The 144,179-nt window shown below is 37.0% G+C and overlaps 4 protein-coding genes, 1 long non-coding RNA gene and 1 pseudogene across 13 annotated transcripts in view; 4 read left to right on the top strand and 2 right to left on the bottom strand.

Moving 5' to 3' along the window:
- Positions 1-6,502: 6,502 nt before the first annotated feature.
- LOC121323781 (prolyl 4-hydroxylase subunit alpha-2-like) lies at positions 6,503-25,891 on the bottom strand. Of its 5 annotated transcripts, XM_041264989.1 has the most exons (17): positions 25,813-25,862; positions 24,603-24,632; positions 19,548-19,649; positions 17,894-17,990; positions 16,998-17,149; positions 16,262-16,399; positions 13,556-13,795; positions 12,360-12,556; positions 11,535-11,711; positions 11,268-11,338; positions 10,237-10,336; positions 9,678-9,731; positions 8,911-8,970; positions 8,769-8,834; positions 7,746-7,814; positions 7,263-7,359; positions 6,503-7,022 (listed from the first exon to the last, which is right to left on the bottom strand). In XM_041264989.1, exons 3-17 carry the CDS (start codon positions 19,630-19,632, stop codon positions 6,952-6,954), a joined length of 1,674 nt encoding a protein of 557 aa, XP_041120923.1. In that variant the 5' UTR covers positions 19,633-19,649; positions 24,603-24,632; positions 25,813-25,862; the 3' UTR covers positions 6,503-6,951. The 5 variants fall into 5 exon arrangements, with proteins under 5 accessions (XP_041120923.1, XP_041120924.1, XP_041120925.1 ...); XM_041264990.1 differs by lacking the exon at positions 24,603-24,632 and having other exon boundaries at positions 25,813-25,891; XM_041264991.1 differs by lacking the exon at positions 24,603-24,632 and having other exon boundaries at positions 25,817-25,880.
- Positions 25,892-47,746: 21,855 nt separating this feature from the next.
- LOC121324815 (PDZ and LIM domain protein 4-like) lies at positions 47,747-66,805 on the top strand. The gene is made up of 6 exons (XM_041267018.1): positions 47,747-47,903; positions 54,298-54,382; positions 61,269-61,462; positions 61,725-61,885; positions 64,438-64,558; positions 65,320-66,805. The coding sequence occupies exons 1-6, from the start codon at positions 47,836-47,838 to the stop codon at positions 65,522-65,524; spliced, it is 834 nt and encodes a 277-aa protein (XP_041122952.1). The 5' UTR covers positions 47,747-47,835; the 3' UTR covers positions 65,525-66,805.
- Positions 66,806-80,240: 13,435 nt separating this feature from the next.
- LOC121324876 lies at positions 80,241-88,745 on the top strand (annotated as a pseudogene).
- A 7,852-nt stretch (positions 88,746-96,597) lies between these two features.
- LOC121324766 lies at positions 96,598-138,820 on the top strand. 3 transcript variants are annotated; one of them, XR_005951267.1, is made up of 4 exons: positions 96,598-96,733; positions 119,683-119,777; positions 126,843-126,921; positions 138,518-138,820. It is a non-coding gene; the product is annotated as an uncharacterized LOC121324766 (long non-coding RNA). The 3 variants fall into 3 exon arrangements; XR_005951266.1 differs by lacking the exon at positions 96,598-96,733 and adding an exon at positions 119,337-119,461; XR_005951265.1 differs by lacking the exon at positions 119,683-119,777.
- Positions 131,075-136,485, bottom strand: LOC121324765 (interferon regulatory factor 1-like). Of its 3 annotated transcripts, none has more exons than XM_041266926.1 (10): positions 136,297-136,480; positions 135,235-135,326; positions 134,858-134,957; positions 134,476-134,652; positions 134,096-134,142; positions 133,514-133,643; positions 133,049-133,180; positions 132,667-132,710; positions 132,338-132,470; positions 131,075-131,933 (listed from the first exon to the last, which is right to left on the bottom strand). In XM_041266926.1, the coding sequence occupies exons 2-10, from the start codon at positions 135,319-135,321 to the stop codon at positions 131,812-131,814; spliced, it is 972 nt and encodes a 323-aa protein (XP_041122860.1). In that variant the 5' UTR covers positions 135,322-135,326; positions 136,297-136,480; the 3' UTR covers positions 131,075-131,811. The 3 variants fall into 3 exon arrangements, with proteins under 3 accessions (XP_041122860.1, XP_041122859.1, XP_041122861.1); XM_041266925.1 differs by having other exon boundaries at positions 131,090-131,933; positions 133,049-133,183; positions 136,297-136,483; XM_041266927.1 differs by lacking the exon at positions 132,338-132,470 and having other exon boundaries at positions 131,807-131,933; positions 133,049-133,183; positions 136,297-136,485.
- Positions 138,821-143,277: 4,457 nt separating the features above from the next.
- The window catches only part of LOC121325014 (long-chain-fatty-acid--CoA ligase 6-like), a 32,781-nt gene continuing 31,879 nt past the window's right edge, over positions 143,278-144,179 (top strand). Inside the window, exon 1 of the mRNA XM_041267300.1 lies at positions 143,278-143,669. Coding sequence (XP_041123234.1) covers positions 143,624-143,669 — 46 coding nt within the window. The 5' untranslated portion in view covers positions 143,278-143,623. The remainder of the gene's footprint in view (positions 143,670-144,179) is intronic.

Genomic DNA, 144,179 nt, shown 5'->3' with positions numbered 1-144,179 from the left:
ACACCCTTGGCTGAAAAACTGTGTGCCTGTATTGACCGTTTTTAAAGCCAATGATTTATTTGTTTAGCTTTTTGTGACCGATATAGTCTTTAACATTATGGTATTACATAAAACATAAATAATGTACATATTTAAGAAGGTTGTTATGAAGCAAACCTATGTTGAAAATATAAGCTTTCTAGATGTTTCTTTTAAATGTATACTGAACCCTTTCCTGAGCTGTAGTGTGGTACTTATACCCCTATGACATATCTGCAATGAAATACATCAAGAAAGAAATAAGCCTTTGAAAAGGTTAGGTTGTATTTCTTGATTTTTATTACACTGTTGCGTGTTTATTGGAACTTAGCCATTGTCATTTGTACATTACATCAAATGGTATGTCTCTTGCTTATTACCACATAATGTAAACACAGAAGAACAGGCCAACTAATTTAGCCCATTTCAATCCACTTCCGACAAGCCACACCAATTCTTGACCTCTTTTTCTGATGCATTTGTTAGAAACTGTAATCAGAAACGTAACCAGAGAAACATACTGTACATAGAACCCAAATCCAAATCCACACAGGAACATATATTTGACATTAAAACAAGTCGTGGGTGTGTTTTATTAAAAGCCTATTTGCTGCAGTTACCTATCTCACATTGCGGAGGCCTGTATAAAACTGCATTTTAGAATTCAGATTCAGAGTTTCCATCATCTCATAATGAGCATTCCTAGTATTCATATAATGAGCTTTCCTAGAATTCATTTAATGAGCATTTCTAGTATTCATTTCATGAGCATTCCTAGTATTCATTTCATGAGCATTCCTGGAATTCATATAATCAGCATTCCTGGAATTCATATAATCAGCATTCCAGTTTCATAGAAGTGTTCGACTTTTACCCGTTTACTGCCCACTAGAACTGGACAGGCCGCATGCAATAATTAATAATTGTCCTCTCCATTTTACAAACGATTGTACCAAAACACAGCTGTACCCTTGAATAAAATAGAGGTGGGTATAAACTGGAAGCTTGCTTTATATATATATATATATATATATATATATATATATATATATATATATATATATATATATGCACCTTTTGCACCGTGCATATCTTAAAATTTTAAGTAATTGAATAGATAGATAGACAGATATTTGTATTTGAAACTAGAATTGCCTAAATGCAGAACACGACCAAATCATTTTTACCTTCTTGTGCTGAACTGCAGCACCAATATCTCGAAACACTGTAGCCCCTCCAGCCTCCACATCACTCATCTGAAACAGACACTTTGGCTTCAAATTGGAACCGATATAAAGAAGATACACTAACACCAGGCTGTATTTATACATAGTAACACATTCTTTACCCCTCAAAAAGTATAATACAATTATAATACACTAAAACTAAATTAAATACTGGCCAATGCATGGGGATCAATTAAAATTCCACTTTATTAAGCTGAAAGAGTTCAACAAGGCACAGCATTGCTGTGCTTACATATTTTAGGAAGGTAGCTGTTCTGCTTCTGTTGACGTCATTCACATGAATCTAAAGGTTTTCAAACACAAAATCATTATTATTGCTGTGACACCATTATCAAAAATATAAACGTGTACACCAGTTTAGGTATTTAAACACTTACTCTTTGAAAAACAATGAGATTCATACTGGCTTCCAACACCATAATTAACAATCTGAGTTCAGACAAACATAGATCAATAATGCAATACAATACAGTAAAATATAATACAGTACAGCACAGTACAGTGTACATCACTTAGGTAATGCAGACATTGCAAAGTGCTCCGCAGCACTAGAACTGAGTTTCAGTCTGCTTCACAAGTTGTTTAAGTCCCAGAGAGTTAAATCACAAAACTTTAACTTGTGAGTTGTTTGAGATTCGTAAAATGTTAATAGATTCTTATATTCATACTCTAAAACACTCAATAGTACCGATTACTAAAAGAAATGAAATAAACACAATGACAAACAAAACAAACACAATGACAAACATTTCGACTGGCAGTTTCTCGATCTATAGATGGATACCAAACCAACACTTTATTTATTTATTTATTTATCTATCTATTTATTTATTTATTTTTTAATCTGATCAATAAGAACAGTGAGGGAATAAACCTATAGTTAATTTGAAGGGCTGTGTTGTGAAAGCTGCTGATGCAATATCAGTGAGGCATACCTGGAGTGATTATGCAGATTCCATCGCTAAGCTTGTCACATCAGTTATTCTTTGATTGACTCGAGAAACAACAGGGTCATCTTGCACTGGGGTCACAAGAGAGATACTGAAATTCAGTGAGTAATTTAGGATTTTTTTTTTACACATTAATAGCACAGAAAATCATCATGACTTATATACCACAAAATGTTCTATATGTCTTTACTGCAGGTGTGTTTTTTAGTGGATGGTGGCCTATTTAAACACTAAAATCCACTAAATCAGGCATCAGCAGTCTGTAGAGTGCAGTAATTTAAAGAACAACTGTAAATCGTATATTGTTTTATTGTTTTGAATGATTACCGTATTCTGTTGCATATAATCCTCACACAGTGTCTCATGAGCACCTATAAAACGCATGACCAAACTGCCTTTAGGTGCATCTCCGTCTATAGCATGAACCCAATATATAACACACCCCTCCCATACACTCTCCACAGCCACAGAGTATACCAGAGAGAATACAAGTCACCCAGGAACAATGTGCACCTCTAATATAATGTGGAAAGACAATTCTAAAGCATGTAAAAAGGTGCGCTATATATTCTGATAATGATGGTACTGAAATTGCCTTTTGGACACTCTGTCTTCAGCTGTAAATTGCCCACCTGTTTTACGGTCCGATACTCCAGCTCTAGAAAGCTGTGTAAAAATAAAAAAAGCATAAAAAATGAGCAGGGGCTGGATTCGTATTTTCAATGAAGCAAGTTTTGTTTATAGTTGATCATTATAGTCTATTGGACTAACCTTGGGCCTGGGTAACTGCTTTATCGTTTCAATTTCTCTCTCAGAAAGGAACTGGTGATATCTGGTGATTGCAGGGCGATCCCACTTCTTTAACAGGCAAGGAAAGGAGTGTGGGATTCCTGTTCCCATTGTTATACCTGCACAGCATTGTCCTCCTGGACGTCTGAGGACAAAACAAAGAAACCCATCATAGGATATTGCTGTGTTTGGAATAAGAGCGTAGCGTCAAACAAAAGGTACAGAACGAGATTAACTTGAGCCTGAATCTGTAGTGAATGTAATAGATACACCTGAAACATTCCTCTGGTCTTTCTAGAGATGTGCAGTTGCCTGCAGTTTCTTGTTAAGGACCGCTCTCTGCTGGCATCTATCATTTATTTCAGTGACCTGGAATTGATTTTTTCTCCAGACTCTGCCATTTGTTTATAATATTTTGGTAAGTTCTGACTGTTGCTTTTTCAAAGAGCCAGAATAACTATAGGGGAAGGGTTACTCACACATATTGCTGGTCACTGTGGGCAATGGGGATTGACAGCAGACCAGCATTTGCATAATGTCTCAATTACAATGAGCACATTTCTGTCTGTCGGGTCATCTTTCCAGTGCTGGTAAGCCATGATGACCTCTCTAGTCCTTTAGTATGCAACTATCAGCTCATAATGAAAGTGAATTACCATTTTCGCTCCCTCCCCCCCTGCAGAGTGATTCATAAACATCCTGGTCTGGCAAGTAATTTGTTGGCTTCTGAAAAAAGTCTAAGTTGCTGCTGGGTCTCTGGATCTCATTCTATCTTTTTAAACTTTCTACCATCTTTTTTAAATATTCCAAAAATGCCACAGTTTGTATTTTATTAGAATCTAAAAAAAATAATAATAATAATAAAAAAAAAAAGATAATTTGTGATTGTTAAAAATAACACGCATTATTTACATATTTTATAACCCAAAGTCGAAAAAACTTTTTTTTTTAGAGAAGGAAATATATTTATTCAGTTTTTTTTTTTCAGAGCTGCTTAAACTAAAATAATGGTTTACAAACAGTCCTTGAAAAAAACAAAAACAAAAAAAAACAACATTAAACCAGTTTTGAGAACAGGTCCCTCAGCTGCTGTTTTTACTCCATAAATAATATATCTGGGCACAATTCAAAAAACCAAATGTGCTTTTTTATTATCTGAATTTTCTCTAAAACTTAACTGATTGGGTTTAAGGTAAGAAATCAACTCAAGTAGTTTGGCTATATATTTGTGCATATTGGATTTGATAGTACACAAAACTGATTAAAAATCCTCATATTTTAAATGCAAAGCACATTACATTGAACTGTGTGTTTTGTTTTTACCTGGTAGTTTTCCCTTGGCTATGTTCTCAGGATCCAGTCTGTAAGTTTCAAAGCAGCCCCAAGGTAGTCCAATCCACATCCCTATCCCCAGGCAAAGACTGGGATCTCACAGAATAATTAGTCACGAAGCCTGACCCACACACACAAATACCATGTTAGGAATTACATTGTAGTGCCTAAGTGGAATGGTTCTTTGTTGTAAAACCTGCCACTGGCATTCTTTCATTCCATCATGGGATGGATCCTGCTTCACCAGTTCTTCCACTCTCGCTGCAGTCTCCTCACTAACTTGTAGTCAAATCTGGGGTTGATGACGTGATCTTCAGGGTCGTTGGATAATGGGCTTGAGATTTCATGCAGTATCTCAATGTTGTGTATTTACTCTAAAGAAGGGTACATGAGGAGAATGTACTACATTCTAAAAGTTCTGCTACATATACAAGGAAACAATTAAATGCATTTGATAAAAGAAAAAAAAAAGTATATTAGCAGCAGCTGTTAGGGTTTGGGAAACCTAATTGGTATGTGTGACATGTGATCCACAGAACATGCTCACCAGAAACCTAAGGTATGTTTTGCCTGAAGGGTGTTATAGGCCTGAAGGAACATTTTTCATGTTGTTCAGAATGTTTTTTTTATAATAGAAGAGTTTAAGAGCAGACTAATTATTATGGTAAATTGTTTAGAAAGATCCCAAGTCTCTTACCAGTTTAATTCTGTTTTGAATACCATACTGCATTTAGAAGTCAAGGGAATGATTCACTTGGATTCAGTTAAAGTAATGAAACAAGAAGCCACATGGCAGTGCTCACTACAAGCAGTTCATTCCCATGCTTTCAGTGTCCCTTTTTCACTGTGCTCTGCTTTTACTGGTACATTTCTATAAAGGAATCAATATAACTAAAAGACAAAGTATAACATTAGCTTTATCCACTCCTGTTTGGAAAAAAAGAGAACACATACAATATCTTGAACTTATCAGTTGCACAGCACACAGTAACTGAATAATGCTGAATCCAGATTACAAAATTCAATTGAACAGGGCAACCAACAGGTAACTGTTGACACAGGTATCTGATTTCTCCAGTTTATCTACAGGACAACAGGTATTAGAGTATAATTACAGATGGGCAGCATCATAAAATATTAAACCACCCCACTGTTCCCATAACATTAGGGTTTTATTTCACAATATTTTGCAGTGACAAAACAACTATTACTGCACTATTAAATGACAGATTCTTAGCACCAGCTGTGGCAGTGAAGGAATATGTAATACAAAGAGTGTAATCACTTCTCAGATGAATCAACAGAACAGTTTGGCTTGTTCATATTAAGGATTAACGTTGATGTAAGAGTCCGATCAGGCTTGGTTCAGGGGTTGTTTTCTCTGCTCGCTCCATCATTTTTTTATGTGAAAGAAAAACAAAAAAACAACTTGAGAGCATGGGTAGGGGCACATTGCGGTATCATAATCTGCTTGCAAATATTCTAAAAACTGCATGTGGTTTTCAATTTGAATTACATACGGCATTTATTTAGCATGTGGTTGATTACACTGTGTAACAATTTTTTTTTTTTTTGTTCCTGGGTAGTGTTATTTCCTAACTGCTTATGAAAATGGGAAAACTGACAAATGTGTGTCTTTTCGTTCACAGTCAGTAAAAAACAACATATGAATCCAAAGTAACATGTATTTATACTAAAGTAATACAAAAATGACTACAAAAGATTTAGAAGTGAGTAGTTTTTTGAGATTTACCATTATACTGTATTTACAGTAGCCATTTTATATACGAGGCATAAGCAATTAGGAAATAACACTTACTACCCAGGAACAAAAATTGTGTTACACGGTGTTATACATATGTGGGTATTTGTATAATTGTGAGAGAGAACTCTAATTTCCTCTGTGATCTGTCCATGTGCATTCGCTGCACAAATGAATATTCATATTAAACTTGATTCAAATTAATAAACTGTTCATTTTGCTGTTTGCAACAAGAAAATAATTAAACACCACACTGAAGAACCAGCTTAACAAATCACTCCCGAGTCTTCAAATGAGATATTCTGGATGTGCAACAGCATGTTTTTTTCCCTCAAAGTACACTTACCAACCATTATTACATCATTTCAGTGTAATTCCTCAGTGTAGACAATAGCAAAGGCATAGTAAATCATTGACATTTTATTTCTTTAATCTTACTGAAAGCACATAACAAATAGTACAGTATAATTTATTTAAATAAACAATCCCCCCTACAAAACTTCCAAGAAACACTTATTAAAATGCATTTTAAGGGGGAACGGAATTTAACAATTTATTGACACGTGTTCAAAGAATCTATTATTTATTTGAGGAAAAAAAAAAAAAACCTAAACTTTAGGATAGTAAAATGAGCACCTGCAAAATATTCTGTACTATCGCATTTCCAGACAAGAGACTATGACCAGAAGACATGTGACAGGGTTTACTGCTTGACAGTTCTTTCTGTAAAGGAGACGTGTGTCACTGTCAAGGAGCTTGGTGGTATCGCACTGGACAGCGTGAACTCTTGTGAATGAAAAAGGATGTTCAGGGAGGAACCCAAGAGGGCAGCAACAGCAAGAACAGGAGATCTTTAGTCGACTTCTGTCAGGCCACACGGTCTCCGGAACTCCTGCCCTCTTTCATGAAGCCATTTGTTTGAAACTGTGAACACAAAAACAAAACACATACAAGATATCTCAAACTTTATTCACAGAATAACATGCTTTTTTCACTGCAAAATTGCTTTATAGCCATCTATGTGTCATGGTATGCAAACAGGATCCTGCTATGGGATAACAGTTTGTATTTTGTTTTGTTTTTTTACATTCGCTGCACAGTGAAAGATCTGTTCTCTTACCACTTCACTTTAGAAATAGTTTATGCATGGCATCGTTTACTTACCCCATTTACTCCCTACTAATACTGGACACGCTGCATGTTTGGTCCTGTAATCGCCTTCCCCACTTCTGAAAAGGTTGTACCAAAACACAGCAGTACCCTATCAGAGAAGAGCAAGCAGCTCGTTATGGATCGGGACCGACTGTGACACCAACCAAGCCGCAGGCAGCTCCCTTAATTAGCAGAGTCCTGCCACAGTATCTTCAGTGTCTGAAAGGGCTTCAGAAAGGATTCTGTTGGATAGGTTTGATACAGCAGAGTAATCCCAGACACATTTCTGAATTAAAACACATAGAGTTTGAACTTGTGGGGAACCCATTACTCTTCAAGAGTGTGTCAGCATGTCACTAGTCTTAATAATTTCCACAGAGCTGCAGGCTCTTACTCCGAGAGCAACTCTCAGATTCAATGCAGCCGTTTAAGTTTGCGATTAGCTTAACAAATGAATAAACTGTTTCTGTGTTTACATGATGGATTAATACTTGCCTTTCTGGGTCTAACTACAGCTCCAAAATCTGGGAACACCGTCGCCCCTCCAGCTTGCACATCACTCATCTGGTAGAGAGAGAGAATCACACAGAGTACAGCATGGCAGTGTCATGTCTTAACAAGTGTCATTGTAAATGAGACATCATAATTCAAATAGACACATAGGGGTGCAAGCAATTTCGTTTTACAGTAATTCTTACGAGTGCACATCCTGTGCATAATGCACATGACTGACCAGCCTTGGGTTACAGCCCTTGTACTATGTTCACCTCCTGTGACGAACCTATCAAAAGCATAGTCTGCCATATACAATGACACCTTGGTACGCATAAAGCAACTCACAAGATTTGTAAAAGGGTGACCCTTCTATATGTTAAAATTCCAGTCTATATACAATCACAAAAAAGTAAAACTGTTCTGCACAATACAGCCAAGTGTGCATGCAGCAAAATACATCAAATAATAACTGCTGATAGAAGAGTTGTTTAAAATCAGTAGCAGACCAATTCAATCCTTAAAATGTGGTGTGAAATCTGTGATACAAATCATTACTGTATACAAAAGAACAATAGTGTACACCAAAACATCTGGAATCCTTTAAACATTATTCTCTTTTTTCCCTGTTTGCAGGACATAATGGTAAACTAATGGCAGGTAGGACGTTGATTCCAAATGCCTTACAACAAAAAGAAAAACAGCTTCCTTAAAACATTGACTGTGACGTCAAGCAATACAGGGACGGCAGCAAGACTCCTATTGCATAGCAGTCTCACCCATTCCAGATTTTACTACGAGCCTGATTAGCCACAGTGACAAGGTAACAAGCTCGCTGTGTCTTACTAAACTCACAGTAAAATGAGGAATGGATCAAACAGCTATGCAATGAGAGTCTTATTTCCATCCCAGTCTAATGCTCTCCAGCTCTGCAGTCTGGCTACACAATATGGCAGCTGGAGCCTCCCAGACAGCAAAATGCAAACAGCACAGGGCAGTCAATGTCCGAGCCTAAACCATACTTACATAATTTAAAAAAGTAGCCACACGATTTCCAGTGCCTAAGGATCTGAAAGCCTCAGGTTCATCTCTCTATGAAAACAGAATTGGAGGAGGGTAAATTGACAGAGAGTTAGAGTGCCGACATGGGGCACACACTGGTACTTACGTAGTTCAGATAGGTTGCTAGCCTATTCCCATCCGTCTTGAGAGAGCTGTCGAAAGGGCGCTGCAACAGATTTGCACAGCTTTAATTCATTCAGCAGGAGCTCCAGCAAGACTATGAGCTTGGTCTCACAGCAGGAAAAGTAAAGAAGCCCTAACAATCTGAAAGGCGTTGGATGAATTGATCTTGGTGGATGTATATACTGTATGTCTTTGTGATAGCGGAGAGGACTTGCACAAGCACAAACAGTGCTGTCAATTTACCTGATCAGAACAGTGGTGGATCTGAAAGCTGCCAGTGTCCGATCATTAAAACATGGCCCTTTCTGCAGTACTGGGCCCACATGCAAGAACTATTTCAATAACAGGATGTTTGATCTGTCATGACCATGTGGTCTGAAATACTCCGGGGGATACAGACAGAGAATTCTGATCAACTCTCAAAGTACCCAAACGGTCCAAATTTGTATTAATTTACGTATTTAAATTTGCACTGCAGTCTTGAGATGAACACAGATATTGGGATCACAATAAAATAAAAATTTAAAAATTGAGTTCCTGCTGACGTGTTCTCTAGGGCAAAAGTTGAAAACCACTGATTTACAACAAGAAGCCTGATCATGAGAGATTCCTCAGCAGGAAACCTGGAGCACAAGAAGAACAATCACATTTCCAACTGTGTCATTCAAAAATAAATTAATACAACCCTTTATCTGGGAGGGGGGGTGGGGGGGAGGATCACAATGATTCTTTGACTCTATATATACTTACTCTTGAGAAATCATAATGAGGCTCATACTGTCCTCCAACCCCATAGTTAGCCACCTGTTTGAAAAGATTAAAGACAATGAGTGTAACTTGCAGACCCAGCATTTAAGCGGCATTAAGGGGATGGCACACTTGGTCGTTCGATACCCAAAATGCAAAAATCGTGATTTACTAAACTAAAATAAAAATAAGAGACATTCTACAAGATATTGTAATGCCTAGGAGACATGCCCACATCCTTCTGCTTGTGGTAGATAAAGGGAGCCCAAATGCGCCATGTACTGCATCTTAAATACATTAAGACATAAGATTATAATCATTTTAGTTAATCCGGGGAGAGATCTGAATCACATGTAGGAGGCCTATGGCATAATTTTCCGCTCACTGTCACCACACAACAATTTTGACATCAGCAGACATCAGAAGAATTCCTCAATGCACTTGCATGTACTTTTTGCAGGCCGGTCATGACTGGAAGGCCTAGTGTGGGGAAATTGTGGACCAAAAAGCCAAAATAGGAGTGCAGTTCATCTTTAAAATTCAAGATTTCTTATCAAAGTACCTGAAGCAGTTCTGCTGTTTCCATGGTCAAGCCCGTTATATCTTCTATTCTCTGGTTCACACGGGCAACAACAGGGTCGTCTTCTGCCGCCAGCCAGGTACTACAACAGCAAGAGAAAAGCCACATTTTACACCACATCAAAGAATGAAAAAAAAAAAAAAAACCTACTGTTCATTCTGGAGGAGTAAGGTAAAGGGCCTCTACATATTTGTTTGTTATTTTCTCCCCTACCTACACATTATTTTAATTAATGGCGGAGATTCATAATTTCTCCCATTTTCTACAGCTTGCTTTCCTAGAATAAATACATTAAACTCATGGTGCTATCTTACTTTGAGATCTGACCATTTTTTCATCTTTCTATTTGAATGACCTCACTCAGCTCACAGCTAGAATTGCTAGTCAGCTCTAGTTTTCTGACTATAGCATTCTGGCTTACTAAGAACCCCCCTTGCCCTCTCCCTTTCCTTTGATGGCACCACATAAAAAATGCCCCAGATAATGTGCACAATAATATGCTGGACTACAAACTCATACTGATTTAAGGGAATTGGCAGGTACTACAGCCCAACATTTGAAATGTAAAAATAAAGTAAGAGCTTTGGTGGTGTTTTTTTTTTTTTTTTAAAACATAAAACATGAAGATTGTATTTGAAAATAAATAAGTAAATACATTTCCAAAAAGAAAACACAAATAAAGAGCATAAAATAAGGCCCCAGTGCACTATGGTTAGATCAGGGGTGTCCAGTCATGGTCCTGGAAGGCCATTCCACTCCAGAGTTTTCAAATGAGACAGTTAACAAGTGCAGGGTCTGGATGTCGGTTTAATTGGTTCAATTAAACAATTTAGAACAAGATTGGAACAAAGTCCAGGACTGGAAGGGCCAACTTTGGGTTAGACTGTCATTATAATCCAAAACCTGTAGATCTAATATACAAAGCAAGACAAACGTTTCAGTTCCCCAGTGGATTAGAGTACCCCTAGAGAACTGCAATGCCTGCACCCGATCTGCCACTTTGAAAATCTTACCTTTTGGATACTCTGTAATTGGCTACTGTAAGAACACCTGACTTTGGATCCCGTACCGTTGCTCGCGCCAGCTGTGTCAAAAACAAATGTAAAAATGGTTTGAATGTGCGAGGGGAGGAAGCATATGAAATGCACTATTCGCTGGACTCCTCATGTGATCCTCTTGGTCTCTGTGTCTGACAGTGTGTCCAGGTATTGCGCGTGCGCACACGCACGCACGCTCGCACGCACGCACACACACACACACAGAGCTGCTGCTCCACTTACCTGGGGTTTTGATATTTCCTTGATCCTCTCGATCTCTGTGTCTGACAGTGCGTCCAGGTATCGCACAATACGCGGGCTGTCCCACTCGTCCTCTTCCTTCATAGGAGCTAGGAGCAGCCTGGGATTCCTGTTCCCATTGTGATACCTGCAGAACAGCTTCTTCTGCCTCTCTGTAGTCTGCAAAACAAAGGATTGCATGCGCTTGGTGTTCACTAGTTACACGCGAGATGAATCAGACAGCCTTTTCAGGCATATAACTTGTGTCTACAGGTTGATCCTCGTAGGCATACGACACAAAGCTGACATGTTTATAGATACACTGCCATCTGCTGGTACTGTAACAGAGTAAACAAAACTAACAGAAGCTCTCTTATTTCTGTTTATTATTATACATTCCAGTTTCTCAGGATTGCTCTAAACAGGTTCTTTTTTTCGTCACACCATTGCTAGGTTTGTTGTTTGTTTTTTTTTTGTTTGTTTTTTGTCAGACTTGGGGATGTCATTAGATAAAGTTAAACTTTGTGTTGTGGGTCTTGTTGTCAACAGGTACCCCGTTATGATGCCAGGACAGTGGGCTCTTGCGTACCCAAACCATTCGGGACTGGAGTGACTGGTTTTGAATACTGATCGTATCTCCGTATTAAAAATTTCTAGTTTATTTATGTATTTCATCAAAATAATCCTTTGATTAAAACATATCAAAGCCACTGGGAATGTTTTCTTAATGTGTCTCTTGCTGCTATCAGAATGCATTTCATTATGGTAGCGTGGTTCAGCTAAGACTAACAGGTTTAGATTAACTAGTCATCAGTACTCTTCATTTACCATTTTCACTCCCTCTTCTCTGCAGAGTGCTTCATAGATATCTCTATCAGGCAGGTAACCGGCAGGCCTCTCGTAGGTTCTGAACTCTATAGGTTCCTCTGTGACTGGGGGCTGCTCAGTGTTGCTCTCCCTCATCTCCTTTCCTAGCAGCCTCTCAAAATAACGCAGGTTTCCTCCTCCTCTCTGATGAGTTGGATCTGACGAGAGATCAGGAGAGGTTTCGTTTCAGTTACATGTACATTAAAAACATGTATGCAAGGGGCTCCCGAGAGGCGCATCCAGTAAAGGCGCTCCACGTGGAGTGCAGGATGCGCCCTATAGCCTGGAGATCAAAGGTTTGAATCCAGGCTATGTCATTGCCAACAGTAACCGGGAGTTCCCAGGGGGCAGAGCACAACTGGCCAAGTGCCACCCAGGTAGGGAGGGCTTAGGGCAGGGCAACCTACGGTTCACCTCAGCAACCCCTGTGGCTGATAGGGTGCCTGCGGGTCTGCAGTGGAGCCATTCAGATCTGTGTTGTCCACCAGCACTGTAGGTCTGATGGCTTCGCTGTGGATCCGTAGCGTGTAAAAAGATGGCTTGTGCAGGCACACGTTTCGGAGGACGCATGTGTAAGCCGCCATTTCTCAAGGCGTCGGGGGGGTTGCAAATGTGAACCGGGAATAATAACAAAAAAAATTGGCAATCATTGTCTGACTAAATTAAAAAAAAAAATAAACCAACAACACGCATGCAAACCTTATAATGCAAACCTATTCTTAAATATGTAACTAACATTCACACATGTAGAAATCTAAACCCACAACCCATACCTATACCATCACCCACTCCTAGTAGAATGATTGGAGAGCAAAAAATTGTACAATTCCTGGTCTCTATTCCAAGCATACTCATTTTTGTTATCCAAAGTAGTGAGGATTTTTGTATTTGTTGCTTGCAAAAAAAAATACTGAAGCTTTTTGGTGGGTGCAGGATCTATAATGGGAACTCATCCCTTTGCAAATAACCACCAGGAGCAGGCTTGCCTGGAAGACCAGTTAAAGATGTACTGCCTTCACATGCGCTACCGCGCTACCACGTTTACCATGGTCACTCTTGTACCTACTCTGCCTGCACCCCCTTACCCTGGACACCCTAGACATGCTACAACACCCTGCAACCTGAAGAAAAGGTGTAAAAGGAGCGTGGAATATTACCGACTGCAAGCAGGCGCCTTGTGAGTTGAATGGCTCGAGGCAGGTCACCCATCTGGTAAACCGAGTAGCTGAGATAGTCAAGGACTTCAGGCTTGGAAACGACAGCTTCCTCTCCTTCATCGAGCTGCTTCAGGGCCTGCTGCATCCACAGCACGGTGTGGTAGTAATCATGGTCAATGTACGCCGTCTTCCCCATGTCATAACAGTCATCCACACTCAGGAGGGCGTTGAACGTCACGCCTGAGCAGAGAGCATCAGCGCCAACAGGGATAGAAATCAGACTCCTGTTGCATAGTAGCTGCACTCCAGGTTTTAATACGAGCTTGAATAGTGCATTAGGGATCAAGCTCAGTTGTGTCTTATTAAACTCAGAGTAAAGCCAGGAGTGGATCAAACTGCTGTGCAATGGGAGTTATTTCCACAGTCTTCTATATTTTAGGAAGGCTGTAGTTGCCAATGACATTGAATATTCTGTGCTGCCAAAAATAAGACAGACAGGAAAGAAATCTAAAAGACACAGTTGCCTTGGCAGCAGTCACACTGTCTATGTCTGGGCAATGTCTGCCAAGGTCCAATGTCTAAAGTATTACAGTCACTCACTGTGCAAACCCAATCTAGTTAGGGTTCTGCCACAGGACTTTTCTGTCCACAACAATTTACTGCTGTGCATTTGAAACTATAGTGTGCCAAACTTTCACGACTGAAAGCCTCTTTTTTTTGTACTGAATTTGTACGAATCCTTCAAATGCGGAGGCAAGCAGCCACTGGAACTGCAGCTAAAACAATAAAGGTGAAATAACATTTTCACTAATGCTTCTACAGCTTTGGTGTGTGTGTGGGACATTCATACATGCAACATGTATCTACAGTGGCTTGAGAAAGTATTGACCCCCCTTGGCATTTTTCCTATTTTGTTGCCTTACAACCTGGAATTAAAATTGATTTTTTGGGGGTTTGTATCATTTGATTTACACAACATGCCTACCACTTTGAAGATGCAAAATATTTTTTATTGTGAAACAAACAAGAAATAAGACAAGAAAACAGAAAACTTGAGCATGTGTAAGTATTCACCCCCCCCCCCCCCCCCAAAGTCAATACTTTGTAGAGCCACCTTTTGCAGCAATTACAGCTGCAAGTCTCTTGGGGTATGTATCTATAAGCTTGGCACATCTAGCCACTGAGATTTTTGCCCATTCTTCAAGGCAAAACTGCTCCAGCTCCTTCAAGATGGATGGGTTCCGCTGGTGTACAACAATCTTTAAGTCATACCACAGATTCTCAATTGGATTGAGGTCTGGGCTTTGACTAGGCCATTCCAAGACATTTAAATGTTTCCCCTTAAATCACTCGAGTGTTGCTTTAGCAGTATGCTTAGGGTCATTGTCCTGCTAGAAGGTGAACCTCCGTCCAAGTCTCAAATCTCTGGAAGACTGAAACAGGTTTCCCTCAAGAATTTCCCTGTATTTAGCGCCATCCATCATTCCTTCAATTCTGACCAGTTTCCCAGTCCCTGCCGATGAAAAACATCCCCACAGCATGATGTTGCCACCACCATGCTTCACTGTGGGGATGGTGTTCTCGGGGTGATGAGAGTTGTTGGGTTTGCGTCAGACATAGCGTTTTCCTTGATGGCCAAAAAGCTCAATTTTAGTCTCATCTGACCAGAGTACCTTCTTCCATATGTTTGGGGAGTCTCCCACATGCCTTTTGGCGAACACCAAACGTGTTTGCTTATTTTTTTCTTTAAGCAATGGCTTTTTTCTGGCCACTCTTCCGTAAAGCCCAGTTCTGTGGATTGTACGGCTTAAAGTGGTCCTATGGACAGATACTCCAATCTCCGCTGTGGAGCTTTGCAGCTCCTTCAGGGTTATCTTTGGTCTCTTTGTTGCCTCTCTGATTAATGCCCTCCTTACCTGGTCCGTGAGTTTTGGTGGGCGGCCCTCTCTTGCCAGGTTTGTTGTGGTGCCATATTCTTTCCATTTTTTAATAATGGCTTTAATGGTGCTCTGTGGGATGTTCAAAGTTTCGGATATTTTTTTATAACCCAACCCTTATCTGTACTTCTCCACAACTTTGTCCCTGACCTGTTTGGAGAGCTCCTTGGTCTTCATGGTGCCGCTTGCTTGGTGGTGCCCTTTGCTTAGTGGTGTTGCAGACTCTGGGGCCTTTCAGAACAGGTGTATATATACTGAGATCATGTGACACTTAGATTGCACACAGGTGGACTTTATTTAACTAATTATGTGACTTCTGAAGGTAATTGGTTGCACCAGATCTTATTTAGAGGCTTAATAGCAAAGGGGGTGAATACATATGCACGCACCACTTTTCCGTTATTTATTTTTTAGAATTCTTTTAAACAAGTTATTTTTTTCATTTCACTTCACCAATTTGGACTATTTTGTGTATGTCCATTACATGAAATCCAAATAAAAATCCATTTTAATTCCAGGTTGTAAGGCAACAAAATAGGAAAAATGCCAAGGGGGGTCAATACTTTCGCAAGCCACTGTATAATGAAAGCACTGCTCATTTTTTTTCCCCCAGCTTCATTTAACTGGCCTACTTTTGCATAGTTCAAGCTATTTTCATTGGCGCGAATGTCAGTTTGCCATCGCATTATATGCACCTTTCTGAGGTGGGCAGGACTGAAGTCAGCGTGGAGGGGCATGGCAGGTACTGTAGCTCAGGTGGTCTTTTTACCTGGCAGCCTGCCTTTGGAGATGCTCTCAGAGTCCAGCTTATAGGTGTCCTGCAGACGCATTAGAGCTTTAGCTGCTCCTTTCTCATCCTCCTCGTCTGGGAAGAACTGGCGCTGCACAGACATATTAGAAATGAAACCTGGGAGGAAAGCAAATAAGAAAGAAATATATGTATATATTGTCTGTGGACCCATTTAATAAACAGCTTCCCCCAGATGAGATACAAGAGCTTGTGTTTTATAAGCACAAACTACCAGTGCTGTGCAGGACCAGTCAAAGAGATGTCAAACACATGTTTTGACGGCTTAGAAAAATGACCGCTGTTCTTTGATCAGTCAATCTGCGGACCTGACGAAATGGACGTCAGAAATGGCACTTTACATGTAACACGTATTAAATGTCTTAGATGATATTGTTACTATAGTCTAGAGCATAGAAAGCGCTTTCGCGGTGGTCCACTACCACCAGGAGATACTAAAAAATAGATTTTTAAAAATAAAGATTATTATTATTATTATTATTATTATTATTATTATTATTATTATTATTACATGGAAAGTAGTCATTATATTTTTTCATTTTCCATACATGACTTGCCAGCAAATAAATGTCGCTCCAAAATAAGTCATGGCAATATGAATTTCAATGTTTTGCAAAAATACTGTCAGCACAGCAGTACAAACGGAAGTAGAATTAAAAGTATTAAGGGCTTCTGAGAAGCAGAGTTTCATTCATACCATCAGCAGGGTCTTGCAAGACAAGGCTCTCCAGCTCCGCCCACTCGGTGTTCAAGCGCTTCACTAACTTGTAGGCATTGACAGGATGGGACAGATAGCCCTCGGGATCAGCAGTCGAGGTGTGGGTCAGATCATCCAATTTGGAGGCCCAACTGAAAGTTTTAAAATACCATGAAATAAAATGAGAAAAAAATACTAAAGTTGGGTTTACTCCCCCCCACCCCCTCCGCAAAGAAAAAACAACAATAGCAATTTCCACGCGAATCAAAGCGAGATACAAGTCAGGAAGGAGGGACATTGCCCAACTGCACTGGGAACGTTTTATTTTATTTCATTTAAGTCCAGTGTTTTCCTGGTGTTTGTTGGATATACACTTATTTCATTTTTTTTGTTGGGGCGGGGGGTTACCAGAATCCTAATTAATTGATGACTCACCAGTGTAATCTGCATATAACGTCCTGCTAACCTTTCAAATGCAGGTGAACATGATGATGCTGTCAAAAGTAATGAAAACTACCAGGACCGGCAAAAGCAGACGTGTTTATCAAGCATACATAAACACACACACACACACTTTTCCTATAACCTATGGAATCAATACCTTAGGGCTTGCGATGAATCTGGAGGTGCTGCACATTCCATCTATAATGAAGTCACACAGCTGCTCATTAACAGAGAAAGCCCAGGACACACTGAAGCAGGGCATGTGTGGCATGGTCTTGCCCTCTCCTCTGATGGAATATGTAACGCAATGCTCATGTAATAATACAGTTGAAATACATTGGGTGATCTAGGCTTGACTGGTGTCACTCATTCTCTACCTTACAAAAGGTAACATTAGCTAGTTCAGGGTTGGCGCCAACTGGGTCTTATAAACCAGTTGCTGAAATCTTTACCTTTTAATCTGAACCAATCTGGATTCCTCTTTCCGGATGTATTCCTTTAGGGACTGGACAAGCTCTTTTTCTGTGAAAATCAAGTCCGTCATCTGACCTAAAAAGAACGGGGGGAATAATACATAAAAGAATCAACGCCTAGTACTGTGTTTCATGGCTGGCCTGTCAGGCTTCAAACTAAATGAGTTAGGTTGCAGGCTGGGGAGACAACTGGCCGTACGTTAGGCGACAACAACTGTGTGACAAATTAGCCGAAGCTATTTTTTTTTTTAAGTGTTAAACAAGCCAACAGAAAATGGATCCACTATTTTCCACTTCACAGGTTGTATGTTGTAAGTTCTTTATTTAAAAAACAAAATAGAGTCCTGGAAAAGACAGACAGTGGGAAAATGTCTTTCTATGTCATACCAGTATTTTTAGCTGCCCTTTGCTGCAGGCTTTTTCTGTACTGTTTTTATACCCCAAGGGAAAAAAATTCCACCATACAATTTACTGTCTGAATGCATTTATTTTAAAAGATATTTTATAACCAGAAGACAGGAGGAATCTTCGACATCTCCACTAAAAACAGGCAGGCAAGCCTTTATACTACATTCCTTATTGCACAGTTTAACACCAGCCAAACACATCTCCTGAATGTTTTGTTCCCCCCTTATCCAGCTGCACAGCAGTCCAAGCCAACTAATTTCAGACAGGCTGGATTATCTGTCCAGAAGGAAAACAACTGACCATTTCTATCAGGAGCCTGACACAGCTGGATTCAACTAACAGGGGTTCAAACTAACTGAAGACTAACAACATTTCTAATGTCGAAAGCTTCTCATGTAAATGTACCTTAGTGAACAACACTTAAACTACCACTACTATCAGTATTGCTATCACTGTTGTTCATATCGATATATATTTTTTCCTCTTTTAAAAGAAGAAATCATGCCCTTGTGGTACAAACAGCTGCTTATTACCTGATGGAAAACAAATGTCATTGGCTTAAACTAATAAAACTAGAGCCAATCTCTTCAAGTTAACAGTGGATAACTCTAACAAGTCAGAACAAATCAGCTCCTACTGAGCTATGTTTGATCAAACTGTATAAGAAACCTCAAATCTGGAAGCTTTTCACATTTTTTGGTTTGCACTATTCACAGATCAGTTGAACTAAGACCAATTTGTGTGCTCCCCTGAAGAATGTTTTTCAAAAGACTGCCACTGGCAAAATCTAAAAGAGAGGGAAGAAAATTAAATATCTGTGCTTGTTTGCTCAAGGTCTGCTTCAATATTATTTCAGTACAACATGAGGCATATTCATATTACAGTCGTACAAGAAAACAGGTTTAACGTGTTTGTTGATTCTAAGCTCTAAAGCAGCACATTTGAATTCAGTTCTGGGGTGTTATATTCAATGAGAATAATATTAAAATGTATGGGGTTTCACACTGCTGTAAACCATGCAATCTTCCAAGCTCCAGATTCATGACATCTCTGAAAAATCTCACTTTACATTTTTAAACAACGGGCTCCATTTATCCTAGATACAAAACACACTTGTGCACGTGTAGGTTTAACCTTGAACCTTGTGAGAAATAATGTGTTGTGTTCTGTTGAACAGCTTAAGAAGCTATACATTTACTAGCTGAATCGTTTTTTAAAAGCTTACCTATTGAGGTGAAGATTTCGGCCTCAGCGCACCTACTGCACCAACTCTGAATGAGGAGGAGAGACAATAACCAGAACTTCATCATCTTCACACTGGCACAACCTAGAGTAGGTAGAAACACACAGGATATTTTATTGATCTGTGGTATCCTGGTGCTGGGCTCTGTTCCAGTTAGGACATGGTTCCTCAGTCCACAGTCACTTCCCAGTAGTGGATGGAAAGGGAGGGCAGCAGTTTTATCCCCAGGTGTGACCCTTTGTTTTACCTTTCTAACGCAGACGAGCCTGGCTCTTTTGCATAGTGGTTAAGACTCTCGTCTGTGGCATGCATGGAGGCTGGATTACCAACCTCTGCCCTGTTACACTAGCATAGCTAAGGCTCAAATAGAAGTCATTTCAAAGAAAAATGTAGAAAGTTTGAAAAGAATTCAGGATTACTGCACACTTTCACATGGCAATTATGATAAACAGTCTGTGCAGTAGGTTGCGTTGCATTAGCATTTTATAACAAACATAAAACACCCTTTCTTTCATTAGAAAAAACTAATTTCATGCATGCAGTGTTGCTTATAGTAAAGTAGTAAAGAGTCATCTATTTCCTTAGAGCAACAAACTCTTTTCTCTTCGGACTACTTTAAAGCTTCTATACCTTTAAAAAAAAGAATCAACCGTGCTAGAAAATACTGCGGCTCACAGGAACATGCTGGATACAGTGAAGTGTACAAGTACAGCTGGACGGAAAATGAGAGTCCCCCTGATGCTTTGCTATTCCAAACCAGAAACAGTGGAAAAGCATGAAAGGCTGGCAGATGCACAACACTTCTCTTCAAACTCTCCATTGCTGCACTTGTTTTAAAAGCCAACTCCAAATATATCCCAGAGTTTTCCTTATATTATTCTTGCTTTCACTATCTTTGTTCGAACTTGAAGTAATCTGATTTCAGCTGCAGATACAAATTCCAAAGCTGGGTGTAAATAAATCAGTAGCTTGGAGCTACACTGCTGCCTGCCTTCGCCTGGTTAAGTTTAATCATTTATAATAAATCTCTGTTGAACGTATGTTAAGAAAAAAGGTTCATGGACACTTCTTATTGCACCCCTTCTGTCATTTCTTTAAGCAATTATGAAAAAAACATAATTAACACGTGATGCAGTAAATTTACTTTATACAATAGGGTCCTTTTAAACTGACCCTATTTGCAGTTTTTAAGGTATGCTTATTAAAAAAAAAAAAAAAAAAAATGAAACTGACATGTTTTCTCAAAATACAGATCCTGCATTTTAAGTCCGGTCTCTCTGTTTCAGTTTTACAGCAGGTGCTGTATGATAAGTGACTAATTGAAGTTTCAAGCCGCTGTCTCTTTATCGGATGAATTTTCAGTAAATTGTTCCCGGTATTGGCAATTTCACTTGCTCTGTCTGTGTTTTGGCAGAAAAACTTCTTTCTCCACGGAAACAACAGTATGTGCCTCTAACAAACACAGACTTCCATTCCGGAAGTTTTCTTGCCAGGAACGGCTTACTGTTTTCTCGCCAAATCTGTTTTTTTAAAACAAAAATTATAATCAGATGGGGGCCTGATTTTAGGTTAACTGTACATTAACTTGGTGGTAAAACATTTTGGCCAAAAGGTTGGGGGGGCGGGTTAAACCATAGCCAAGTAGAAAACATGTTCACTTTTTTTGTCAACAGTTTTAAAATAAAACACTTAATGCCTGGTGGCATAATTTTCCATGAGCTGATTGTCAAATGAATGTGGCTCTATAAACGATAGTGTGGTTTAATCCAGGATGAACTAAGAACTGGTCATAGCACTGTAGATTCATTCACAGACAACAGAGATACCAAGAGCACATTTTGGGCAAGCTGATACACATACCCACTGTGTAAAAGTGGCCTTGCAGGAATTGCTCAAAATAAACAGGAAGGGATTTAAATAACGGTACATGTTACAGGAAGTGAAAACATATGGAGTTACACATGCAGCTCAAAGTGAAAACATTATTATTATTATTATTATTATTATTATTATTATTATTATTATTAAAATACCTTCCCTTAAATTACAGGCTGGTACTGTAAATAGCAAATATAAATTAGAACTTTCCTTTCTGACTCACAGCGCCCCGCAAATGGCTTAAAATGGCTATCTGTGCATCAAGCAGGTTTAATGTTGTTCCACCCAATACCACATGTATAAATAACACTTACAGCAGCACAGGAAGGATTTTGCCTGACTTTAATATAGGTGTCTGTCTATCTAACGAACAGTAAGATGTAGAAGTTATTTGCATTTAGCTGCTTTTATGCTTTTATATATTGTAATGGACCTGGGAAAGGGCACCTAAACCTTTATATATTCCTGCCAAATAATTATAATTAAAACACACACACACACACACACACACACACATCCCTCAATACAAACATGCACACTGCTTTAAAAGAAATACTAGGCTTCTTTCCACTGTATGTGAACTGAACTCAGCAGACCATCCTGTAAGATATTTCAAGAACTTAGCCTTGTGCCCAAGAGGTGTTTGAGTTCAAATGAAACCAAGCCAACTGTTCAGCCAATTCCTGTGCTATCAGACGTGCTGTACAGTGATAGAGTGATTATAGTTACTAGTATACAAGTGGGTCAATAATCCAAGGAGCAGAAACATCCTACTTTTTCTCCCGTTTTCCTCTTTGCCTAAAGTTTAAAACACGTTGAATCTGTGAGCTCTGAGGCCTGCAAGACAAAGATCACATTATACTTTTTTTGGCAAGAGTACAGCCTAGGATGAAGGAATGTGCAGATTCTCTCTGGTCCGAGTGGAAATGAATAACGAGCGGCTAAACAGACTTTGGTTACTTTGGGTTTATACTTTCATCTAACTTGTTTGACCAGGACTTCAAAATCATCAGAGTGGTCCGCCACTCAGAAATATTAAAACAATCGGATTAAATAAAAAAAATTTCTTCAGCTGCCCACGCATTGCACTGCATACCGGAACGGCATTTCTGCAGAATCACTGTAGTGTTGTATCTCCAGCTTGCTTTGCATGTCAGAGAATGAAACCAAATATTTTCAGTTCAGTGATGCTGTGTTCCACAGGTTAGTTCATGTACAGAGGCTTTGACGATGCGTTCTGCACAAAGAGTCAGAACACAGGCATCAAACAGCCTGATAGATAACAGCTATCAAATCTTACCTGCTGTTGAGATGCAGAAACAGCTGCAAACTGTTCACAGCACACTGCTTGTTTACCCTTCAACCCTTGCTTCATTTACAACCACACCAGATGGCCAAGTAAATAATGACAAGGGCCCCGAAATGAGAAAAGGGTATATTATCTAATTAGTGGAGTTTGTCAAGTATAAACTGCAATTATTGTGAGAGCAAAAACCGGAATGCAAGGTAACCAAATTAGTGCTGGGACAACTGTTCAAAAATGCAAACACTTCTTAAAATGAATTAGGTGGGAAAAAGACCATGTCTAAATAAATCTAAACTAACTCCAGAAAAACTAAAAGAAATTTAATGCATTCAATGTGAAGCAGCTGAAGGCACTAAAAAAGACTTGTCATGACATCTGTCATTGAATTCATGAGGTGTCTTTAATACTTCAAAATGCATTGCTATTAAGTTTAGTTACAGACTAAAATACAGTAAATAACATATGTTCTACAGTGCTCCTCTGCTTTCTGTAATAGGTCATTTGATGGGGTTTACTTTATTTTACTTGTTTCCCACCTATGTCAAAATGAAAGAATATTCAAATTAAATTAAATCCCCAGCACTTCACATTCCTGTTCTATATTTGAACTGCATTTCTTTCCCCAGCATGACTGATGTATTTTACAGCAGATCCATCAACCACAAATCATGTTTGCATATAGAATTCCTGAGCTAAGGTGGCTCCTTTAAGACTCTGAAACAAGCTGAACATCCCTGATATCTGCTTCTGTGTTGTGTATCTGTCTCCAAGTTTCTGGAAACTTCATCTTTGGCAGGGAACAGATGCTTCAGCTCATAAAAACACAAGCCTGCCAGAAACTTTGCTTGTTGCTGAAAATGAATGTCATCAATTAAAACTGCTTTACGATCCCCATCTGTGCCAGAAAGCAGTTTAATTATAAACATCTTGCAGATGAAGGCAAGGGATTTGACACGCTGGACCAGATTTGAAAAGCATTGCATATTGATCCCATTTTGTATTTAAAATTTGAAATCTTGATTTTTAAATCAGAGATCACAACCGGTGCAGTACCTGGGACAGGTGTCTGCTGCCGATTCACATTCCACCAGCACCAGCATCAACTCCAGAGCAAACGCAAGCCTCAATCATAAGCGCCAGCGCAGGGAACGATTCAGGATTGTGAGTTCTAACTCATCATCAGAGATCACAGACCCGTGCTGTCCAAGTATTGGACACTGCACTGCATACTTCATGATGCATGGTATTAAAAAAAAAAGTCTTGCATAAGTGATCTCATTAAGAATCGCCCTACGGCCACGCCTCTATGAGGCTCACAATGGGCTTCTGCTCAGAATCCATATTAGTCATCTGAATGATTAATCTACTGTTACTGTAAACAGTAACACAGAATCAATCATGTTTTTTCCCCCTGGCTAAAAGAAATTAAATCCTTTTTCTCTTTGTTATGGCATTCATTGTGATTAATTAAGTGAGAACAAACCCTTACCATACTGTATGCCTATTCTGTTTTCATTGAATACCATGACATCTGTATCAGAGGGCAGTAAATAATCAGGTTTTCAAAAATATACCATTGATCCTTGCATCCTGCAAAAAGTCGTGCCTTGAGTCAGAATGCTGACCTCACCACTTAGCCTAGCCTACATTTACAAATACCTGGCAGCACTAATACAGTATATACTGTGTTTAAAATGGCTTACTCAAAATGATGACTTGTAATGAAAAATAAGCAGATCTTTCAGTGGTGCTGGGAGACTGAACCACAACCTCAGATCATGTTAGACCGTACCAGCTAAACTTGAGCATACAGGTTTGTAACAGAACTACATTAAATTCACCTCATTACTTACAAGAGTAGGACAGCCTCAAAGATCACACCACTTTGTTTGAAGGAATTCAGATTCCACAAGGGTAATATGTATTCAATGAACATGAAAAGAAAAGAAAAAAAACATCAAAAGAAGGAGATTGCCACCATCTACCTATCCTTGGTCCTTAAAAGCTCTTGAATATAGCTGGTGTGAACGCTTGCCACACATTCTGCAGTTCCACAAACAATGCAATGCTGAAGCAGCCATGCATCTGACTTTAACCTGTAAGCTGTACATTAAGGGCACTGTTTAAGGAGATCAATTTTCCAAGGAATTTTTTCAGGAGGCTGGAGCTATTGCAGTGCAACGCTGGCAAAGACCCTAGGCACAGCGTTAACCACAGAACAGATGGTACTTTACCTACAACTGCAAGTCTGTAACTTTGCCATGGATTCTTCTGCAAATATATTTTAAGTATCACATTGTAATAAACGTCGCATGCTGCTATAACACAGTAAGACTCGCCGCAACTGAAAACATATACGAATTACACACAGCACATGACAGTATTATTAGGAATGCTTCTAAAGACCACTGTCACTACCCCAGACGTAAAGACTGCGTGTCCCATTCGCAGCGGAACACACAGCCCAATCCCAACTCAAAAGAACACTGACCCTTCAATATTTCTACAGTACTACACTGAGAACCAAGTTCAATGCACAGATGAAAAAGCTATCACCAGCATTAGCGCTCTAGAAATTTCCACAATGAAAAACACCTTCACTTACAGCAGCACTACACACAACCCTATATGAACTTACACTAGGAAGCAATGACTACATTTGTATACAGTACCAGCAGTTTTCACATTTCATTTATAAATGAATGCATTCGGTGAACTCCACGTGTTTCATAAGTTACAAGTGCATTTCCACTTATGAATCTCTTTAAAAAAGAAAACAAAAAAAAACTGAAAAGCTAAAGGCTTGTCTGGATGCACGCTTTTTTTTAAAAAAAAGTTGGAAGTGTATTTAAACATATCGTGCATTAAACGTATCTAATAATAACGGTGTTTATTATAACGACAATATGTTTTAAGTTACTTTATGAAAACACATGTGCTATGCTAGTTTTCTACTGAATCGGTTATGATTGTGTGGACTTCAAATGCAAAACCGGTCACTATGCAAGTCCTAAACATGTTCCATCTTAAACCGGGTCAGTTGAGGTTGAAATCGGAGCTTACCTACTCTTTCCAATGCACAGTCCTGGTAGCTGGAACTTTCTCTGGTAATTTCGGCTGTTGCGCTGATTTCTTTGCTACTCGCCACGTAGGGAAATACCTCCCTCTAACGTAACCCGCAACTTCTGCCAAATACGTAATGCCTCGGCAAGACGCACATTAGGATTTGGGGGTGTGCGTTTTAACACTACACTCAACTGACCTACCAGCGCTCGGCCTGGTGGAAAGAGACAGTGTCGCTTCGCTTTATGCTGTTAGGCTGCAGATGTTCACTCTTAACTTCGTGAAAACACCTACTTCGTTCACGATTGTATAATGACATTTTGTTTTTAAATTTTATAACTGTTTGTTATGCCCTGCCTCAACTTTTATATATAAACACACACACACACACACACACACACACACACACACACACACACACACACACACACATATATAATTGATGCTGACCTTTCTAATAAGCTTGTAGTCAAATTCTGCTGGATCAATGGCGTTTAAACGTTTTTAAAATGTGTGTCTGTGTTATTCTAAGTGTTTTTACACGAAAATATTAATATTCCCTCGAGGAACACAAGCTACATTTAGTGTTCATTTGTATTTTTATTTTTTTCAAATTAGGACATAACTTGTTCCAGACATACGGGCCTAATAGTTTTCCTTTGGGCTAATCACACGCAGAACCCCCATCCATATTCAATATATTACATATTGATTACTTTTGCCCACATAGGAAAAACTGTCGCACTGAATTAAATCCATGGTTTTCAATTCAGAATAAAGGTAAAGGTAAAGACGGTAAAGGACTAGTCGCTCTTTTGAACGCTCGGAATCATGCTGATCTGCACGTTTACAGTTTTTATTCGCACCAGATTGAAAGTTTCAGAATTCCCAGTCTGGAAACTCAGACAGGAGCATTAAGTTGCTAAAGTAACAAGCAACCGCCTATATTTTCATTTTAAATAGGCAGACTCCGGTACAAGCATCATAATAGCACCGTTGTGTTTCTTCAGTGTAGCCTGCACAATTTATTAATACAGTATATAATTTTTTTCTTATGAATGAAAATACAAATAAAGAATATAGCAGAGTAACACACTACCACTATTAGTTCACATTAAAATTAGCTCCCCAGTGAAAATTTTCTCCCAGAAAAAAATAAAATAAAATTAACTCAGTATAAAAAGCATGTATCCTTACAACGATTTGCTTTTAAATGTTAATTTCTATATTTTCGGTTGCTTTTTCTTACTCCAGCATGGTCCACTAGGAAGCATTAGGTGTCCACTAGGTGTCACTGTTTGCTGAAACCTCACATCTCTTAGTTTCTGGCTCACAATACTAGAGTTAAACAGAAAACTACAGTCCTAGCCTGCCACGCGTTGTACCCAATATGCAACACCAGCTCGTATTCCCTTGCCGTACATAACCAAACCTTCTTTACTAACCGTATTGAATCACATCTTACGGTCTTGACAGCTTGTCCACAATGTCACTCAAGAGCCTATCACTGCATGCTCTACAGTGAAAAAAAAAGCACCTTTTTATATATCTGTTTAAGCGATGCGTCCCTTAAATACACACTCTTGATTGCTGACATGCATGCTATAGCATATCCTTATATGCCGGTGTAAAGATTTATGGAGAACATTTTATCTACTACCGCGACCCTGTAAAGAATTGGGCAGTTATTGATAATGGATGGATGGATTTTATCTACTGCGAAAATCAGTTGATTTTTACAGAATATTTAATAATGGTACAGCAGAATCATCTGAAGGAAAATGTTGAAAATCCATACATGTCCTTCAGATATAAATCAGTGTAACAGTTGCATATACCTCGATAGGGGGCTGAAATTAGGGGTAACCCCAAACAGGGGAACTCATCTTGATTTATGGGGTGCGGTGTGCACTGGGGTGAGCATGTTCCCTTCATCACCTCTTCAAATATCTATTTTGGTAAAGGATTCATTTTACAATCGACTTCTAACTGTCTTCCTCCTCCAGCATATTTCAAGACAGATCAGTAGAGCTTTTGACCAGTCTACAGATATATATTTGAAAAATCACAGCTGCAAACTGGGAAAACGCATGGTGTGATCCTTATTCATGAAACACAGCATTCACTGGAGGTTTGTAAAACTGTCATGGTTTAAAACGAATAAGTTAAAATCTCTCTCTATAAAATATGTTTATAAAAAATAACAATTAATTCAACAGAAGTCTAACTATAACCCCATTTTAAAGAGAAGCACGATGGTTTAATATAACATTTAACAGGAACGATTGAGTAATTGATGCAATTTTTAGGCCTATCTGCAATATTCTCTTTTCCACAGTAATAACTTAACAGCAATTAAGTCAAGGTTCTGTGTGGGGCTACGGCTTGGCTATTATTACAGAATGACTTACCTAATTACCTGCTTAGCAGAATATTTTCAAGAATAATTATTAACATAATGATTTCAATACGATAATCAATTGTTTTGTATTTGTTAAAATTACAGAAAATCCACTAGGGGTCGCTCTAGAAATATTCAAAGTAAAATAAACATTGACAGGTTTATAGGGGGAAAGGACTTAGAAATGTTTGCTTGTGCCTCATTATTAAAACAAAACATACGATTTTGAGTCACATTTAATATTTCATGAATAATCATTTTCTTCATGAATTTGTGTATCTTTTCTTATCAGTTGTGTTGTTGTTAGTATTAGTATATAAAGTAACCCCTTGTAACCACCCAGCATCGTATTTAAAGGAAGGAATTGTCTTTTTCCAGCTCTGCATTTTATTAATTATTTGCATTTTAAGTTATTTGGTTCTGTGGTAGTATGTGACCCCTGGTTTGAAGTCAAAGGTCACCCCAGACTGGAGCAGACTGCAAAAATACAGCCCTAAGTGAAGCCGACAAGCATAATTAACACTCTGGTCTGGCAGGCCTTGCACTGAGACCAACTGCTGGTTAAAATAACATTCACGAAATACCAGAAGGTGCTTCTAAAACAAAGGGATCAGCTTTTAATTTTATTTAAAATGTTCAGACGAACGTAAAGAACAAGACATTGTTTTTAATCAATTATTCCCATTTTGTGTACCTACATTACCTTGTGTGTGTGTGTGTGTGTGTGTGTGTGTGTGTGTGTGTGTGTGGAAAGTAATGTAATTTAAATATTATGATCAATGTATCCAATACACAGTATTATAGCAATGAGGTAGATCCTGATATATAAATTAAATATTTATTCTCTTACTGTTCACAGTTCTCTACCTGCTCATGTTTAATTGTACAGTGACTGAGATCATCCGCTAACAAAACTATGCTTTAATGTGCAAAACAGATTCAAAGAGGTTCATTACTGTAGTGAAGAAAAACAACTAACTATAGTTAGGTATAAAAAAAAAATCTATGATATAATCAAACATAGTATTGGGTAAAAGAAAAAAACATATGCATGTGTAGATTACAGGTAACCTGCTGGAGAATGTAGTGTGATCTATACCTCTTATACCCACTCCTTAAACCCATTCTAGATGTCCACATGGATCCAGTATTTATATGAATGCCTGTTTGTGATGTGCCTGGTTAATTATACACTCATTATACAGGAGGTCAAAAGATTCCTGTTTTTCAGTTTTTTTGTATCTTTTCATGTCGTTTTACTGTCTTAACTATTAACTGCCCAATGAAGATCAGCAATGTGCTGCTGGGAAGCACTCAGGAAGAAAGTGTGGAAGATTTGCTTGAAAAACTTGCTGGAAGTCTCTTATTATATTGGATTTCTGATCTTTCCCATCAGCTATTTGATGTGAAAGAGGAGGCACACCAAAGCCAAGTCTAATGCCTGTATTGCTGTATATTCTCTGTTCTGGTTTTCTGAACTGCTTTCATGTAATGTTTTGTTTCGATACACTTCACAGATGAAAACCTGGTAATAACTTGGGTGATGCATTGCATTTGCAAGGTCACCGACCACAACTGTGGACTTGACCACAGAGAAGTGTGGAATATGGGGTCTGACATCATCTTCCTGTCTGCAAAGCACATGTGAAACTAGGACAAGGGAAAGAAATACTGAATAAAATAAAAAAGCTAGTCCAAGATTAGTGCTCATTGGGGTCTGTTATGTTTTTAATTTGTTTGGGGTCAGCATTATTTTAACAGCCATATTGCAAGTATGTCACACCAAAGGAAAAGGGTTTAGGACATGCAAGCAATGAACTTCTTTCCCATTGTGTGCAATACTTCCAGGAAACACTGTGTATGATTATCTTCAGCATATGGTGTAGTAGTTCCATGGTTGTTAGAGCTGTTCTGCTCAGGCCCTGGCTCAAGTCCAGTCAGTTAGGGATTGGGTCGCTGGGATATGAATTCTCCTCCCAGTGATAAATGAGTCCAGCTCACTCAACTCTTTTCAACTCCTCATGTTTTTCAATTACCATTCTGGATGGAAGTAAATGCATTTATTTGGGTTCTGTTGGATTGTCCTCTGAGACTAAGTTGTCGCACTTTGCTGTGACCTCAAAGTCATGCTTACACTGGTGCATAGTAAAACCTGGACTATTATATTAAGAGGCTAACATAATGCAGTTGGCTCCAGTTAACTAAAAAGACAAGCCAACTATAAGCTATTTGTGTTTGTGTTTGATCAGGGGGCTGTGCAATACTGATGCCGGATGCTTGAGATTCACTTCCGTGGAGAACGGATGATGAGAAACGGTAAGGGACTGATAGAATGAGATATTTCCTGTGCCATGTGCTGAAGTCGTCAGGAGGCATGGAAACAAGTGGAAATACTTCAAACCACAAAGTCTGAGAGAGAAGCCAGACTGCTTAGTCTGCCTTTTCAGTACAAAAACAACTGCATTTTACTCACGCTTTACACAAAGGCCATTTTCTTCAACCACATAGCACAATATTTAAGAAGTGATTTCCACTTCGTTTTGGAAGGAAGATGTTAACAGGTCTCCCAGCCATTATCTCAAGAACCTTGAGTTAAACTTCAAGCTGGGTGCAGTCCTTTAAGCAGTGGTTAGAGTGGGAATCTGGAGCCCAACCCACTACATCATTCCTCTTAGAAAACTTCAACTATGAACTATCCGGTGCAATATTTTATTAAGCATATTAGAGAAGAATGTCTTTCTGGAAGTTTTTTTTAGATTTGCAGAGTAATCTAGGAATCCATCCTTTTGTATTTTTTATATAAGGTAAGGAGAAGACAATTGTTTGGGAAGATTTGGTGGTGGGCTGTTACTTGCACACTGTTTTATTTAAATAGTGGTTGTTAAGATTATCCCACACAATGACAATTGAACTGGACAGTTTTCGGGTATAATCGAATGCTCCTCATTGCAGTTATTCCACACATTTTTCATTATCTGATAATATTGTTTCAGCTCCTCTTGGCTCTTTGTTCTATATAGCTAGGGGGCTCTCCTTAGCAATTTTCTTAGCTTGGGGGTCTGGAGCCCCCCTCACCGTAACTATGTGATACAACATTAAACCGCATCGTTTCCCAAAATGGAACCCTTTGATCACATAATAAATCTTAGCATTTGGGACACACTCACCAAGTTCCCCAGAGTCTAGAATAATTGCCACAGTGTTTGCGTTTTGCAACACAAGCAGTGCCACACATATAGCATTTGAAATGAGGTTCTCAAGCTGAGGGTTGTTAATGAGATACAGACCGGCCTAATCAGTCCTATGTGCTCGAAGTGCAGCACAACTCTGCAAAAAATCTGCAAAAAAAAAAAATACTAACAAAAGCAAAGGCTTGTTTTACACTTTTTTTTGTCTGGCAGCCACTACCCGAACCTCCTTTCCTATTTGTTTTTCTAAAGAAAGTCACAGAGCATGCATCTTATCATCAAGAACCCTAACCATACGAACTACAGTGAAACTTGTGTCAATGACCATCGGTATTTAATAAACATTTGAAGTGACTGACAATTCAGATCCTCCTGTGAGACTACTTCCCCTGGCTTCCTCAATGTATTGCTATCCATGCCTAGGTAATCGTCCCTTTTCTTAAAAATCTTTTTTATGCTGTTATATTTAGTAACCAGCGTGTTATTGCAGGAACTGATTATACCCACAAGGTCATTGGTGACCATATAATTTAAGTTGTGATGGTTGCCTTGGCATGAAGAGTGCTAATTAAGAGTACATTTTTATTGTAATTTGTAAGAGAATTTGATGAGTTTTACAATGCCCGTCAAAATGCAATCAGAGCTTAAGATTTTTTCGGAGGATATAATAAAGAACAAATAATGCATGGAGAATTCCGATCTAAAGGAAAAAAAATACTACTTTTATATGAACCCTCGCGTGTTATTAAAAGACCCCAAACTCCCCAACAAATCCATTTGCATTCAGGGTTAATTTCATCTGACAGATGTCTGTAATTGATACTTCCTTTCATTTGTTTTCACTGGCTTGTGTTTACAACACACAGAGTTTATAAAAATAAAATGAAAATGGATCCATCGCACAAGGAGTGGTGTTGTGTGTTTTAATAATAAAAATGGCCTCACTCCAGCTCATAAGACTTACAGTGGTTTTTCTCAACAGACTTACTATAAATGGATTTATCTTTTTTAAAGGATACACTTCCAACATTTTGTGGGGGTAAATCACAGAAAATTGTATTTGAAGGGGCATAGAAACCGACATAAAACTCGTAAAACAAAAATTAATATCCATATTAAAAAAAAAAAAAGTTTTTATTACCATTATTAAAAAAAAAATAATAAAAAATGAAGTGGTCCCTGAAGAACCATTGGCAAGCCGCTATAAGTGGATTTGAATTAGACAAATGTTGAACGTAGGCCTACAGTAATCTATGTTTCATACTTTAAACTTTTTAGTGGCCAGTGAGAGAGTAAGGAAATACAGTATACAGAAAACGATTAAACTGGAATGCTGCAGGACCCCTTAGGGGTTTCCAGGGAAGGAATTCATGATGCATTTTTCTTATTTACTAGTTAGTATCAACTCTTAGGGTGCATTTGATTTACCTGTCAAAGATGAGTCAGCAATCAGCTATTATCCTCATAAAAATACCAACACACTGCATTGAGTTAACTGTTTGTCTGATAGTGGGGTCTTAATACCGGCACTCTAAAATTCAGAAACCTAATTTTGAGTGTGTGTTTTTACCGTTTGTAGTAACATTAGGTAATGTTAATAAGTGGGTCAGGCCTGGGGGAAAACATTAGCAGGATTAATACAGTGTGAAAAAGCAGCAGCATTAAGAGACTGTTCAAGTCATTCAAATGTATCCCATTATGTGAGATCTAGAAACAGAGTTCAATTTAATTAACTAGAAGATTGTGTTGACTTACGTATTCACAAACACTGTACAAAAATCATCATGAAATCAATCTGCCTGAGGAGACCTGACATAGGTAAAATAATTGGTTACCAGCCAGAGAAGCAAACCACATGTACATTGCATGACATTAGTATCTTAAGTTCACTTATTACTGTTCAATGAGAAACATCTTTGATGAATGGACCGCTCATGATACATCAGTGACTGGATTGTGATGATTAAGAGCTGATCGTTAGTGATAATGATGATGAGGATACATCTTACCAGGAGTCTCAGACAGACACATGACTTCATCAGACTGTAGGCACTTCCACAGTCTTCTCTTTCACCACTCATCTCTTACAGGTGTTCACAACAAAGATAAACTGAGAATATCATTTTAAAGTCACAGTACACAATCTGTCCTTTCTGACTCCTCTTTTTCCCCTCCCAGATGATTACATTTTTAATGGGAAAATATATTCTCTGGGCTCTAAAGGTATTTAAACGGGATTAATGTACTTACAAATTGTAAAATAAAATATAAAACATTTTAAATATTTCAAATGTACGCTACTTCATAAAAGGTTGGATTAGGGTTAGGCTTAGCTGTTGTTCTTTTGTAGTCACTGAGTTGCAATATAACTTAAATATAATTTTCTTTTCACTTTTATTAAGAAAGTGTCAAATCAGTGTGCTTTGCTTCATTGGCTGCCACCAAGAAGAAAGTTCACCCACAGTCCGTGTTTGTTACATGAAAATATGTCTGACTTCCCTGATCTAAGAGGCAAGCTGTCTCACTCCCTGCAAAGTCCAAGGAAAATAAACACATTTTGAAAGGGTAACACCTGACTGCATTTGCAGCGGAGAAACCTCAGGGTATACAGATCAGTTGCAGCGTCTTTAAAACAAGGTGTGAACGTCTTCCTTTCCCAGAATGATCCATTTGTGACTAATGTACAGTAGCTTAAAAATGACACTGCGCCCAATATCCAATGATGCTACCACTGGCACCTACCAGATCCTCCCTGTTTCCTGTTCTCACAGGATAGTCAAGGATTTTCAACTGCAATCAGACTGTTACTTCATTTGTGTAATAGTTCAGGGCTGTGATAATAATATAAAACATGCTTTTTACAAACCACTACTAAAATGTAAACCTGATACAATTTAAGGCTAATTCAATTAAAAAACTGAGCTATGTTTTTCCCCTCTTCTGTGTACTGTATATATTCAATCATTACATGTGAGATCAATTAAGAGCTTATCCAATGTAAACATAATTAGTTGGCTTTTTTTATTTTTTATTATTATAGGGATTTGTTCAAAGCACATCTTCATATGTCTGGAAATTTGACTGAATGAAATAACAGGTCCTCACATTGTATTGTGTGTTTGCCTATAACTAAGGCCCTTGGTCATACAATACCTTCAATTGTACCCCATCCACCCTACCTATACGATCATCACATGCTGAAAACGTGACTCTGAACTAAATAAATGGCAATCACTTTGGTTTAATGCATGCTGATCGCAGATTACTTAGGTAGGATGAATTGGGTAGAAAATTCACCTCCTCTTGCTCTTAATTATTTCCAGACCTCCCCCCCATATGCCTTTGGATCATGGTGCATAAATCTGTCAGAGGACTTATTTTCTTAAGGTATTCAGTTGAGGCTTAATTTATTGTCTCAGAGTCAATGGTGGAGCACAAAACAAACCAAGGGGAGACTGCAGCTCATTGGTTTAGATGTCTTGTGTTTGTCTCCTGTCAATTGTAATCAAGCTGTAAGCTAGAAACAAGAGTTTGTTGACAGTGGTGGAGATGGAAGCCATCTTGTCATGTGGTCTGAGGCCTGTGAATCAGCCTGGCAAGCAGAAAGCAGACTGTTGTTAACAGCAGCTCTTTAGATAGCAGTGAGAGCTGACAATGAGGATCAACTCAATGGTTTGTCCAGCATTGCCAGTACCTTTAAAAGCAACCACTTAGTTTTACTGAAATAAAAATCTCACACCGAGCATCAAGTAGCGTTTGTTTGTTTGTTTTTTGTTTTTTTTTATCATGACGTAATCATTATTGTCGGTTACAAATGGTAAAATATTTAATGAAAATACTATTTTACTCCTAACTTCAATAATATCGGGCTGTTTGGATGCTGTAACAGTGTCAGATCAGCCACACGTACCATACTGTTTATTAAGTGGATACGCAGTTTACTGTGTGTATGAGCCTCAGGGACTGATTTAAATCAACAAGTCACTGAACTGATAGAACACACACACACACACACACACACACACACACACACACACACCATGAAAATGACGTGGCCATCATTGCTGATGTCAACACATTTTCATAACTGTGTGTCGACATTTTAGCAAAACACAAAAAGAAAAAAAACTGGGGGGAAAAAAAAACTGAAAATTATAAACATAAAATTATTATTCACTTGAACCTGAAAACACTTGGTCAAATTGCTAAAAGGTTTAATTATTAATATTGTTGATTATTAATCTTCTTGATGCAGATACAAGCAGCGCAACATGCACAAAATGCATTAGATGAACTTTATAGAGCTGTCAATAAGATAAATGAATTCCCAGATTTAATCTACCTACCTTAATAAACAGAATTTATTCTCAGCAAGAAGAATATTGCCACCGCAATATATCAGCTATGGTTAAGCACATTTTATTATATGATATAATTGGGGGTCTTAAATTGAGTAAGGTGTGGTTAATCTCCTTTACAGAAACAAGATTTTAGAGATTTACGTACACAAAGACACAGACAACAAAATACCGCCAAAGAATAGTCATTGTGTGTAGGTGTGTTGGGCTAGCAGCTCCTGTTGGTACAGAACACTTTGAGACTGGAAAATAAATGAAAAGTCTTTCAGTAACAAAGAGAAGTTGACTTCCTGTTATTAGTTCACACGAAATGATTGAAAATAAATAAGACGAGGCATGGTTCACAGCTTCAATTTAAAAAATGCTTCACCCTTATCTGGCCAATGCTGTTTCATGACAGTTGTAAAACCGCCCATAAATTAGAAAAACAAATCATATTTGACAAGCATGTGTGGCTCCTTGTTAAATTCACAAACCATTTGTTTTTTAAAGGTACCAGTAACATTATAGCTTCTGTCAACCCAGTGACGCAGCAGGCTTCCCTGACTCTTTGAATGGTTCTGAGCAATGTACAGCTATGACCAAAAGTTTTGCATTACCCTATAGATTTCTATAATGTTGCATCATAAAGTCGAATGATACCTGCTGAACAATGTTACGTTAACGTATTGAATTACACAGCACTTTTTAGTTTGTCCATGTACTATGACATACGATATCATAGAGACAAATGCAACAGGAAACTGGAGAAAACAAACTGAGCAAGTTGAAGCCTTAATTGTATGAGGTGGCTTTCCAGCTCCTTTGATAATCTTCTGTGGTCAGTTAAATACAGAGAGCTTTTCAAATGGTCTGCTCCATGTTGAGTAACGCATGGGTGGCACTGTGGTCTTATTTTTGAGGTTAATTTTATTTATCTTGTCAACTTCCCTGACCCTGAGGGGTTAACACGAGACTCTACAGTGTTTTAATTCCTATCTATTTAAAACTGGTTTAATTAAGCCTTAATCTCTGTCACACATACATAAAATAGAGAGTCTGTTAAATAAAGGCACCTACATTCCCTGTGAGTGCTTAGCATGTTGAGAGGCCCAGATAATACTCTATTCTTAATAATAAATTCATTTGAACAAAATGCTAACAACCCCCCCCCCCCCCCCCACCCCCATTTAAATTCTTATTCCCTGGGAGATGGATCCCAGTACAGACTTCTGAATCGCTATTTCAGTCTAATGAATGTTTAGGCTTCAGGATAATGGCCGGCCCTGTCTGCCAAGTCTCCATATATACGTGTCAAAAAGAAACCACTAACCCAGTGAGCAGTACAATCTATAGCTTCAGACCGTCGGGCCTTAAAGAACGAGAAAGCAAAGCTGATACAGCAGGTAGGTACAGGGAGGATTTGGAACAAAACCGTTCCAGTCAGCTTCTTTTCAGCTGCTTTTTGTCACTGTTGATGCTGTTCACATTTATTTCCATGGCTGATTGTTTGCAAGCAGTCATCCATATCATGTCTTTATTTTGCTGGCAATTCTGTGTTTACCAGGCACGTGACACCCACCACTGGTTTTGTTTTATATGCTAGAAATATGATGCATAAGAACGGCAGATAAATAATTTAAGAGTATGGTGAAAGACACTGCTGAAAGTAGCTGAAGGGTTGTGTGAACGGTGCTCTTTGAAAGCAGGTTGATAATAACATTTAAAAAAATGAAAGAATTAAGCCATTTATGGTTAGCTCCTTTTCTGTACTTGGGTATGCGAGGGAGGTGGCAGCACTAGCTGTTGCACAATCTGCTTGAATGACACATCAAATTACAGCAACTTTTTTTTTTAAATGAGTTGGCATCTGCAGGCTCCAGCTGCATGCATTTGTGAAGAGAACAAAGCAAAGGAGCACCTCTCACATCAATGTCCCATGCAGTTCATGGTGTGTTTCCCACAATAAAGTGCATTGATTCTAGTTTTTGATTACATTTATTCTCTCGTTAATATAAAACGTCCATTCATGTTTCAAATTACCCTTTCAGGACTCTGGGTTCGGAAACATGGTCTTTTCCAGTAAGCCTGAAGTCAAATCAGGATATGTTGCACACAAATGTTGAAAACCAATGATTAAGAACAGCAAAGGTCACATTTTAAAAACTACACAACACATGAGATGAGAAAACACCTTATGAGCGTTAGGCTCACTTGTTTACAATGGTCAACTGTACTGTAATTTAGCATAGTGCTTTGTTACCATCTCTCGCGTGTCTTCCATCTGATTGTATGATTGCTGTAAGTGAAAAGGCTTCTTCATGGTAGCCCAGAAAACAGCAAAGACAAACAGGAACAATGTATATACAGTAGCAAGCAGACCTACATCATTAAACACATCAGGTATTGTTTTCTGATTGAATTACACACACCTGGTTGCTAGGATACGCTGTTAGGATATTACAGTACATTGAAAATATATATTTTTAGAACAAGCACAAATAATTATTTCTGACTTAAATATGTGTCTTATTAGTTTGATTCCAGTGCGTAAAGATCTGTACATACTGTATGATTACTATGTAAAATGTAACTTATCTGTACCATAAAACATTGAAATAAACACAACACTGTTTAAACACTAACAGATGAGTAGACGTGCTAGTTATTGAATATTGTAACAGTAATTAAAGTTACATGATTTGAATATAAAAGGCAGCTTTGAAATTGCGTAACAGTAATTAAAGTTACATGATTTGAATATAAAAGGCAAAAAAAAAATTGCATAAAAATAAAAAAACCAATCATACAATATGACTGTGTATGAGCTTAAAAAACAAAAAAATGGGGCAAAATAAAACAGTTTTCCCAGCATGCACTAACCTCGCTTCTAAAAAACAGTGCAGTATGGATACTGAAATTGATACAAAATTTATTAATGTAGTAACTGCAAGTTATAAGAATTCTTATTTCTTACAAGTTATTGTAAGAAATTGCTCTGTGTGTTGTATGAAGGCCAGATGCCAGAGGCAGGTTATGCATAATTTAGACCAGATTTCTCCTTAAAAAAACATTTAAAAATGATGTTTCCATTTTAGAAATGCTTTCATTGGCAACTAGACCGTCATTATTTATCACCAGTTTCACAAACTGCGTTCTAAATGAAGCCAACATAGATGTAATTAAATTGCCTTCGTTTCTACACTGAGGTAGGAAAATGGATGAACCGAACATATTCAAAGGCACATCACTGTGGACAGCCTGACCACTGGGGAGCGCTGTCTAATAAACAAGACTGGTCAAAGTGCCACTATTGGAATTAGGCTATGACTGTACTTTCTAAGATTCGATTTATCAGTTCCATTCGGTACTCTCCAGTAAATAATAACAAGCCGTATTATTGTTGTGTTTGTTGTCCTTCCACATATTGCATTACCACAGTCTCAATTACTGGTAGAGAAAAGAGTGACATACAGACTGTAGAGTCTGTTAGTATCAGAGCTACCCATATAACACATTCAAAACTACAGCACATGATGTATTGTTTTATATATACAATGCCGCATCATGCAACTGCGAATGGCAAAACAGCTCCAAGTTTTAGCAAGTTACGAAGTATATAATTTGTCAGGATAATTCAGAACTTTAACGACATGTAAACTACAAGAATAGTGTGGTGACTCACAAGTCCCCACATCACGTCAGCAACATCAATTTGAAACTATGAAGGACTGTGTTGCATATATGTAATTGATGGAACTCTGAAAAACAAAGCTGGCATATTTATATTTGTCCAATGAATAAAACGAGACGTTTTCCCAAACGCATTATCTGACACACAGACGAGCGCTCTCAATCTGTGATTGATTTTCAAATCACTTAGTAAACGTTATTATTCAGATAAAAAAATTGGACTAAAACCTAATGATTTAAAAACACAATACATAGGCGCCCAATACACTTCAATCCAGTCACCACCAATCAAGCTGTTCTTTGTTTGGTCTGGTTAGCCCCACCCTGTCTCCAATAAATGACATACAAAAGAGAGAGACAGAGAGAGAGAGAGCGATCTGTTGCCATAGTACCGCTTTTTACCCTCCCTCCCGTTTAATGCTATACGAGGAGGCTACGAAGTACAACTCACTGCACTCCAGCGTCGGGGAAGTTTTAACTGTGCAGCTAGTGAGAAGGGAAGTCTTGATAGACAGCGTTGCCTAGCAGCTTCGAGCTACAGGGGACCGTACTAAGGGTCAAAGTGTTTTCTTACGATTTTGCTAAAGATTTTTTTATATTTATATAATATATATAATATATATATATCTATATAGATATATTATGTATTATGCCGGTGATTGTAACAAATGGACCCTCGCCTGGGTTTCAGGCCCGTGGGTGGAAAGGATTTTAGCACACCTTTGGAAAATTTCAAGGGTATGTTTCATTGTTTATTATTTATTGTTATAACATAAATGGGAAAACCTTTACGATTAAGGTTTAAAAAAAAAACAAACAAACAAAAAAAAAAACTGTAATGATAAGGATATTTGACAATTGAAATAAAAGATGAGGATATACCGAGTTTTGTAGACTTTGTACAGCAGCCTACATCATTGGTTGAAATATTGTGTATTACCAGTACGCGTTTTGACTTGAATTCATTATCTGTATACTTTGTTCTAGATACAAGTAGTCTTGTCATGCTGCATGTATGAAGTGCTATTGCTGATGCTTTAACAGCCTGCTTTTAAATGTAGTTTCTCAGACAAGGATTTCAGCGAGGCGCACACGCCACTATCTGTAATTAAAAGGAATAATCTATTGCTAAGCTAGGGAAAGGAACACAAAGCCTGTGTACATTTTTACATACCCTACGCAATTTGTTTAAAATTGAATTGGGGGTTATTTGTACAGCGCTCCGGTGAACTGTATATATAAATATATAATTTTAATAGTAAAATATTTATTTATTTGCTTTTGTTAAGTTTTAATTTGACTTAATTTAATTTTCAATAAAATACTAATATTCAATATAATCCTTTTTTTTTTTTTTTTTTTTTTTTTTTTTTTTTTTTTTTTTTTTTACGCAGTGAGAGCTCTGCATTAAGTAAAAGATCATTAATGACAGATATCATGTCATTTTGTGAGATTAATGTATCACCTTTTGATAGGGAGGTGTGGAAGAATGCATTCTATCTGCGCAAAGGCTTTAGGGCTGTAATACTTCTCATGGAGTTTCGATCTAGGAGCGTGAGAACATTTCGCCGAGTGATAAGTCACCTTATTTATATACATGGAATGAGTTGTATAAAACGCTTCTTTATTATGTGTGTTAGTGCGTCAGCGTTCGTGCAATAGATTTAGCCTTTTAGTCCATTGCAGACTGTATGTCCAGATAGCAATAGCAAGGTTGACTGTCAGATAAGTGTATGCGGAGTGCTGCAATTTCACTCAATTTCCTTTCCAAACTGTCATCAGAGACGGCTGCAAAACTGAATGACTGCAGATACCAATACGTCATTTGTTTCTGGCTACGTACAGCAGCAGTGCTGGTATGAAGAACGGGGAATAGTTTCAAAATGTCCTCTGCAGGAGATTTTCCTTCCCAAATACTGTTCATTTAAAGGAACATGAGGGGAATTTCTCATGATATTCTGCAGAAACTGTACAGCCGATGAAAACGACAGTGTCTTAACTCACTTTTACCAGATTCCACATCCACTTGCACAAGTGCCACCTTTCCATTGCTCGAACCACCAGCAGGACTAGCCATGCTGATAATGAGAATAAGAATAGTTGTTACAAATTTCAATACGTTAAAAAAAAAAAAAAAGAAAAAAAAACCTAAACATGGCATCTAGACTTTCACTTTTCTAATAGCTTGCAGTAAACGGAAACGAATCCTGGTGTAGTCTTCCCATTTTAAACGGTAACGCAGGTGTGTATGCTCCCATCAGTCATGACTCCCTTTGATGCACATTGAAGTATGCACGTTTTTTTATTTTTTTAATTAATTTATTTATACATTAATTAAACCCACTGAAGTATGTTAATCCAGCTTTAAAAGACAGCAGGAGGCACGTATTAAGATATGCCACTGCAAGCGAACATAGTTTTTATATAATGTTATGTACGGTTTATTGTGAATACTAAACGTTAATGTTTTTTATAGAACGAAGGGAGAATCCCTAAAATACCTTTAATGCACCTGTTATTATGATAAGAAACGGTTATCTCCTATACTATGTAGATTTGTATAGATTATAATTGAATGCTATTTAACAGTTTATTATTTATTTATTAAACTTCTGAGAGAAACTTTTCTTAAGAGTTCTCAAGAGACTTCAAACACACACTTTCCTAAGTTAGCCAGTTGTTTTCTGTCAGTAAGATATTTACCCACTCAATTTATTGCCTGGTCTGAAAACTCAGTCTCTCTTAGCTTGGAGTATAATAAACAATGCTACAGGAGGTCAAATACCGTTATAAGAGTTACTAATATGGCTCCCACCAAGTGCTGACCTTCAACCTAACCTTAAGTAATGCACCATCAGTCACTCTTATAAGTGCCACTGCTGTTGATCTGAGTGGATAAATAACAGATTGCTCTGGAGTTTACATTATTGCTCAACTTGGCTGTTCCTGCACGTTGACACAGCAGAAGAGACACTGTTTGTAACATCTTTATCATTGCACAATGTAAATAGTCCTTTTTAAGTGAACCCTCGTGCTGGCCGCTCTCCGCGTCTCACCTTTCCACTATTTCCATAGCTTTCACATTCTTTCCTGTTTTTCTTTTCCTTTTTGCTCCTGAAGTTTCTGAGCACTGGCAGCTCTATTCTCTTTCTCAGGCACAGATCTTAAAAATCTGGCCAAACTTTTGTGTTTTGTATTATTCTAAGACTATTCTGAACCTTTTACAACAGCTAGCAATATCCCAAAAGCAGTTTTTCAGTGGATGTTGATATAAAATTGGCAAAAGTGCATACCCCATTTTTTCCTCCCTTGGTCACTGTGAAAAATAAGAGCAGTCTATGTTAGTCATGTGTATTTTTCAACAATCTGACAATAAGCAACACATTTTTACACATGTTCACTGCATTCTTCTAGAAAGCGTTCTGGTATTCCGTGCCATGCATGGGGATATTGCTGCAGATACAGCATGTCTGTTTAAACTGTTCCATTAAAATATTTGCATTGGCTAAGTTTTTTTGTTTTCTCATGATGGCGCTCTTGAGAAATTGGTCAGAATCTCAGTCAAACTCTCATTAAGAAGTTCACATTTTTTATAACGTCTAACAGAGAGATGTATATTGAGGTTAAAGGTTTCCAGAGTGGGATTGCCTTCCAAGAATAACAATGTGAGCAATAAATCCTGTGCTTTTTAATGCTGCTTCTGGAGCAGTGCCAGTAGTGTTTTCTAACAACTGATAACCGGAAATGTGTGGTTCTGACCTATCATTAGTAATTTAGAATTCTGTAGTATTAGTTAATGTAAAACACTGACTTCACAATTCCATACACAGCCATGTGACACAATACCTGGAATGCAGATTCTGTCAAGGCAATGCAAGATATAAAAGTTACTGTTACAGTACTTCAAAACTGCATGCATGTTTAAGACCTGGAGCAGGTCTTCTCTGCCATGAGACTAATGCTTGCTGATCAGTTCAGGTTTGAAATTACGTCTTTATGCAATCCTGCAAATACAGTAAATCTGATTTAATACAACTTAACCGGCACAACATATCAGTAAGAAGTTCTGTTACAAATTAATTAAATTGAATACAGTAGACCCTCGCTAATCCAAACCAGTTGAGACCAGACCCTGTTTGGAATGATGGTTGTAATGTGTAACATGCCTAGTCTAATCTGATTAATTTTTATTAGAAATCAAGAAGGACCTTTGAATACAACATAGAGACAACTGTAAATGTTTCACACACTCATTCCAGAATTATATCGGTTTCTACAGCTGCTACCTGTATTTATTTCATTATGATTATTTCTGTTCAGATTAGCAGGGTTTGGAAGGTTAGTGCCACGTACTGGGGTTTGAATTAGCTACTGTGTCTACTGTACTGTGATGTTGACAGTTTACAGATTTAAAGGAGAGGTCTCAACAGTATTTTGTATGATTTTTATTCCAAGGTCTTCCAAGGCACGAGTCTCTCTTGGGAAAGTAGTGCCAGAAAGCTATTTTTAATTTATAAAACATTTTCTAAAAGCTATATAGAGTATACGTGCAACCTTACCTATACAGTAAAAGAATGCCTTACATTTTTTTAATTATTAAAATGTTATAGGATGTATTTACTCAACTGGAAAGGCTAAAAACAGACAACTTACACATTAAGGTCCAAAGCAGCAGTGCAGACAGTAACATAAACATGTTTTTTTTTTTTTGTTTTTTTTTCTCACACTCCATAAAACCCTTGTATACAAGGTCTGTTGTATTTATGTAACAACAATCAGACACACTGTTGGGCTTCATCCAGGTATTTTGAGTCTAAGTGTTGAAGCATACAGTAACATTTGCTTGATATTTGTACTACCTAGGTACTCAAATAGACCTGTGCTGAAACAAACCTAAAAGCAAAGAGATGGTGTGCTCTGCCTTTATTCTCACGGCTGACAAGTTCACGCTTCTGTTTGATTTGTGAAGTACTGTGCAGGTGTAACATAGCCTACCTTTCTTTGTTTTCTAAACGTACTTGCTTCTGGCTGTAGCCTGAATAATAGCGTTTTGCACCCATTCATTTTGAATTTGCTGTAAAGTCGTCTGTACATCCAATTTCTGAGCCTGGATGGAGGCCAATCCAAAGATCCTACAAACTAATATTGCAACCAAATGTAATCCATATTATAATGGTACTGGTTCCTTCCAGAATAGGGTGAACACCCTCACCTGGAGATATCCACTGCTCTGTACTGTGCAATACTTTATAACTACTGTATATTAGTTCTAAAACATGTTCTTAACTGAGTCCTGATTGTTTTGCATATATTTATAATTAATTTTTGGCTTAGGAAAGCGATCAGAAGAGTGACTCATTGAGGTCTATTCATACTTGCACTGACCTTGGTGTGAGCTTTGTCTCAGTAGGAATACACACCCTTGCACTGTTTGTGTCTATGCCAGACTGTCCACGATGGAACAAGTTTTGCATGACAGTAGTCAGGGAATTTACAGCTATATGCATTTCTTGGAAGAATTCCTAAAATCGTCATATAGTTAAATTTCATCATTTTTTGTTTTGTTTTGTTTTTTGGTTAAAGCAAGTTAACACCCGAGGCATTAAATATTTTACAGATAGTGAACGCTCTGAACACCAAACCGTAGTTCAAATAGTAAAACATGTGAATATAATAGATAACAAAAGGAAACCCGGGAAATAAATCAGAAATATAAACCTACATGAGCATAATTGTTTTGTTTTTTATACTCTTTTACAAAATGTTTTTCTTCTGTTTGACAGTCTTTTTTTTACATGGTGGTATTGGGTTACACTGATGATACTTAAGAGTGCTTCAGTTTGTTTTAACAGATGTAAGACTCTTGCTATTTACCTTTATCGGTTTACGGGATATTTTCTTACGGCTGTCTTTGTTCAAAGTCTTTGATCACACCACTGGACCCTACATTACTCCATGAGCTGTCAGTCTCTTGATGGTGCGCCAGAAGTGATTTTAAAAAATGAGGTTGAAATTCAACCACCATAAACTGGATCTTGGAACATAGTTTGCAAAGGTGATCATTTTTCTTTATCATGGAAATATGCATTATATGGTATATTCAACGTACTGCAGGGTTAACTGTACACTGGTCTACTGGATTTCGCGGTGAAGCTATTAAACAAATTTTAAATGCAATTCATTTAGATGTCTTGTAAAGTTATTGACACAAAAATGGGTAGGGCCTAGTGCGTGGACAGGTGCTTGTACTACAGTACTTTAAGATGTCATTTCAACGCTACCACTTGATTTAGTAAGTGTCTAGAGAAGAGATTAATCTCCTTTGGGACCTATCTTTATCAGATCAAGTTTATTGGAGAGTTTCCATGTGTAAAAAAAAAAAAAAAAAAAAAAATTATAATAACCATAGAAGAAGAAGAAGAAAAAAAAAAGATTTCTACAGCTTCTAGATTTTCTTGCTCCTGTTTTACCTTTCCACTTCAATCGCTAACTGAAAAACCTGCTGTGTAAATATACATACTTTATTCCTACTATTTAAAGAGAATACTATAGCATATAATTATAAAAGTTATACAGAGTTGAATGACGTGTTATTTAGAACACAAGCCATGTTAAAGCTTTGTGAATTGGGCCCTCAATTACAAGTATTATTTTTAGGTTGCACTATATGCATTGCAGGTATGCATTTTAAGTATGTAATTCAACTAAAATGAAAGAGTTGCATATTGGGTAGTGTCTGCTTGCAGCAGTACCTGAAATTACTACCGTGGTATTGTATGTTAAATCATAGAGAAATATTGTAAAAATCATGAATGGTAAATTGTAAAGCACAATGCATGGTACTGTATAGGCATACAAAAACATTGGAAACATTTAAATATATCCTTGCAAATAAGGGCTGCAACATATTTGCTGCATTCACTCCAGTCCGACCGACTGTACACACATTCCTGTCCAGTGCCCAAATTGGTCAGATTTCTTCACTTGCATGCCATTCTTCTTCTCTTTATTTCAATACAAAAGCTTTCTGACACATTTGCTCACAAAGACCAGTACCATATATGTTGAGCATCAGCGACGTTGGGAAATCTCCACTTAGACTTACTCTGAAGGCATAAATTAATTTCTTAGCTAAAGAAAGGGAAGGGAAGCAGATTGGATGTACGCTAGAAAGCTACACACTGCTGTTGAAATAATTAGAGGGCTTTGGTTGGTTACCCTTAACCCTTAATTGCGTAAATTCTTGTAACTAACGTATGCACATCCATGCATTTTCAAATTCTCTGAAAAGATACAGTAGCAGCACTACATAAGAAATGTGAGCATTTAAAAAAAAACAAGAAGAGCATTTGGTTTGTGTCAGTCTGTCTGCAAATTTAATTCCACAAAGCTAAGTGTTGTAACAAAGGAATTCATTGCTGTAGAAATAATCTACACAAGGGAATTGCACTAGTTACCAGTTTTGCTTGTGAATTCAACTTGTTTCAAGCAGATGTCAGTTTATACAGGCAGGCACTTTTGTGTTTTAGGGTTAATTACAGAAAAGTGTTATCGCATGTTAACAACTGGATAAAGGTGAGCAATCACAATTAAAAGGAAACCTTCCAGATTGTTTTGATTTTTTATTGATTAGAAAGTACTTACTAGTGATATGTATTTATGGCTTTTGACACACTGGCAGATGGCTTTTTAGAAAATAGATATTTAATTGCTTACTATGATTTTACACACACACACACGCTCGAGTATATATATATATATATATATATATATAATATATATTATTATATATATATATATATAGGCACACACACATATATATCCGTGTGTGTTGACCATATATATAGTTTGGTGGAAAATATATATATATACATTTGGGTGGAAAATGCATAAATAAAGCAGTCTGGAAACATTACAGCAGCTTCCAAAATAAAATCTGAAAGCCATCTCTAGAGGATCTGAACATTGCCCTTTGGTAATGTACATGCTGCCCCTCTTTACCATGTTTCTCAAACTTGTTTTTTTTCCCTGATCTATCATCTGAATTTCTAAATTAACTACAGATGTACTTCCAAAATGCACAACAATCACAGGCCTCAATGCCATGTTTTCTCTGCTGCACTTTAAAAAAAATGTTTAGAACAATAATTCAGGGTCCACAGTAGTACAGGAGACTTGGGTTATTTATTTTTTTGCATTTCTTGCAGAGGCATGGTAATCACCATTTGGACCTGACATAACTTTGTGATATTGTGTAATTTTACAATTGCAGTTTCTAAGAAATCGCTATGAACTTGTGATTTCTTCCTTTTTCTTGTAGATCACCCCTGGAAGTAAAGCTGCTCAGGCTGACCTATGCCCGGGAGATATCATCCTCGCTATAAATGGAGACCGTACTGAAAGTATGACACATATGGGGGCTCAGAACAGGATCAAGGCATGTGCTGACCAGCTCATTCTATCAATCAACAGGTTAGTTATACATGGTTAGTTATACACCACTTTTATTTCCACATCAGACTATGACAATGTCTGTAACATAGTTTAAAACCTAGTAATAAATACTGATACTGTATTAGTTAAGTGCACTGCTAAAAAAAATAAACACTTTAAATATGTTGAACTCAATAGCATTGCTTACTCTATGCGTTAACTGTATGGTAACTTTTGTTGATAAAGTCTGTATATTTTAGCTGGTCAACAAAACTGGACATTACATATTCAAAACATGGTTTATCATATTAACATGAAAAAGTGAAATGCCTTACATGGTAAATGTGTTGTCTTCTCTCTGTATATGCTCTGTGTGAAGTACATTCTTCAACAAGCTGCTAAAATCAAGAATGCAATTCACCTCCTGATAAGCAGCACATTGATTCACACAACAATGAACTTAGAGTCCTAGTTAAACTCTGCTTCCTCTGGGAATGGACAGAGTGTAGTGTCTGGATGTCAGGTCTCATTAGTACAAGGGGGGGTGAGGGGGATTAAGCACTACATAAAACAATATTTAAATGGTGTTTTTTAAACCATTTTCAGAAGGCCAGAGCCTGATGTCTGAAAAGCATTTAAAATTGTAGGGTCTGCTTTACTAATTAAATGCACACTTCAAAAATGTTTGTCCACCGTATTTTTCCTCAGTTTTTGAAGTTGATTTAAAGCTGTATGAACAGCGTTATAAATTATAAATGTCTATTTCTTCCAGAATCTGAAAACACACTCCGATAATGGGGATCTGTGTTATTTACACCTGCTCTTATCAACAATGATCTTCCAGGACAAATGATACTTGCAGTACATGTAATTTCCTAACGGGTAAATTAGTGGATAGACTTTATTCACTAAGGAGACCTTATAAAGAGAACTGTTAAGCGCTTTCACCAGAAAACAACTCGACTGCACAGTGTACTTGATAATTTAGGCTCCAACCTCAAACAGAAAGTACTTACCAAACACTATAAAGCTAATGAAAAGACGTAAAACTTTGCATACTTCTCAAATAGGTCATTTTTATTTGCCCAGCCAGGGACCAGCTTCGCTCATTGCCAGCCTATTTATAGTTTAAAAGGTTTTCAGTGAACAATATGTTACTGTTTTTTTTTTTTTCTGCAGTTAAACGTAGAAGTTAATTAGATTTGTACAGAAATGTTTTATCTAAATTTGGTAATTAACTGAAAAGTGTTAAATTGTTTTTATGATACATTTAGAATGTTTTTTGGAGGGGGTTTAGGTGTAAAGATTAACCTCGTACAGTTATAATCTGATATTGGCTGCAGGAATAATTCGGTAGTCTAACTGACGTTCCTCATAACAAGTTAACTGGGCAGAAGACGTTACTAACTGTCAAGTGTAAGTGTTGCATATTTTCCCATCTCAAGTGAGTTTGCTTTTTTCTGCTTTCATACAAAACCATATGGGTATTACAATTATTTTAATGGTGCGGATCTTGCTGTGCAGTGTGTGGCTGTGATTTAAATTGCATGTTTTACGTAGCATGCTGTAGCATGAGCTCAGATTTATATTATATGCTTATGGTACCGCTTTTCTCTCAGCACAGTCTTTTTTTTTTCTTTTGTAAAACTAGGTTTTTGAAAGTCAAGTTCTAAAAGAGTTATTCTTGTAATGCTTTCCACAGACATGCGGATCAGTTGATCTAAACACTGTCGGATATCAACACTACCACTGAGAGGATTCAGATCCAACCTCCAGCCATGCATGTGAGGCTTTTTAGCTTATTATAGTCGGAGAGAGTATGATTTAACTCTTTAAGGTACAAGAAACACACATGTCCCACAAATAAAATTATGCTGTCTGTCTTATTTTCGCAATGAGGTGCACAAAACAGGGTTTAAAATTTATTGACAGGCTGGATCTGATCAATCAAATTCAGTCAGTTTCTTCCTCGTGATACCTGAGTCACCCAAGTGCATTTCAAGAAGAAACCGTTTGAACAAGCGCTCATTTCTTTGTGTACCTCAAGGGGTTAAAGGACAGTGATAGATCGGTCGGGCAATGTTTAGATCAGTTTATTAGAAACCATGGTGTTCTGTATAAATATGATGTGCAGTATCATACCGATGAATACTTTATCTTTAAAAACTGTAATGAATTCTGAATCCATTGTTACTTTAACGTGTTCTGTTAAGATTGGTGAAAAGCTCAGATTATTTTAATAAGAGTAGGGCTTCAATGACAGAATGAGTGTTTTTAAAATGAAACTCAAATAATAGAAGGAGGAGGGTTGGGGGATTTACAAAGGAATGCTGGAGAGCATGATTTCGGATTAACTTGAGTTGTGCATGCTACTGAAAATGCATGTTGTGTTAACCCTTATGAAAAAGGTTTCCATTGTAAAAGTGAAATAAAAGATAGTGAAGCATATACTAAATAAGCATGGCAAACCAGAGTAAACTATGGTAAATGCAGCATGACCATGGGAAAACTGCAATAAATACCATGCAAAAATATGGGAAAGTATTTAAAAAAAAAAAAAAAAAAAAAAGAAAAGAAAAACTTTGCCACAAACAAAAACTTTATTTAATTTTATTCTGCATGAAAACACATTATCATACTAAAATAAATGATTACATGTCTTTTGTCCAGTTTAAGCAGTAACCCTATTGGCTGTATTTGATAGAACCAAATGTTTTCTACTTGCTACTGTTTTATATTAGCATTTCTATGGGGAAAAAAGGCATACGTTGCGTGCTGAATAATTAAATGGTGCAGTACACAAAATAAGATCAAGAATATTCCGGGCACATTTAGAAGTTCATCTCTTGGGAGTTTGATGTTTTGTTGTGTTTAAACTGCTAAATCCTTAGACATACATTGTTAGATAACTTTATACTGTGCTTATGGAAAAGGAATTCATAAAATATGTAAACATTTAATAAAGAGCAGATGGTGGGTACTGTTTATTGAATACATACTATATTGACTGGCGTAAGACTCTAAAACAGAAAACTGTGGTAGATTCTGTATTATGTAAATATTAAAGGGGTTGCAGTATGTGGGCTATTCAGTTAAACAGTTATTCTATTAAACAGTTTCCACAGTATTTCATCCATATTGTTTTGCTGAAGGCGGTCGCAGATTAGAAATTATTTTATAGCCTTTTAACTACTTTTAAAAACCAAACTGCTTTTATTTTTATAAAAAATAAGAGTGAAGACAGCATGCAGATTTGTACAAAAGGAAGAGTTGTATTGCTGAGTTCCAGGGGGAGAGGTTATGGGGGGTACAGGGGAAGTCCCTATTTTAATGATTTAAATTAGTGGAAGTATACAGACCTGCCAGCATTTTTCAAGATGGTTTGACTAGAGCCCATTATTGCTTAGAAAAATGTGAATGTGTAAAGAAAGACAAATGCATTCCACAGAAGACAAACAATGGAACATCTAATTGGAAGTCACAAGAGCAAGGAATTGCCTGTTTACACATTAGAATGTATAGCAGTCAGTAGATATTTACAGTTAGCCCCTTCAGTCAAACACAGCTTTAAAATGCAAATCTCTTTCAAACAGAACTTTTTTTTTTTTTTTTTTTTTTTAATGTGGAAAATGCCTCCTGGACAAATACCTAACAATCTGAAGTTTTTGGAGAAATTAACATAATAGAAAATTGTTTAGGAATAACTGAATAAATATGCTGATGAAGTCATTATTTTGAATATTTGCTTAATTCAAAGCATAAACTAAGACTGTTATGCAGTAACCACACAACAGCTGGGCAAATACCATGTACCGGTAGCTAAGAGAAATAGATACATTTTTGTTGTGGACAGGGATAGGAACATAGTTTTCAGCTGGAATGTATTATGTTACACTGAGAGAAGGCAGTCTACTTGGATGTCAGCTGTTAAAATGGGAAAACCCTTAGAAATACCACAGAATCCCACAGTGCGAAGAAATACAATTCCTCACATTCTGTACAACACTGCTGCCTTTCTGATCAAAGGGGAGCTTGCTAGGAAAGGTTTTCTAGTCATTAGCTCACAGTAAGTTCACTAAAAAGTTTGTGAAAATATTATCAGCTTTCTAAAAAAAATATGTCCTGTCTCTTCAGTGGTGCCATTTTATTATTGACTTTTGTAACGCTATCATGGTGACAAATATAAGCTGTGAAGTTTTGTTAAGAAATCAGTTACCCTGTAGGCCTGTGGTGTACAAGTCAAGGAAATACATTTGGAAGAAACCAACTAAAACCCAAGAGGATCCTATTTATATTGTCAGTAAGCTTGATGTAGGGTTTCAAATGGAGCAAATAGAACAAACATTTGGACTGAATATTACAATGAGAGCAGAGGTCTTTGGCTTAAACATTTGCCTCCATAACTCCATAACAGAATCCTTTGAGTGCCTTGGAGCAATTGTTAGTGAAACGAAACAGACACTTGTCAGCGTTTGCATATTCTTAGACATGTGCAGAAAAGCTTATTAAAAGGAAAAGTCCATGCTAAAGAGCACGCCTATTTATTTTATTTTCTATTAGACTTTTGAAAACTTTAATTTGTTTAATAAGCGTTTCAATTTTTATTTCACAAACAAAAAACACATCAATTGTATAAATATAACATAATTAACATAATGATATATACATTTATTACAATAATGTTGTTTTTATATTCAACATGCTATGCTACATAGAGAAAATATATCCAAAATCTAGTTGAAATTTAAATAAAGTGGTTGCACTGTTTTTGTCTTGCCAGCACTACATTTATCAAATTAAAATAATAATGGCGAATCTAATTATTCATAGTACAAAATCTTACGTAGCAGATATCGAACATGGAGAACCTTTAACCTTAAACAGAAGCTGCCCAAGTGAAGCCTAACTTTTTTTTAATCATCATTTTTGGAGCTTTACTATATTACTCCAAAGAATGTTGTGGTAATCTCACCAAATGTGGGTCTGGCTCAAACTTCTACTGTTGGATTCGAATATAATTTAATTACATGTGTAAACATTTGACCTCTTTGATAGAAACACCTCTCTAAAACATTACCTCATCTACGACAGCTGAGAGGGGTGACCTCATTTGGAGCTAGTTGTGATTTTTCCGTGGGCTGGAATCATTATAGAAGTCTCTTTGTTGCGCTAGCTCCATGGGCTTGCTACTGTGTAGGTGGAAGGGAGTGACCTTGAGCAGACAAGCCACAGAGCACATCTTTGTTCCAGTCAGGAACTGTGTTAAACACTGACTGTGTCACTGGAGTACAAGGGATGATAACATGGAACGCTAAATATTTAAACATAAATGACACCAATTTTTCAGTTTGCAGAATCATCAGTCAATCATATTTAGTTTTTTTTTTTTTTTTTTTTTATTAACATACATCGAATAATTAACAGCAATGATAGATTTGTAGGTGTTACTAACCAGCTAAGTAATTCTTTGTATTCTATTCACCTGAGCCCTATCCCAAAGCCTTATTAACAGGTGTTACAAATATTCATAATGCAAATTGTGAATGAACGGAAAAGCTAGTGCTACATGTGTTTAGCAAAATAAGTGAGCTTTTTGATTCATAAAATCTTGTGGCTTTTTTTGTCAAATCCATAGCATAAAAGTATTTTTATATTACGGTTTAACTTTTGTTCAATGGTTTTGTTGTCACACTTTTGTAAAATGTAGGAAAACGGTATCCGAGAAGTAAATTATCATGTAACTTTATACAGGGTAAAGAAAGGGTCAGTCAAACTGGCTTTCTAACAGAGCTGTCCTGAAAGAATCGGGTGGCTGTCTGTTTGCATATTTCTATGATTGGTACTCGCTAATGTGCTAAACAGCAGATTAAGGAAAAAACAAGTCAAGTTGATGGAACAGTTTAATAAAAGGGTCCCATTGAGTACTGCCATGTCATTTTCCCTCTAGCACTCTTAAGCAGCAGAAAACACAAGTGGCTCCTTATAACCAATGATCAAAATTAAATAGTGGAGACTATTCACCAATTTTGGAAAACCAAGATGGCTGTATGAGAGTTTCTTGAGATGGTAATAAACACAAAGCTACATTTACTACCTCCTAATTGTGGCTACAAAATAAATAATGCAATTTTTTAATGCACAGTGACTAATTTAAAAGGCAGTCTAGAATCAAGTTTGCCATTTCATGTCAGTCTCAATAAGTAGTTGATGAACCAATGCTTGTTTTATTATTATGATTATTATTATTATTATTATTGTACTGTGATTAAGAAGTATTAAACATACTGTTAATGTTTCTGCTTACCGTTTGGAAAATCAGTTCATTATACCCCTGCTATTTTTTGGTAAATAAACTTATAAATAGGCAGCCTTGGGCGTAAAAAGAAAAAAAAAAAAAACTCTTTCATCTTGCAATTTTTTTTTTTTTTTACAGGTCCGAAACAAAGACTTGGTCTCCAACTGTTACAGAAGACAGCAGAGCAAATCCTTTTAAATTCAGCTTGGAGTCAGAACCTCAGGTATGAATTATAATTGCAATTTATATACAAATAACAAGAGCAACGTCTTTCTAGCAGTAAGAAGACTCTGGACTCAAGATCTGTAACTGGGAAGTTACAATAGAAGTTACACATAAACTACTCTACACATTTATTTGTCCATATCTCTATATCTCTAGCTATCCTGCAAACTGTTAGCAAGGAACAAGGGAAAAGTTATAAGCGGAAAGAAGTATCCTTTATAAAACTGTAGTATGGTACACTAAGGTAAAGTTATAGCTCATTTTAGTAAAGCATTGTAATATCATAGGCAAATCGTGGTAAACCATGCAGGTAAGCCAGCGTTGAATACATTATTAATAAATAATAACTCCCACGGAAACATGATTTTAAGGTAATTAACCTCTTTCTTCCATGTTCAATTAAAGGTATGTGGTTAAGATTAGAAATTCTAGACATCTTTATTTATTTATTTATTTATTTAACCAGGTGATTTACCCATTGAAACTGAGGTCTCGTTTACAAGGGTGTCCTGAAAACAATAATACAAAGACAATCACTATATATAAAAAAACAATTACAATGTACAAACAACACAATAAAAACATGTGTGGTTCAATCATAATCAGCAGACTGCAGAGATTTCAAAATAGTATACGAGTCATATCTATGTGTTAATATGGACTAAGGGAGAAGCATTGGCAGGAGCTTCTAAACAATTCCTAAGTGAGAGCTTTAAAACCAGAGAAGGAGAGATTCTCAAATTCCAACGTCATGCTACAATGAAAACAATGCCACGTCTTGGAGTTGTTTGAACCCTTGTCCAATGTCATGACAACACAACTAAACAATTGAATGTTCAGTTTACTTCAGGTGAAATATAGGCTCTTAACTTAATTGGTTTTAAAACTGACATCTTTATTACATTTACGCTCTGTTTCTGCTAGAAAGAAGCAGTCACTGACAATGTACATGATATCTTCTGAAATATAGGTCTGTTTTAGTCCTCTTAGCTTCTAAGAATCCAAATTAATAGCACATGTTGCTTTATAAGATAAGACTTTAAAGATTCATTACAATTTTCCAACAAAACTACTCAGGAACAGAGGAGCATATCCTTTTCTGAAGACAATAATCAAGCTTTCAAAAAACAATGTAAAAAAGCATATATTTATTTTACTCTAGTTCATAAAAAATATGTTCGATGAAAATGTTTTATACCAAATTGTTTTACTGATCTATGCTACCAGATGCCTGATCTGTAAGCTGTGCAGAATAATGACCTTTCTTGAGTATTTCCTGTGATTCTATATATAACACAGATTCATGCCAATCAGTTTGATGTATTCAGGGACTTAGTAGCTGTATTGAATATCGGTAAAGTATTTCCTTGTTTTTATATAAGCATATATGTACTTACTTCCACCCAAAGCATTTTTTTTTACAAAATACATTGGCAATTCTATTATAGTACCAGTAGAAATTTTACAAAATGAACCAATCATGGTATTTAGAAACAATTGCAAGACACTGAGTCTAGCCCAGTGGTTCTTTCTTTACTGCTATGGGGACATTCTGCTAACTGCTGATAGCTTCATAACAGACCTTGTGTTAACATTGCATTTCATTGCTAGTGTAGTTCGGCTGCAGGCATCATGAACACGAACAGGTTTCTTAGCCCAGATTTACAAATTGAACATTTGCACTTGTTTCCTGCCCACATTTCTTTTGGATTTACTGTTAATCTATTGTCTAAGTAAACGGAGAAGATGAAAAATGTTTTCAGCAGGACATATGGTTCCCATCAACAGCCAAAGAAAGACCTAAGCCCTTTAATGAACTGCAGGCTTTCCCATACAATAGAATGTATTCCATCAATGCAGTCGAGGTCAGAAATAAATAATTATCTTTGGATGGTTTAGCTGCTCCAGTGCTTTCTTTCTAAATGGTGTATCAGAAAGTAGTGTTTCGTTACCTTTTCACAAATACAGCTGTGCCTTTTTTTTCTAAGATATTGCTGTGGAAGACATAATGTTGCTGTTCAGATTACAATTGCTTTTCAAAAAGGCTCATAAAGTAAGACTTAACTAGCGTGTAAATAAAAAAAAGAAGCTAAAACCATGAGGATGTGAAAGCATCTTATGTACAGAAAGCGTAATGCACACAAGTGTGTTTTGTTGCACTTTGTCTGGATTAAGAAGCTTAGTCTGATCCTGCCAGCCTGTTGCAGTCATCGATGAGCTATGAATTCTCATGTTTCCATGGTTCTTGATACATAGTAACAGCTTACGTTCCTTGTAACCATGTTTACAAACACTTTCCTACTGGAATCATTGCAAAAGCAGCAGAGCATGCCACCTCCAACCTTAATCTGAACTTTGATATATAGCTTCCAGTTAACCTTGTCTAGCCACTAGACCACCTTCCTTCCTACTCTTAATCAAGCAAGGGAGAGGAGGATGGGGTTAAAATGTTGAAAGAAGTGGGAGTCGATCAAACGGTCATAAAATCTACCTACAGTGGATCAGACAATGCCACTGCTGAGATCCGTTCAGATCACATGGGAAAAGACACTTTTTGATTAACACAAGTTTTGCTTTGAAGGATGAATGGACATAATCAAGCAATTTAACCTGGGGGTTGTTTGCAAGAGCCCCTGCACATGTACCTATATCACGCACGTACACTTGGGCGATCCCTGGAGACGAGCTCCTGCTATTTCAAAGTGGAATCTTTAACTAATGATAATCTATATGCTAATATGACAATGGAACCGTTTAGTAGCAGCATATGGTCCTGCTGTATCTTTTTAGAAAAGCTGATGTCGGATGTGACTCATTAACATTACAGGAATTGACACATTTGGAAGTAATGACATGTTTCCTTAATGGGGTCACATCCTTTGCAAAACATGTAAAAAAAGTTCCTGAAAAATAAGCACAGTTATTGCTTCTGAAAAGTATTTTGTGTGTGTGTGTATGTGTATATATATATATATATATATATATATATATATATATATATATGAAAAAAGAAGAAAATAGTTTTGTTTAAAAAAAAAAAAAGTGAGAGAGAGTCCCGTGGGTATAAACAACTCCCGGTAGTCGCTGTTTTATGACAGTTAGGCTAAACAATGCAAGGTGTTTCATCTCAGGTTACAGTCCTATATTGAACTGTTGCACCTGTGTGTTGGAATTCAGTAATGGTAACTTTGATGTCACATGGTTTCCCATTTCACTCAAAGTAAAAGTCTTTTTTTGCATTAGAAAAGAATGTGATTATTTGTGGGAGCCCTCTTCTTTATTCCACCCTTGCAAAGAAGCAGAAGATTGTTTTAAAATAGCAATCTGAGTCAATGTTTGTGTATGCATAACACAATCATCAATTAGCAACCATTTTATATAGGATAAACCTACAAGAGTAATTGCAGCACATGACTCCTTTACCAGGGACAATGTACAGATTTTAACATTCATGACAAGTCAGATGTATTGCACCCATTTACATCGGGAGTCCCTGGGCTCATAAGAAACCAAAATAAATAGATTAGTTCCTGTAAGCCAAAATCCCATATACTGTATTATAATTATAAATACAGCAGCTACCACATATCAATACTTTTTGTCAGCCTAAGAAATAGAACTAAAATTGATTCCCGTAATAAATACCCACCCAACTCTTATAATATATTATTCTCTTAGAGATATTAAAACTGATAATTTTCATTACAATACATAATATATTACAAAACTATAAACATTACCATTGTATTACAAATACAAATCATGATTACAGACTTGTGTTTGTTTTAACCAAGTCTTTAATTTAGTTTTGAATACATAATCCTTCTTAGACTTCAGAACTATGAATAGTCATCCTGTATAATAAAAAAAAAAAATCTACAGCAAATACTGGGAAATCCAAGATTGTTAATTATACAGTGCTGGCTGTTCTACTACATTGTGCTTCTTGACCATGTTGGCACATCTTTTTCCTGTAATTAGAAGTTTTTACAGTGCTGTTCTTGACTCCTGTCTTAATTGCACGTCGTTTTTTTTTTTTAATTGTTTCCTCTCAGCTCGGTTTATTGTACTTGTTTCCATTGTTTTTAGTTTGATCTCTTTTCCTCTTGCCACTCTGCGTCTGTGGCCTCTGCGGTTTTGTAGAGTTGTGTGGAGCTGCATGGACAGCAACAAAAAAGAGGATCGATTGGAAATAAGAAACGCAAGTGCTGTTTTTCATGCTACATTATCACTGCACCGCTGTCTGCTAAAACTGTGGAACGGGATTTCAAAGCAGAAATGGTGTTTTTCTGAAATTTATATTAATTAATATTAGAAATAATGGCAAGGCTTGGCATGAACACATGTTTAATTCATATGTAATTCCACTTTTTTTTTCCAAGTGTAGTTACATTAATCAAAATGCAATATGTAACCTTGTGAAAATTACTATATGCAGTATTATTATAAAATCTTCATGTTTTACATATGTCTTTTGTGTCTTAAATAATTGTTGGTGCAGGATTCTACCAATTTTAGTCTTAATAAAATTTCGCAACATACAGGAATATTAAAACAACATGACAATCAGTTAAATAGTTATTTATGCCTTGCAAAATGAAGTGTTAACAGAATAACTGTATATTTATCCAAAATAGCTCATGCTATTATAATACAGTTGGCTGTACTTTAGATTGACTGCTCCATGATAAAACAATTATTAGTAAAAATGTACTAAGATTAAAATGACTGTGATTATCAGCAGTTCAACAAATATTGTTCAAGTTACCACATAAGAGTCATTAAGTCTGCAAATAAATACAATCTGTTTTTAAATCTGACTATCTTTGATCTCCTGCGGGCAGTCATGTTCAATTTACTATAATTGTGCAGCACTGTATTAAAAACTAATTTGATCAAAAATTCTTATTGCAACATAGTAATCCATTGTGGTGAATAAACGCTTTTCAAATCTACATGAAAGCATTATTATTATTTTTAATAAAAGGTATTTTAAAAGAGTGATATTGTTTTGAAAAAAGAGGTCTAACCAACTAGTCATATCATACAATTTAAATCATATTAAAATCTTTTGGGGAAAATATTGCCTTCATACTGCAATGTTAAACTGTCAATGGGCTTTTATTTCAGTGACTAGTACTGTGCATACAGTGTTAAAAATAAAGGCCTTTTTGTATGTGGTTATTAGCGCAATCCATCATGTGAAACCCAATTTTTCCAAAGGGGTTATCTTGGTGTATGAAATCATAGGAATTAGGAGCAGTTGGGAAGCATGTGATTTCAATTAAGCCAGTTCTGGTGGATTTTTTGAAGGCGTTTAGTAGAAGTAGGCCAAGTGGCGCCCGGCCCATAGTGGTATCTCAAACTCATAGTGCACTTCCTTAACTTTGTTCAGTCACCCAGAGCAGAAAGACATGCTTGGCTGCCTTTGTAAAACAGCTCAGTGAAACTTGAAGACTGGTTCAAAACGCTGTTTGTAATGAAAAATAGCACTATATTTTATAAGCATCAACACTAACTCACTGTAATTCTCTCAGTCTCTCTCTGTCTCTTTCTCTCTCAGATTCAAGCTCTGCTTTCAGTATCTGTACTACAATACATCAACAACATTGCTAGATAGTTATCTTTTTCAAGGAAATGAATGGTGGTAATATGTAAACATACACTGATAATATTTATTGTACTGTAACAACTAGCCTTGTGATGCTTTGCATTTGCTATTTTTGTGAAAATACTTCCAAATCTGACAGGCAAATGTTTTGTCAAAAAAGGTCTGCATTAATGAAATACCTGATCTGCTGGCCAACAGTATAAGTATGGTGAGTTCAGCTTCAGGAGAAGCAAGTCTCCAGATTTGAATATTACATGGTTTTGTAGCTGGGTGTTGGTCATTTTCTTTTAGTACAATATTATAGGGTAGCATTTTGCATTAGAAAAATGCAAAGTAAACTGCTTTGCTATCGAGCTCAGAGATATCCTATCAGCAGTTGTAAACAGTTGTGCACAAAACTAAATTCCATGACACTCTAGCCATTGCACATTAAAAGTGTAACTGGAGGCTGGGCGTGAATGATGATCACACACCCCGCGAGCGACATCTAGTCTGCTTGTGAGATTATGGAAGTTTTAACTTCCGTTCACCAAAAGGGGTCACAATCTGTAACTGCAGTGAATCACACAACACTGCCCATTGTGGCAGTAGAGGTTTTGTTCATTTCCTCCTCCTTCCGTCTTGTTGTTTTGAATTCCTTTTGAACTGGTCGAATGCCATGTTCCTCAATATCTTTCTGTTTAGCAAGACAAAAGCCTTTATATGTAACACATTGCCTGGAAGAATTGCCCTTTAATGTTCCAACATGAGTACGTGTACGACAAGTTTCTGCAATCATCTGTATTTCTCTAGAAATAATATTCTTGCAGTATAACAAGCCAAGGTTAAGTTCCAGGTTTTGATCTAAAATGTATACACACACACACACATTTGCATTCATATATTTGTAGGGAATTCTCATTGACTCTATATTTTTATTTACTATTTCTAACTTCAACCAGATAAAACTCCACACAGGGGAAAGTTGACAACAAACTAAATATGTTGGCACTTTATTTTTTTTTTGAAGACATATTTAGTTTTTAAAAACGTGTTTTACAAAGTTGGGACGTCGTTTTTTCAGGAGTTACTATCTTTGTGGAGTTATTTTCTCAACTTTTGTCCACACATTGATAGTAATACCTAACCATACACACACCCTATGTCGATTTTGGTAAACAAGTTTAATATCTTTCAAACATTAGTAACATGTTGATATTATTTTAATACTCATTGTCCAGATCGGACTGTCCTGCACATTTTAACATTTTATTTATCTTTGTCTTTTCTCTAGGATTTTGGGCCTTTCAGAAGTGGACACAACAGAAGACCAGCCCCCTTTGCGCATGATGGGCCTATGAATAATGGCAATTCAAAACCAAATGCCCAGTACAATAATCCCATGGGACTTTATGCAAACAACAACATCAACAACGAAACCTCTTTGCCCAAGCAAATGGGCAGACTCAATATCACTTCTCCACAGAGGTCAATAAAGTTTATAAATTAGACTCCTACCAGCACACATTTCATTCTATAAATGATTAGCTGTAATCCACAGTATAACTAACTGTGTCAGGACTTGCACACTACTTTTAGTCTCTTACTACACCCTTAAGATAAAATTAGGTCGAAAACAAAACAGTTTAAAAAAAAAAATGTAGAATGAAATCCAGATATTGCAGAGTTTGTCATAGTTTTAAATATACTAAATGAGAGTCATATTATACTTCTGCTTTTACTTTAACAGTCCAGAACCACAGGTGCCTTCCCCAAACACCAGAAATGGTGTTGACACCGAGTCTGACGTCTACAAGATGCTTCAGCATACTGATTATGAGTCATCGTCAGAACCAAAGCAGTCTGGGTCCTTCCGATACTTACAGGGAATACTTGATGCTGAGGATACTGGTAAGAACACTTTGGGGTAACATTTGTCAGTTATTACACTGTTATTACTGTATTTGCAGTTATTGTTATTGCAGTCTTTTACCAATACATGTAACTGTAACAGTGTATTTAAAATAATACAGCTTTAATCATAGACTGCATGTATAGTAACTGCACTGTTGACGTACATGAACTGTAACAAGTGAAATATATATATATATATATATATATATATATATATATATATATATATATATATATATATATATATATATATATATATATTTAATATAATATATATAATATATATTTTGCTTAGTTTGGTAGATTATTGCACAAAACATTATTATATTACTTGCAATACATATATTTTAAATAGTGGGTTTATACCAGTGTGTGTGTGTGTGTGTGTGTGTGTGTGTGTGTATATATATATATAAAAGTCTTTCTATGCTGGAAGCTGACTACACTGCAGAAATAGTGTTGAAAGTGTCTCTGACTACTGAGCAATGTAGGGCTCTGTATGGGAACACACCCTCTGAAGAAGCCTGCTTCCAAATGCTGAATGCACCACTTACTGTACAGTATTAAACAGGTCACATTCACAGGCAGCTACATGTGCTTTTTTCTTTACATTTCGTGAAATATGTTTTGGCGTTTTGCAGGCATTCTGAGGTGTTCTGGATTCAGTTGTTCCCATGTTGATTCAAGACAACTCAAAGCCATTTTCAGGCAGATTTCTAAGGCTATTGTTTTACAGTAATTCCAGAAGGTTCTTTTTTTTTTTTTTAATAGTTTAATTTTTAAATATATTTTTAAATAGTGCTCAAATGTAATATTTACAGTACATTACCTTAATGTGAATGTCTGTTGAACCTTGACGTGAGTACTAACATGAGGAGCTCTGGCTAGAGAAACAGACTGGTGGGAGCTGCAGGAACGTCACCTGGCCACTGTATTCTCAATGGAAAATCCTCGTTATTCTGGCTGCTGGCAGCTGTATATTTAACACTGAGTAACTGTTTATTATAATGTGGAACATTTTGTTGCCAGTGACAACATTACTCTCATAATGACCTGTTTCCTGCTGTGAACTGACAGCTCTGCTCAAAAAATGTTTCATCAGTTAACTGAGGCTGAGCTCGGAGCTTTCCACCAGTCCAAACACCAATAGCTGGAGTATTTGGGGATTTGAAATGGGCAAGCAGGAGTAATCCGCCCGGGGGGTGACATTGAACAAAGGTTCTGTTGCTTTGCTATCAGGAGGCTGTGGCAGTTGATCAGGGAACAATGCACGCTGCTTGAGCTGCCTAAACTAAATCACTTTGAAATTAGGATCTTAACAGTGTTTTTTTCTTAGCATTGTAAACTGTTAATTTAATGTTTAAAACTCTCAACATTCCAGGTTTCAATTCAGGGAAAATTGGATAAGGGTTCTCCAGTGACTCTTTCTTTTTTTTGTTTATCCACATGGGCACAACCTATATATTTTTAATAGTTTGGCATGTAAAAGAAATTTCATCATTCTTTTTTTTACAGTATAGCTTAAGAAAATGGATTTTAAAGCCTTGGTCATTACACCTTCAAGTTTACACAGCTGACAACCAATGGAAAGCAATAACATGACGTTTTTATTTTTATTTTTTTAAAGCGATTCAGCTGCATTTTAAAATAGCTTCTGGAAGTACGGAATTCATTTCTCAGTGTTTAGTTCTTGACAGCCTCTCCGCAGCCTAGGGAGAGTGTGATTTTAACACTTCTGTGCTGATGTTTGTCTCATAATGTGGAATGTCTTAACTGTCACCTAAACACATTTTTCTTCTTGGTGTGTTCATGCTGTGCCAATGCTGGCACTTGTGCTGTATTTAACATTAGCATTAAAATGGGTTCTGGCACAGGAGAGAAGTGTCTGAGAGGCAAGGAGTGCACAAAAAAAAAAAAAAAAAAAAAACAGTCCCTTGTTACAATGATTCATGTTTCCATGAAGGCCTAAACATTGGTAACGGCTTGAATTAAAATGGATTTCCATTGGTGGTATATAGGGGTATACTCAGTTAATTTAAATCACCACGGAGATCATTTCAATTTGTGTTGCTGGCTCTGAAAAACAAACCTCTGTTTTGTGAAAACATGTTCAACACAGGATATTAAAATAAGCAACCTACTGTAATTTAAACCCAATTAGACATGTAGAGATCTCAAATAAGCAACCTATTATAGTTGAGCAATTTGAACAGTTCATTGAAAATTACACTTTTGGTCTCATTTAGCTGCTGTCTTTGTAAAATGTGAAAGGGCTGTATTTTTTTTATTTTTTTTTTATTTAACATACCTACAGTGATTAAACTCCCCCTCACCGTTATTTTCATCCATACAGCTGATATGGTGTTGCAGTCCTAAACTGTGCTTCTAGTTCCTTGGATGTACACATTTTATGAGTTTGTTTAACTATACAAAGGTGCTGTTTGAAAACTGTTGTTAACATTAAAGGTTTTTTTTTTATTTATTTTTTCCTCTTGTGTTCAATATGAAACAAGGACCGACTCACTGTGTTCTATTAAACCCTTTGTCAGGTGAAAAACCAGAAAGGCCAGCCATCACCAAAAGTGTGAAATCCCCAGTACATAAACTGGGTGGCAGTGTGCCTGGGCTGCAGAAGCTCCCTGAATGTACCAGATGTGGGAATGGCATTGTGTAAGTATAGGAGGCTTGGCTGAGCCTTAGCTCTCTTATGACTGCAAACGATATGCACAAAATATTTCTATATTTTTTTGTATCCTGTTTTGGATCTGGGCACGCACACGAGTATCTATGCTTTTTATTATTTCTTTTTCTTATTAATCCTACAGAAGACAGCATTTTGTTTCTCTTAAACATAGAATGCATTCAATTATTTTTGTCCCAAGTTTGGTAAAGAATTTGAGATGCTAAACAGTTTAAACTTGAACTGGTTTTTTTTTTTCATAATTTACAATGAATTTCCCAATAAGGCTTTTTTCTTTTTTATAACTTTTTTTAGTACCATGCATGTGTATGGAGTGGGGTGGTAAAATAATGCAATAGTTATAAAAAGAAGTATTTAGTAGAGATTTTTACAAGGCTATTTCTAATGTTTTATTACAAATCACATATGAAACACCATCCAATCACTGTTAATTCCAGCACATCTTTCCCTGTGTACAGATTCCATCCTGTGCATAGAACAATATCAACAGGGCACAGTATCAGTTTGTAAGCATTGTTTGAATGGTGTATCTAATTAGCACAGCTCTTATACAATAAGAGACACCCTATACACATAAGGAACTGTGAATCAGAAATGTCATTGTTTTTTAACTCAGAATTCTACTTTAGTGAGTGGGTCAGTAGTGCAGGGCATTCAGAAAGCTGATTTATCTCGAGGTTGCAGAAGTGATCCCTAATTGGACTTTCCTTTGTCCTCCTTCACTCTGCAGTGGTACAATAGTAAAAGCACGGGACAAGCTTTACCACCCCGAGTGCTTTATGTGTGACGACTGTGGCTTGAACCTGAAACAGCGCGGGTATTTCTTCATTGAAGAGCAGCTGTACTGTGAGAACCACGCAATGGCCAGAGTCCAGCCTCCAGAGGGTTATGATGTTGTAGCGGTTTACCCCAACTCTAAAGTTGAACTGGTCTAAGTTAGCGCATTAACATTGACATTTTACTGTTATTATTTTTTTTATGTGTTTGTTTGTGTAAATTAACTATTAATGTTCTGTCCTCTTGAATTAGGATATTCAGTTACTCATAAATAATAATTTGGTTATCCATGGAGTATCTTCATTCCTGTTTAGTAGAGTAGTGCACTTTTTATATCTTGTATTTTTCAGAATTAAATATCTCATCCTTTTTTTTTTTTTTTTTTTTTTTTTTAAACGTGTGTTTAGTACTAAAATCATAAGGTCATAAATTCTTTAAAAAATGATGGCACCTTATGGCATTTGAAGTGCATTTTGATCAGTATATCTGAAAAGTAAATAGTTAATTAAACAATAAAATGCTATTCCAGTGGGCAAGCTTATTTGTCTTATCACAGGCTGTAAGACTGGTTGTGTAGATATGAACTCCTGCATCGCTCCATGTGCTAATGATTAAAATAGACATCCTAACAATCCTGCTAAAGCTTTGTCAACCTAATTGTTTGTTTGAGCAGAATAGTCTTTATTACTGGATACATTGGATTTTGAAGTTCAGTTGATGCTAAACCAAAATCTGTCAAATTTCTTTCCATGTTGAATTTATATAAAAGACTTCTGGTGAATTGCACAGCATTCTAGTTGAAAACACTGAACCGGCATTAAAAAAATGTGCGCACTTTTAACTCTGCTTCTTCAACTGACAGAGACAGTGCCATCATCATTTTAACTGATCGTTACATTTTAATTCAATAATCAGTGTAGTTCATTGTATTTTTTAACGATGTTACAAGATGTCAAGTTTGGATGGTTCTTATTAAATAACCCTAATCAGTCTAAATTGTGCTGCTATGTGTTTTTGTAACTATTGTCCTGATTAATTATGTGATCAAAAGGGTATAAATATTACCATGTTTTGATTGGTTTATGTAACTGATACAACCGGTTTTGAATGATTTCAAAGGTTAAACTTTGAAGAGCATTTGTACAACACATTCAAAAATATACTTATATAACGAGGTTTGGATTAATTAAAGTCTGAAATAAGTGATTCTCACAAAACCCGGCAGGCTACAGGAATTCTTGGCCTTTACCAGTGAAGTCTAACCCATTCAGTTTGTTTTAAAAGTGTTTTAAATGCACAAAATACAATCATTTTCCAACTGAAACAATGAAACTGCTAGTTTTGTTTTCATATTGTTTTTTTTTTTTCACCCCTCTTATAATGTTATTGTACATACGTTCTTGATGTTGTGCCTGTATATTGTACTAAATTTTTGCAAATAAAAAAAAAAAAAAAAACTTGTTTGAAAGTGATGTGTCGGGTAGTTCTAACAAAGACATTTATTTTTTTTTGTTCTGCTTAATTTATTTTCAAGCAAGTTTCCTTGGTTATTTTATCCGGGTTGGAACATCTGTTAAACTACATAACTTGTATTCAGTGGAATAGTGAATTTCACCATAGAATTTGTAGTAGGTTTTATACCTTTTTTTTCACAAAAAGTGATCGAGGGGTGCTGGAGACTCATTTACTGGTCTTTTCGTGCCTTTCACCAATCCAGTTCATCTTGTTTAGGAGAGTCCAAGATCTGAACGGACAGCTGACCTGTTTGCCATTGAACAAAACGCTATAAATCATTACCATCCCATTCATATTGACCCCTAGATGCATACTAAGCCTGCTAGCACTGATTTCAGATTTCAACATGCTCTTAAATATGCCTTAAATTAGAAACGTGCCTCTTTTTACTGATAAACTAAATAGGAGGTGGGAGGATTGCAGCTATTTTGTAATTTTAGGACTTTTTCTGTTATTAAAAGTAAGTGTATAGGCTCACCTCCTGCATGCTAGCAGGCCCCTTCTGGCGTTGGCGTTGATAATTCTTGAAAAGGTGGATAACAATCAGATCGGCTGGAGTTGCAAGGTGCTCAGGATGGAACTGAAGTGCTTAACCTTTTTTTCCCATTATTATTAAAGCATTTTTTTGTGAACAGTGCTTTTAAAAACAGAGAGAATGTAGCACATGACTGCAAAGACGGTGTCTGTTTTAGCGGTTTGTTCCATTTTCCCACTGTTGCTTTGTCTTCTTGTACTGCACAAAGTGAAAGCATTGACAAATAATGCAGTCCAAAACTCAATTTGCAGACCCTAAGTCCTCAAACTCTCCTATAAATCAGTGTTATACTGTCTCTCTACATTATGCAGTGGCACCAATAAAATGACTTCAAATCTCTTAAATAAAGCAATCCGATTTGTAACATTATATACCATTTAGATTTGTGTCATGATTATATAATGACTGGAACAGATCCCCTTGTTTTCCTGCCAACTTCCTCATTCAGTCTACCTCATTTTCCATAGGTGAGTAGGGAGGGAGTTTGACAAGCTCACCCAATACACCACACATTGAAGGTGCACTTAAATGTTACATTAAGCTTTAGTTTAAGATGCCTAAATAATCCCTCATAATGGTTTGATGATCTGTCCGTGAAACACCAGCATCTGTAACACGTGTTCACTTTTCCCATTTTTGGATTGCATTTCACGTTTCTTTGTAGCACACCGACCGGTCACCCTACAGTCTTACTGAAGAAAAGCAAACTCTTTAAAGCAGCGCAGTTGTGCCTTGTTTTCACTTGTCTAGCAGATTCTTTAGGATTATTTATTGATTTTAACTTATTAATAGTAACTGGACAGTTTATTCATGGCTGAAGGATGTGTGTCACAGTATATACAGAGCTGTGAAGTATATGCTGGTTTTAGAGATATTTGGCTTTTCTATGATAAACAGAGGAGTGCTTCACATCCTGTAAAGTTTTTCTTCTGTGAACAGTTTGTTAAATATCCTGAGGTCAGGCATAGTAATAGTAAAAAGACACTAGGTATGAGTATAAAACACCAGAGTCATCTTAATTATTGTCATCTTCTTCTTGTTTACTTTGCATATCATGTTCTCTTTCATATCCTGTTGACTTTTTAAAACTAAAGCTTTCCAGTGGCCTCCATACATGTCTTCTCTAGGTAAAGCAGGTACACCAGAGTCCTCAGGGGTGCTGTTAACCTGGATTTTAAAACAAGTTAAAGAAAGAGTACATTATGTAAGAGAACTGCTATATCAGCTGCACAAGAGCTGCTCTTAAAATGAAATCATAACGGCATATATTAGTTCATCAGAATTGTTTTTTTTTGTTGTTGTTGTTGTTGTTTTTTACAGGACAGCATGTCTTTTAAGTAGGTTTCTTGTAAAAGGTTTTCCAAATGTTGTCAAGCATGTTTTAATAAGTCATAAAGCAGCCCACCTTAAAGAATATAAAACATGGACATTGAGCCGCAAAATAATATCCTGTGTTGTATTTTTCCTGGACCCTTTCCATTTTGCTCAATTTGTCATCTAACAGCTCGCATACAACAGAATATAGTTGTAACTGAACTCCTGGAAAATGGTCAAAAATCACATTTCTTTTGAGTTGTCTGTCAGTGGTGATTGCATCATGACTTCTTCTATGAAATTATGAACATAAAGTATGTTTCTTTGCTGCCCTGCTGTTGAATGTTTTTAAGACAACTAGCCAGATTTGCAAAGGTTTGCTCTCATGCAAAATCATGCACAACAAGGTATTATAAAAAAAGAAAATATATAAACTGTTAATCACTGAAATAATTTTACACTCATGTTTTACAATATTAACAACTTGTTGATGGGACCTGCTTTAGAGGGGTAATATAAACCAGATTAAAGTTAAAATCACTCTCCACTGGTTGCATGGATTCTGATTAGCACTAATCTTAGACTTCTGAATTTTAAGAAATATTAAATTAAACAAAATAAAGTTAATGAGAAATGTTCGATTATAAGTCTGTCTTTCTCAAGGTGTTCAGCATTTTAAAACAAATTGTTATGCATGACTACTAGTCCCAAAATCAGTGCTAATCTGGATTATTGAAACCACCCTAATGTATATTACAGTGATTCTCAATGGATTTATTCATCAACTAGGAGTATATTGTCATTTTAAAGTAGAAATATTGTGTGTAATTCAAAAGTCTGTTTACATAATATGAACAATGCCAAATCCATAAGACAGCTGTTTCAGTGGCTTTAAGAAACTTGTCCTTCTACATTTATGTAAACTTCAAAACTTGTTTAATAATAGCAGAAGAGTTTGTTATGTGTTTTACATCATCACTTCAGTATTGACTTAAGGTTTCCAAATATACACTTTGGATGTGTCTTAGACTGCAGAAAGACATACATTTCATTGCTGTATAACCCCAGAAAAAAAAAAAAAAAAAAAAAAAAAAACAGACCTTCGCAATGTGCTTGAACAGAAAATCTTATAAACCAGCTCAGCCAAGCACTTGAGAAAAACCAAACAAACAGCTTTGATTGTTCCTATTCAACAAGTTATTGATTTACCATTGGAATTTTGTAGAATGAAGAATTTAAAATTAAACCTTTGTTATGGTACCACAGATGTACAAAGAAGAAGAAGAAAGAACTAAACAAAGAGTATTCAATGTTTTTCTTTTCTTTTCACACATTCAGAGTGAATAAGCTGCCCAGTTGAGGTAATAATGTTGTTTTTCAGCTGCAAACTCCAATCTGGATGCTTATCAGTTCATTGTGCATATTGTATGGCTTTATCAGATTGTCAGCCTGCCAGTCACCATAACAAACCTTCAATTCACTGCTGTGCTAAGGAGCCTTCAGCTTCGAATAGAGAACTGCATTGTGTAATCTGAGGTTACAGACCATTTGATAAAAAGTTGCCATAGATCAGTGGCTAACAAGATCTGTGGTCGAATCCAATTAGTTGACTCTTAAATTGTTTCCATCTGCACCGTGAAAGCTTTAAAATTCAACCTCATCTCGTTCCAGTAGCAAACTGGGCCTGCCACCGGTTCAATCTCCACTCATCTACAATTCTTTCTAGAAGTATTTTAAACTTGGAGCTCTACTTCAAATCACGCTGATGTAACTCAAATGCTGATCGCTTTAAACTCAATCAGAGTGGAAGATGGGAACACAGCATATGTGAATCAAGTTCTTGAAGACTCAGCCCAGGTTTGTGAAGAATGACAACTGGATAAATGAGGATCAGCAGAGATGGTAGGACATCAGATCAAAGGGAATCTTAACCAGTATTATATTTACATAAAGTTCCTGCGCAAAACAAAGCACTTCTCTACAACTCCATCCCGCTCTTATTTTACTGACCTTGCAAGAACCCTTGCTGTTATTTCAGATTTTTCAAAGTTGTGTGTTGTTGTCTCTCTCAGATCCAGGTGTCTTCTTTTTCTTTTGTATGTGTTAACATTCCTCTCTTGAGTGACACATGTGATAGGAAGTGAACAGTTGAGGATTTGTTTTGTTGTGTGGGACCAGCTCCTTGACTTAACTTTCATTATTACTCCTATGGCCAGCACTGTCAGAAGAGCAGCCAATAGGCTGTGCAGCCAAATCCACAGGCGTCATCAAGTCTGCTGCATCGTGATCTTTCTAATGGCAGGGCTTGTGAAAATTGCTGTACAGGAGTTTGCTCACAATGGTCAGAGGTGGTTTACAGCTAGTTGGAGCTTGTTGATTTTTTGTTTTTATTTTGAAAACTCATCATTCAGGTTCAAGAGATGCTTCTTCTGGCCTAAGGTACATTTTTGTGCTGAAGATAATTATATAGTGTTTTGTTTATTAATAATCTCTGCTCTCAAAACAGATCTTGTTCCTAGACCATTGGTTATACTGTACCTATTATACCACAGCCTGTTGATACAGACTTCTTGTGGAAACATTTGTCAAACAACACTGATACAATTATATAGGAAATGACTACAAAGATCATATTAGATCATAAAAGATCATAATTTGGGAATATATAAAAAAAAAACTACATGAGATGTCACGTCTGCAAATGCTGTTAATTCCATTAATCTAGGCGCTGTTGTTTTTCTGTTTGATTTTCAAGGGCGTTCAAGTTGTTACTGGAATATTCTGGTAGGGTTTACACCGGTAATCACTCCTTCTTGATAACTTTCCTGCTTTTCTTTGTAAGGATATGGCTTTGCATGCAATAGCTATTACCTTGTACAGCACTTCCAGGGTTCCATTCCATTCATTCTGCCACTTGACTTTTCCATTTAGTCTCACAAAAGCTGTCAAAACCATACAAGGTCAGTGTTTAAGACAGACTGTGAAAAACAAGACACACCTCAAAAGAGGTGCATTAACCTGCAATGAGTGTGGAATATACTGGAACACGACCATAAATGCTTCTTAACATGAATTCAAAGGTTAATAATATGTTAGTTCGTGCATACTTGTGCTGGAATGTTCAGCATTGTACTAGTTCTATAGTGTTTAGCAGCATTCTTCCTTATATAAAAACATGGCCTTGTCATGCACTGTAGAAAGTGACCTTGAATGGGTGAGAAGCTCATTTTATCAAAGCATCAGTCATCACAAAATAGGCTTATTTTTAAAATTGGCATCTACTTAAAGCCACACCACAATGGCCTTCAATTAAACTTACAATGAAATCTTCATCATAGCTAACAAAAAAAAAAAAAAGTGAATTGGCAGGATCCAGAGCTGATAAGCCCTATCTGCTAAAATGAATCCCAAAGAATTTGATACAGAGCTACAAGGAACATTCTAACCATAAGGGACAGCCAGACTCCCAACTTCATAAACATTCAGAAACAAATAATCAGACCACCAGACTCGACAACGTAGAATTCCAAAGCTGCAGGACAGAAGTTTTGGAAAGAGAAACAAAGAAAAGCAAAGCATGTATCTAAACTGTTCAATGTGTGTGTGTGGGGGGGGGGGTGTCCTTTTTTTGCCTCACATTTAGACAACAGTTTCAAGCCATCAGCCGTTTGACTCAGGTTTGTACTGTAGTTTGACAACTCTTCATTTGTTTCAGAGGGGTTTAGAGGATTATTCTCATTTTTTTAATCAATGTTCATTAACACATAGTCTTTAAGGTCTTGTGAAAAGGGGAGCCGCTACATTTAGAGCAAAATGAATGTCTCTCTAGAGCTATGCCAAATCCCTGGTGCATTCCTGTTTAGAAACCCTGCAGCTTTCAAATGGCCTCTCCCAGGCAGTGCAATCAAGGAGACAGCAGTGTGCCATACATACAGAACTCCAAGCACACAACCAAGCAACAGCTTGTTTATTGAAGTATATCTTCTGGTTGATTCCAAATAGCTAGTTGATTCACAGCTTAATTCTACAGCTGCTCTGAACTAACAAAATGAACCTGTCTTCAGTAGATTCATTTTGGAGTCAGGAAGCGTCTGGCTCGGCTGTCCCGCACTGTTAAATTGTTAGGATTGACCCATAGGTATCCACCAATTGCAAAAGAATCACAAGGGCACTGTGCCTTTGGTTCCCTAACCTAGGTGTCACTGTTTTTACAGTGTTTGAGCAACGGCTTCCAAGAGTCAAAAGGGCCACAGAAAGCCTGATAAAATTAACACTATGCCTGCAGACCGGCTGCAATGAATAACATCAAACCTAAGCTACTGTGTTAGTAGCAATAGCAGTCATTTACTGGAAATAAAACATGTTACAACAAGACTGTTGTGTACATGCCTTTCTTTAAAAGAAAAATTCTGAGGAACACCATGGTAAAAGTAAACTGTACAAAATCAATTTTAAAATGGTTTACCGGACTGCGAAACAGTTTTTCTGCCTTGCTGTGCTATGACAAAATGAACTACACAGCAGCAATTTAAATGCATGGTGATTACAGAGAGGTACGGTAAAGCATGATAAACTGTGAAAATGCATTGTATTTATTCATGGTAAGATACAGATGAAGGTGGAAATATTTTTCTAGTGGACTAATTTGAATAATTATTATGCAAGTGTACTTTTGTGGGTAGCAAGGCAACCACAAAGTGTCTCAACAAGACTATCTGGGAACATCCTAACAAATTAGCTATTTATCTTCATTTTATTTACACAGCCGAGAAAACTGAACAGACAGAAAGAATGTTTCCAAAACTATAGGTCTGAACTATAGATTCAGTATGCTACTCGTTAAATTACATGGGTTGCTTAACTATAGTTCAGTTAACATGACACAATCAGCAGGGTATGCACTGATGTTGTGGGTTCTTCTAAAGACCACTTTGCTAAAACTGCATCAATATAATGTGAATTTAAAGCATGAAGTCACTTTCAGCCAACAGTACGTGGGCAGGAGATGAAAATTGTCATGGAAAGAAGCACTCGTTAAAATACTTTCAATTTAAAAAAAAGCATTCATCAGTTATCACATGTCAATGAAGAATCTTCTTCCAGAACTCTGTGGCTGCGATCCTGACACGAGAATAGATGAAATACTCAAAAATTATTGATTGCCTGAAAGCACTTTTCATTTCTCAACCTAGGAATGTATGAATCCACTGTACACTGCGTAGGCTGTTAAATAAATTACAGATTAAAGCAGCAGTTTATCTGTAACATTGAAGTCTATTTTTAGTATATGCCTAAAAATTCACAGAAACAGCATGAAAAGTGTTTTACTGTTTCTGTAATTGTAGATAATTTTGTAAACAGTGTAGATTCTCACCTTTAATTAGATTTAGTTTTGGAGAGTAGCTTCTTATCCACATATTTATTTTGTTACCTGCTAATGTGCACAGTAGGGTCCCTGCATTTAGCAGTGATTAGACTTTCTTGTCCACTAAATCTATGGAAAATGTCCAGGAAATTAGTGTTAATACCACTGGTCTTATTCATAATGGTGCAATCGGGTGTGCATGCCCACAAAACATACACAATTTCCCCACATTTATTATCATTTTTTTTAAAACAAGGATAATTCTGCAACATGTTTGGTGAATCGATTGATATGCCAGTCTTGATGCAGGGGGTCCTATTCACAAAGCGGTTAAGGACTGTTTTAGACAGCATTTTCAAGGAATATTTATAAATATTCCCTTGGGTTAAACAGTGCTGGAAAAATGAAAATAAACTAAGGAAAGTTTCATGAACTGAAAACAAATTGTTACATTTGCTGACCTCCATCTCACAAAAAAAAGTGTTCATTAACAAAACACCACCCAACTGTATTATAGGTTTCTTGGAGGTTGTACAATAAGGCGTCTTTTCTGTGGGTGGAGGTCAATGGTTGGGCTGTACGCCGATCCCCAGGACAAACACTCTGGATTCACTCACAGGACTGCAGGCCTTCACCATTCATCTCACATTTATTTCACTGCTTGAGAACTACACATAGTCCAGCAGATTTGTCGGTTTCATACGACACAAACATTGAGCATTAACCTAACCCTAACGAGCCTTGTTACAGTAGTCTTTTTACCCTTCTCTTCCATCCTTACTGAGGAGCAGTATCATTGCTCCCTCAGACTGAACAGAGCTGGACCGGGCAACCCCAACATTAATAAGTGGCATTTACTAAAGGTATATGCCCTAAACAGTTCTTAAAGGGATCATTACAAGGTCATTCATCCAAGTGTTGCCCAGAAACAACCCTGCTTCCAGTAGCTTCTGAGACACGGGGGGCCGGATGCAAGGAGGTATGCCTCCAGACCTGCAGTCCGGCTAACTCGGCTGACTGCTGTATTTAAATCACCCTGTTTTAGAGAAGACAGTAAATATTGTTTTGATTAAAAACCTCAAATGTCCTGCAGGAATGAAATGAAAGCTCTTAGCGTGGGTCGATCTTGGAGAGTGTGAGTAAAAATAAAAGAAGGCAGTTGTGTATTAAAGGTAAGTGTGCATTCTCCATCCAGCTCTCCATTGCTGCGGGTCAAGTTAACTGGGGACACCTCCGAGAGGCTCAATTCCAAAGGGTCTGGCCGCCTGCTCTTGTATCCACTGGACAGTAGGCCAAATGAGATCCAATAAAATTCTATGCAAGTAACAGCAAGCTTAGTGTGTGTTGTCCGTTGTCAGCACATTGTGTATCTTATAAACCCAATGGCTTCATAGAAATAGAGTGTAATGGCTTACTCAATAATCCTGGGCCTTATTTAGACTGCCTTCAACAGAGTACATACAATTTGAAAGGCCAACATTACATTTATAATATTCCTCTCTTTTTTTTTTTTTTTGCTTCAGTTCCAAATGCCTTACAGAGCTTCTCATTTCCAGCCATTTCATATTATTATGGTTTCTTGTTTCCTCGGATAACATTGACTATCATTATTTTATTTATTTTTGTTTTTTTTTTTTTTTTTGCCAACATATATATGCTGCATGGTATAATTGAAATAATCTGTGAAGGCTATCGCAGCATCTCTTTCCTGTTTGGCTTTTCTAGATAAATCTGGCAGCCTGAACAGTCTGTAGTAACCATACTCCTGACCCAGCACAGCCCGCAGTGGTTCGTGGAATCGTTGCAATCAATCCTACACTGTCTCATTTTTACCAGGCAGTAGCAGATGTTGCTGACAGCATTCAACTGTTTTACTAGTTGACTTTTTGAAACGTCCAGTAATGTCAGACAATTAGGATTCAGATTCAAAGTGGTCTTCTGATGTAGCGGCAGGCACGGCACTTAGTGAGTTCTGATTGAACCATTTTAATAGGACCTGCTGTATAAATACGGCTCTGATGAAACATTACTCTTTTGTTTGCTTATTCTTTAAGACTGATCCACTACCGCATTTCAAGAAAATGAAATGGGCCACTGTGTCTAAATAAATAAACAGTTACATTGACGAACACTTCTCATTAAAACGTTTAACACTGCCACACATCTTACGACTGAGTATCTACAGGTTTTTAGATAGATAGAAACAATCACACTGTATTACTTAATAGTGGTGCACACATACTATAAGGTCCTTACACTTACTCACATTTACCTCTACTTCAAAAAATGTTTTGAATAGGGTTTTCATTTAATACACAATGCCACCCGGTGTCCAAATGATGTAATTGTGGCACATTTTGCAAGCCTAAAATGAAACCGTTGGGGTTTTGCAGTACATTATGGCACTGACTCTATATAGCAAAATACAGCAAGAAAACAAGGGTTCTTTATTCATTTATGTCATTTTAAATCATAAAGTCATTGTTGTTAGGAATTTTTAAACACGTGCTCAAGGCTGTTCATTCGGAAAACATGTAGGCACTGACACATGGACCTGATTACAGGATTACTCGATATAAAAAAACAGCCATCTCCTTTTTTTTTCTATAATTGGAGCCAATGCCAATGAGTCATGTCTTGTTACAGTTCATCCCCCATATATCACAGGTCCAGCTGTCTCCCTGCTTTACTGTTTATGAATGTTTACTAGTTACTGCTTTTTTTGTCAGCTGGGCCAAACTGATAACTCTTCCAATGGTCCTTGAACTTCTCAAGAAAGAAAGAAAAAAGTGTTATCCTGTTGTAAACGATAGCCGGAATGCTCCATAAATCAGAAGAGAGAAAGACCTGTGTCAGTAAAAACAAATATCGTTCCAATATCAAATTGAATCTGCTGGTTCCATCTGCAGTTCTCAATCTGCCATCCAGTCCAATCACTACACAAATGTCCCCTGTATCACGTTTTTGTATAATGGCTATTCATAAATGAACAACATTTCCTTGAATGTATAATACATTATATATTCTGCATGAAGTTGAATTTAGGAGTTCAGCTCATTGGCCCGGCATTAATTAAGAGGAGGTTTGTCTTTCTAGAAGTGTCTGTTTCATATATCAGGTCATTTGACACTGCATCGCAAGCTTCATAAGTCAGCTAATTTCCAGGAAGAGAACAAATGATGAATGGTTTTAGTGTTGCATGAGGCTGTTTTCAAGGTATAGATAAATTAGGCCTGTACGGGATACAAGAATTTGAGGTCAATCTGCTGCAAAAGTATTAATTCAGCCACAGCAGGAGGTTGCAATGTGGCTTTAATAAATATTATTATTCATTCTGGGGTCTGTTTCTCCCTTCTGAACTTAAATACAAGTGTTGTGGGTTGTGATTGTATTATTATTCCAGCTCATGTCTGTATGCTTTTGGGATATATATATATATTTCAGCACTTTTGCTGAGGACTTGCAATTTACAAATTACCGTCTACTGCAATATTGACTATTTTCAAATCCCTTGTCTGAGTTGTTTAGCTTTGAGAACCTAAACTGTTGTGTTTGCAGCATAGTGGTATCCTGCCTGCGATCTATAAACCCACAGCACACCACGTTTCCAAATCGCTGCCAAGCAAAGGACAATATCTTCTGCCACAGCCTGCTGGCAAACTACGTCTGCAGTTCTCACACCTACATGCTGCGATGACGAGTAACATTCTGCTCCAGACATCAACACAAGATTTTCTAAAAAATAAGTGCAAAAGCAAGAGTAAAACTAACCACACAGAAGCGTTGCTTTTAAAACCGCATCAAAAGGCATGCTTTCGGACCAAACTCACAAACCTTTTTATACTGGTTCTTTTTTCTAAAACAGCAAAAAAAAAAAAAAGACACAAGTTAAATATAAAGGTTTCTATGACAAACAGAGTTCTGTAGTCTGTTATGTTAACACATGTTCTCATCAAGGAGAAACTAAACCTTATTGTATCATATTTTGTTTACTAACACTGCATTGTAGACAAGTCGCAGAAACAGTTGATTAGACTTCATGTTTAGGCCAAACACAATTTCTGCAGAGTGCTTGTGCCAAACTAAAATATTTTATAGCATGCTTTGAGGGGCGTTATAACGTCACTCTGCCACTTTCCTGTTCAAACTGAAGGAGGCAATCTCCTGTAAATGCATTCCAAGCTGCTGTATAGTGCAATCGGGACATGCGCGTGAGTTCCTTATATCCAGTGTTGGTACTGGCAGTCTGACCATCTTGTGGCAAGTTGCTTCGTTCTACAGTATATATATATATATTTTACTTTACTGCTGTAATAGATACCAAATTGGTTTATCACCCTTTGCAAAAGCATACTGCATGAAGGACTATCTATTATTCAACAGTAGATAAGGACATGCATAAAAAAATTGTTTTGTTATCATGTAATGAATAAAACACTCAATAGTTTCACATTTAGAAACACTAAACGAAACTTCATAAATTCAATGATCCGTGTTTCGACTAAAAGTCATTTTTAAATGTCTTCAATAACAGTGGATATGCTTATCGTTGAATTTACTAAGTTTCTTTTAGCATTGCTGCTGTGACAGAATGTTTTTTTTTTTTAATAATTTTTTATAAAAGACTGAAATATGACTGACTCATACAATTTTTGTTTTCTTCTCTAAGACAGAAGTCCTTTTTGTGTGATTGACAAACATTTTTTTGTCGCCTCCCAGCAAATCTTTCCTCTCAAAGTCTACTGTATAGCATGATAATCTAACCAAGAACTTCTTTCCTGGAAAGTACAATTGATCACAGGGTATGGGAAATACAAGACGGTACAGAGCATGTCTACCCAAGTAAGCTGTAACAGAACCAATGCTCTATTCCTCTAAAGGGATCATTTCTACCATCTGCACTGCTCTATTATTACATTTAAATTGAAATTATTCTTTCAGTATCTTACCTGTTTAATATCTAATTATGTGTGCTATGCAGGGATGGAAAATACAACTCCTACTGCATAGCGGCTTTACCCATTCCAGTTTTTACTTCCAGTTTGTGTGTCTTATTAAACTTGTATTAAAACCAGGAATGGATATGAAAGGGGAGGCGTGTTTCGACCCCTGATCTGTATGACTCCCCTCTTGACATGCTTACTAACTGTTCCAGAAAACGTGAGCGTTGCACACGCTCTGATGCTTTGCTGTTACATTTTTTCAACAAAAGTTTCTCACAGAAAATGGGTCTTTATTTATATAAATCTTCACAACTCTTATTGGCTAGAAAGGATTATCTGTTTGGCTTTTTCTGTTAATCAATCAATAATGCACCAAAAACCGACATTCAAACAAGGCTTATTTCAAATGAACCTTTTTTTCTAACCGGTATTCTTATGCCACCTAGTGGACAGTTGATAGCTGCAGTTAAATACAATGAAAAAGAAAGATAACTGGTTAGCTTGGTTTATTATTAATAGCAATGTAAGCTATTCATACTTTTTTTTTTTTTTTTAGCAAACTCATCTCAAAGGTAACACAAGCTAACATGTTTTATGGTTTATCAGAAAATCAAGAGACTGCCCATCTGCCACTTGCACATTTGATGTACACAGAAGCATGTTGTAATGCTTTGGTACTCAATGCTGCTTGAAGCCTGTCAAAGTGTTTTTCAAGCTGCTCTTGAGTTCTAGTGGCCTACACGGGACACACGTAATTAAGACAAGATCAGCCAGTATGGGTTTGTAGAAGCTCCACCACCAACTTCTGCTCAGCTTGTTTGGATCAGGTTTTCTATTGTATTGCTGGCAATACACTACTGAGCAATAAAGACGCTGGTTGAATTTTGAAGATAATTACTTAAAATGTGTTTAGTTTAGTTTAATCACTTTGTGCCTGCAGGTCCAGCACAGGTACATCTAACTAGTGCAAACACTAATACAAAGAGAGAGCTAACCACCCTCAATAAAACAACAACAATACAACAACACAATAATCCACATAGTACCGGCGTCCCCCCCCCCCCAAAAAAAAGACACGCAGCTCGCGCCTCCCTTGGGGGGTGCGCCCAAGTTTGAGAACCGCTGCTTTGCTGATTCCCCGCCGACCTTGTAAAGTATGAGGAACACAGTAACAGGCAGTATCACTAATAATATAACAACGGCACTGTCGTCCGTGTCACTATGACAAGAGGTTATGATGAAATTACTTATTTTTTGGGTGAATTGGGACCCTTTCAAAGGGCGATTTTCTTTTTACTGAGTTCCAGCATCATTCCCAACGGGTTTAATGGTCTATCTGTCGTTTTCCTCGCTGACACGCCAAGTCACTGGTGTCATATACCCACAAATGACAATATTAGTTTTCAGTGGAGAAACGTGAGTATTCCTTTGGAGGAAGTGAATGGGAAATTGCAGTTCAGTAAATGCAAAAGATACAGCCTGAGCGTGATCCGCAACCTGTCCGCTATGAATTACCTGCCAGATGTGGATGTAAACGTCACCGAGATAAAGCAGGAGCGTTGTCTCGATGGGTGGAAATACAGCCAAGAGACGTACATATCCACTATAGTAACGCAGGTGAGTAGGGGGTCTCATTTCTGACTCGGGAGACGCCCGTTATATTTTATAACGTTAACACCAAACGAGAAAAAGAATGTGCCTCTGTAATATCAGGGGTAGAGTGGGACGGTTTAAGCTTTATATAATTTTTTTTGTGTTCGTTTTTTTCTGTAAATATGCCATTCAATAAATACGTTTTTCATCTAAACATTCAGATATGACAATATAAATCTTGTGTAGATATTTTAAAAATAATAATAATCTGTCTTTTTCATTTTTTTTTTTTTTTTTTGCCATATTTCTATTTTTATTAATTTACTTTAAAATCTAGTGCCAAACTAGGCAGCTGCTTCATAAAACACTATAAACAGTTGATAAAGATAACAAATTTTGGCACTAGCTATCTAAACAAATCTGTTCCAGGGTGTTTTCTCACTTCATTTTTATAGCAAGGTTGTGGAAAATTTAAGATGTTGCAGCCAAAGTAGGCACTTATTTTAATATTATGTCGCACGGTATCTTAAAAAATCAAAATTTTCATCATATTTTTTTATTTGACTCTTATACTACACTGTCCCCAATGCTAGACTGAAGAATATAGTAACATTTTACCTTGGAATATTTGAGATATTGCATGACAAACTAAGCACTTAAGACAGTACGCACAATCAATGATTAATACATTGCAAACTTTGATCAAAATCTAACGTCACCAATCATTCAAAATGCTTATTGATACAAAAAGTAACTCATTTGGCACACACTATTTCAAATTTTAGCAGAGAGAATGGCAAAATGTAATATTCATGTGAAAAAAGTTCCTGGAATAATATATATATATATATATATATATATATATATATATATATATATATATATATATATATATATATATATATATATATAGCTTTAGGATAGGATCCCAGAATGTAATTCACCAACAGTGGCTGTTGTGTTTTTCCTGTGTATGAAAATGTTTTGCAAATGTAACTTCTCGGCTTTCAATAAGTACCAAGCTACTTAAGTTTTCTTAATCCCATTTTGATGAACCCTTTGTTTTCCTTTTACTCTGACCAAACCAAGACAGCAGGTTCCATTGTTTTCAGAGTGCTTTGTTACCAATGTGATTGGGAACCAGGAAACAGCAAGAACTTTTTTTTTTTTTTTATTTTGTTATCTACAGTTTTAAAATACCTGCATATTACAAATATAGGTGTTAAATGCGAGCAAAAAGATCTTCATCAGAAAAGAGAGGCTTGTGATCATATTGAGAGGTGAGATGTTGTGTGTTTCCTTTATTAATGTTCTAACATGTTGGTTATTATTATATAAAGGTAGTGAATGGGCCCCAGTCCCAATGTTCAGAGTTGTCCAGGCTCAGTTTAGGTCTGGGTCTTGTAACTGAGCCCTGCTCCTCTTCTGTCTGTTGCAGTGGGACCTTGTGTGCGGCAATGACTGGAAAATACCTCTTACTACTTCAATCTTCTACTTGGGGGTGCTGTGTGGATCCTTTATATCTGGACAGTTGTCAGACAGGTACTCTGACAGAACGGCATTCCCCATTATTTCTTTATTGATTTATTTAGTTATTGATTAATTTTACAAATATGAAATAATGCAGGGCACCACATCAAATCCCCAAATATATATGTTTCTCCACTGTTCAGCGGCTCATCCAGGAAAGGCACTGGTGCAGTGCAGGGTGAGCCGTTTCACCAGGAGCCTGCTGGTTGGAACTGTGATCATGAAGACTTGATCTTGGCTGAGTTCTCATCAGCTTTTGCACTCGCGCGGATTGTTAATCACCTGAGCTTAGTTTAGCTCATGTAGCGACTCCTCCTGGTCCAACTCCATGCAGAAATGTTCCTTACATCCACTGTTCGGTAGCCTGGTAATAGCCGTTGCTTAGTTCAGGTGTAAAGAGGCGATTGACACCAGTAATAAATGGTCAAGAGAGAACAAGCCTTGTTTAACATATAACATACTATCACTATATAAAAAACATTTTGTAACTACGAGCTTGCATAGGAGCTGTGTGTCTTATTGCTAAATGCAATATTATTTTTTCACTTTTTGTGTAGATATGGGAGGAAGGTAGTACTGTTTGGGACCATGGGAGTTCAAACTTGCTTCAGCGTCATCCAGGTCTTGGCTCCAAACTGGGGGGCATTCTGTGTGCTGTTCTTCATAGTGGGGATGGGTCAGATCTCCAACTACGTGGCAGCATTTGTACTGGGTGTGTTGGCTTTGTGTCGCCAGTTGTCAGTTATAAATAGACTAGCCTGCTTGTCTGTAAGTAGAATGTGCGTCATGTACTGCAGTATGAGATCCATCTTGTATAACTCATTATACAACAACCACACGCTTTTCTTCTATTATCTTCAAATGACACTTGCTCTAGAACAACTGCTTACTGATAAAAAGCCTCACAGGGATGTCCAAGCCTGCCCTCAGAAAGCTTCCGTGGACTACAGTGATAACTATATAAATAACTTTAAAAAGATGTAGCATGTTGCTCTGTAACATTGAAACTCCAAATAACGCGCTTCCCCACAGCACTGCCATTATACCTTTACTTATCTACCCCAATTGGGCTTTTGTAAGTTCAGGAGGTTCTTTGGAAACTGCAAGCAGCATCCTTCAACGGAGATTAGTTTCTGTGATAAGTTTTATTGGAAAGGTTGTTACACAAGGGACTTGGTAGTAAATGATGTAGTTAACATGTTGCTTATAGGAGTCCAGTTGATCGTGTCAAAGGGGGCGATTCACTAACTTAATTGCTCTAACGATTTAATCGTTAAAGCAAATTAAGCTTTAACTTTTAGCTGGCATAACTTGATCCATTCAGCATTTTCTCTGTTGTAATCTCTCTCTGGAATGACTGAATCAAGTTATTTTTTTTTTAACTGTACCAAGTCTTTGTACAAGTGCTTAGACTCTATTAAGAGAGAGGTGTTGGTATTGTAGAACTATGGTTCCCAAACAGGTTTGGGGATGATTTCCCTGACATCCACACCTTAGGTCAGTTATAATTACAATTACAATTACAATTACAATTACAGCAGACTTGTTTGCTGAAACTGCAATTACAATTACAATGCTATTGTGTTCGATTACAGTTACAGTAACAATTATGCTGCAGTAATTGCAATTCTAAATACAATTACACTAAAAAGTAATAAAAACAACTACATTAACGTGTTTACTCTAGTTATTCTAAATAACCCAGCAATAAACACTGGGACAAATACAGAAACATTAGATATTGTAATTTTTTTTTTTTCAAACAAACCGGGTCATCAAAAGTGGTTGAAAATACAAGAATAATGATCGAATGGCAAATAAATGTGTAATTGACCTTTGTGGTATAATTACAATTACGCAGATGTGCCACTGTTCAACAACAATTACAATTACATTGTAAGTGCAATTCATTTTGAATTGCACAATTGCAGTTGTAGTTGACCCCAGGTCTGCTGACATCTAGCAAAGCAATCTGCAAGAACGGAGTTAGCTGACTTTACTTTCTTCCCAACAGGAACCGAAATCTTAGGCAAGTCCGCTCGCGTTCTCTATTCCACGCTGGGAGTGTGCCTTTTCTTTGCGATCGGCTACATGCTGCTGCCTTTGTTTGCTTTCTGCATCAGAGACTGGAGGACGCTGCAGCTGGCCTTATCTGTCCCTGGGTTTCTTTACATTCCTCTCTGGTGGTAGGTTTCAATGACGAAAATGACATCATTATTTTTTATTAACCTTGTTATTACTATGTAGTCACACATGCAATTACATAGTAATTGCAGTGTAGATAGGAAGACTTTATGTGAAGTGTTTCTATAGTTTGTAAGAATTGACAGGTTTTCATTTGCCAGGACAGTACTAATCTTTTTTCTTTTTGGTTTTTTGAAGCATGGTTTTTAGTTGCAGTACCATAGCTTAGCCAGTTGAAGGCAGCGGCTAATATCTGTGCTGGTGTGTTCCTGGGCTGCTGGCTTCACGCTGGGTTGCTGTTTGTGTTGCAGGTTCATCCCAGAATCTCCCCGGTGGCTGCTCTCGCAGGGCAGAGTGGAGGAGGCTGAAGAAATCCTGCAAGAGGCTGCCAGGAAAAATGGGGTCGCTGCACCCACCAGAATCTTTGAACCTGGAGAGGTACCGGAACTTTTCCATTGGACAGGGGTGGAAATAAGCATAGCCGTTTCATCCATTCTGGATTTTAATACGCGCTTGATTAGCCGCTGTGTATAGGTAACAAGCCCAGGTGTTTTCTTATTAAACTCCCTGTAAAACCAGGACTGGATCAAACTGCTATGCAATGGGAGTCTTATTTCCATCCCTGCAGGATATCTTAACCTTTTCATTGTCGTAGTGTACAGTTCCATCAGTATTTGAGCAATGGTTTTTTTAAATTTAAACAGCTGGCCTGCATAATTCCACAGTAAAAGGAAGTGTGGTGCTTTAAGAATGTTTAGCAGGGGGCGGCACTCATCCTTGCACAAGGGTCACACATATGCATTTGGGACAATCCAGGCATTGAGTGACTTCAATGTAGCAGAAACTGGAGTTTCTATACAACAGTTTTGGTTTGTAACTGGTTTTTGTAACTTTATACTGTCTATTGAGGTGGTGTCAGTTTACTTGACATAATTACATTATGTTAAAGTAACCTTTGCCAAGGTTGCATAAATATACTGTACAAATAAACTGAGCATTACAACTTACAACTTGATTTCCGAATGCAAGTTTCAAAATGAAAGCACAGCTGGGATTAGCAGCAAATGGACCATTAGGACCTTTCAGCTGGGCAGGCATTGTTTCTGAAAGTAATGATTGCCAATTTAGAAGTAAATCGGATGAATTTGTACAATAAATCATTTGTTCTGGTCAATGCTTGTTTATTATGATGTATATAATTACATCCATATTCATAGATATACTGAAAACTCACTATTGTAATAATTAGCCACAATGTTTCGACCTTCGTCAGATAACATGGCATTCTTCTTCATGAAGTATTTCTGTGATTGATGAGTATGCTGTTGGATCCTGATTCTCAGTGGATACAGAGCTGATTGCTGCTTTTGAATTCTCTAGCTCTATCTTGCTGGTTTAAGAAATAGCTGACTCAGTTTCTGTCACAATAGGAAGCCTGTGTAGGTTACAAGAAAAAGAGAAATACTAAGAAAGCAGACTACAGCAAGTTCGTCTGCCTTTTTGAGACGAGAGACGAGCTGTGTGGTTGTTTGTTTGCCTCTGCACTTGGGAGAATATCTTTCATGTTTAACTCTTCTAACTTCGTAAAAGTCAAAGTATGTTATGGGAATGTGTGTAATGTTGCATTGTGTACTGGCATACCTGATAATGTGTGTGCATCAAACAAAATTATGTGAATTCCTGCAAAAACACACAGAGCAGAATATTCATTTAATTATATATTTATACTCACGCACACATATATGGTTGTATATGTGTTTGTGTGTAGAAAAAATGCTGTTTTGATCTTCAGGTATCAGATTGGACATCTAAAAGTAATCAGTCCCATAGCATCCTGGATCTCCTAAAGACCAAAAACATCTGCACCATGACCATTATGTTCTTTGCTGTGTGGTGAGTACCAAGGATTTGAAGCAATTGATGTGCACTGCCCTGCCAAGAATCGCTGGCATGATGTATGGCTCTTTTGGGATAAACTGCAGCTATACAGTGTGTTCTGCATTAGTACACACTATGGGCAGCCCCATTGGAAAATAATCTAGTGTACTGCAATGCAGGACACATTCCCATGCCTTGTTGGCTCTGTATCCAGGCATTTTCAAACTGTTGTGCCCTATTTCCATCTGCCATGTTCTTCTTTTTGTTTTCTTTTTTAGGATGACAGTAAGTGTTGGATACTTTGGCCTGTCTTTGAACACACCCAATTTGCATGGGGACCCCTATTTAAACTGTTTCTTCTCAGCTGCCACTGAAGTCCCGGCGTACGTTGTCGCCTGGTTACTCCTGCAATGGTTTCCGAGGCGGTACAGCATGTTTGCCACACTCTTCCTCTGTGGAGCGCTTCTTTTCTTTATTCATCTTGTTCCACCAAGTGAGGTTTACCTTAATATACTGAGAACCATCTGAAGTCATTATGAAACAGCATGGCTAGTGGTTTCAAGGGGAAGTGATTGGTCGTGATTATTGCATTCCTCGAAGTTTCCCTATAGCTAAAGGTTAGTGGAATGCAATTGCCTGAATGGTTGAGTTTTATTAGACAAGGCCCCTTGTCAAAATGTTTGTCTACCACAAGTCTCTCAGTGTATTTATGATTGAGTGTTATGGATAAATCAGCTATCCTGAGCTTCTTTTAAAGGTCATTGCTTTGGAAGAGATTTTTTAGGTAAATGATGATACATAAAAAAAAAATATATGATTGTCAAAATGCTTGTTAACTAGACATTTTATGAATGAGTGTGGATAAAGAAGCAAATACCAAAAACTAGCAAGAGCACCTTAAAGGTGAAGTTTTGTCCACATTGTCTGAATCCCATTTGCTTCTGCTTGGGTCTCATTCCCGGCACCCTTTATTGGAGATTGTACAGCACATTTCAGCTTCAGCTTTGTTTTGAATGTTTATCCAGCTTTCTTGATATTATATTTGGATTTTATTCCAGGTTTAACAATGGTGTCTACTTCGCTAGAGATGGTTGGAAAATTTGGCGTCACAGCTGCGTTTTCTGTAGTGTACGTCTTCACTGTGTACTAGTGTACCCAACTGTAGTGAGAAACATGGCAGTGGGAGCCTGTTCCATGGGGTCCAGACTGGGCAGCATCATCTGTCCATACTTCATCTACTTGGGTAAGAAACCGCGCACCTGAACGAAAGGCTTCAACACCGAGGCAATACCTTCACTGGTGGGATACCAGGGACCACGTAGTTTCAAAGTGTTTCAAAGTGTGTGCATTCTTGGTATCTTAGTAACAGAGATGATAAGAGTGTATGACCACACTTTTTTTTTTCTATCGTATAAATTTTTTTGTCTGTATTCTGACACAGGTGCCTATGACAAGTATTTGCCTTACTTTCTGATGGGGAGCCTCACAATGTTGTCAGGTGTTCTCATTCTCCTTATACCTGAGAGTTTCAGAGTGCCGATGCCTGAGACCATCGAAGAGATGCAAATCATTAAAGGGTAGGTAACACCGTGTTACTGGATCAACCAGAACCAAACAAGCCTGCCCAAGTGGCTGTTTTACCCACATGCGATATTGCAGGAAGACTAGCACCTCTACAACCAGGAAAATGAAATAGAGAACATACTGTAAACTCGGAAGAATATTAGAAACACACAGTAAAGCCTATTGTAAGAAAACCAGTGTTCCCAGCATTTAGTTTTATTGTGTGTGTGTGTATATATATACAGTGTGTATGTGAGCTCTGTGTGCGCCTCAATCTTGACCTGAACACTCCAGGCGGCCATTCAGATCAGGACCTCTCTCAAGTTATAAACATGCAACTTGATTACTAGATTACTGATGATGTGGAAATTATGTCACATTAAGTCCTGTCGCTGTCCTGTTTTTTATGGTTTGTTGCTCTTACCTTTGATGGGTTAGTTATCAGCTTGAGACTTACACATGTGCTGAAACAAGTGTGGTGATTTAGTCGAATATGTCCACCAGAGGGTGATAATAAGAACAGCGTTCTCGACTGTCTAAAGAATTGCAGTTCGAGAATGGCTCCAGTGCAGTGTGTTTACTGTATATTCTGCAGTTGTGAGTTGTGAATGGGTTTTTCTCCCTGTCAGTTTTTTTTTCTTTTTTTCTACAGGCTTAAACCTAAAATGTCATACAACCTCCGAAGCCCTGCAGAGGCAGAATAAAGGAATACTGCAGTTTTTTGTAAAGAAATAGAAGCTATGCTCTGAGCAGCATCTTCTTCAAATGGACTTGTCTGAATCCAGTGAGCAGAACTGACACCTACAGGACAGTACTCATTCCAACAGTGTGCTAATGTTGAATCTATATGCCTTATCCATAACAGTCAGGGTGCCGGCAGCTTTATAGACTCAGATTGTTTGTAAACTGGACTGTCAAACAACATTCCCCAGACTTCATTATTGTAGATAAAAAGTCAAAATGAGAAACAATGTATTTATTTATTTATTTATTGCATTTATATAGCGCTTTTAATGCAAAAGTATCGCAAAGCACTGTGCAGTACACAGCAGAAAAAAAAGAAGAAACCACAATACATTTGTATAGAATGTCACACTTACAACTGCCACAGTCACACCATTTAAATAACAGATATGCACATAATAATACAAAAACAGCACTTTTAGAGTTACATTAAAATCCACTAAGATAAGAAAGCCATTTTATAAAAGTGTGTGTTTTTGTCTTGACTTGAAAACTAATGGTCCCAGATTTCAAATCAATTCTATCCTGCACAGGGAACCAGAGTAAAGAGGCCAAAACAAGGTTAGTATGTTCACTTTTCCTGGGTTTAGTCAGAATTCACTTTTCCTGAGTTTAGTAAGAACTCTAGCGGCGGTATACTGAACAAGCTGCAAGTGGGATACCACACAATTGGGACACCAGAAAAAAGTGCATTACAATAATCAGTTCTAGATGAAGCAAAAGCATGCCATTGAAAGCCTTAGCGTGACCCAAGTTACCAGCGGTGCCTTAGCTGTAAAGTGTGATATAAATTCACCTACTGTACTTGATTGAAATATTTCATGGGATGTCAGACAAATATTATATGCATTTTACTTGCATGTAGATGCAGGTAATTACTTTACATAATAAAGCATCCTATGAAATAATATAACCATTGACACTTACTAGGATTCAGATACCATGAAGTGACTAAGCAGCCTTAATGACCCTTGTGTGTAGCTTAAAGCAGACAAAAGCATGGGATCCCATTTGGAATGTCCCTGCTCATGCAGTTGCATTGCTCATACTGTATAGACAGCACCTGGCATTTCTACTATTGCTAATAATGCGGGGGTGTTGTGAATGGGAATGGGTCAGGGGATTTTGAACTGTGTAGCAGGAAGTTCTGCATTTATACTTGCTTTACACATATGCCCAAGCTTTTTCTTTTTCACACCTGAAGGGGTAAGGAGAATTTATCTAAAGAGAATTACTGGTACCCAGAGCGTTTGTTCTTCACCATACTCAGTAAACAGATTTCAAGTTCAGACAAGCCCCGGACTGGAAATTTAAACAATTTCCTCTTCAAGTTCCATCGTTTGCTGAGATATAAACATAGCAAGGTGAAGAAAAGCAGGATGAGAAAAAAAATTAAGTTTTTTTTTTTTTTTTGAACTGCAACATATGCTTATCCACACCATAACTGCAGCAATGTGATTTGCCCACACATTCTGTTGTTAGATATGAATGAATGAAGGTTGATTCACTGCTGGAAATAGTAATACCATCTCGTCCATTAGGTGGCGCCCACATCATGCAGTCTTATTTGCTTTTATGGTATAAGTAGCAGTAATCATTTAAAGTACTAGTGCCTCCTACAAATATGTACTGATGGTGAAGAGCCTGAAGATTACTGTTTGTTCAAGCTATACATTGAGCAACATATTCAGGATGTGTGATCAATAGATACTAATACAGCGGTGATACTAACATGTAGTTTTAGGGTGTCTCCAAGCTGTAGTGCAATCTTTCAAACACTACTCAATAATAAATTAATCATTAGTTCAGTAATAAGATATCAGATTTACTACCGAATTGGAGAAGTAAGTGATATCATGATGTCATGTAAAACCATTTTCATAAGCAGTGTAAACACATTTTATTCATTAGATTGCAACCTTTTAGGTAAGGGGTCCGGCACTGACAGGTCAAAGGACGGTCTACAAAGAACCAGAATAATGAGTGGCATGTTTTATCTGACATGGGGCAAATTAGCAAATCTGTATTGTATAGACATAAATACTACTTTCTTTCTGTACAAAAAGTGTTTGCTATTTAAAAAAAAAAAGACATTTTACTACAGTGTTTAACAAAACTGAATATTAAACAAATGATTAGAAGCACAGCCTTGTTAGAGGCTGCAAAATTGATGGGCAACATAGGCATCTGGTAATCTCTTGGCAAGGGTATCTTTTTAAATGAAAAACATTTATTATTTTGAGCTCATGTAAATACTGTTATGTGTTTGGTCCCTAATTGACCGTGTCTTCAAGCAGCATGTCCCGTTGCTGCAGATTGCTGTCTAGCTGTGCCCACTTCACCGTTTATGGATTTCAAAACTGTCCTAACATGAGGGGAAAATCACTCAATCTAACACACACTGTGGTAGCCTGATAGTCCTGTTCCAGGAAAGAGATAAACAAGCTGATGCTTTTGTTAATGGTGTGTGTACAGCGTGTACAAAGAGTGATGCCCACAAAAATGCAGACTTGCAAGTTCTTGTCAGGTCTTGTCAATGCAATGAGCAGTGTTTCCATGGAAGGAGGGTGTGAATCTCTTGGTATTATATGAGACAGTGCTGTGCTAAGCAACAGCAGTTTGAAAAAGGTGTTGAAGTTCAGCTGTTGTAGTTGATCTATGAGTACAATTACAGATAACCAAAAGTAGAGGCAAAATCATCAGGAGTGGTGACAGTGACACTTAATGGTCACTGGGGTCACTAGATTGCAGGTGGGATCTGTGGGTGCCTACTCACCTTTTAATTGATCTGTTTTATTTTCCTGCCCACTAACAAAGACATCGTTCGCTCTACCAAAGTTGTGCTTCTGTTAATAGATCATAAACTGGGAAAAAGGCAAGTCTACTGATATTCAATAAGATGAATTAAAGCTTGAAACAAGATATCATTGCTTGACATAGTAAAAGTACCTTGATGCTTCTGTAGATAATGAAGAAGAAAATATCAGGCATTCCTTCTTCGTTCCACATCAGCAGTCTGCGCAGGTAAACTCAGTTAATGTAAATCAGCCTAGCGTTGAAACAAACAGCGTTGGCCTATGAAGTTACAAGCAATACCGTGACATATGCCAAAGAGTATATTCATTTACTGACTGTGTTCCATTTTAGCCTTCAGAAGTGTAAAAGATAATAACACCTGTGCGGAACTTCTGTTTTTGCAGTCATGGTAACTGCAATAGCATCCTTTATAAACATACCTGAGCTATCAATCATGCTGCCCAAAACAAGTGACTAGCGGCAAATACTGTGGCTATATTTGAATGAGGGTAGTGATTGTGATCTCGCTTCACAGCATTGGATCCATGTCCACATATCAGGTGAGGCTAGCTACAATCCACTGACCACACACAACACATGTGAGTGACTTAACCACTATGCAAAAGAGCCTGGATCCTCTGCAGTAGTGGCTATTATAACAATGAGATCAATGAGAACAATGAGACATTGAAGAAGAATGGTAACCACTTTTATACAATCTATTTTCTTACTTGTAAGCAAAAGAAACCTTATCGCCTCATAGGATTGCAGATTATAGGCCAGCAAGCTGTGTCAATAGTTAATTCGGGCTGTAAATGACAGTACATAGAAATAGATGAACTGGATTTGTTCAGGTCTCCTGCTGCAGCAAAAACATGAAGGAGAACATCTGAAAATGAGATTTGCACTCTCAGTGTGGTTTTACCTGATTAAACAAAGAATCAACAAGAGACTCAATCCTATATCTAGTTAGATTATCAACTGCCACTGAGCAGGAAAACTCTTGAGAAACTGGTGCTGTGTTATTTTGTGGCAGGCATTAAAAAGTGGTATTTTTGTATATCTTGTCACAAACACTGGAAACAAAAAAAAAGGAGGCTGTTCAGTCCTATCCCTTGATGCCTCCAAGATCCAGGGGGGAAATACATACACTATATATATATATATATATATATATATATATATATATATATATATATATATATATATATATATATATATATATATATATATGTGAATAAAGGTAATGTAGCCATTTTTTTAAATCAATTATTCACATTTTTTGTGAATCTACATGACCTTTTTCTTTTTGATTTTGCACCTTTTAGTACACAGCAGTTTTTTTTCCTTTTTAAAATTATATTCTCTCTCTGTATATCTATATCTATATATACACACACACACACACAGTAATCCCTCTCCAACCATACATAGGCGTTTTTCCTTTTCTATAACAATTTGCCAACCGCGGCATATAGATTAGCATATACTCGGTTTTGCACAGAAACTTCTGACGCATCCGTATTTGCTTTCGCGATTTCGTGTGTATACTTGCGTGCTCCCATCTCGCCAGCATCTCCCGCCACCAGTACCAGTATTATCTCTCGCTTTGTTTCGTTTACTAGTCATAGTAGTATGCGCATGCGGTCTCGTTGCTCCGTGTTACCTTAGCGTAATTGTCACCAGTCAACAACACCCTCGCGTTCAACTCTAAGGATTCCAGGTAAATAAAAGAAAAATGCAACTTAGATTAGCTTTGATAAGTGTAACCGCGGCCGTGGAGAACCTAACCCTCCATTTCGCATATGATCTAGTATTTGGCGAGGGATTAGTGTGTGTGTGTGTGTGTGTGTGTGTGTGTGTGTGTGTGTGTGTGTGTGTGTGTGTGTGTGTATACAGTACTGTGCAAAAGTTTTAGGCAGGTGTGAAAAAATGCTGTAAAGTAAGAATGCTTTCAAAAGTAGACATGTTAATAGATTATATTTATTAATTAACAAAATGCAAAGTGAGTGAACAGAAGAAAAATCTACATCAAATCAAAATTTGATGTGACCACCCTTTGCCTTCAAAACAGCATCAATTCTTCTAGGTACACTTGCACATAGTTTTTGAAGGAACTCGGCAGGTAGGTTGGCCCAAACATCTTGGAGAACTAACCACAGTTCTTCTGTGGATTTAGGCAGCCTCAGTTGCTTCTCTCTCATCATGTAATCCTAGACATACTTGGTGATGTTGAGATCAGGGCTCTGTGGGGGCCATACCATCACTTCCAGGACTCCTTGTTCTTCTTTATGCTGAAGATAGTTCTTAATGACCTTCGCTGTATGTTTGGGGTTGTTGTCATGCTGCAGAATAAATTTGGGGCCAATCAGATGCTTTCTTGATGGTATTGCATGATGGATAAGTATATGCCTGTACTTCTCAGCATTGAGGAGACCATTAATTCTGACCAAATCCCCAACTCCATTTGCAGAAATGCAGCCCCAAACTTGCAAGGAACCTCCACCATGCTTCACTGTTGCCTGCAGACACTTTGCATTTAGTTAATTGATAAATATAATCTATTAACATGTCTATTTTTGAAAGCATTCTTTACAGCAATTTTTCACACCTGCCTAAAACTTTTGCACAGTACTGTATGTGTGTGTGTGTGTGTGTGTGTGTATATATATATATATATATATATATATATATATATATATATATATATATATATATATATATATATATTACAGTGCCTATAGAAAGTCTACACCCCCTTTAACTTTTTTCATATTTTGCTGTGTCATTGCCTCAGAGTTTCATGCATTTAAATGGTGATTTTTCCCCACTTATCTACACACCATACTAAAAAAATTATTGAGAAAAAAAATGATATATTAAAAATACAAAACAGAAAGATCTTGGAGGAAGCACTTTTGGCAGCAATTACAGCTGAGTCTGTTGGGATAGGTCTCTACCAACTTTGCACACCTAGATTTGGCAATATTTCACCATTCTTCTTTACAAAACTGTTCAAGATCTGTCAAGTTCCTTGGGGAGCGTTGATGGACAGCAATCTTCAAGTCATGCCACACATTTTTGATTGGATTTAGGTCGGGGCTCTGACTGGGCCACTCAAGGACATTTACCTTTTTGTTCCTTAGCCACTCCAGTGTAGCTTTGGCTGTGTGCTTTGGGTCATTGTCATGCTGAAAGGTGAACTTCCATCCCAGTTTCAGCTTTCTTGCAGAGAGCAGCAGGTTTTCCTGAAGGACTTCTCTGTACTTTGCTCCATTCATTTTCCCTTCTACCCTGACAAGTGCCCCAGTCCCTGCCGATAAGAAACATCCCCGTAACATGATGCTGCCACCACCGTGCTTCACAGTACAGATGGTATTCTTTGGGTGATGCGTTGTGTTGGGTTTGCACCAAACATAACGCTTTGCATTTAGGCCAAAAAGTTCCATTTTAGTTTTGTCAGACCACAAAGCTTTTTGCCACATGGCTACAGAAACACCTGAGTGTTTTTTTTTATTTTATTTTTTTTTGCCTATTTGAAAAGGGATTCAAGGTGGCCTTTCTTGAGTAATGGCTTCCTTCTTGCCATCCTACCATACAGGCCAGATTTGTGGAGTGCTTGGGATATTGTTGTCACATGCACACTTTGACCAGTCTTGGCCATAAAAGCCTGTAGCTCTTGCAAAGTTGCCATTGGCATCTTGGTAGCCTCTCTGATCAGTCTCCTTCTTGCTCTGTCATCCAGTGTGGAGGGAAGACCTGATCTAGGCAGGGTCTTGCTGGTGCCATACGCCTTCCACTTCATAATAATCGTCTTGACTGTGTTCCAAGGGATATTCAAGGTCTTTGATATTTTTTATACCCATCCCCTGATCTGTGCCTTTCAACAACTTTGTCCCAGAATTCTTTTGAAAGCACCTTGGTGCTCATGGTTGAGACACTTATGCAACCAAGCTATTTCTGTGTTGTGTTTAATTAATTTTCTTCAAATTTCTAGACTATTTCTGGAAGTTGTGGGGTAGGATGTGTAGATAAGTGAGAATTATTATTTTTTTTTAATGCATTTTAATTCTAGTTTCTAGTCTATAAGGTAACAAAAGGTGAAAAATGTTTGTGTGTGTGTGTGTGTGTGTGTGTGTGTGTGTGTGTGTGTGTGTGTGTGCGCCTTGCAAAAGTATTCAGACCCCTGACCAATTCTCTCATATTACTGAATTACAAATGGTACATTGAAATTATCACCTCCTGGAGTTTGCCAGAAAGCATGAGAGTGACCCAGCTGCAATGTGGGAAAAGGTTTTTTGGCCAGATGAGACCAAGATAGAGCTTTTTGGCCAAAACTCAAAGCGCTATGTGTAGCGCAAACCTAACACTGCCCATGCCTCAAGACACACCATCCCTACAGTGAAGTATGGTGGTGGCAGCATCATGCTGTGGGGATGCTTCTCATCATCAGGGACTGGGCATCTTGTTACAATTGAAGGAAGAATGGATGGAGCAAAATACAGGAAAATACTGCAAGAGAATCTGCTTCAGTCCGCTAAAGAACTGAAGCTTGGGAGGAAATTCACTTTTCAGCAGGACAATGGTCCCAAGCACAAGGCCAAAGCAACATTGGAGTGGCTCAAGAACAAAAAGTTGAATGTCCTTAAAAATTGCGGTCCACATGCGTCGTCCAACCAACCTGAACAACCTGGGGCAAATCTGCCAAGAAGAGTGGGCCAAAAACACTCCGACACTGTGTGCAAAGCTGGTACATACTTACCCCAAAAGATTAAAGCTGTTATTGCAGCGAAAGGTGTCTCTACCAAATATTAATGTGTGGGGGTTGAATACTTATGCAAGCAGATATTTCAGATTTTTATTTTTCTTAAAAATATTTCCCAACATAAAACCAATGTCACCTTACAATAATTGATTTTGAGTTTAAGTGTTTTAAAATAAAATATTGAACAGAACGAAATTTCAATGTACCATTTGTAATTCAGTAATATGAGAGAATTGGTCAGGGGTCTGAATACTTTTAGAGAGAGAGAGAGAGAGAGAGAGAGAGAGAGAGAGAGAGAGAGAGAGAGAAATTGTATAATTGACATTTTTAATACCATGTTAATTGTACCTGACAAGATGGCATTGTTACAGAACATTGATAACATTAAATGTTAAATAAATCCATTACTGCCATACCGAATTGTGTTATTGTATTTATATTTTGTCACTCAGTTAAAGTGGTCCCCACCCCCTTTTTGAAGTGCTTTGAAAGAAAAAGTGAAAGTGAAATCAACTGAATACTGGGTATGGGACAGAAAGAATAGCCACATGCATTTCAAATAATGGATTTTAAGCTTTTAAAATGGATATATTGGAAGTTATGTCTACAAAAAAAGGATCCATTTGATTTATTTTTAACAAGGTAAGTCTGATTATACGTTATTTCAAAATAAAAAGTACAACTGTATACAGAATAAATGCAAAATAAACCAAAAATGGAGTTTGAAACCAGTGTATTAGTCTATAACACGTCTTCACAGTTTTAGACTACAGATATGAAAGTATAATGAATACAAAGTAACAAAGATTATATAAATGCTATTCCACAGATTTGTTGTTTACCATCTAGGCATTCCCTTACAGAGGTGAATTCGAAAGTAAAACGTATGTAAAATGGATAATTTAATAAAAGCAATTGAATATATTATACTTCATACCATTATTAAACTATATAAAGTATTACATTGTTGCAAAGTAATTTGAAAGATAATGTAAAGATAGTTGTTTTTATATACATGTATTTAAAAAAAACATACTTTTTATTTTCACTTTCTGTTTTGAGAGCAAATGCTTTACTATCTTTGCCAAATAAAATGTGACTTGAACTTTAAGAACATCATATTAGAATTTATTAAATATGTGTTTATACATATATGTATGTATGTTGGTGGTGAATGCATATCTACCATCAGATCTTTGTGGTGCATGATTTACTGCTTCAGGTTTAAGGTTAGAATTTTAAAAAAAGCATCCACTTGCACAAAATATTGTTTTTGGATTCATAAACAGTTATTTGTGCAGTCACGTTTATTTTTATTTACCTAAAATTTAAATTTTGCAAAAGTATAATACAGTGCATACATTATGTCAGTAATTAAATACTGATACTGTAATTAAACATAGCTATGACAGATTACACTTTCATTGCATTTCAAATCATAGGTTTGAATACTTCATGTCCCTCTGATATTTGACTTCTTTGAGACTGCAAAGATGACCGATGCAAATTGAGCCAGCTTTTTTGGTGGTTTTAATTTAAAAGGCTAAACTATTTCTATTTCCATTTAAATATGAAAATAAAGACTATAAGAAAATGTTTGGTACGTTATATAGACACACGCACGTGCACACACACACACACGCACATGCACACACACAAACATACAAACATACAGTAAGTGCATTATTTTTACTTGACCTATATTTAAGAATCTTAAGAGCACATGTCATGAACAAAAACCCTGGTATTTGTGACATGATTGATGCAGTCATCATGCACCTTGAATTAAGTAAATCCTTTGGTTTTCAATGTGTTGTTTTAATGAAAATTAATTTTAACTTTTAAAATAGATGTTGTAATTACAGATCATCAAAATGTGGCTTTCACGTGCTACACGTGATAAGAAAAATCCTCACTTACTAAATGTAAATATCTGTACATTCAGAATGTGTTACTTCTTTAAATTATTTTATAAAATGTCCACATTTTGAGTTCTCACCAAATGCAAGATGTTCCAGTCCAAAGTAAGAACATTTTAATTACATGCTGCACCTTGGAATAAACACCAGGATATGTAACAGCAGTTTGTGTTGAAAATGTACAGACTTTTCATAATTACCGTGATCCAGTGTTTTACCACAATCGCCACAGTTTTATTTATTTTTAATTGCATCTTCAGTTTTTCTCAAAGCAGGAATCTGTTTTATCTGATCAGTTTTCTCATTGGTTTCCAACACTGTTACGTCAGTAGGTTTGAAACATTGGGGTCACTAAACTAAAGATGTTGAATATTTGGGTGGTCATTGAATAAAACTGTGTCAATTGAAATGGCATTTTTCTTATCTTCAGACTTACTTGTTCTGGAAATTCAAACCTTGCACAGTTGATAACTAAAGAAATAATAAATACAGTTAAGTCATTTTAAAATTGTGACTGTGTGTTCCCACTTTTGGTACCAAGCATTGCAGACTGACCTTTTTCACCCTGTCACACCTCCACATAAAACATATCCATTTACATTATCACAAAAGTTACACAGTATTACCTGTGCTGGAGTGAATCAATTAACAATAACTACAGATGCATTACATTAGTATTAAAACCTATGTTATTTCAGAGTTTCCCAAGGATAATACTATGAAACACAATTTTTGTTTCTGGGTAGTAAGTGTTATTTCCTAATTGCTTATGCCTCAAAAGTATAGAAAATGGCTATTATTCCCCACAAACAAAAGATTTAGAAGTGAGTTGTTTTTTGAGATTTACAATTATACTGTATTTACAGTATAATTGTAAATCTCGAAAAACTACTCACTTCTAAATCTTTTGTGGTCATCTTTGTATTACTTTAGTATAAATACATGTCAATTTGGATTCATATGTTGTTTTTTTCTGACTTTATGTGAACTAAAAGACACACATTTGCCCATGTCCCCACTGGAAATAGTGATAGTTTGAAATATCACTGTCCTGGTCACAAAAGCAAAGTTTGTGGGGAATAATAGCCATGTTCTATACTTTTGAGGCATAAGCAATCAGGAAATAACACTTACTACCCAGGAACAAAAACATTATTTTTTTGTTTTGTTACACAGTGTAATCACAGTTGGGATGGCTTACTCTGAAATCCTGCCTCCTGTGTTTTAGCAACTGCTGCTGAGAGAGACTGTTCTGTCTTGGTTCTGTGTCACAAGGTTTCCAATGAAAGCAGAGTGCTTGGAAACACTGCTGCTCCCGCCCTCAAAGTTTCTCCTCGTTCCTGCTTTCCTTCTGGCAGCTCAGGCTCACATTTCTAAAATGTTTTCGCCTTCTTTATATAAAATGAAAACTGCTAATGCTGCAGACATCTCAGGAAACACTAAGGTGCACTTAGTAGTTATTGCATCAATTAACATAAAAATAGAATATTTTTTAATATCAATGTTTTGTTTCCTTTTAGAGAAAGCATCTCTAAGAAAAGTTAACTGTAGAACCCCCACAAGATACCATAATAAAAGCAGCTGTAGTCAAGCCTAGTAAAAGTATCCACCAGCATCATAAACCACACATGAGTATGAAAAAACATTGTAAAAAGAGTCAAGCGTGGTACATGCACCCTGTAGGCATGGTGAAAACAGTAAAAAACTAAAGAATACTGCACAGATGTTACTGCAGTGAAGGGTAAAGCATTAAAAAATGATTTGTTACACGTTGCCTATGTGCTGTATTGTAGAACATTCTATTGCAGCTTTCTGTAATCTTGAGTTAGATGTGTGTTGGAAAGGGTTTTTTATACATTCATTGGCAAAATTGCTGTAGGAAAAAAGTTACAATTTTGCATTTGGAAAACAAAAAAAGTGTGTAAGTGTGTGGGTACTCAAATAATCAAATGGCAATGAGGGTAAAATGATCTCTAAACTGTTACGTAAATGACAGCGTGTTGTTTAAAGAATGCAGGGCTGTTCTGTGAATGGTCCTGAATTCCTTTTGAGGTCTTCAGGTTCATTTTCTCCCCTGCGCTGCAGTGACTGTGCTGTTTCATTCAGCATTCCATGTGTTTGTCATACTTGGAAGTCATTGCTCATGCTGACTTTTACTCACTTGAGTGTTATTGTTTGTTATTTTGCTGGAATTCCAAAACTATCAATTTATTTTACTTAAAAAAAAAAAAAGAAAAAAAATGTACCCAATTACATTGCATATTAAAGAAAATAGAGACGAACTGTACAGTTAGCCTGGGTTTATTTCACATGATACCTTTTTTAATGCAGTTATTTATAAATTTAGTTACATGACCGAATACAAACAAAGTATTTTAAAAAGTGAAGCAGTGTTTGTTGAGATATCTGAGTACAGTCAGCACTCGGATATAAGACACACAGATACATGTCAGTTGCGTTTTTACACCTTGTGTTAAGAAACAAATAAATTCCACATTAAAATGCACAAAAGCAACACATATATATATATATATGAAACAAACTCATGCACATTTGATTTCTGACTCCGTCACCAGTTTTCTGATACAAAGCCAATCTCTTCAACATTACAATTTATTTGATTATCCGTCACAGCCGTAGTATTTTTTCTCCCATGCGCAAATAAGTCTGTCTTTATAGTGCAGTTACACAGCGCTTCATCTAGTTTAACATGACGAAAATGCAGCATCAACAGAGCGAACAAGGCCAGCTACTGTAATGTAAAACAGTTAATAATTAAACGGTTTTAGATACTGTGATGGATTTAAAAAAAAAAAAAAAAAAAAAAACTTGTGTTGCTTTTGTGCATTTTCATTTGCAAGTGAACTGTGACATTAGGGTCTTATCGAGCACTGTATTCTGGAATTTTGCATACTGACTTTGGATACTGTTTTAATTCTGGAAACTGTTGTTTTTCTGTTTTTTTTTTAAATCTTTTGCTAAATTGCATTAACTTTCACGTTTTACACAGTTCTGTGCATGGGTAACATTTCAATTTAATTTTGCTGTTGGGTCGTTAATGGGGAATTTTACATACTGTTACAATACGTACTGGATTTAAAAGTATGTATTACACTTACAGTCCACGTGTCCACATTTGGCAAGTGATATTTTCAGAATCATGTCGTTCTAAATTAAAATACTTCCAGTATTTTACCAGCTACAGTACATCTAAATGGACGCCTACTAATTTTAAAACACGCTCCTTTCAGCTATGTATTTTTGACATTGTATCGTTTTAGTTTTTCCTGAAAAACGGACAAGGGTTGGAACGGGGCATAATGAAATAACCTGATCTACGTCACACTCTTTTAACTGACACTGAAGTCAACATTTTATAGGGTTGGATATAGGCGTGCTGACAGTAGAGTAACACAGAGTATTAGCAGTACTTAGCTTATCCTTTGGAAGGCAGTATCACTCTTCTTAACACATTTTAGTAAAGTCTTTGTGCCCTTGGTGCAGCTTTTAAAAAAAAAAGGTTTCTTTTGGCCTCTGTACTTTGAGTGGAAATTGGGTATTTATTTTCAAGGGTTAACGGTCTTTGGAGCACAGCTAACGTAGCTTGGAGTGTTTGTGGTTTGAGTCAAAAACCTGAGAACAAAACAATTTTCTTTGTGAACATGACTCTTCTCTTTACATTTATTTATTTATTTAAACCTTTGAGACTGAGGCCTCGTTTACAAGGGGTCCTGAAAAACAATAAAAAGGACAATCCCAAAGTACAAACAGCACGGTTAAAACATGTGTTTCAAATGTAATTAGCAGCATCATACAGAGATCATGGAACCTAAATAAGATAGATATCTATTTGATAATGTGGACTGAAGGAAAACCGTCTGTAGGAGGTGATAAGCAATTCCCGAATATGAACTTTATAACCAGAGAAAGAACGGTATCGAATTTCTGTTTCAGTCACTGACGGAGACCAGCAAAACTACATCTGTCAAGTATTATAGTCAGGGCTTCTGGTTTTTGGTTTTTATCTTCCATCTCCCTCCCTAAACCTTAATTAATAGTTGTTAAGCCTTAACGGAATACCAGATTGTTTAAATTAGCGACACACTACTAGAAACTAACGCAGTGGAAATTAATAAGCTGAATTTGTCCATTAGAGCCAGAACAAAATGCAGGTTCAGATAGAATCAGGTGAGATCTGTTAGTGGGAATATCACACAAACCTCTGTTCTCAAGCATTAGAGAGTTCTTATCATACTAGATTAACTATTAAATTGATTATTAGAAAATAAAAATACAGAATCTTACAAGTGGTTTTAAATGGCACTAGATAAAAGGTTCCACATCTAAGACGCAGAACCTTTTTTGCTCAATTTCTTTCACCGAAGAGTACAACAAATAGTCAAAATTTGCTTCTAGAGCTTAATTAGTAAAAACAAGATCTGGTCATTGACATAATATTGTAGCGACCCGGACAACTAGGGGCTCGAAAGACCCACTGCTGTGGGTGTTATGTGTTGTGTGTGTTGTTAAGCTGGTATGCATGTGAGTGTGCATGTGCAGACGGGAGTGAATGGGGTTAGTTAGATTGCATGGCTGCAGACGACTGTGTGTGTGCTTGTAAAAGGCGTGTGTGTGTGAGTGGTAGAAGGGAGCCATTAAAAAAGTGAGTGTGACCGCTTTGAGTGCAGTGTATGAGGGGAAGCCAGTTCTGTTTGTAGTTAATAAATAAAAGACTAAACAACACTCACCTTGTCAGCGACTTCATTGCTGGCGCCGCAAAGAAAAGGGACAGCGCTATCTGTCATCACTGGAGTTTTTTGTCAGTATGTTACACACATAGCTGTATTAAGAGTCAGCTGTATCTTTTTCGTCCCCTGTGCAGCTTCTGGGCAGTTTTAGTAATAAAGCTATTTATTGCACAGAATGGGAAATTAAAGCTTAGTCCGGTGGTTTTTTTTAATAGTGTTATATTGTTCTCACAGGTGTGAGTAATGACGACTGGAAGTGAGAAGCAGTCACAAATCAATTAGCAATGAAAATAAAAGAGGGGAGCCACATTCTGAAAATTGATTTTTGGCAATCTTTTTTTTTTTTTTGTGATCAAATTTTTATTTGGAAATGGGAAATACAATACAATAATACAGTACAACAAAACATTCCCATTTTCCCCCCATATCCCCCCTCCCCTCTCCCCAGGTGGCGGAACCCCTCCTACCCCCTCCCCTACACAGGACCCAGAGAACCCACATCAGACATTGAGAGCTGAGGACTGCTCTGTCAGCAATTTAATAGTATCTGCGGCCACTTCCCAGGCCTGTACAGTCCCAGAAAGCTCCATATAAATAATGTCTAGGAGTGCAAGGGACCATTGACACCAGGGAAGGGAATGTGGAGGCTGCCTGCGCAAGGCTGTCGTTTTTTTAGCAGCAGTAAGGCCAGCAAGCCAGATCCTGTTTTGTCATCTCCGAGGGGTTAGATATATTCTGTGAATAAAATTTAAATGGATCAGCTGGTGATTAGGGTTTTTGGAAGCACAGCATAGATTATCCCAAACAGTATCCTAGCAGATTTTTGGCAATCTTGAACAATTTCTCATAATGCATGAACAGCCACACCGCCCATTTTATGGAATCTTGTTCAGGTTGGATGCTAAATGCTTGCTCTTAATTATTTATTTTTGTGGCTGCTTTGCAATGCAATACAATGTAAGCAAAGGATAGCTAAGATCACATGCACTCAGGTGGGGTGTGACTAAAATAGCCCAAACTAGAATCATGTTGCCTGACACCATTCCACACTGTCATCACAGCTTCTGCACTGTTTCAATAGAACCCGAGGCAGGACCTGCGGTGTAATTGTGCATTAATGTGTCCAAATTAGCACACTACTACGCTTCCTAGAAGAAAGGTGAAAATGGACAATGGACCTCTGTTTTATGTTTGGATGGACCTGTACAGTATTTACTTGCTTCAGTTACAAAGTGAATATGAACCAAGTTTGTGCCTAATTTAACTGATTTGCCACAAAGGTCAAAGGTTTCCCAAAAAAGCCATTAATGTTTTATAAAGGTTTGTAGGCCTGTGACAGGGTACAGTACATTGCCAAGGTTCCACTGTGTTCAAACAAAGGGTGACATTTGCCTATTCAGAATATGTGCCCGTCCAGTTCGACTTGGTTTGTTGCAAATCAGTATTATTTTAGCTGTTTACCACACAGTGCCTTGAGATTCCTCTCCATGAAAGATGCTCTAGAAGTGTTTCTTTTTTTTCACATTGTATTGCATTGTATAACTTATATCTTGGCATATATAATGTATTCCTTCTGATGATCCTTTGTGTCAATAGAATTATGAACTAACACAAACATCAAAAGCAGTTAACACAATTGCAAAACTGTGCATGCAATAGAACTTAAAATAATACAATTGCAAAACTGTACTTGCAATAGAACATAAAATACTACAATTGCAAAACTGTGCATGCAATAGAACATGAACTACTACAAAGTTAATTTGTACCCCCTCGTAAAAAAGTACAGCTGTTTTCTTGGGAATTTTTATCTATCTATCTATCTATCTATATATATATATATAGTAACACGGCAGGGAGGGGGTTAATATCCTCCCTGCCAAAAACATGTGAGAATGCACATTTGTTGTTTGCGTTAATTGGTTAATTATTAGTTATCCCTTGCACCTGGTGTTCATTGTAAATTAAAGCTAGGTGCAGGGTATTTAGAGGAAGCAGTCAGTGTGCTCAGGGTGTGTGAAGAGCCCGGTTGATGGTGCTTTCAACTGTAAGAAAAAAAGTAGTGTGTAAAATACTTTTTGTGTGTTATGTCAGGTAAACAGCTTAGCTGTCCTGCCTGTTAATCAGGGACCTGCAATGGGTGTAGTTAGTGCTTGTAAGAGCTAGGTGTTTATTTTGTGTTTTGCTATACTGTGTTTATTAAAAAGTTCAATTTCTGTGTGCTGGGCCCTGTTTTAAAGGGGCAACGAACTGTAGCAAGTTGCAGCTCGGTTGCTAATATATGTATGTATGTAATAGTCTAATCAAGTTGGAGGTCATTTCTCAGGCTTACCTGTTACAATGCCCTTCTTTCTTAGTTTTCCCCCCCAGGTGCTACTTATGTTTTTATCATGTTTTATTCTGCATCATACTTTTTTATCCTTTGTGTTTTGCCATGGCATACTTTCATGAGCAGAATAATTTTAAATTCAAATACCTGCTGTATATGAATGCCAGACGTAGGCTTTGGCATAACATTAAAAAAACCTGTCGGTTTTAGATGAATGGCTGAAGACCTGTGTAAAATAAGCCAGTGAATGGAATTGTAAGTATCAGAATGTTGTGTGGAATACTGCTCTTCAGAGCTCTAATACTTGCTTGCATTCCCTCGGCTGCAGCCTGTGTTCAGTAGATCAGATGTTGGTCTTGTGCTAGTTGATTTAAAACGTAGGCTTAGGTCTCACACAAGTGATTTAAAATAAATCACTCATCGTGTCGTAATGAAATATGTGCACAGTCACTGCCTTGGTCAGTAGAGAGCCAGAGAGGAGGGAGGTAAATACCTCCAGTCTAGCACTGCAACTGGGATTGAGTCAAACATGAGTGCATGTTTGTATAGAGGGGTCACTCCTACTGACTCCATAAGGCATGTCAAACCATTGGCTTTCTACAGTAGCATTCTCCATCCCTTCTGAAATCAAGCAGACCCACCTGGTAGAGTAGAGATCCTTACATAAGTTTACCACTGTATTTTTTTATGTTTGCGCTTTCACTATGCTTTTTCCATAGTTATGCTGCACATTTACCATGGCTTACCCAGGTTTGCAATGTTTTTTTTTTAATATGCTTTACCATACTGCTCTGTGCTTACTTATGCTTTACTGTGCTGTCACTGTGCTTTATTACACTTTGCCATGTTTTTACTATAAGAAACTTTTTATAAGGCTTGAGCAATAGCTCATCTCCACAGCTGCAGCTTCTGGTCCATGTCATGTTAATGTGCTGGCATGCCTAACATATTTGTGTGGGTTACCTGATGCCATACAAAGTAGGTGCAGCAGAGTGTGTGGAATTCTGCAGAATGTATTGCTGCTAGTTACTTCTCATGTTAGAGTACATGTCCATGTTTTTATGTCCACTTTAAAAGTATTGTAACAATTTATCATACTATCATAGCAAAGATAGTGCCACCTTTATGATCATTGTCAATGCAAACAAGCTTATACCAGGAACTGCCACAGTTGTAAAACTGGTTTTGCCAGCTGCTTACGGGAAAAGCTGTTTTTCTGTAATGTCCTTAGTTAATCTGTAAGCTTTTTTTTTTTTTTCTTAAACGGCATGTTGCCAGTGGAAGGTATGCAACAGGGCAGAGGCTGGGCATACACCCTGCAAGCGAGCATAAACTACAATGTTGAAGAGCCCAGTTGTGACCCGGATCTCATAGATCGTTGAGGTTAAAGGGAGACGAGTGTAACAGTATTCTGTGTTGCACAGCCTTTTCAGATTCTGTCCTGTCTCCTGTTAGCGAGATGAGATGAGGTTAAAAGCTCTAAAACCACAGGTGCAGACGAGCCCGGATCTTTTGCATTATGGTTTATTTGCTCGCTTGCAGTGCACAGGCCCAGCCTGTGCCCTGTTGCACTTGCACACTGTCTGAGTATACATGCCTAGCCCAGATTTATAGTTTGTGTATAGCTGTGTGAAGGCTGACTGATTTGCCGTTTATACATTACAACCTTTTTAAATTAAACATACCTTTCACAGCAGGACTACACTTACCAGCAGTTAGTGTGTAAACCTCCTCACAGACATCATCTTTAAATCAGGAAACAGGAAATGACACAGACTCTGTAGTCCACCAACAGCATTCTGTAGAAGGTGATAGTTTATCAATAAAGATAGTTGTTTATCTGTAAAGCTTTTTTTTTTCAGAAAGCATAAAATGCTAAGCCTTTAAAAGTGATCTTGGGGGTACAGATTAATTAAATACACCACTATACAAACAGGTCCTTTATAACTAAAATTGAATGAATTCCGGCCTGCTTTTATTCAGTGATGAAATGCATCTTTGCTTGGCGGTAATGCACCTCATCCACAATGTTAAACACTCCCATCATACATTTACAGTTGAAGAGCTAAGTCAAATCAGCATGCACCTTCTGCAGAAGGTGATAGTTTATCAGAAAAGACTGTAGCACATTTGAACTTTGTACTGAAAAATTACAGTAATCTGATTACATTTTTCAGTACAAAAAGAAGAGACAGACTCCCATTAGGTAAACTTAAGCCATTGCCCCACTGGATACTTTAGAATTGTGTCCATTTTTTTTTCTTTAATTTAACTACGAAGCATTAGAAGCAATGCATTACTCTCCGAGACTGCATTGTTTTTCTTTTAAGATGAGAATTTTTGTAGTATTAAAAAACAAAAACAACATATTTACATAAAAATTATGAGTATGATTGACGGGTTATCAAAGCACAGATCTTAATCGGCTCCTGAAAAGAATAATTCTGTTATGAATGCAGACCTTGTTTTTGACACGAAAGAAGAATTCTTCCTAAACAAGTCTAACTTGTTGACAGGTATGTGCATGTGAAACTTGCAGCCTCACATGGGAGGCATTATACAGTGTGTGATGTGCTGCTCTGAAGGGTCGTTTTTCATTTTCTAAACTGCAGGGGTTGCTGTGCTCAGTCTATACACCCCAGTACTAGTCAGTCACACTGGATTACAGTAACCACCTGCCCTTGGTTATCCTGGGATACCCCTATATATGTGGTTGATGCAGTCCAGATTAATTTCCTGATATTATAAAATCCCAAATCCAGCATTGGCTTATTCCAGCGATAGGATGATATAAATGTGCTGGGAAATTTAAAAAACAAAACAAAACAAAAAGAAAAAAACTGTAGACTTTTTTTCCCCTTTACTTTGATTTAAAACCAGGTTTTGCAGTATCCATTGCCTGCCATCTGTGGCTATGTGGAATAGTGAGCCAGTTCCCACTACATATTTGAAAGGTCTACTGTACTGTAGGCCCATTTAAGTAGGGTTACCTACTTATATGCCTCTGTGTACACTAGCACAGTGTGGGACATTTCAGACACTTCACATTGCAATGCATTCCAGTACATTTTACCTATCACAGGTACCTATCATCAGGACTACACTTACCAGAATGCATTGGGCTGTGAGATGAAAATCCTGAACTGTCCTTATGTTAATGGAGTCATATGCAAACCCTACTGAAGGCATCTGTTGGGTTTGAAAAAAAACTGCAAGGGCAATCTTGGTGGAAGCAAGTACAGTCAAAATGCAAATAAATTTGATGCTGTGTTTAAACGTGACACGTGCTTAATGAACACACACATACTGAAGCTGGGTCTTTTGCAGGCTGGTAAAACCTTATTTCTTTTTCAGATGTTTATGTCAATGGTGTGGCTCTTCAACAAAAAAGTTGGACAGCTGTGGTCTAGGTTATATAACTTGTATTATTAGCATTGCAGGCCTGTGAGCATAGTTCAATGACCATATGTCACTTTTTTGAAAATCAAGAGGCTTGTCAGCATTGCTCTGTAGGACCCTTGGAGGGGAGTTTTTATATGAAATTACCTTTGTAATAAAAACTAAACTCATGTAGTGTGAATAAAAGGGATGTTCTGCACAGCCTGTAGCGCCTAGTATACCATTCTCAGTATCAAAGCAATGTATCTGATTATACTGGCCGCTGATCTGCACATCAGGTTAAACTCTAAAGGCCCTGCATTCTCTTGGTACACTCTTTTTTATGATTATAATATTAGCTTACCTAGTATAGTCTTATTAGCAGAGATAACACACAATGAGTCAAGTGATCCGCTGCATGATTCAAGATTAAAATGTTAACATGCTTAAACCTTTAATATATATATATATATATATATATATATATATATATATATATATATATATATATATATATATATATAAGCTAAATGCTGTTTTCAAAAGTCTGTTTTCAGACTTCCCTCTGAAGGGTTACGCTACTCATCATGAGTGCTGTCGAACTCCACAGTTTTTAAACAAACATCTGTTTTGGTGTCTAAGTGAGTAAGTTACTTACTGCAGTGCAAAGTCGAGATATATGTGTTTGCCTTTTGAATCAAACATTTAAGTTTGTGATTGAAATTATACTGGTTGACCAAAATACATTTATAAAAGAAATATTCAAATGTTTTTTCATTGACTTAAATAATGTACATGGGTGAGATATGAATAATTAATTAGAAATATATATATATATATATATATATATATATATATATATATATATATATATATATATATATATATATATTATTAGAGAGAGAGAGAGAGAGATATATAGATATAGAAGATATAGATATAGATATAGATATAGATATAGATATATATATATATATATATATGCCTATTTGGTGTTTTACAATGATGACAGGGTGTGTGACTTTCTAGTGTAATAAGAGTTATGTCACGATTACTGTACTCTATTGTGAGTCTTATTATGTGGATTAACCTTGAATGATTAGCTCAATACAACAGTTAGTGAGTTTAAGACTAATCATTTATTAAACATCATATCCAGCATGCAATATGAAAAGACATTGCATGCACACAATCAGCAGTTCTGGAGTGAACAGAGCATGCCGTCTTCATTCCTCTGCTCCAACAAAAGAGCTCCAAACAAGCCTTTTTATACCTAACTTGTGAATACATGTCAGCTATTCTTTTGCATCTTTTTTTCCAGTACAGCTCTGGAATCCTCTTGGTCCTTCTGATAAATATAATCACAATTTATGCCCCCCACCCCCCTGCTAATAATAAAGTATAAGAGACACAAGACACAGGCCCCAATAAACTCTGTTAGCAAGCACGAATAAGGAATGTGCCTTTATCAGTAACTTTGATTGAATTTAAGCAAATATACAGAAAAAGCATAGCAACATATAAAATAAATATTACAAATGTCACAGCGCTTTGTCTAACAATATGAACACAGCATATACAAGGGGGACTCAAATGCATATGAACAGTTAGAACAAAAGGTTGGGCTTTAAAAAAATGTAATATATTTCAATATAAAAAGCATACTTTTAGCTATAATGTATGGAAAGTATAACACTGACTTTGCTACCCATACCTGCCTGGAAAATAAGAAATAAACTGATTTCTTGAATTATTTTTGATACATTTTTCATTGTGGTAGCATCATTCATAAAAGAAAAACATTAAAACTGGAATAAAAGCAATTTCTATACGTATTACCAGCCTATTTTAATTTTAAACACTGATATGAAGATTGTTGCAAAAACACTTATAAATCAGTTTATAAAATGTTTCTCAAAGTTAAAAAATATATATTTTCAGATGCATCGTATAACTTTGACAGTTGACAGTAATCTTCCCAGAGTAATTGTGCTACAGTCCCATCTGGATACTAACAAAAAGCTTTTCAGCACCCTAAGTTGTGTTGTTTGATTCTGTTTGTGTTCTTATTAAGAGTTCTTGTTTTTCAAGAAGGGCACTGCATTGGAATTATTGAAACATGTCTCCATATAATCAATGCTACTCAGAGTGAGGCTTTAGGGCATTTAGTGCCAGACCAATGGACACCCTTCATGCTGTTGCTGTTTTGTTAATCTTGTGACTCATTTAGACATTGCTGTGACTGCAATTGTATACTGGGTGGCACTGCATTTGCTTAGTGACTTTGTCAGAGCTACAAACTGCTGCTATTTAAACCATTCTTTACCAAGTCTGTTTTCCACTGTGTGCAGTTTGCTTGCATATGCAGTTGTCTCCATAGTGACTGTATGACGTGTCTGGTCAACATCTCCACACTCGAAAATTGCCCCCATTGTCTTAATGAAGTGGTTGCTACAGTATAACTTTCCTTATATCTGTTAAGTAGGAACACGTATAAAGTATTTAGAAAGCATGTTTGTTCTTTAAAACCTTTTAAAGGCCAAGAGAGAAATAAAAATGAACATTGCTAAGGGAGCTAAAACCAATTCCAAAATGTTTTTCCAATATTACAACAGCAAGAGAACATTCAAAGAGGAGATTAAATGTTTAAGAGATACAAATGGCAAAATCGTAGATGAAGAAAAAAGAATAGCAAATATATTAAATGATTACTTTTCACAAGTTTTCACAAAGGAACATGCCCCACATGTCATCCAGTTCCTATCCAGTTTTAAATAACTTTAGCATAACTGAGGCAGAAGTGTTAAAGGGACTAGGAGCTCTTAAAATAAACAAATCCCCTGGGCCAGATGAGATCCTCCCAGTAGTACCCAAAGAAATGAAAGAAGTAATTTACAAACCGCTAACCAAGATCATGCAGCAGTCTCTTGACACAGGGGTGGTACCGACCAGACTGGAAAATTGCAAACGTAATACCGATCCACAAAAAGGGAAACAAAACTGAACCAGGTAACTACAGACCAGTAAGCCTGACTTCTATTATATGCAAACTTATGGAAACTATAATAAGATCCAAAATGGAAAATTACCTATATTCTAACATGGTCCTGGGAGACAGTCAACATGGTTTTAGGAAAGGGAGATCGTGTCTAACTAACTTGCTTGATTTTTTTGAGGATGCAACATCGATAATGGATAATTGCAAAGCATATGACATGGTTTATTTAGATTTCCAGAAAGCTTTTGACAAAGTCCCGCACAAAAGATTAATTCTCAAACTGAACGCAGTTGGGATTCAAGGAAACACATGTACATGGATTAGGGAGTGGTTAACATGTAGAAAACAGAAAGTACTGATTAGAGGAAAAACCTCAGAATGGAGTGTGGTAACCAGTAGTGTACCACAGGGATCAGTATTAGGTCCTCTGCTATTCCTAATCTACATTAATGATTTAGATTCTGGTATAGTAAGCAAACTTGTTAAATTTGCAGATGAAACAAAAGTAGGAGGAGTGGCAAACACTGTTGCAGCAGCAAAGGTCATTCAAAATGATCTAGACAAGATTCAAAACTGGGCAGACACATGGCAAATGACATTTAATAGAGAAAAGTGTAAGGTACTGCATGCAGGAAATAAAAATGTACATTATAAATATCATATGGGAGATACTGAAATTGGAGAAGGAATCTATGAAAAAGACCTAGGAGTTTTTGTTGACTCAGAAATGTCTTCATCTAGACAATGTGGGGAAGCTATAAAAAAGGCTAACAAGATGCTCGGATACATTGTGAAAAGTGTTGAATTTAAATCAAGGGAAGTAATGTTAAAACTGTACAATGCACTAGTAAGACCTTGTCTTGAATATTGTGTGCAGTTCTGGTCACCTCGCTATAAAAAAGATATTGCTGCTCTAGAAAGAGTGCAAAGAAGAGCAACCAGAATTATTCCGGGCTTAAAAGGCATGTCATGTGCAGACAGGCTAAAAGAATTGAATCTGTTCAGTCTTGAACAAAGAAGACTACGTGGTGACCTAATTCAAGCATTCAGAATTCTAAAAGGTATTGACAGTGTCGACCCAAGGACTTTTTCAGCCTGAAAAAAGAAACAAGGACCAGGGGTCACAAATGGAGATTAGACAAAGGGGCATTCAGAACAGAAAATAGGAGGCACTTTTTTACACAGAGAATTGTGAGGGTCTGGAATCAACTCCCCAGTAATGTTGTTGAAGCTGACACCCTGGGATCCTTCAAGAAGCTGCTTGATGAGATTCTGGGATAAGCTACTAACAACCAAACGAGCAAGATGGGCCGAATGGCTTCCTCTCGTTTGTAAACTTTCTTATGTTCTTATGTTCTTATGATTTTGTTATTGGTATAAACTATTGGTGTCAATTTTTATTTTTATTTATTTTTTGTATTATTAAACCTGCATGTTTGTGAGGCCAGTATTAATCACAGGAGTTATGTCATTGCAAATCTATTTTACAGAGGTACATTCTTTGGCCAGTGATCTCAGTGACTACCGCACCCAGTTTGAGAGTTTAGGAGCTGAGTGTACACGCACTAGTTTTGTTATTAGTGAATGCAGTTTTGTCATGTGATTTACAGTAAATGCACTCCCTTTCCAATAAATTCTCCTAAGAGGATGATACTTCAGAGCATGCATAGACTTCACACACAGGGTCCTGGTATATTGAAGTGCTACAGCAGTATATCATGGGACGCACATACAGAAGACAAGGATTAACGCTACTGGTCCCTAGAGACAGGACCTGCTCCTTACATGCATGCTGTGCATGTGGTCATTTTGTATAGATTTGATTGTTTCTTCCTCATGGTTATGGCCTATACTATTTTTTGTAGGTTTGCATCCTCAAACACTACCTCTGCATATTAAGCATATTTTATAAACTTCACCTATTTTAATATCCTTCCATGACCTCATTGCAAGATTTGAAAAATACAGTATAGAAGGTGGTTCAGTTAGTCCAGTGTTAATATTTTACATTCAAATATTTCATGCTTCTATATTGTGCTCTTTGATTTCTATTGATTTCCAGCTAGCATGGGTAACTAAAAACCTAAAAGCATGGCATTTCAAGTCCTGCTGATTATAGGGTTATAGATCATGTGGTTTTTTTTTTTTTTTTTTTTTTTTTTTATTGTGGAGGACAAATATACTGTAGAAGTATATTGTAATTTTACTGTTAATGTTAGCTTTGCAGATCTAAAATTCATACAGTATACAGTAAAATATTTTGTTTGCATTCCCCTATGAAATGCCAGGCTAATCCATGTTAGACAAACCAATGGTATAAGGTAGGGTTTGTAATGAATATATTATGCAGGCAGCAGTTACTGTATCAATAATTAACATAATTTACAGAGCATTTAATATAAGGAATAATGCACAGTGAGCCTCTTCTTCCAAATCCCAAGCACCCTAAACCCGAGATGGCATTACAGCCTTATATGTACAAAACCAGGAAGTAAACAATTTTATGTAAGTTCCTTTGATGCTTGCTTTCCTCTTGGTTGGTAAAGCTATCCTGAGACCAAAACCAATAAAGTGTATAATCTTTGTGCTATTACAGAACAGCTCAATCACAAGGCTGTAGTTTACAGTATGTATCTGTTATTACTTATTGTTATATCTTTTATTGCTGTCGTTAAAATTGTTAGCAATTGTAAGCAGTTACTGTATAACTTGTTTTTGGCAGATGCTAAGGAATTAGCAAACTGGTCCCGTTTCTGTAGGGGCTGAGAGTGCCATATGCCCTGCCTTCTCAATTCATTATCATCAAACTGAGGTGAAGTATTGCCTTTATGTAATAAAAGCTATTACCATATATTGCTGTTCAAGCTGAGGTTTCCCGTAAACCATGTGCAGTGAGATTCATTAAGACTTTGACACTGATATACATTTTGGGCTCTCACGTGTAGTGGGATTGTTAATGAGAGACCTGCAATTACTGGTGGGGGCATTGAACTTCTACTAGATGAAGCTATTGGAAAGTTTGAAAGAATGGGAAGATACCACAAGATTTGTAGTGGGACAAGGTGTAATCCAATGGAAGGATTTGGAAAAGAGATTGCAGTGTTATGGCATCCTCTAGTTGGAAACCCACAAAAGGATCCTACAGTGTGTTCCAATATCATATCCCTTTTACAATGCACAGTATGGATGTTATTTTTAACTGGGAGAGCTACACAGAAGAGCACTATTGAATCTAAAATCTGGTCTTGTATTTCGCTCGTATTTCTTATGAAACCAAACCAAAAATGTTTTCCTTTGTTGTAGAATTACACATTTCACTCTGAAATATCTTTTGTATTTCTATTCATCTCGAAGCAACACCATGTAAACAGATCTCAGGTGATACAAATGGCACCATACCTGTCGTGCTATTTGTAGAGTACAATTGGACCTTCCCTATTTATACAGTGACATGAAATATATATACGATCAAACCAGGCAAATGACAGCACATGTGTGGTCTTGGGTAGAGAAGGTTGTCCATGCCTTTCTGAGGTTGACAGTAAAAGCATTTTCAATCAAACTGTTGGTAGCCTGCATTAAAACAGGTTTCCATACAGTCTGTGGCACACAATATCACACAAACAAGGTCATGCAAGTTATTGTCACCAGGTAATCTTTCACAAGGGACAGATGCTGTGTTGCTTTAGCTGCAGCTACATTAGGGTAAACGTAATCCATTTTTTATTGACGTTACTCATTTATCAAATTGTTTTAGTGTTATCTGTGAACTGCTGGGCAAAGGGCAGAACAAATAGCTGCTCTGGGAAATGTCGAGACCTGTATTATTAGGTCACGAAGACAAAATAAGGAATTGGGTTATCACTCCACAAATATCAACAAATTGGCTTTTTAAATCTAACCGATAGAGGCTAGATTTTTTTATTCCACGTCCAGCACCTGGCACAGCGATCCTCGCACACTGATCCAGATTGGGGTCCAACACTGGACCTCAGTTGCATTGATTGCCTATGAGAGGTAGCCTATGACAGTCCCCCATCACTGTGTCCATGTCTGTCATTTGTAAATCTAAAATGGCGTAGTTATTACTCGCCCTCCCCTGGCAGTGCATCATGCATGTTTTGTTTTTGAGTTGAGTCAAGCGTTCATATACTGGCAGTAGAGTAGGCAAACATTATATAATAAGCAGTGCTGATAAGAGGGTGTAAAGCCTTCCCGTAAGTGCATACGTGAGGTTGCCAGGGTCCAAGATAAAGGTGATACCCGCCCCTGGTTTCTGTGCTACACGAGTGAAAATAAATGACAGGTCCATTAATGGGTGGCTCCAAGCAATAACATCCCAGCTAAATTAAAAGTCACTGCAATTAACATTTAAAAGCCTTGTTAAGTGGAATGGAACTTTGTTAGTATTTCATAATTATTATTATTATTATTATTATTATTATTATTATTATTATTATTATTACTTAGCACAAAACAAGACAAACAAAACCCTCCCTTAAAACCCAGTATTCGAGTATACATGTAGCGATTCTGCAGTACGACAATAGTGGATTTGAACAAAAAGTTACTGGGTTGTGTTTTGAAGTGCAAAGGCAAATTCTTTTCAAAAATAATAATTAACATTTTGAACAGCGTCATTTAACAATCTTTTAAGTGCAACTTTTATCATTTGGTTTTACTGTTGCAACAGTTTTATCCTCTGTGTTCAATACTGCATTCATTATGCTGTGATTTATTGAAGGTGTACTACAGTTTGGGTTAAATATATACATAAGGGAAGTGGTCCTGGATGTACTGTGCATTGTTTTTTAATGATCCTGCTATACTGTATAACAACAATACTTGTGTCTTGCCACTTTAATTCTGCTTACTAGTCAAGTTTCAGCATACGTTATAGCAGTCTTGTAACATGATCTTATAACACTATAACATAACCTATAACAGTTAATAGCATAATGAATAAATTTTTTTATAGAATGATTCCCAAATTCTGTCTTTTGATTCTGCCCATAAAAAGAATCCTAAACTGTTGTGACATAAATTATATATTCATAAACAGGGACATTTTTCTATTTCTTAATAAGATTATTTTGCCTTTTATTGCAACTGCGGAACCATTCAGTGGAGCCAAAATCATAAAGGCGTACTTGACCTGAAACCACCAGACAGAAGGGGTACAGTTTTAAAAAATGGTTGAAAACCACTACTGTAGAGTAAATGGCTGGATATCTCTTGTAAAGGTGTACTGCAGTATCAGAGCACGGTAAAGTACACAAGTGGGATAAACCCTGGAAAAGCAGATTCAACTTCAGAATGACCATGAAAATGTACAGCAAAAATGTAATACAAAATTAGCAAGAATGTGTAAAACTAAACAACATAGCTTTCAGTTCCCTCGTAGCACACTGACCTCTTACACTCCCCTGAGGAAAACAATGCCTGTGAAAGATTTTGGCAACAGCATGCAGACAGCCACTAGAGGGAGGATGGGCAGAAAACATCGTTTTTATGATTGCTGCTTCTGTTTGTTTAAAATACACAGGAAGCTGTTTAGCGCCACTCAACCCAAATAGAACCCAGATAGCAGAAAATTAGCTCCAACTACTAACTTTTTAAAAACATTTTAGTTTATTTATTGTCAGTTTAAGCCCTTGAATTACTGTTTTGACTGTTTTGATTGTCTCCCTGTGCTCTCTTTCCCTCAAGCACATTCAGCATTGCAACCACAGCATGTCAGATAACAGTTACTTCACAGAAACATCTAATTTGTGTCAGTTCTTATAATGTGATCTCCTTTCTTCTGATCTGCACTGTCTTTAAAAATATACTTATTATATAGTCTTATATTTCACAGGTGATTTCCTTATGGTATGAACTATATTTACTCAGTTAAACCTAGGGAAATACCACAAGGCAAATGTTTTCTGTTTTTGAGGGGGTTACCCAATCCGCACTGAGAGGGAACTACCATATATTTATTTTAATCCTGACCACATTCCTCTGTTTAATGTACAGCGCACTACTTGGAGACTGCAAAAAAGCAAGTACTGTAGTGTGTGGTATACAGAAACTCCAAAAAATACATACAAATGCTGCACCTGTTGAAATTTCACATTTATTATCTAAATGTGTGTGTGGGGGGGGGGGGGGGGGGGGGGGGGGTATTTATATTTGAAAATAAAGCAGGATATAACATTTTAAATATGCAGAGGGACGTGTGAAAATCCTTTCATATGTAAGGCAGTATAAATGTGTTTAACTGTTTCACTGCTGTGCTTACTGGAAGATGTTAAAAAGTGGTTATACATGGGCTGTAGCCATGTCGTTACAGTGTAGCTGCTAATTAACTAAAAGTGCCACAGAGTTTGATTTCTGTGTTGCGAAGAACAATACGAAGGTCAGGCAACTGCTTGGCTGAGAACCATGTACTGTATTTTATTACAGTGTGGTGGAGGATCACTCCCATGCTGCCCTCTTATGAAATCTTCCAGCAGCGGTCATCTAACAGCTGTTCTGTGGGAATCCTTGAAATCACGACATAGGCAGAGAGTTTTGGTAAGTTCCGGTGTCAAGCAATTGGGATATACATGTAGCATTAAAAACACACACTACAAAAACTCACTGAGTATTACAATTCGTTTTACAGCATCAGGTTCCACTGTGTGGTCATCACTAGAGTCACTTCATTTTTTTTTTTTTACATTTTTTTATTTCACCTTTATTTTACCAGAGATTAAAATCTCTTTTTTTGGGGAGACCTAATCAACAAGGTGGCATATAAAGCAAAAACACACACACATTCAAATGAGCACACCCAATACAAAGAAGTTACAAGAAACGTTTAGGAACAAAAATAGGTCTCGGCTACATTGATTTTTTATTTGTACTCTTTTAAAGGTGTCAAGACAGTAAGTTTCAGTTCTTCCTGAAGTTTATTCCAAGACCATGGAGCTAGAAAACGGAATGCCTTTATTCCAAATTCCGTGCGAACCCTAGGAACTGAACAAATGAGATCTTATATAGTATTTAGTATAAGTACTACCAGGGGTAGTTAACAATGTATTACTTCTCTCTCAAAGCATGTGTTTTTCTTGTAGTCTCAACTTTATTCGTTTATTAAATACAAATAAATACAAAAAAACATTCTTGTCGTCTTCACTGTTTGTGACCAAAACTCACTTCATGGCATAATGGCAAGGAAACTGTGTTGAACTGACCTGATGTGGAGACATGGCCCATTTCTCTACTCTGACACAGAACACCTCAACCCTGTAAGCATTGTCTCTGAGTACAGCAACATGTTGCTTCTTCGTGTAGCGCTTCAGACAAAGATCAGGTCAGGGTGAGATAATAACCCAGGGAGATCTGGAACTGCAAAACACTGACTCTGTAAAGACATGCCAACTGGTATAACAACTGCCAAACATTCTTTCCACAAATCTGACAGGAAAGCAAGCAGGATACAGGTTAGTTAGTTTTCATACAGAGCTTTTTGTGTGATATGTTTGTGTAGATTGCAGATTGCAGACTGCCCGTCTGCATGACTGAATAATGGACCAGGTTTTATCATAAAGGCATATTGGAATGGTACGTATAGTATGCATTATGAGTATTGACCTGTGCACTGTACTTCACTCCTGCACTAAGATCTGCATGGCCAGAGGACTGAATGTGCAAAATGCAAAATGTAATATATTATGAAGATTTGAAGTCATTTTAAGTATAGGTATGTAAACATTGTCATATTTTGCTGTACTAGCTAATGGCAGGTTGTGTCTAGTAAATTCTTCATGTGAAACGTACGTGTGCAATACTTCACATGGCTGTAACCGAGCTTGTGATATTTAGAGAACCCATTATCACACCGGTAGCAACATGCTCACCACTTCCTTGACAAAGCTGCTATTTTGTTGGCCCACTGACAAACAGCAGCTGAAAATAAGTCAACGCGAGCAACAAAGCAGAACTAGAGGAGCGACTCAGAGAAGGCGGCAGGTACTGACTGGAACAAGTATAGAGTAACTTTTTTCAAAAGGCAATGTTTTTTTTTTTTTTTTAAAGCGAGTAATGTCTGTGTGGTCAAAGATCACTGGATTTCCATAGCTACCAACCATGAGGTTGTGTCTGAAACCGTGATACTGCTGGACTGTTACTGGTTTAATTAATGATTTCCTATCCATATTGGTGACCACTTTCCCTTTGTTTTACCATTGCAGATACACTGATGACTGGTGTTTTGGATACTATTCCCACAGGGCTGTCTTTGCAGTTGTGCTGCTCGTGAATCTTTATGGTGGCCAAATCTAATGAGGTAGACTGGTCCTGCACTTATTGTAAATACATGGAAATGATGCAACAATAGAGGCTAGAAGATAGGGTATGGGACAGAAAATGTAACCATAGAGATAAGCAACTGTCAACAGTAAGGGACTTTCATTTTGAGGGACTCGTTTGGTGTTTGGAAATGACCAAGTCATGTTGGACACTGCACGTGACTTTGTTTTTGACAGAGTGGCTCTGTGGGCTGGGCAGTTTGGTGCTTCCCCATCGAAACCTCTTCCTGAGTTTATCATTCACATGTGATCGTTCGTCCCAAAATATCCGAGTAAAGGACATGATTTCTAATAAATAAAATACAATAATGAGGCTTCAGAAAACAGGTTATTTAAAAAATGTAACATGTACATGTGACAGGGTGAGGAGCCCTGTACATGAAAAGGGGGCGGGGCAAAGACCTGCCATAAATGTATTTTGTTTATTTTTAGAACGGGGTACCCCTCCGCCCCTGTGCAGTTAATCATTTTGTATTTGTTTTGTTTTATTATTATTATTATTATTATTATTATTATTATTATTATTATTATTATTGTATTTATATGCAATGGTGTAGCCATATGTTTTGTTTTTGTACTGTGTTGCAGTAATTAATTAATAAATTCATAATAACATTAATAAACTCATGCAGATTGTGGCTGAGGGGTAATGTAATAATTACTAGCTAGTTAAACCCCTCGGCCACGATATATAAGCATGCAGCTATCTGCACTGGGGGTGGGTGTTCGGAGGAGTGAACGAGAGTGAGAGAGGAGGGTAAAAATAAAGATACAAATAAGTATGATCAGTGAAGGCTACTGCCCAGGCTGATCGCATTGTTTAAGGTTTGTAATTTGTTTTTGTTTGACTTTTATTTTTGCTCTGTGAGCAGTGTGTTTTTGTTAAAATATTTTATTTATTTTTGTTCTTTGAAAATAAACGGTTGTGCTGCGCCTTTGCAACTGCAGTTACTTTGTTTTTGTTGCTGCTTCTGGCCTGACGTCACCACTCTGCCAACCCTGTCACAGCACAAGTACCTGAAAATATTCAGCAACGTTTTATTTTAATTTTACCCTACAAAACCATGTACTGTAGCTTTCATGAAGCCTGTTACCATAAACTGTCAGAATCTCTTTGAAAATTTTTTTTAAAATGTTGTCATAACTGTTGTTATTAAAATGCTTCTGACATCTTATTACCCAATAAATCTCAATAAAACCTGTTCAAGTCATGTGTTTGTGGTTTTTAAAGTGAATACTTGCTGTCTGTATGAAATTATGCAGATTGTTTTGTCGTTGCAGTGTAATTACTATTCTGACTACATGTAGAATTACAGAATGTAGTCGACGCAATTCCTTTCCTTGACCTGAACACATTTATTGATTTATCATTATTGTAACAGCGTGTTATTTTTATCATGCAAACTCTTTCTGCTGTTTTATCCTGTAGCCACAAAAATGAAAGACGTGAACTCAAAGGTAGCAATTGAACAGAGGGGGTTGTAAAACTGGAAGCCAGTTCCCAAGGGTTACCAAACTACTGTCAATGTTTAAAAACAAAACAAACAAAAAAAACTGCAACAACTCTGAATGTTACACTCAGGGTCTTTAAAGCTGTCGTAATCATTTATAAGGTCCTTCATGGATTAGGGCTACCATATCTCCAAGAACTACTAACTCTATATATTCCTATTCGTTCCTTGAGATTAGTTGTTCCAAAAAGTGGTCTTAAATCAGAGCTTGTTGCTGCTGTGATCCTTGTTTTTGTGGAACTCTATTCCGGTTGACATTAGGCAGGTTGAAACATTGAATTCTTTTAAGTCTTAAATTTTTGATTTTGTGCTTTCGTGTAATTGGTTGTTGCCTGAATGTATTTTCCATCGAGCACTCTTCTTTTGTTTGTAACTTTGTACATGCTCTGGGATGCCATAGCATGAAGAATGCTATATAAAAATATATTTCTATTGTATTGCGTTGTATTTTTATACACCGTAATGCTAGATTTGTACCCATTTGTAACAGTCTTATCATAATTGTTCACTTTCCCAAAAACTCCAAGCTTTCATGAATATGTACCGCTATCTGTATTTCTCTCACTAATCAGTCACAGACACAGGGGAGTTCACATACAGGTCCTAATCGGGAGATTTCACAGAACATGTTGTTGGTGTTTGAGATACAAAGTGTACACTAATATGCTGTAGGTTACATTTATATAGGGAGATTCAATAAACAAATATAGCCAACGCATTGCTGTACATTGTGAAATTCAGTCACTTTCTGGGAGTGTCGTATATGGGTTTAAAATGTGGACTCTAAATTGTGTCACAGAAGTTAGAAATAACACAGCTCTGTGTGTGGATTAAATCCCCCCTCCTAAGATTCCGGAGGAATGCATGAACAATGTTTCTTCCTGAAGAAGACAGCACAGCCAGCTTTCAGTCCTCCCAATCAGTGGAAAACTGCCTTGCTATTATTTTACTTAGCGTCAGTAAGCTGGTGAGGAAAGCAGATATTCATCAGGGATTCATTCAGTCACGACGACACACTTGGTGGCCAATCCAAGTGCTGAATTGCACAAATCCAGACAATGACAGACAATTGTCCAGTCATTTATTATCATCCCTGGTATAAAAACACAAAACCACTGTGTATATACAGTAAATAAATGCAGATCTAAATACAAGTTTTCATTAGCTTTTGTCAATCTGTAATCTGTTGTGTCCCTTTTTGTACTGAAGCATATAGAAGGCTTGTTGCATTGTAACTCTACAGCCATAATTACAGACACGCAATACAAAGCGTTACCACTAAAAACAGGTTTGCTAAGTAGTGTACTGCAAGGAGAAGCAAGGTGTGAGTGTGTAAAATTACAATGAGAGAGGATTCTTGTAACAAACTGTAGTACAGCTTACTGTGGTACTCAGGTGACTAACTCTCTGCAAGGACAATAATTGCAAAACTGTTGTTCTCAGAGTTCCCTAAAGTAATGTGGGGAACATTTCACACAAACATTCACACACACATGGAGGCCAGCATTTAATACTACAAACCAGTCTTTGTACATACTTACTTTGAGCAGCACAAGTAAGGCATTAGCCAGACAGTGATGTAGGATGTTTATCAGTGGCGTAGAACTACAGCTCAGGTCAGCTCTGTTTAAAACAGAACTGTGTAGAGATTCATTTTAAAGATAAAACTAAATATGTGGTACAGAAACTATAGTTGGAGCTGTGCGACAATAAAAAAAAAAACAGCTCTTTCAAAAAATCATTACCAGGTTTAAAATTATTACTTTCTACTGTTCTCGGAGGCTACTACTCTAGGCGAGAGCCGGCGACCCTGCACACTGCAAGCGAAAGCCAAAGTACAAAAGAGCCGGGCTCCTCTGCATTCATAGTTTTAGGGCTTTTAACGTTCTCTAATCTCACCGACAGGTGACAGGACAGAATCTGTAACGGCAGTGCATCACACAAGACTGCCCGTTACACTAGGACAAGAGATACCTGCCAGGCCAGCAACTAACTCAGCAGCCTAAGAGAAAAAACTTGGCAGCGTGACTGACTGCTGGCTGTGTGTGTTTGTGCTGGATCCTGTATGGGTTTGTATTTATGTTTTTGGTTACAGCTTACTGACGGGAAACACGTAATGCCTTTGTACTTTTCTTATTTAACAGGTTTAAAACAAGGCCCAATTGAGATTCCTCAGGGTATACCACGTCTCAATTGCTAAAGAGAAATCGCCCTAAAGATATGTTAGAGAGTTACTATGATGCTATTTATCTGAACATCAGTAATATTAAAATCCACCACTGTATATAAGTGAATTGCAGCCAGGGAATTAGTTGTGATCCTATAACACTGAGGTTTACAAGGAATGTCAAGTCACATTTTTGTTTATTTGTGAAGCTTTGTAATGTTCTTGCATTCCTCTTGCTTTTGTTAGTTGCAGGCCTATGTGTTGTTTTCATCTGGCGATAATCTCTATGCTGGGCTTACTTGATAAATAATATCAGGAAAAACCCCTGTAATTGAGCCAAGGGCTGTGGCTGCAAAATATGAAAAAAGTCCCAAGTGGTTGGTTTGACTCGATAGGAGCCATGCCAAAAAAAACAAGATGCTGTGCTGAATTTCTTTTTTGTTTTGTTTTTTTTGTAAAAATGTTGCATATGTATTAATCAAGTGTTGAGGTGGAAGTGAATTAGATATTGACAAAAACAATGTAATAAAGTTCACCCTTAGCACCATCAGAATATTCAATACGAATGCGCCAGTGGAGCATTGGCACTTCTGGTCTGCAGCTATGGCCACAAGTTGTGCCTAGAACTATATAAACTTAATTTAGATATTTGACATCATGTAATCAAAGAAACTTCAAAATGATATCGCAAAAGTTTACTGGAAGCCATAATAGTAGAGAGTAGAGAGTATTTTGTTAAATTTAAAAAAATCTAACAAATTTGTTTAAGTACATGGAAGACTACAAAGCACTATGTAATACGCTATGTTAACGTAACATTCAACAAGTTTCACATTCGACTTTATGAAGCAAAATTAATTAATTCTATAGTGTGATGCTTGAACATTTGGCTATTTCCAGGTGAAATTAGAAAAGCTATTACAGGAAGTTTGGCAAGTGAAAAAAGTGAAATCTTGACGACCCAACATTTAGATGGAGTTGTATTCTGCCCCTCAGGCACCATTAGGCGAAGTAGTTGCAAGAAGCGATACTGTTTGGAACTGAAGGAAGAATAATTAATATATTTTAATTTTATTCAAACTTAATACCAGAGAAACGGTAATTACTACCTAATTACACTATAATGACAGTGTCGTTAGAGACAAGTCAAATACATTGTTACCAATAATCACAAGGGTGCAAAGTAGTGCAAACCTAATATTGAGAATTAAACCACATTGTGTCTAAATTCATCAGTGGCTTCTCCATGAAATATTTGTCAAAGAATTTCTCCACTGTAGGTTTTGGTCTTTTTGAATATCACACAACTAGTGGTCCAAACCAGGTTTCTAGTTCTTAACTTCTCTCCTTTCGTAAAGCATGCTGTGGGTGTTACTTGCTATATGAACTTATAAACAAAGCTATATGCAAATAGAAAAATGATATTCTGATATAAAACGTATACCATGAGCATGCAAATGTGTTGCACTGCAATTATTTAAAAATGCATTTATATACTAAGGTCCTGAAGCTGTACTCACAAATGAACAGAACGTCAAATACGACTGTCTCGAACTTTAAAATGAAGATACGATGGCCCTACTTTTTTACACCTATCATATCAGTTTAATTCATTCCCCCAACCAGTGTAGTGAAGTCACCATTTTTTTCTACACATTTTAATTTCTTGTCTAAGTCTCTGTTTTGTGCACTCTACCTTAAACTAGGAAGCAAAGGCATTAAGAAACACATGTTAATTACACAGACAAAAACAGAACCAATCAGTGCAATAGGATATATCCTTTGGAAGCATCGTACATGCCTGAAAGCCAACCATTACAGGAATCCAAATGAACTAATAGTAAACATCAGAGTTTGCAATAATATTGTGCAGCAGGTATCCAATCTTTACACTTCCCAGCTAAGATTTGCATATACTGGCAAGCGCACTGCGTTCTCCGACACCGTCTGTCTGTGTGCACTTCACTGTAAAGTAACACAAAATGGAGCGGGCTGTAAAAAAGCCAGCTATACTACCAGATTTGTGTTTTGCAAAACACCCAGATGACAGTAGTCTACTGTCGGTGAGGAGCATTTGGTCCATGCAATAGAAGCTTTGCTAAAATAGACATTACAAAAAAAAGCAGTGAAGCTGTTTCAGTGTTATGAATCGACACCACCAGAGAGCTCTTCTGTTCTGGGAAAATAAAATACTAATACTCTTCACTGAGCTCAAACAGAATGTAGAAAGCAGCACAGTGCTGTGTTTCTAAGAATTGTATTTACTGTATAGAAACCACATCTCTTTAGCTTTTCTTTTCCCTTGTGCTGGCATTAGCCCTCAACAAATGTGTGGGAAATTACTGGGCATATCTTCTTCAGAGAAGGCACAGGCAATGTGTTTTGGGAAACTGCCATGTTTTTTTTTTTTCTGCTGCAGAGGTATCACTGCATTATGACTCACTTCAGCTGGGGTTTGTGTTCGAAACTAGAGGGAACCACAAGTCTGTTTTGCAATCTGACAGAACTAGTAGTTTGTTGACTGATTTTCCTTAGTTAGTCTGAATACTGGGAATACATTCATTAGACACAGGCCTCTGTGTGCAAGCTGAACAACAAGTGAAGGAAGGTGTGCTCCCCAAAGTAAAACCTGATTTGTCTTGCATGTCAGCGGTTACCCACACACGTGACACAAGTACCTTGTCACAGGCGTTTATTGGGTTATACTCATTTTTCAAATGTGATTTAAAAAGTAGGAAAAGGGGTACATATCATTTCCCAGAAGCCCATCCCACAGATCATCTGTTACACAACATACAAAGGAAACTTGAAAACGAGTTATTAATCGTTCATGGTGCACAAATGAACTTTGCCCATCATAACTAATATAGTTATTTAGTTTTGAATAAAAAGCAATAATAAGCAGTAGATAGCAATTATATCCTCTGGTATTTCATACACTATACTGGTAGGGGATTTCTCATATTTATTGCCATTGTAAAAGACAATTGAATAGGCCTTGTTTTTTCAATGGCTATTGTTTGCTCTTTACTGACACTATGCTGTGAAACATTTTGCAAACACAATGAAATGCATTCAACTGCGCAGGTAGTATGCGTTGCCCACTGACTTGTTCATTGTTTTCAAGGGCAAAACGTATGTTATCATATCAGATGTTAATCATGACATTGTAGAGGACTGTATTTTACAAATATAACCCACAGTTATGTACACCTCTTTATTGTGGAAGCATACATACTGTAGCACTGGCAAAATATAAGTGGGGTTAATACTTTGGGTTGCAAACCTGTGCCTTATGTAAGGCAGAAATGCGCTGACACATTGTGTCATTAACTAAAAACAAATTTGGCTTTCCCTGTTTGCAGAACATCTGGAGCGAGCCTACAGTACCATGAACACTGCATGACTGACCTGGTGATTGACAAGCATTTGGAGCATACTGTAGTAGGTATATTTTCCCATTTGAATAGTTGTTGTGTATTCAATGAAATTCACACACTGATTCTTCTGTGCAATAGTGCTTTATTGGAACAACTGTTCATGCCAACTTACGTATACATTCTTAAAAACCATCTCTGGTGTACATCCTGCTTCGTTTGGCTACTCAGCTGTCCTCGTGGGCTCACAACAAGAACTATATCACCTCGGTTAAGCACATGTTAGTAGAGCGTGCTAATCACACACTGCTCACATGCACAGGAATCCCAGCTATTCTGTTTTTGCACCTGGCTAGTCTGCAAATACATCAAGAGTGCAGTTTACTCCAAATAACCGGTAGCTCAATTTTCCATCTGAAAGCAACACAAAAATAAACCATTACAATTACAATTCTAAAATTAATAAGAAAACATATTTCCACTGCTCACAAGCCACAGCATTAAATGTATAAGTTGTTTATTCACAGTTTGATAATTTTATTAGGTGTGGCTTTACTGTCTGACAAAAAAAAAAACATGCTGATGACGATTTAATACAGCACCACTGGCACCGTTACAGCACTGCCAATGAAGCCAAATCTAACATACTGCTTAATATGTACTACTGGTATACAATAGACATGGTTATGTCTTTATTCTGTGCAGCTGTGTATTGTGCAACACATTGGCTGCCCAGAGCATTATGTCACTTTAAAATGCTGGGTCATCCTTGTAGGTCAGTCAGACTTTGAGGAATTGTTGTAATGTGTAACTGTATGTTTTTAAAAATGGTGTGTCATGTATTTCTATAAATTTCATCTTTTTCTGCTGCCGTCTTAACAAATGGCAAATAAACAAATAAATACAAACAAAATATACAAGTTCAGTGTTTTTCTCCAATCTGTAATTCACTTAATGGTTGCAGCTATAGAAAGCAAGCTTCAGTATTACAATTCTGTGATGAGTGTGCAAACATTTACAGTAGCTCGGTATGTTTCATTCATTGCTGGTTTTGTATTAAACAAAGACTAGTCAGTGCTGGTGGGGTGCAGATTAGGATCAGGGCTGCAAGGAAATCATTAGTCTCAGCAGTCCCAACTTTCCGATAAGTGCTGTATATCATGGTAAGTGTATAAATAACGCAGTGTTAAAACATAGGACAAAGCAGATAGGGTTGGCATATGACAGCTAAGCAAGGTAAATAATTGTAACAAATTAAATTCACTGTGGCATAAAAGGGTAAGCACAAAAATACTGTTAAAAAGCACAACACTGCTAGCATGACTTCCCCCTGAAAATCAGACTTCATCATTCTAACACTTTGAAAATTTGAGAACAGGGTATTTGGGTATTTTCAAAATGTTTTACTCAGCAAGAGCTTTTATGACATTAACTGAAGAAGGTGAGCTTTGCGTTGCTCAGGTAGGCACCCTGCTGTTTTTACATGGCTCCTGCCGTCAGCAATACAGGACTGATAATACATGTTAGAATTCGTGTTTTTTGTCACACATGAAAGACACCATATTTGATTTACTTGATAGAAAATGTTTTTGGAAATGTTTCATAAAATAAAATAAAGAAAGTGCATAAAATTGCTTCACCCATTGTTTCGTTTGAAAAGGAAGTCTATTTTCCCTTCTGAAGACAAAAAAATATATCCCTTTCAATCATGATTTTTAAATAACATTTCTAGGAATTTTAAAACAGTTTGTGTGAACTCTATGGACTTTGAGAAGTTGCCCTGCAAAAACGTTATGCATGATAAAATAAATACTAGATAAGAGACAACATGGCACAACATTTATACATGCAGTGACTGAATGGTTATACTACTGTATATCACAGTCAAGAAGATGAAACGGCACCAAGTGAATAACTAATCAGCTCGCTAAGGAAATCTAAAGCTACTGTTCACACACTTTAACAAACTCTAGCAAAGGTGCAGCTTTTATGTATTACAGAATAAATGAATGCCATTAGGTGCGGATTTCAGTTTTATCAGTTGTGATCTAAGAAGGTGTTGCATATTATAAGTCACTGTGTGTGTTTGTAAGGTGTTTATTGGAAATGCTCCAAGTTACCTTACCTTAGACTTGCAACTCTACCCATGCACTAGGCTAAAATGATGTGCCAACTTTTAAAATCCCTAATACGGGCCAGCGAGCCTTTGCATATCAAGCATCTCATCTCTCATTGCCTTCAGACATAAAAGCAGCCTCTTCACAATACCTTTTAAAATCTGACCAGGGTTGCAAATCCTGTAAAGCTAATCGTGACCAGGATCATGTAAACTGGAATTGTTATGCATTTTATGCTTGTAATGTTTGTTTGTTTTTTTTGTTTGGTTTTTTTTTTGTGTGACTGTTGCATATGTTTTTGTCCTGTTTAAATGATTTTTTCTCTTTTTTGCCATTGATTTTATAATGTTGTTTTCTTACTTGCCTTCTCCTGCTAGGACCCCCTTGAAATGAGACGTATATCTCAGGGGGTTCTAGTCTGATTAAATAAATGCATTTGAAACTCGAAAATAAAACTACAAAATAAACAAAAACAATTACTGTTAAGGATTTGTTGAGTTTCCAGCATAGATCATAGCTCATGAAGCACACTACAGAAAAAAAAAAAACACATGTTAAATAGAACTTCAAAATTCTTATACAAAATCCTCTTTTGTGGTTTTAAAATAAAGTTAATACATTGTGTGTTATTATCAGAAGATATTCTTTTTGCACAGATGGAGCGACCAGAACATCTTGCCCAAACTGCATGAGATATACCATAAGAGCCACTACAGACCTGTATAATTAAGTTATTTTTTACACTGTAAAGTGATCTCAAAAAGGCTCTCCAAACTCCCGAATAACTTGGCTAATTGGAAGTGTGACTGTCTCCACGAGGCATAATAAAAGAATGATGTAGCTGTAGATCCCTATTGTCAAAATGCCAGCATTAAGTATATTGCTCATCATTTTAATGAAGACCTTCCAATTAGCACTATGAATTCATTCTCACTGAAATATACAGCATTTTAGCTTAACTTGATAAAGCCATACCACAGACCAACATCTGTTTCCAGGCAAACCTCTTTAAATCTGTGTGGGGATCATAAGTGTTACCACTAATTTAAATGAGGTCTGCCAGGAAGTATAGACCATTGTCTTTCACATTCAGTGACTTTCAAGGTTAGCAGACCAATTTAATAGTTTCATTAAAAATAAACTATTCCTAATACTACTGACTAGTCTACTAGCTTTAAAATGGCAAATATCAGATGATAATTGGAGGTAAAGCAAAGGACAAGCTGACAGCAATTCCTCCTATAAAGAATATTAGGAATGTGTCGTTACAAAGAGTATACTTGATGAAAACTCATGGCAGCCTTTAGAAGAGTGTTATCCTTCCACCTCGCACTGCTCCAGACATCGCTTTATGACAGATGTTGTATATGCCACACATGCTTACATTTGCTATATAAAAATATATCAATAACATTTCCCGCACTTGCCCCACCTCATGTGAAGGTACTGTTCAGTTATCTATGAATTTTTACAATGCATGACAAAGTCAGCAGTACACAGGTAACCCCTTCCGAAGAGAAGTGCATTTCGTGTAAAGACTTCGGACTTGATTTTTCCAGTCATTTTAATCTACCTGCACCATAAATTACGCAGTTGAACCAATTTAACCCCTTCCAGATCTTGATCAGTTCATTATTTAATGGTATCTATAAAACCTTAAGGACCCTGGACCTCATGAAACTCCTGTTTGCCTGTTTTCTGTCTATGTGCATTCTGGTACTGTAAGTGCTATCCTGTATCCATGTTGGAAATCTTATAGAATAGCCTGCTGTTAATTTCACACAGAGAAAGGGATTCCCGCATCACTGTTATATCTTATTGTAAAGAAGGCGCTCTGACTATTGTGTCCACTTAGAATCTTTCAACAGCTGTTTATCATTTGACGGGGAATTCAAGTCTAACCCAATCCCAAATTATTGTATGTAGAGTATAACAGGTTTTTAGCTAAAAAAAAACAAACAAAAAAAAAAAAAAACAATTACAGTAGTTACTCACACCATAAAGCCACTGGAAATATGTGTTTGTAAATCTGACAGCCACTAATCAAATGACAAACCAGACTGAACAACATTTGAAACATACACTATATTGATTTTAATTTTTTTTTTTTTTTTAACAAAAACTTGAAAAGATACTCTGTACAATTTTAATATTTACAGCTATATACAGTTCACATTATAGAGCTTTTACCAAAGGGATAGCATTTTTAACAAAAGGCTGCATCAAAACAAGTTACATGGACTGTTGCATCTTATCCCACTCTTTTCTTACAATACCACATTCCGCTAAACATAAGTATGTAATGTTATGCGTGAAGCTGTTGTGAGTCTTGTTGTCTCATTCGCACATGAATCTCTGTCTCAAAGTGACGTCTAGCGCACATCTCCACTCACAGGCATGGTATAATAATGTTTCTGGATTGCAGAACATGGCCAAAAAAGTCTCTACTGCAATACTGTTGGTGCAAGGAAACACAAATAAGAGATTTCACATCTTTCTAAATCTCGATGGAGTGCTTTCTGAAAACCTGATGCTCATCTGTTCCTGAAGACAGGAAGGTGCACTAGCCTAATGGTGTATTGAAATTTAATTAAGGGGTCCATTATCAGAAGGAGAATAAGTAAATGAACAAACAGCAAAACACTCAACTACATTTAAAATAAAAGAATATACTGGTCTATCCTGCACCATTTACCAATATATTGAAAATGTAATGAAAATGGTACACATGCCTGCAAATCATTCCTTGAAGTCCCTTGGTCAAATAGTTCAATTTTTTGTTTTAAGGAAACAATTTATACATTATTTACTGTACAAGCTTATGTATTTATTTATAACAACTACTGCAGGCAGGCAACGGGTGCAAAGCTGGATGACGTTTGCCAGGAATTGATGGGGTCAAGATAGCTCACAAGATCCAGTCCTGTTTTCAGTTCGGTATAAAATCGCAATTCAATTTCACCTGAAAAGAAAGTTAGAAGCAGGAATTATTTTACTGAAAATATATTTAAAAAACACCATTGCAGTATTAGTTAAATAGTTTAATATGGCATACTTGTTATTTAGAACTTGTTATTTATTTGTTATTCATGTAAACAGTTTACACTGGATTATACTTTGGTATGTTATTAATTTATCTTTCAAACTGTGTGCATTCACAACTACACTAGATACAGCAAGCTCCATTGCATTTTAGCTCATCGTGCACAGTATTTATGAAATGTTTTACTGTATTATAAAAACAAATAAAACATATTTCACGTCAGAATACTGTCATTCCCCAAAAAGGCTTTGTTTTTGGCGCTGTCCAGGGGAGACTTTTTGCAATTTTATTAACGTAATCTGAGTGACTGCTGAGAGTATTACCTGTAACATCACTCCAGCTGTGATCGGTATTTTGTGGCGTTAATGACGTGCCTACTGCATTGCTCAGGAAACCTTTGCCATTAATATTGCTTTGCTGCCACTGTGTCTGATCTTGCTCCAATTCCTGTGCCATCTGAAAGAGCAAAAAAGGAAATGAAACTTGCTGTTGTTTTAGTACTATATATATATATATATATATATATATATATATATATATATATATATATATATATATATATATATATATATATATTCTTAGAAATCAGGCAGTCAAAGTGTGGGGTCTAGCCACTACCCATTAAGCACAACGAATGCAACATACTACACACCTCAATGACATCATGGAGGTTACTGTCCTCCACTTCTTCCAGATCTGCAAAACAAAAGTAAAAACAAGTTGAGTATGCTTTCGGGCCTTCCTAAACAGGCGCAGTACGCTCTGCCGCGACCTTTCGTTATTATTCAGTTTGTTGAAGAGGCATGCATGTGAACTCCGTTTTAAGGTAAACTATGCCTTAGTCAGTGGTATCCACTATTGCCACTAGTAAATAGACCTTCTGTATCAATCATTCTGGAACGGTGGTGGTATAAGTCCACTTGAAACTGTCGAAGCAATCAAAGACTAGTTTATCATCATCTGCTGAACCGTAAATGATGCAGCAATGTTAGTGTGCGGCCTTGTTAAGCTTTGTGAAATAAGGCAGTACCAACCTGGAGCGGGTAAGGGGGACACCTGGAATGTGTAGATGTCGTTTGTGCTGTCAGCTGTGGAGATCTCCACCGTATGGCTCCATTCTGAGGGCACAGTAATGATGTTGTCTTCGAAGTGGTTGCTACTAAATTCTACTGGGGCAAAAAAAAAGATAATTATGAAAAAAAGATAATTATTGCTATAAATCCTTATTAAAGTTTCCTGTGGTAAACGTGCATTGTTTCCCGCAGTTATAATAAGCATTTCTTACTTTACTATGGTTTGCTGTTTAAAAAACAAAACAATGTATATGCTTTACCATACTACCTTGCGCTTTACCATGCTTACCTATACTTTGCCATTTTTTCTCTACGATTTATTACACATTTCTATAATTTTTCTATGGTAAACTTTTTTAAAAGAGATTCATGAGAATCCAGAATAGTCAACAAAAAAGAAAATTTCTATTTAAAAGGTTCTCATACCTAAATGATTATCTGTGCAGTCAACCTGCGCTTCCTGTGTTGGACTGTCATGTGGGGCTGTGTATGTGCTGTGGTCAACTGGAAGCTCATGTTCAATGTAGTCTTCGACATTCAATTTCGTGCTCGTCACCTGTAGGCAAACACAAAACCTCAGTAAGACCCAAACAATGCCCTAACGGATAGCCTTACACATACTGTACTCTCATGCAACCTATGCAAAGTGTCATTATGTTAACATAGATAGATTCAGACCACTTGCTTCACCTAAAGAGTCAATAGCGTTGTAGATAAAGGGCACTACTGAGTTTCCAGACCCTGTTTAAATGTGTACTTTGTTACCTGTTAAAGGGATTAAGTGTCTATTGCATATTCCACATTCTCTATTTTAAATACATAGTGTCTAGCAGGACTGTTTGTTGCATGTATGACGGCACCACATACAGACAGCCAAGCTCTTCTGGACAGACCTCTGGTTGATGAATAATGAAACACCCAAATGAAAAGATGACAGGTAATTGGAGGACGGGCTTAGCAAGAAAAGAAACCTGCTCAGCGGGCAAGAAAATATTCTGTTTAATTTACCTTGTTCTTATTTTTGTTTCTGGCCTCTTTTGTCCGTGATTTTTTATCTGTAAAGAAATAGAGTAGGTGACATTAAAGAAAACAAATAGTTTTCACGTGGTTATCATGATCCGATAACAAGGTGTTTAAAAATAAAATGGGGGATTTGGGGGTTTTTTTTGTTGATTTATTTTAATGTGTCAAAGACAGTAGAAGAGTTTTGGCAGGTAGGCAACTAGGGTTCTCAGGAAGCACGTGTAAGAAATCTACAACTGAAACAAAAACACTCAATGCTGGCCAATGAAGACACAGTAAAAGAAATGATTACAAATGATGACTTTTTTTACTGCTGCTTGCTAGCATTTTCGACCATTGCAAAGGGTAATGTATTGTCTAGGTACCTTTCCTCTGTGCCTTGCTTACTGGAGGGAGCATTCTGTACACTCGAATTGCACTGGAACCCTTATTTATGCTTCTGTCCTTGACTTCTTCGATGTCTGGGAGAGAGTTCATTGCACATCGAAAATTGGCTTTCCATGTTTTCGGGTCTGGCTTGTTACAGTCTTGTTTGAATTTCCCTGAATAAAATAAAATAAAATAAAATAAATAAATAAACACAGAATTGCACTTTATAAATGTTTTTACAAAGGCGGTGATGATACTAAATGAGTATCTTTTAAGCTTCAGTCTAAATACTAATGGAACGATATTTATTTTAAAAGAACTATAACAGCAACAACATATTTTCAAATATGCCACACTCAGTCTCTGCAGATTGCCTACCTGTGTGTAGGGCCCACTGTTTGAACAGGCAAGCGTCTTTGTCCAAGTCCCAGCCATGTCGGGCCGCATGCTTCCATGGGATTTGAAACATTTTCTTCTCCTTCAAAGTGATTAGTGAACACATTTAGTACATTATTAATGAGTTATGTACTACATTATTGCTATATTACCATTGGAAATATACATTAATTTAAATAGTGTAATAACCATTAGTTTTTTGCAAACCAGAAGCTGTATGCCGTTTATACAGTAACAAAGACTGCTTCTTTTTAAATGCACATGCATATACATATTTAATAGAAACATGACATATGAAATGGACATCAAGTATTATTTAAGAAAGATGTACTGATCAAACATTTAAAAACATTTCTTACTTTATTGATCCAGATTAATCCTGGAATTTCATTGGAGTCGATTTTTTTTTCCAGCCACGGTCTCATGCGCGTTCTGGAAACGGGCATTTTGGCTGTGGAAATAAGAAGTTTCCTATTTCAGTACAATGATTATATAGATTTGGTTTAAAAGTCTCAAATTTACATTCACTCTGCTTTATTTTGTGTGTATATATATATATATATATATATATATATATATATATATATATATATATATATATATATATATATATATATACATTTCCCTTTCCTCTAAGTTAATTGAAACTAAAACGTCAGACAGGGACTCTGAGCCCCATCATGGGCAAAGCAGTTCACACAAAGTGCAGATAGGAGCTGCAACTGTGCGGAAACGCAACAATATGAACGTTCGTTGCATTTCGTTACAGAGCAAGACATTTGATTGTTAATAACTACGAATAGATTCCATGTATAATTCGAAGCATCTAATGCAGCCTTAAACATGACAGCCGCTGAATATAGAATATATGTGTCCTACTAAAAGGCATTTAAATATAAAACTATATTTAAAAAAGTTATTTAGTTATGGATCTATTTGTTATCTAATAGTTACTTTCTAACGGCATTCAATGACCAGACCAAGAAGCGAAGCATTATGCACTTGAAACTTATTAATTAACCACTGATTTTGACAAGCGATGGTAATCTCATATTAAAAATATGTGAAAATAAGTTGTGCCTATGTTCGTCTATTCTGGTACAGCTACTTCCTGGACAAAGCACTGTAACAGCGAGTCTATTCTTCTGTTCTATGCAGTTATGGAAATAAGCAAAACAATACCCTACATTGTAATCATTTGTTTATTCTCCATATGTAATATATAGTAATATAGATAGATAATTACTATTATATATAATATATATATATATATATATACACACACACACACACACACACACACACACACACACACACACAAACACACACACACACACACAGTGCAATAATAATATTTAAAAAAAACGAACAAAAGCATCAGTACAAGTAATAACAATAATATAATTAAAAAATTAACTCACTGTTTTATCTGCAAATCTTCAATTAAGTAATTAATCCAATGAGCGCGAATGAGTCTTGGCTATATTAAAAGTACTGTATATACTTTCGTTGCAGAGGTTCACAAGTTCTGAACTCCTCTCTGCAATATTGTGGCTCTTTATAAAAACACACACAGTCGCGGGATTTCCCAGCGATATAACGCCAATGAAATTGCAGGTGGTATCAGAGATACTGCTGTCAACTCTTCTCACATGTCATTGGCTGCAAGCGGTCCAAGCTGATTTCCGAGAAATCATACCGTTGTCGTTCTAGTGGCAGACGTGAGAAAAGGAAGCAGTACGCCTCTCGTGTAAGAAATGTACAGCAGAACTGAATTGCAATACAGTTGTGTACGAAAATAACTAAACAATACGGGATTAGAGCTGGAAGCAGCCTACCGTTTTGAAATGTTTTTCATTGCCGTAGCCGTGCTTTCTGTGGAATGTACCAAGTTCACATTAACCCATTAAGCACCAAATACCCATTTCTTTGAAAAAAAGTAAGAACTAGAGCTGTATTTATGTAATTCAATATATTACCTTTAGACTTAACTTGTACAGTTAACACAATGAGACTACGTTATCATGACAATATTTTGAATCAGTATTTCTGATTGTTACCTATGCAAAGTATATTGTGTATAAAATACAATGCACAGCTTCTAAACGGTGGGCTGCAGCATTCCTCTGGACCCTGCCCACAAGTTCCCTATCGACATACCCTACACCCAGCCAGTATTAACAGTTAGTTAAAGAGCACCTCCCTGAATTTCCAAATAGCACTCATATGCATTTCACAGAGGTAAAAAAAAAAAAAAAAAAAAAAGTTCAAACCCTCATAACAAACTTTTCTTGCTAGTCACGTGAGTCTGACTTGTGTTTCTCTTAACTGCAAAGCTGCTATTTCCAGGAATCGACAGTACATCCGTCTGGCCAACAGGGGGTAGTCTTGAGTCCTCCTAGCTGCTGTAAGTGTGTACCTGTTATTGCAATTTAGCCTTTCATATTGAGCTGTAGAAGAACAACGGCAAGGCCTCTGGGACCTCTGCAATTAGTTAGCTATATGCATACGAATTGAATGCACTTACAGTCTAGTTAGCTTGACCATAGTGTAAATGCTCTGAGAGGTTTATAAAATCTCCCGTGCATAGATATATTTCAGTACCACGTTGTTTGTAATAATAATAATAATAATAATAATAATAATAATAATAATAATAATAATAATAATAATAATCGTTTGTTGGCTGCTGTGGCACAAAAACATGGCGTCTCAACATCGCAGGAGCCTCTCCTCGTGATGAGATCTGATTTCATTAGATTTCATTAGATTTAAGAATTTCATGTAGAAATAAAAAAAGACTCATATTTTAAATGATCTCTTTAACATTGAATCATAATGTGATGTGATGCCATTTTTTTTTCCGTTTAGAAACAAAAAGTGTGTGGTTTCAAATGTCGTTTAATTGGGACATCCGTTTATTCGGGATGTATTTTTTTAATCTGTGCAGAAGCGTCCTGATTAAGCGATGGCGACTGTATTGACAGCGTTCATAAAACGAGTGAAGTTATATAGGCTTAATACAAACAAAAATATAGGTATGTTGCTATTGTAACACACAGTGTAAAATAACTAATTGTGGTAAGAATTCATTTACTGCTTTTTATAATTGTAGCCAGTACCATATCAAAGGTATTTTTGTGTTCCATCTGCTATTGGTCTCTCTAAGTACATTTACTAGAAGATAGCCTTACTGGATTAAACTGACTAGCAACCCAGTAGTGCATGTGAATATACTGTAAAGGTAGACCAGTAAACCAGGGTTCATTGACACTGTATAATGAAAGAGTTGGCACATCCTAAAATATTTCTGGTGGAGCAGAGCTTCGAGTGATTTAGGAAATGCACAGTGGTGAAATGACTCCCCCCCCCCCCCTGGTTTCCCCTCCCCTCCCCTCCCCTCCCCCCTCCCCTCCTCTCCTCTCCCTCCCTTCCTTACCTTTGGTGGTCAGTGCACCTCAAACTGTTTCAGGACCAGTACCCACGATCCCATTGCAGCATTGGGACAATTATGGATTATGGTGATGTTGTTGCATTTTTTAAATTTATTTATTTATTTTTGGTTAGTATTGATTATTCATCACTTTGTAAAAAATAAATTGATGTAAGTTAAATACAAGACCTTGTCTATTTTCTTTTCAGAAAGACATGGAGACATTAAGAGAAGACCGACTGGCTTTGTGTCAACTGATTGACAATCTTCCGCTGCAGACAATGGAAAACACTTTGAGGAAACAAAAATAATTCACACTGTCTTGGTTTCTGGGTGCTTCGTATTTTTAGAATCATTGCAAAATCTCATACCTCAACTGCATGCTTCTCATTGTGGACGTAAAAATGTGAAAACAATTTATTTACAGTAAACTGTATAAAACTGGATTTTAATCTGACCTCAAGCACAAAATAACCCAGGAAATATTGGAAAATACAACTTTTTTTTCATCATTTTGTCTTGAGTGTTATTTTGCAGAGGTTCTGTAATAACTGATGCAAAATTCCAGTACAGATTGGAAACATGTGATATGGGTCTCCTTTTTTGCTAAATTTAACCAGTTCCCATTTCCCAGCTTTGAATAGAGAACACGGCCCATTTAGCATTTCCTCAAATTTATAATACACTGTAAATGTTGAGGGACGTCCTTTGATCTCCAGAAACCGCACATTCATGATCAGATTTATGCTAGAATATGATCCTGGGTGACTATACACAACACTTTTTCTTATTCTACTCCCATGTGCTTATTAGAAACCAGACTAGCTGGGGTGGGGGCACACGCTTCCTCTTTACTTGAAGCCTGCAGCAATGGGAGTTATAAGTGATGTCTGAAAATAGCTCGGGGTGGGGAGGTGTTTTTGTTCCTCATGACATTTTACAGGAACCTTCTGATAGGGAAGCCTAAGACTGAAAGATGAACCATAGTATGCATCATACCCAAAGACTGAATGCTAGTGAGCACAAGGTGTGCTTTTTAGATTTTGAAATGATTTTAAATGTGACACCTTAATGTTCCTGTGTAATACCCTCTTACTGTACTGTATGTGTTAATTTATTTGTTTGTATAATTCTCTATTTCTCTTTCTGCCGAGATGTATATACTAGGCTTACTAACTAATGTCACTGTGCTATTGGGAAGACTGTTATTGAAAGTGAGTTGGTTTTAGAAATGACCGCTATGGATTTGCAACTCATTTATCAATCTACTCTTTAGAAACTCATCTTTTCTGACGCTGACCTGGGGTTGAAAATGGAATTTGCTGGAATAGTTAATAGGCATAGTACTGCTAGGACTTTAAATAGTTCTAGAAACCCTTGATTAAGTGCCCTTGTCATAATTATGTACCCCTTTCCCAGTGGCACTGAAACAAGTGGGGGTGCTGAAAGCCATTGAACAAAATTGTAACCCGTGTATATGATGGAAGCCATGCCAAGCCAAGGGGTTCCTACCGCACTCCCAGCACCCCTCGTTCCAGCACCCCTGCCTGTTCCTAATATGACAACAATAACCCATTTTGTTTCATTACAGTGTTAACATGGTGTATAAATATGAGGTACTGCACTATGCTTTAGCAATGTGAGCAGAAGGGCTACCTTGTGGAAAATCAGTGCCATCTAGTGGCTGTATGATCAGATACTATAGTAACATGAGCTTGAAAGCAAAGAGAAGTTGAACTATGCATCAGTTGCAGGGTCACTTGCAATGTCTCACCCGAAAGACGGAGCATAAGGAGGTTAAGTGACTTGCTCAGGGTCACACAATGAGTCAGTGACTGAGCCGGGATTTGAACTGGGGACCACTGGACCAAACAGCCTCCATTATGTTGATATACTGTAATTTATCCAATATATTAGATGCCCGATACTAATAATATAAACTGAATACAGTTTGCTCCTCCACTGCAGTAATACACTGCAGTTTTCAATGCCCTGGTGTAGTGATATCTGGAACCTTTCCCCACCTATCAGCCGGTTGCACCTGCCTTCCCATTTCCCCTTGAGGAAAACCACAAGTGACACAAAGCACAACAGGCAGACAGCAACACCCTTTCTTCAGTCATGCACCAACTGTAGCAGCTATATATATCTCTCCATTTACAAAACACAAACTCTTACAATACACCTCTCCTTGCTAGTGTGACATACATTCAGAAACTCACCATGATCTTGGTTTATTACCCCACGCAGACCTGCAGAAGTGTGCAGGTGGAGACTATAAAGTCCTGTGTGCATGTGTTTACTAGGCCACATGGTCTGTTTGAATATGGAGATAATCACTTTCACTGTGGTTGCTCATCTTGTAAGGGAATGGTGACTTTCTCTGACTGGTGTGTATGGGATTCTCAAGCCTCGCAGTCTGGATCTCTTTAGAAAGTGGTCTTATGGTTCAAGCTTATTGGATGGCTTTATATCATCTTAGGTTTCCTAAAACTTCTTATCTGTTTATATTATTTTTGCTGAGATCGTTATTTGTCACATTACTGATTATTCCTGCAAAATACAGACTGTGAGGACATGAGATGGGGAAGCATATTAATGTTGCACTGTACACTGAAGCCCATAGTAAAATCTGGTGTACTGTGTCTAAAGATTGTGCAATGTTATTATTCTTCCCCACCTCACTTCCTCACAATCAGCCTTGAGGAGTCTTTTCAGAATCATGTTTTACTGCTTGTAACACTTCTTCAAAGCCGAAACAACCAAAGAACCCCACACAGAGAACACATAATAGAATATTAAACAAGATACAAATGGAATATGAGGGACACCTCTCATTATATACGGTGTTGCTTTAAGTGTTAAGAGACAGTGAACACGGTCCTCTGTCCCACTCTTATTGTAAAATGTGTCAGGCATCCACTGGAAAGTTAATCATAAAACTTTCTTACTAGCAAAAGGTGACACAAATCCAGCATGGCATATTAGGTATTTCAGCATGAATCTAATGATTAAGATGTAAAGCATATGGGATATTGAATAAAATATTCACTAGGATCAAACTAATGCTACCAAGGTCTTCCAGTTTTCCAGATTAGAATGACTCCAACATGCAGTACTGTACAGTGGTCAATTCCTCTTCTTATAGGTGCTTGAGACATACAGCACTACAATAAAACTATAGCATTACAAAATGAACAGGCTTTATGAATAATTAACCTGACCTCATGAGAAACAACCTTGCAGCATTGGAGGAGGAAGCCGCTTGTGCATACAAATCTCCTCTGGCCATCTGTCTCACAGACCAGTGACAGCCTGTCAAGACAAGGCCAGGGCACTTCTGTAATTTACAGCCACTGAATCCAGTGGTATCTGCTAGGGTGATACAACAGTGTTCTGAGATAGGAATTGTTATAGTACACCACTAAAAAACAACGCCCCAAGAAACCCCCCAGACTGCTTCATCCGGTTACATTCTGCTGTGGGATTTTACACTGCTAAACTAGTCAACAGGAAATGAGTTCACAATAATTAGTGAACAAGAAGCCAGAGGGTGTGTCTTAACAGCCGCCCAGGCTGAAGAGACCGTTGTGTGTTTACATTACAGATTCCGGTTCTCCGCACAGCCAGACTACATTGCTTACTGAGAGGCACAGAAGACCATTCTAAACCCTGCGCATCATGACTAGAAGGTTGCTGTTCCATTTTAACGATCGCCTTCCACACGGTGTCTTTGAATGTGCACTCATCCAAAAATGTGTTGACATTGTTTAAAAAAAAAAAAAAAAATATATATATATATATATATATATATATATATATATATATATATATATATATATATATATAATATATATATATATATATATGTCGAAAAAATTGCACAAAATAAACCTGTCTTTCAACATCATGTTACATCATTTTTACATCCTTCAGTGTGAGTGAGACAACAATCTTCATCAAGAATATCGGGACACTTCCACCTGCCTCTGTGTCTCATTTACTGCAGTGAAGGTGGACGGAGTTAAAACGCCAAAAAGGGTGGGGTTAATTTAGTATGTTTTTGCGGTTTCCCAACCCGTTTAGACATACAAAAAAAAAAATAATTTAAAGAAGCTATATACTCTGTGTGTGTGTGTGTGTGTGTGTGTGTGTGTGTGTGTGTGTGTGTGTGTGTGTATACTGAGATTCTTAGTTTGTTAAAACATTGAATCCACAAAGATTGTTCCTAGCTTTTGTTTTTCAGAATGCAGATCAATTGAGTTTGTAATTTGAGACTGTGATTCCTCATAGTTTTGTGGCTCTTGACTTAGGGATCCTTCCTTCGATTGAACAGACCCACATAGAGACATGTCTGCCCTGGACATTAAACCTGGCTTCGGTTCAAAGCCAAATGTATTTATCTAAAAACTGCATTCAAATGATGAACTGATGCATTGTACATTATTGTCTGCTGTGTGGTGTCGTTTGTACAGCTTTTTATAGACACTTATTTCATACTGTCTTTTACTTTTGAGCCGTATTCTCCTGTTAATAGTGTTGGACATGTTCAGTTATATTTGGGAAATTTACTTAAACCATACACAAGGTAACTATTACAGTCTGTTGCTACCGATACCCGACATTGCTGGTCGCTGTAGAGCCGAATAAATGATCCAATCAAGCTATACATGTTCTGACCTGAAAAAGCGTAACGTGTAAGGAGAACACAGTGTAAGTACAACAGTATAAAACACTCGTTTTAAAGTAATGCCTAAAGCGTTATTTGTGGACTGGAACGGGTTTAGAATATATTTTTGTTTTTAAATATCACTTGCTGAACATGATTCACACATTCAAAATGAATTACCTACCCAACAATATAATAATATAGGTTAAACGCATGTGCATAGCGTAACAGCCGCATTTAATAAAAGGCTACGCGAGTGAACATCACATTATAATACGTAAGGATGCCGTAAAGAAAACCGGAAATGAGGATGGGTAGAATAACTTCACCATGACCTGACCGGCTCACCTTCAGCTCTGACGAGTTAAATCGGCAAACGTGTAAATGCTGAGAGAGAGAGAGAGAAATAACAGAACAAAATAATCAGATGAAAACAAAAGCTAAACGGGTAAACAAAATGAAACCCTATTAGCAAACCCCCGGGCATGACTTCATTGCAATCCAGTGGTGAAAAACCGAATTGACTAGCTCAGTAGATTCTCGTCTAATCTCCCAAATTGTCCCAGCGCTGCTGCAGTGTCTACTGCAGTCTTTGACCCCTACACCGCCAGGCTCTACCTGCTGCACCGAACTCAATGCGAGAGCCATGCTTGCCTTCGTTCTAGTATCTGGGTCCATTTGGATGGTTTTAGGTAAGTGAACTAATAATACTACTACTAGTAGTAATAATAATGCAGTTAACTGATATGTGCATTTCATGTGTCAATTGAAAGCGAGCATTATAGCATGCTGTCAGTACTGTACCGGTATAAGTATGGCAGTTAATATCAGGTATAACAGAACAGATTGCACTGCGAAATGTTAAGTCTTATAAATGTATTTCCATCTACCAGTATGTAAAATTGCCTATGCAAACCGAACCTTGTAAGATTAGTGGATGATATATATTTAATATTAATACAACGGGAGAAATTAATATGATATCTAACAGAATCAAACCATTTTAAGATTGTATAATATATCCCGTTCAGAAATGTTGGTAGATTACATTACTTAGGTCAACGTGTGTAGAGGATTGAGAGAAAATAAATCTAAAAAATACATTGTATTAACCAGCACACGATGATTAAATATAGGTAGCTATTATTTCAATGATAATTATATGTAGCCTTTACCATAGTTGTTTAATATACATTGTTAAA

The sequence above is a fragment of the Polyodon spathula genome, chromosome 12 (assembly GCF_017654505.1).
Source record: "Polyodon spathula isolate WHYD16114869_AA chromosome 12, ASM1765450v1, whole genome shotgun sequence".
NCBI classification, from domain to species: domain Eukaryota; kingdom Metazoa; phylum Chordata; class Actinopteri; order Acipenseriformes; family Polyodontidae; genus Polyodon; species Polyodon spathula.
Note: the sequence above shows the minus strand (reverse complement) of the source record. Positions and strands in the feature narration are given on the sequence as shown.

Coding starts and splice junctions, on each gene's coding strand:
- LOC121323781 (XM_041264990.1), bottom strand. CDS start 19,632: ATGATGAAGTTCTGGTTATTGTCTCTCCTCCTCATTCAGAGTTGGTGC. Junction 13,796..16,261: donor CTCCAAAGGCAGGCTGCCAG/GTAAAAAGACCA, acceptor CTCTCTGCTCAG/GCGTGACGTTCAACGCCCTC. Junction 8,971..9,677: donor CTCATTATGATTTCTCAAGA/GTAAGTATATAT, acceptor AATCTGTTGCAG/CGCCCTTTCGACAGCTCTCT.
- LOC121324765 (XM_041266925.1), bottom strand. CDS start 135,321: ATGCCCGTTTCCAGAACGCGCATGAGACCGTGGCTGGAAAAAAAAATC. Junction 132,471..132,666: donor ACCTCCATGATGTCATTGAG/GTGTGTAGTATG, acceptor TTGCTCTTTCAG/ATGGCACAGGAATTGGAGCA. Junction 131,934..132,337: donor CAGCTGGAGTGATGTTACAG/GTAATACTCTCA, acceptor CTTTCTTTTCAG/GTGAAATTGAATTGCGATTT.
- LOC121324815 (XM_041267018.1), top strand. CDS start 47,836: ATGACACATATGGGGGCTCAGAACAGGATCAAGGCATGTGCTGACCAG. Junction 61,463..61,724: donor AATATCACTTCTCCACAGAG/GTCAATAAAGTT, acceptor TTACTTTAACAG/TCCAGAACCACAGGTGCCTT. Junction 61,886..64,437: donor ACTTGATGCTGAGGATACTG/GTAAGAACACTT, acceptor ACCCTTTGTCAG/GTGAAAAACCAGAAAGGCCA.